Raw genomic sequence first — 144179 nt, forward strand, 5'->3', positions numbered from 1 at the left:
AGGCATGATCAAGTTCAAATTTGATTTTTTCCTCAACTTTTTCCAGTTCTTCTGTTTTTATCATCTTCACATTTTAGGCAGTAATTGTTGGCATTAATTACATCAATTTTAATGATGAGATATGCCATAGATTTTTTAAAAATACTGGAATGACTTTAGAAAGAGTTTAAAAACTGCAATTACGATTCACCTTGGTTCCCTGACCAGATTATATTTTTGTTCACTAAAACATAATTATACTCACTAGAGTTTGATATCTCAGTACAATTGTGATTGGGATACAAAGCACATTTTTTAAATATTATTCAATCCAAATTAATCCAGCTGCCCTGCTAATATGTATTTTCTGAACCCATACATTTAGTATTTATACAATTGTCTGCAAAATTTTGAGAAAATTCCATGCAAAAGGCAGTGACAAGTTTGCTTCTCATATGTACAGCTATAATTAAATTTGAAAATAAAAAAGCCATCTGTCTCAGCTTCTGAAAAAAATAAAGCAACATCATTAAGAAAAAAATTGGAAAGAATATCTAATTTACAAATAGTTCAAGTCTTTAAAATTTAGTCCTGAAAAATGCACTAAAGAAATACATTTTTTACTGGAAGTAGCCTAGTTTTTTTTTTTTTTCTTTTCTTCTGAAGTAAACTTCTGAGTCCCAATTCTGCCAGTCAACTGAGTGCAGCTTTTATGTCTATGCTCTGTGTTCTTCTGTGATTTTTTTAAAACAGTGAGCAACGGAATGACATGCATTTGCAGAATGTGTGGTGGATAAAAGAGCACACTAATCTTAAATTCTAAAAATATTTTTATCTCAAAGATTGAAAGCAAGATAAGGGTGAATAACCTTTTAAAATATTAACTGATTTTATGCTGGAATTGTACCAAAGCTCTGTTTGTGAGATAAAAGCTCAGTTATCTTCTTCTTAAGTGCATGAAGGCTCTACTTAACATACATGAATGTTTGGGTCAACCTGAAACATAGATAGCAAGAAAAGAACAGCCTTTATAATCTGTATATTTTTTTTTATTTCTTTGGAAAGGGTATATAATTTATAAGAAATTTCACTTAAATATTTTAAAATTATAATAAAAAGATAAGTGTGGTAAAATGATATATTTTGTTACCCATGATTTGTTGTAAGGGACAGAAACTGGCTCAAAGGATCTTAAATAAATGAAACTATTTCGCCTCACATACCATAGAAAATCAGTGGGTGTAGAACTGCCAGTGGTATATCTCCCCCTGCTACCATTTTTATTTTTTATTTTTTTGCTTGCTGGAAGAGCCTGTCTCTCATTGTGAAGGTAAAAAATGAAATGACAGATCTGCACTTACCCAGCCTCCCTTGACCTAGATATGAACCTCTGACCCAATCCTGGCCAGTGAGACATAAGGAGAAATCCACTTGGGACCCTTAGAAAAACTTTCCTTCCTTATAAAAAGAAAAAGTCCTTGAGGAGAATCCACTTTTCCTTCTCATCTCTGGACATGGTTGTATGAGGCTGTGATGCTGTTGTGATTGGACAAGCTGTATGTACCAAGGGCTTTCCCAAGGTACTTTACAGATTTCGAATCTGATTATTCTACCTCCTTGTTACAGGTATCTCCAATTGATATGACAAAGACCTAAAAACAAAGAATTACTAATTTTAATCTATCACGAAATGAACTGACAACTGACCTAGTTTTCTAATTATTGCCAGAAAAAAGACTTAAACATTGAATAACATAATTAAAATTATCCCCCAAATTAACTGCCTTATAGTTAACAACTAATTTCCTAGGGATACATTTTAGTATTTTTCTCTCAAGTGAGTTCATCTAAAAGCTATGTTGTTAAAGTCAAAAGTTCATTTAGTATTTTGTTTCGTTTTGTTTTGATTATACATCTGTTTAAAGCTAAAACTCTCTTGGCCTTCCTTTGAGGCTTCAAGGATCCATTCATGCTCATTTACCTACATGCTAGAACATGTTTACTACACTTAATGTGAAAATCTGAATTACTAAGCTCCTATAGTACCCCCACTGCATAGTACAGTAAAGTTCAGAAAGTGAAGAGGAGAAAATAAGGGAACAGAAATTATATAAGGAGGTTAAAATTGAGGAAAGAAAAGTTCTTCTGGGACAGGTCGTGTGGTAACTGGTTAGGAACACCCCAATCAGATTATTGATCAACCTGAAAAAGTGAAAGCGAAACTGTTAGTCGTTCAGTTGTGTCCAACTGAGACCCCAGGGACTGTCGCCCATGAGGATCCTCTGTCCATGGGATTCTCCAGGCAAGAATACTGGAGTGGGTTGCCATTCCCTTCTCCAGGGGATCTTCCCAACCCAGGGATTGAACCTGGGTCTCCCACTTTGCAGGCTAATTCTTTACCATCTGAGCCATCAGGATCATCCTGAATTTGGCACCAATTTATTCTTAAAAAGACAGATCACTTTATCTCTTAATATCTTTTGTTTAATAAGCACTGATTTATTCTTCATCTTGACTATTGACTTTGGTTATGTTATCAAAGAAGGACTTTTGCAAAATAACCACCACTTCCCACCCCCTTTTTTTGCCACACAATACAGTCTGCAGAATCTCAGTTCCCCAACCAGGGATCAAGCCCGAGCCCCCTGCAGTGGAAGCCTGGAGTCTTAACCACTGGACCACCAAGGAAGTTCCAGCTCCCCTTTTAAACTTATATTATTCTAAAATGTGTTCTAAAGTTTATATTAACTTGGAATAGATCTAAATTTATATACATTTTAAATGTCATCATAGAAAACAATATCCTCTATAGGAAAGAAATTTCTGATCTCTTTTCTGCCTTCTTTTCACCCCTCTAAAATATCAACAGCAATGGAAAATCCCACTGTTTATTACATGGGACAAAAGCTGGTGTTCATTGGACAAATATTGAAAGATTTCAGTTTTGAGGCTTAGCATACTTAGTGTCGTATATTTCTTACTAGCTTCAAGAAATTATGTTCAAGAAAGGAGGCATTTATTATGCTTTTGTTATTCTCTCAGAAACTAGGCTGGTAGGAGTAAAAATAAACTTTGAAAATATCTGAAAATGTATAGATCTATTCTGCTACCATGGGCCTCTTTATTTCAAAGTTTAGTAGTAAATTTATGAGAAAACAATGCTGTACATAGTAACTATGTGATACATTAATCTGAAAATATTCATTATGACAAATAATGAGAGGAACAGGATGCTCTATTTGTTTAAGTGATCAAATAACTCATTTGGAGGAATAATGAACTTTCCCTGGGAATTTGACTTAGGAAACTCTGGGAGGACATACACAGCTTATCTGAAGCACATCTCTGTATTTCCTTTTATTGGAAAGTTTCAATCTTTTGTAGATGAATCCAAGGTAATTATTTTAGAAAACAGAGTGTTCTTAGGTTGTACTAAGGTAACAGTACGGTCACCTTGCTGCAGCTGGTGAAGTGGAACACCCAGGACAAGAAAAAGGAAATTAATACTATTTAATATGTGTTGGGATAAAAGAACTCATCTTAGTTTACCACTCTGCATGAAGGGGACCTCTCCCGCCTCTGAATCGCATGCCATTAAGGGAGGTCTGTTAAGATGTCACTCTGTAAACCCCAGACAGTATTGTTCTATTCTGTTCTCTCACCATCTGGGCTGCTGCTACATACTGTTCAGGGTTGCAGTTAGAGGGTGAGACAGTGACCACTTAAAATCACACAGGTCTTCCCTACAACCACCATCACAGCACCCCTGGCACCACATTGCCCTGAGGCTACCAGGAAATTTTGCAACATGCTTCAACTTGCTTTGGCAGCACCACCAGCATCAAAGTTCTCTCTTAAATTAAAAACTTTTGCTCTGTGACGGATATAGTTAAGAGGATGAAAAGACAAGTTACAGATGACATAACATACTTTCAAATCACATAGCCTTCAAAAAAGACTTGTGTCCAATATATTTAGAGAACTTGTTAAACTCAACAATAAGAGAATAAACTGCAAATTAAAAAGAAATAACTAAAGCATAAGACTTGAATAGACACGTCACCAAAGAGAGGAAGGCAAATACATACATAAAAAGATACTCAACATCATCATTAGTCACTTTGTTGTTGATGTTGTTCAGGTGCTAAGTTGTGTCTGACTCTTTTCAACCCCATGAACTGCAGCATGCCAGGCTTCCCTGTCCTTCACTATCTTCAACCCGTGTTGCTAAAACCCATGTCCATTGAGTCAGTGATGCGATCCAACCATCTCATCCTCTGTTGCCCCCTTCTCCTCCTGCCCTCAATCTTTCCCATCATCAGAGTCTTTTCCAATGAGTTGGGAAATGCCAATTTAAACCACAATGACCAAAAAAACCCCACAAAACCACAATGACATATCTCTTCAAACTATTATAATAGAATGACTTTTAAAAAAGACAATGTCAAGTGCTCCACCACTGGAACTATTGCTGATGGGAATACAAAGTGGTACAAGCACTCTGGAAAAGAGTTTGGCAGTTCCTCACAAAGTTTAACATCATACTATTATTGTCCCTTAATCCCGCTACCAGGTATTCACCCTAATGAAATGTTTTGGTCACACAAAAACCCACACACAAATATTTATAGCAAATTTCTTCATAATCAGTAAAAACTGAGAACAACTCAAATATCTTCCAAAGGGTGAATATTTAAGCAAATTTTGGTACATTCAAACAAGCTACTGCTCAGCAGTAAAAAGGAACAAGCATGAACTTGGATGAATATCAAAGACATTGTCCTGAGTGAAAGAAGCTAGTTTCAAAACGTTGCATACTGTATGTTTCCATTTATTAAAAGATGACTTTCTCAAAAAAGAAAAACTTTATCAATAGAGAAGAGATTAGTGATTACCAGGAAGTGCAGTGGAAAAGAAGGTGAAAGAAGGTGGCTGCAAAGGAATAGCTTGAGAGAGTTTTTAGGGTCATGAAACCATCTATATCTGGACTTGAGTGGTAATAACATTAATCCTTAGTTGTTCTAACATTAATAAAACCATATCCCTAAAAAAAAAAAAAACCATGTCCCTCAAAAATCCAACATTATTTTTTCATTTAAAAAATAAAGTTAAAAGCAAAGAGGAAACCCATAAGCACCACTCACCTTCCTAAAAAATAAAAAGGAAATAGCCAAGACAATTTGGAAAAAAGAAGAGCTAAGTAGAAAGACTCACTGTACTAGATATCAAGACTTATTATAAAATTATGTTAATTCAACAATATAGTATTGACATAAAATAAATAAACCAATGGAGCAAATCAAAGTCTGGAAGTAAACCTATGTATGTATGGACATGTAATTTATAAAAAAGGTGGCGCTGCAGATTCAAGGAAGAAAGGATTAGCACTCAAAGCAATAGTGTTGGGACAGTTTGGGTGTCCATGTAAAAGAATATTCCACTAAAGTTATACTGTACAACTAAATATGAAGGCAAAACAATAAAGCTTTAGATGATAATATGGGAGAATATTTTAAGAATAAGGAAAGAGCTTTTTAATCAGAAAAGTAGGAATATAGATATTATTCATCACATGACAGCAAGAATTTGGAGATAATTTACGTGTTCAATAACTGCTGAATGCTTAAATCATTAATATAAAGATATTACCATACAAGTAATATTTTCAAATAATAGTTAATAATATGGGAAATTGTAATATTAAGTGATAAAAACATGATTCAAACTATATGCTAGTTACTGGAACTATATTGGAAATAAATACAGAAAATATTATCTCTGGTCTATTGATCAGGTTTCTGACAGGATACAATGGGCACTCTCAGGCCAGGTATTTTGAGGAGAATTTAATAAAGGGACTATTTACGAAGATGTGGTCAAGATTTAAAGAGAACTGTTGTTAGAACCCAGAGTGGCTATATGAAGGCTGCTGAACAGGAGCTGAGGCCTTTTATAGAGAGGTACAGCCAATCCACGTGGATCTAGCAAGCAGTGAACAAGGAGAATAAATACCCCGGTTTCTCTCTCCTCCATCCTTCCAGTCTCTGACTGGTGCCTGCTATTAGCCAAATCTAACAGGAAGCCAGAAGGCAAAGGGGCTGGTTAATGCAGCCCACACAGATGGGGCTCCCAGAGCTCAAAGCAAGGAGAGAAGGGGGTTTGCAGAAACAAAGGGAAGGTATCCAGTGCATCTGGGTGACAGGGTACCGGAGATGATGATTTTCTTCCTTAGAGTTTTTTCCTCTACATTTCAAGAAAGAATGTGTATTATTTTGAAAATGTAAAGATGTGGTATCAAGCCCTGGATATGTTATCTTATTATCTAAACAATGGAGTTAAGTGTTAGAGGGGTATACCTTTTCAAAGCTGTTAGGAAGTTACAGATATCCCCTTTCATTATAAAATCCTTTATCACAGCATTGGAAACAATTCAATGCCTATCAACAGTCAAATGAAATGAATCCTGTATGGCAAGGAGTAGAATAAAATCCAGATTCCTCACCTCAGCTGACAAAGTCCTGGCTCTGCCCACCTCACTAACATCATCCCCCTCCTTCCTTTTTGCTTTAGTCATTGATCTTCCTGTCCTTAAATATGTCGCTTATTCCCCCTTAGAGCCTTTGACCTAGATATTCCCTCTTCCTGGAATGAAGATCTCCTGATCTTTCTGTGTCTGGCTGCTTCCTAGATTTCATCTTAAATGACACCTCTTTAGAGATGGCTTCTTACCACCCAATCTAAAGTAACTCTCAAATCTGCTTTCCAGGTGAGACTACTGGAGTGGGTTGTCATTCCCTTCTCCAGGGGATCTTCCCAACCCAGGGATCAAGCCCACATCTCCTGCCTTGCAGGCAGAGTCTTTACCATCTGAGCCACCAGGACAGCCCACCTTAATTATATATATGCTTATATATTTTAATATTATATGTATGTGTGTGTGTATTATTTGCTCAGTCGTGTCTGACTCTGTGCAACCCCATGGACTGTAGCCCTCCAGGCTTCTCTGTCCATGGAATTCTCCAGGCAAGAATACTGGAGTGGGTTTCCATTCCCTTCTCCAGGAATATTATATGTGTATAGTTTTAATTTTATTCATCATACATATTTTATATATAATACAGTATGTAGCATTCAGCTATATCTATATCTATATATTTTTTGCTTATTCATTTATTGTATGATGTTTGTTTATAGTCACATGCCACTAGAATATAACCTCCCTGGATGCAGGAATTTTGTTGGTCTTGAACATTATCATCTCCACCTACAGTATCCAGCTCTTAATAGATGGTCAACTCCTATCTGTGTAAGGAATGTATGTCCACCTCATATGTCCATACATGCATATATACTCCAGGAATGGAGCAGGGAGGTGGAGAGGAGAGGACCGTCAAATCTGTTTTCCATGGTGGGGCCAACTGAAATAAGAATACTTTTATGTTTGTTTTGAAATCCACTGTTGAAATGGTGAAAATAAATTATTTAACCTTACACGAAGTTTCAATAGTAATGTCCCACTTGCCAAGAGAAAATTGTTTTTACAGAGCTTACTCTTTCTTTTGAACACTAACCACCCAATTATGCCTCAGAAGTTGGTTTATGGTGCTATGGGGAGTCTGATGTTCCATTTAACATACAGAAATAGATATTCTGTGCATGCCAGGGACAGGGCACTCTATCTCCCTTTCTCTTGTCTCCCTCCCACAACTCCACTGACTGTTCTCCATGTTGTGGGCACATCCACTCTCCAAGCTCCAACACAGAATCAGGCAGCTTGCTATCAATTTCCTAACATTTGACCATCATTTTGCTAAAAAAAAAAAAAATTTAGGCTAATAACAGAGGTGAACTCCTGATATGAATTTGGAACAACCCAGGGAGAAGCAGAGACTGAAGAATAAAGTTTAGAGGCAGAGAACAATTTGTGAGAGTTAAAAGACTGATTTAGAATATGTTACTTTGAATCTAATTACACGCCCAATGGTGATTGCTAACCAAGGACTAGAATCTTGATTCAAGTCAGCAGAATGAGCATTTATCTTTAGGAATTCTACTTAAATAATTTTGAAATTATTTCACTACTCTCCCAGCAATCTTGATTCCAGCTTGTGCTTCTTCCAGCCCAGCGTTTCTCATGATGTCCTCTGCATATAAGTTACATAAGCATGGTGACAATATACAGCCTTGACGTACTCCTTTTCCTATTTGGAACCAGTCTGTTGTTCCATGTCCAGTTCTAAGTGTTGCTTCCTGACCTGCATACAGGTTTCTCAAGAGGCAGGTCAGGTGGTCTGGTATTCCCATCTCTTTCAGAATTTTCCACAGTTTATTGTGATCCACACAGTCGAAGGCTTTGGCATAGTCAATAAAGCAGAAATAGATGTTTTTCTGGAACTCTCTTGCTTTTTCAATGATCCAGTGGTGTTGGATTTCAAGATTGCCAGGAGAAATATCAATAACCTCAGATATGCAGATGACACCACCCTTATGGCAGAAAGTGAAGAGGAACTAAAGAGCCTCTTGATGAAAGTGAAAGAGGAGAGTGAAAAAGCTGGCTTAAAGCTCAACATTCAGAAAACTAAGATCATGGCAGCTGGTCCCATCATTTCATGGCAAATAGATGGGGAAACAATGGAAACAGTGGCTGACTTTATTTTGGGGGGCTCCAAAATCACTGCAGATGGTGATTTCAGCCATGAAATTAAAAAATGCTTACTCCTTGGAGGGAAAGTTATGACCAACCTAGATGGCATACTAAAAAGCAGAGACATTACTTTGCCAACAAAGGTCCATCTAGTCAAGGCTATGGTTTTTCCAGTGGTCATGTATAGATGTGAGAGTTGGACTGTGAAGAAGCTGAGAGCCGAAGAATTGATGCTTTTGAACTATGGTGTTGGAGAAGACTCTTGAGAGTCCCTGGGACTGCAAGGAGATCCAACCAGTCCATCCTAAAGGAGATCAGTCCTGGGTGTTCATTGGAAGGATTGATGCTGAAGCTGAAACTCCAATATTTTGGCCACCTCATGCGAAGAGTTGACTCATTGGAAAAGACCCCGATGCTGGGAGGGATTGGGGGCAGGAGGAGAAGGGGACGACAGAGGATGAGATGGCTGGATGGCATCACTGACTCAACGGGCATGGGTTTGAGTAAACTCCGGGAGTTGGTGATGGACAGGGAGGCCTGGTGTGCTGCAATTCATGGGGTTGCAAAGAGTCGGACATGACTGAGGGACTGAACTGAACAGAACTGATTTCACTACTCAATTTTTTATGCGTGTGCCTTCTGATATACATTGTTTTAATGCATCTAATATATTGATATTTTGTTTTAGTTTTGACTGATGTAGTCATTAAGATTTATTGATGATGTTCTTAGGAATTTACATTTAAGACACATAGAAGAGTGTTTTATTTGTTTAGGTCCCATTTTCCACAGTAGGGGGGATTGGGGTGTGAAAAAGGAGCTGGCTATAGGGCAGTCCTGGGAAGTGGAAGCTGTCCGGGGTCAATGCAGAGAAAATGGACAGCTAAGAAGTGATGGTGCACCTGGAACTCAGAAGGAGCGAAGACTGAAGTCATCAGCCCTGCTGAAGGGATGGGCAAAGATGAAAAAGAGAGAGGTAATAATATTGGTGACCAGGAAGTGTTCTAGATAGTATAATTTGTTTTTTTAACTGGGTGGAACCAACAGAAGGTTTTCAGTTTCCTCAGTAAGAACGTGGTTGTTGACACTGCCTGTTACCTACTGAGGAGCCTTTCCACCTGCTAGGGGAAGACTTCCTCTTCCAGTTGGAGAAGGGCAATCCTTGATCTTAGGAAAGACAGGTTTCTACTTCAGGCCTAAGGCTGAATCATGAAACTCTACACCAGTTTGGTCATTCATTCATTCCCTTACTCATTGTTAATTGAGCACCTATCATGAGTCAGGCACAGTTCTAAGAATTAGAACCAAGCATTGTGCCCAGTTGCTCAGTCGTGTCTGACTCTAGCCCACCAGGCTCTTCTGTCCATGGGATTTTCCAGGCAAGAATACTGGAATGAGCTGCCATTTCCTACTCCAGGGGATCTTGCTGACCCAGGGATCAAACCTGCATCTCTTGTGTCTCTGTCTCCTGCATTGGCAGGTAGATTCTTTACCACTAGCACCACCTGGGAAGCTCAGAACCAACCATTAGCAATGAACAAAATAGAAAAATTTCTGCTCTCAAGTAGCTTATTTTCTAGTGGGAGAAGGCTATAACTAAATGCATAGAGTATGGCAGATGGTGGGCTAGGAGAAAAATTAAGGAAAATGAAAGAGGGAGTGATGGGTTGAGATGAATGATGGTTGTTACTTTATGTAGGATGGTTAGAGAAGGCCTAAGTGAGAAAAGAGTAAGTCGTCCTAGCATCTAGAGGCAGTGAACACTGCAAGGTAAGAAGCCTTGAGGATGAGGCATGCTAGGATTTGGGTAACACTTCAAGCTTGGGTGACCACATGTTAAGGTTTGCTAAGGACATTCCTGGTTTCTGCTTGCTGTCTGCTTAATTGTTAACAGTACCTTCTTTCACTCTCAAAAGTGTCTTGGTTTGGATAATAAATTATAATCATATGCACACAAAGACACATATACATGCATGTACTCACATATAGGAACTGAAAAGAGGTTCTTTGAAATGGGATTAGGTTTGGGAAAGAGTTATATTTGTTTGAATTTTATATCAAGTGTATGTTTTATTTCCAAAATTTAAAAAATCAAAACAATTAAAGGAAACATCTGTCAAACAATCAGAAGGATTGTACACTTTAGTTTTCTTATGCTAGAAGTAAGTCATGGTTGCAGATGTCAGATTCTATTGGAAATGACATCTGAATGAGACAAAAAATTAATATTTGAGGCTAAATGTTGGTTATTTGGCTCTGAAAGTGTGGTCAAACACACGGTAAGGCCCTATATGCCTAGTTCCAGGGCTGGCTGTGCCATTTACTTAACACGACCCATTCTTTCTAACAGTATGGAAACCCAGGGATTGAAGACTGAATGGAAACATTTCTGTAATGTTCAACATTCAACACATTTTTTGAATGTCTGCTATGTATGAGGCACTGGGTTGGACTCTGGGCATTAAGTTGACTTGCTCCCTGCTCTTGTAGGACTTAGTCTAGTAGGAGAGACAGACAACAATAAGCAAATGTAGAGAGAATGGCAAATTGTTATAAGTTGTTGTGAAGCAAGTGAAAAGGCACAATGTCAGAAAAAAATGAGTGAATGAAATAACATACTACATGTTCATTTTGTTGGAGTAAAGACAACAATATAAAAGCCAAGGAAATAAAAGCAAAACTAAACAAATAGGACCTAATTAACACAGCAAAGGAAGCCATTAATAGGACAAAAATCTACTGAATGCAAAAAAATATTTGCAAATGACATGACTGATAGGAGGTTAATATTCAAAATATATAAACAGCTCATACAACTGAACATCAACAAAACGAACAACTCAATTTAAAAATTAACAGAAGAACCGTGTCATCATTTCTCCAAAGAAGACATGCAAATGGCCAACAGGCAAATGAAAAGGTGCTCAACATCACTACTCATCAGAGAAATGCAAATCAAAACTACAATCAGATATCATCTGAGTCAGAATATCATCAAAAAGAACACAAATAACAAATGTTAGCAAGGATGTGGAGAAAGGGAATCCTTGTACACTGGTGATAAACCCTTATGCACTGGTGTAAATTGGTGCAGCATTGTGGAAAACAGTTTGGAAGTCTCTCAAAAAACTAAAAACAGACCTACCATATGACGCAGCAATACCACTCCTGGGTATATATCCAAAAAAGCCAAAAAAATTAGTTCAAAAAGATACACACAGTCTAATGTTTATAGCATTATTATTTACAACAGCTAAGATATGGAAACAACTGAAACATCCATCAACAGATGAATGTATAAAGAAGATTTGGTACATACGTACAATGGAATACCACTCAGTCATAAAAAAGGAATGAAATTTTGCCGTTTACAAAAACATAGATGGATTTGGTATTATGGTAAGTGAACTATGTCAGACAGAGGGAGAGAAATACAATACGATATCACTTACATGTGGAATCTAAAAATACAACAAACTAGTAAGTATAACAACAAAGAAACAGATTCACAGATATAGAGAACAAACTAGTGGTTACCAGTGGAAAGAAGAAAGGGGGTAAAGGCAAGATAGGGGCAGAGGATTAAGAGGTACAAACTATTATGTATAAAATAATTACAAGGATATATTGTACAACACAGGAAGTATAGCCAATATTTTATAATAACTATAAATGAAGTTGTTTTCATTTAGTCACTAAGTCATGGTCAACTCTTGTGATCATGGACTGTAGCCTGCCAGGTTCCTCAGACCATGGGATTGCCCAAGCAAGAATACTGGAGTGGGTCGCCATTTTCTTCTCCAGGGAATCTTCCCGAGACGGGGATCAAACCTGTGTCTCCTGCATTACAAGCGGATTCTTTACTGGTGAGCCACCAGGAAAGTCCATAAATAGAGTACAGTCTTTAAAAATTGTGAATTCTGGTGGGTTTTGGCTTTTATTCTGGCTGTAAAAGTGATAAATATTCTAAGCCTCATGTTTTTAGTTGACATTATTTAGTCATAAGATTGTTGTAAGAAAGCAAAACAAAATTAAACAATCAATGTAAGTGAAATGTAAAGTATTGTTTATTATCTATTCTCTCAACAAACATTTACTGAGTACCATCTTTGGGATGTCCTTCTGTTCTAGGAACTTAATATAGAAAGCTTCAAGATATAGGCTATAATCACAAGTTTCATCTCTAATTTGGCGAGAGAGATAGATATATGTAACTATATTTATATATTTGTGTACTTATGAAGTTTATTTTCTTAGGATGCTTTCTAGACAAATGGACCTAAAAAACTCTATAAAAATTTTATTTTAAAAGACTTCAAAATTTTGCTCACGTGTTGTCATTGTTGTTCAGTCACTAAGTCGTGTCTGACTCTGCAACCCCATAGAGTACAGCACGCCAGGCTTCCTTGTCCTTCACTATCTTCCAGAGTATGCTCACACTCATGTCCATTGAGTCAGTGATGCCATTCAACCATCTCATCTTCTGTCACCCCTTGTCTTCCTACCTTCAGTCTTTCCCAGCATCAAGGTCCTTTCAAATGAGTTGGCTTTTCCCATCAGGCAGCCCAAGTATTGGGGCTTCAGCTTCAGCATCAGTCCTTCTAATGAATGAATATTCAGGGTTTATTTCCTTTAGGATTGACCGGTTTGATCTCCTTGCTTTCTAAGGGATTCTCAAAAGCCTTCTCCAGCATCACGGGTTAGTGGCCCACTATTTGCCATCACTTGTATCTATTATTGCAATCAATGGAACTAAATGTTTACAACATGATGTGCGTGCTCAGTTGCTTCAGTCGTGCCTGATTCTGTGACTCTATGGACTGCAGCCCACTAGGTTCTTCTGTCCATGGGATTCTCCAGGCAAGAATACTGAAGTGGGTTACCCTGCCCTCCTCCAGGGGATCTTCCCCACCTAGGGATCAAACCCATGTCTCATGTCTCCTGAATTGGCAGGCAGGCTCTCTACCACTAGAGTCAGCTGGGAAACCCACAATGTGATACTGATGCTCAATCTTTTTTGTGCCATTTGAACCACCAAACATTAAATCATCATCAGTATACATTTGTATGAGACATTTTGGTTTGTTTTTTATAGACTTGAAAATTAGTAGTTCATATGTAGTATAAATGATCACTCTCTGAAATTTTAGTTTGTCATAACACAATATTTCATGATGACAATGCTAGATAAATGAGCTCTCTTTATTAAAAAAGAAAAACATTTTTGTATTGAAATTAGGGACTGTGAAAGTAAATGATTTGTGGATGAACTGAAAATGATTGTGTCAAAACGGAAGTCTTCCAAAGAAGAGAATGAGTTGGAAAGGTTGTTCCTACAGCTAGACTTTCCCAGGAGTTCAACCAGAGCCTTAATCTATTTAAATTTACATTAAAATAGAAAGCTTAAACCATCCCTCTTGAATCTTTAAAGATCCAGTGGTGTTAACTCAGGGGTTAAAAGTTATTTGGTTCACAGGCTCTATAATTGGTTTGCCTAAAGAGATTGCCAATCCCAAAGAAAGGCAATGCCAAAGAATGTTCAAACTACCACACAATTGCACTCATATCATACACTAGTAAAGTAATGCGCAAAATTCTCCAAGCCAGGCTTCAGCAATACGTGAGCCATGAACTTCCAGATGTTCAAGCTGGTTTTAAAAAAGGCAGAGGAACCAGAGATCAAATTGTCAACATCCACTGGATCATTGAAAAAGCAAGAGAGTTCCAGAAAAACATCTATTTCTGCTTTATTGACTATGCCAAAGCCTTCGACTCTGTGGATCACAATAAACTGTGGAAAATTCTGAAAGAGATGGGAATACCAGACCACCTGACCTGCCTCTTGAGAAACCTATATGCAGGTCAGGAAGCAACAGTTAGAACTGGACATGGAACAAGAGACTAGTTCCAAATTGGGAAAGGAGTATGTCAAGGCTGTATATTGTCACCGTGCTTATTTAACTTACATGCAGAGGACATCATGAGAAACGCTGGGTTGAAGGAAGCACAAGTTGGAATCAAGATTTCCAGGAGAAATATCAATAACCTCAGATATGCAGATGACACCACCCTTATGGCAGAAAGTGAAGAAGAACTAAAGAGCCTCTTGATGAAAGTGAAAGAGGAGAGTGAAAAAGTTGCCTTACAGACTCAACATTCAGAAAACTAAGATCATAGCATCTGGTCTCATCACTTCATGGCAAATAGATGGGGAAACAATGGAAACAGTGGCTGACTTTATTTTTTTGGCTCCAAAATCACTGCAGATGGTGGTTGCAGCCATGAAATTGAAAGAAGGTTACTCCTTGGAAGGAAAGTTATGACCAACCTAGACAGCATACTGGAAAGCAGAGACATTACTTTGTCAACAAAGGTCCGTCTAGTCAAGGCTATGGTTTTTCCAGTAGTCACGTATGGATGTGAGAGTTGGACTATAAAGAAAGATGAGCACCAAAGAATTGATGCTTTTGAACTGTGGTGTTGGTGAAGACTCTTGAGAGTCCCTTGGACTGCAAGGAGATCCAACCAGTCCATCCTAAAGGAGATCAGTCCTGGGTGTTCATTGGAAGGACTGATGTTGAAGCTGAAACTCCAGTATTTTGGCCACCTGATGTGAAGAGTTGACTCATTTGAAAAGACCCTGATGCTGGGAAAGATTGAGGGCAGGAGGAGAAGAGGATGACAGAGGATGAGTTGGTTCGATGGCATCACTGACTCAATGGACATCGGTTTGGATGGACTCTAGGAATTGGTGATGGACAGGGAGGCCTGGCATGCTGCAGTTCATGGGATCGCAAAGAGTCGGACACAACTGAGCTACTGAACTGAACTGAACTGAAAGAGATTGAATTTTAAGACTGAGCTGATGAGATATTTCATTTGTTATCTCTACACCTGTAGATGCTCAGAAATCACAGATATCCACTTTCTCCCTCAAAAGCCTATTTCTCTTTTAAAACAGTCTCACATTGCAACCTGTGTTTAGTTTGATCTTTACAAAGTATGTTACAGAAATGCTACCTGAAATCTGTAGCACTTAAAACTTATTATTCTTAGAATAACTAAGGAGACGTTCTAACAAAATTCCTTAACAACACAAAGAAGTAAGTAGGACTTCTTGAAAATTAATTTTGGCAATTTTATAGCAATTAAAAAACTCTAGATTGCTTTGTCTTTTGTATACATGGCCCTACTCTGCTTAATTAGAACCTAGTTGTTCCTGTTTCTAGATTATTACAGTTCCCTGCTTCCTTCCTTTTCCTCTTTTGTCCTCGGCCAGAAACTAAATGATCCGACTTTTAATATTTTGTTTATTGATAGTTCTTGTTATGAGTAAGATGGAGACAGAAGCCAAAGCCATTTATGGAGAGGAAGTCTATGGATTATTGGTTGATAATGATTTCCTGTTGAGTGGTAACCCCAATAAGAGCAATGACCGTGCCCATCATGTTCAACATCCCATCTCCATGACCTGGTGAGGGAGCTGGAACCGAGGAGGACTGCTCTGCCACGTGGGTTGCAGTCTCAGGTTTTATGGTGATGGGGTGGGTTTCCCGGTTGTCTCTGACCAATCATTCTGACTCAGGGTCCTTCCTGGTATTGCTCACATTGCTCAGCCAAGATGGATTCCAAAGAGGAGGATTCTGGGAAGTCAGTTGGAAATGTGGCGTCTCCTTTTGACCTTACCCAAGCTCTTCCAGTTGGTAGTGGCTTGTTAGTTCTGTGTTCCTTACCAGGACCTCCTGTCATAAAATACCTCACATGAATGGTTACTATGGTGTCTGGCCAGGGTGGGCAGTGTCATTCAGTGTGTTTCCCCTAACAACTCGATAAATAAATTCCTCTCTGTCTTGGGTTTTGTGAACATGCATGACATAGGCTAACTGTAGAATCATGATAAAATCACAATAATAGGAATCATTGAACCTGATTGGCCAATAACTAGATATAACTCTGGGCAAGAAACAATACTTTGTTTCTCAGGACATGGATTTTTAATTTTAAAATGAGCTTTCCATGACATCACTACCCTGAAAACACTTTTGTTAGTCCTGTTTCAGTAATGAAACATATTTGTTAAAAGGTAACATAAGTGGAATATCAACACACTCTATACAGCTAAAAGCACACTCTAAAAGCAGAACGAATTTGCTTTGAAACAGGGCCAGAACCTCCTTTGATTGGCCGTTCTACCCCCATTGCTTCCTCGTCCAGGATGAGCCTTGAGTCATCTTTTCTGGAACCCAAAGTCTCCAGGGAAAATAATTTGAAAGTCAATAACCTTCAATAAGCAATAACCAATGACTTAGTTATTTTTAATATTCTAGTTTGAAAAATTTATGACCAGCATGACAAGATGTCATAGTGAAGAAGGAACATAGCTCTCAGTAAGAGCTGAAATCAAGTTCTAGCCCTGCATTACTGTGTGACTTTGTGGTTCAGTTTCTTACTATCAAACAGATTATGCTGCTTAATAATGGCCTGCTGATCAGTGACTAGATAACTTGGGATATAATTGTCCTAGTTACCTATTGCTATAGAACAAACTTCCCAAAATTTTGTTTGCTTGATAGTATTCAGCATGGCAGACTCAAGGCAGTCAGATTCTTACTGGCTCAAGGCTCTAAGAAGAATATGCCAGCAAACAAGACATAAGCTGCATGGCCTTTTATGACACAGCTTGGGCTTCCCTGGTGGCTCAGAGGTTAAAGCATCTGACTCCAATGTGGGAGACCCGGGTTCAATCCCTGGGTTGGGAAGATCCCTTGGAGAAGGAAATGGTAACCCACTCCAGTATTCTTGCCTGGAGAATCCCATGGACGGAAGAGCCTGGTAGGCCACAGTCAGTCGGACATGACTGAGCGACTTCACTTTCTTTGGAAATCGCATAGCATCTCTGTGCCATATTCTATTTCTCAGAGTTGTCACAAGCTTGTCAGATTCAAGGGGAGGGGCTGAGACCTCCACATCTCAAAGGGAGGAGTGTCAAAGAGTTTGCAGCCATGTTTTAAACTGCCATACTTAACTCTTCAGTCTCTGCCTTATTACTGCAGAAGTCAAGGAAGATTGGTAGGAGTGAGCAATGTATTTCTCTCCACAGTCTTAAGGGAAGAGTATTACAAGGAATTCCACACTTTCTTGAAAATTCCATATTTAGATTAAAGGTACCAAGCCAAATGACTCCTGGGTTTCTATGCTGGAGTCCTATGCTTCAGGCCAGCCTCAGGACTGTGCAACAGAATGTTTTGGCAGATTTTTTTGCTATTGCTATCATTCACTATAAACAAGGCTTCTCTAGTTAGGACATACTAAACTGAGACAGGCTAGGCCTGGGACCCTTGGCTGCAGTGCTGTGGGTCTTGCACATGGACATACCTTTCCTAGAGGAACAAAATACAAAGAAGCTATATAGGGCTAAAACTAACTGCTTGCATGCACAGTTTGGGCAAATTCTGGACCCAAAAGATACAAAGAAACAAACAAACAACAAAAAAAAACCCAACCCAAACTGCTACTTTTGAGGAGCCTGGTGCAAAACCAGGGTACTGTACATGCCCCCTACACTCAAGACCACCTAAAGGGTAGGCAAACACCTATGCCACCCCTCTGGCCTGACTCCTGGGCACACCCCAACCCTCACCCCACATAAGGAACAAGCTTGGGGAGAGAGCAAGCAAGGGACCCCAGTGTTTGCCGTTGATCCCCACTGCTACAGCAGAGGCCCCAATAAAGTCTTGCCTGAATTTCTAGTCTGGCCTCTAGTCAATTTCTATTGTTTGGGGAAGTCCAAGAGCCCAGTTGGTAACAAAACCACTCCAGCATTATTTGGATTACAAAAACAGGACATGCACATTTGGAGGGCTGCTTCTAGAACTGTGATTCTAAGAATTCCTGGCATGTAGGTTTTGTTATGTAACAAGAACTGTTTGAATTTTTTTCCCCCCTGCCTCCCAGTAATACTAGAAACAAATAAGTTGAAGATACAGAATGTACGTCGTCTGGGGAAACATACTGATGCACTTTTGGACATAGATCTTTTCTTTAAAATGTGTTATAACTTGGAAAGAGAATGCAAAAGTGTTTAGGAAGCTAAATTTCTTATTTTCTTTTGTACTAATAAATGGACTTGGCTGGACTTTTTCTATACAAAGGAAAGGTAGCAGGGACTATATTTTCACTATCAAAAATGATCTTTTTTTTTTTAACCTCTATTAACTCTACATGTTGCCTGGAGAATTCCTCTCCTTATATATGTGGAATCTATAACTTGGAATTTTAAAAGATACATAAGGGAAAATAAGTTCAGGAATCAAATTATTTTGGTGGACAACTGCCATGAAACAAATATGAGAGATTTTCTTAGTGTCTTGCCTAAGCCCACTTTATACCAAGTGGATCTGCAGTCAATAAAGACATAACTGCCAAAATGTGTCTTCTAATCATCACAGCCCTCTCTAAAATTACCAGTACAGGTTAAACCCTTGGTTTAGATGAAGGTAATGGGTCAACTAGAGTTCTTGCTACCCCTCAGAGAGGTAATAATGACTAATTATTGGAAAGTATTGCAGTGTTACTATATAGATAACTTGCGTTACTGGAGGGGAAGGAGGGCAGTGTTCTGAAAGCTTGAGGCTCAGGGAAGGTAACTGTGACCGAAGCATGGAGCACGTGCTTAGCACGTAGAGAGAGACGCCAGGAGGGGAGCCCTGAACCCCAGGAGGGAGCACCGGGATACTGAGAGCCAGAGGCACGGAGGGAAAACTGCAGTGAGGAGCAAGACGGAGGGGTACAATCATGATAAGTGCTGACTGTGCTGATTTCTGTGAGTCTACTTCTGTGTTTCCTGGTTACAAAAATAAAACAACCTAGTCAACAACTTGGGGTCTTCCCAGGTGGTTCATCAGTAAAGAATCTGCCGTGCCAATGCAGGAGATGTGGGTTTGATCCCTGGGTTGGGAAGATCTGCTGGAGAAGGAAATGGAAACCCACTCCGGTATTTTTGCCTGGGAAATCCTGTGGACAGAGGAGCCTGGTGAGCTACAACAAGGTCTCATGGGGCACAAAGAGTTGGACGTGACTGAGCAACTGAGCACGGAGTTAACAACTTGGTTATGGTTAATTTCTACTCTTCAGTCTTACTTGGTAAAGTGTGGACAAGACTGTAATGATTCAATGAAATGGCACATCTGACAGTTTCTTAGCATAAAGTTTCTTGATAAATGATAGCTGTGTCATTAGAAAGAGAAAGATGGCCCATCCAATAGGTTAATTTGAGGAACATTTTTGAAAGGAGCTCTTTATAAAGGCCTGGGATGTGGTGAAACCCTAAGCTTAGTACAACTGCACTACTCACCTGAGACCTAAATAAGTAAGAAAAGGGGACATTTACCAGAATCTGGGGCTTCCCAGGTGACACCAGTGGTAAAGAACCTGCCTGCCAATGCAGGAGACACAAGAGATGTGGGTTCAGTTTCTAAGTTAGGAAGATCTCCTGGAGGAGGGTGTGACAACCCAGTCCAGTATTCTTGCCTAGAGAATCCCATGGACAGAGGAGCCTGGTGGGCTATCATCCATAGGGTCGCAAAGAGTCAGACATGACTGAAGTGACTTAGCATGCACAGAACCCAGGGACAGAGAGAATAGCTGCAGAGGGCTTCCCAAGAGCACCTGGAACTTTCAGTAGACAACCCCACAGGGAGGGAGCTGGGAGAATAAATAGTCCACTGGAGCCAAAGAACAAGGGAGCTCACTGATGACATCCATGTAGCCAGCCTCCCAGGGGTACAAAGCAGGGTGCATGGAGAGTGGACTTGGAGAGTGGGGGGCAGATGGAAAAAAGGACTCAGCATAACTGTAATTATAATTACTTTCTCCCTCATTTTTCCAGTATCTGGTGCCAGAATACTCAATACTTGGCACCATGCCTAGGACCTGGGTTCTCAATAACAATCTGTTGAATGAATGAACAAATTCCTGTCCATGATTATATCAGTTAGAAACTAAGTCAGGTTGATGTTAAAAGAAACCCAACTACAGTGGCTTAAAAACACAGGAGTTATTTTTTACATGAAAGAAATCTGGAGGCAAATTTCCAAAGAGGCAGTATTTTTCTGAGTACATTTTTACCTCGAATAAAATCTGCTGTTACTAAGGAAGAAAGTCAACATTCATTTGACCAAACAGGATGGACATCAATGACCAAATTTTGATACCTGAGAAAAGAGAATTATGGAAGAACCACACAAGCTATCTACCTTTATGTTTTCTGTGTTAATCGCTCAGTCATGTCCAACCCTTCACAACCCATGGACTGTAGCCCAACAGGCTCCTGTGTCCATGGAATGTCCCAGGTAAGAATACTGGAGTGGGTTGACATTTCCTTCTCCAGAGGATTTTCCCCACCCAGGGATAGAACCCAGGTCTCCTGCATTGCAGGCAGATTCAGACATCTGTTTCCTAGGCCTAGTCTGAACTAGCCAAAAACTTGTGATCTGCAACAACTACAGTGGAAGAGAAAGAAACAATATCTGAGGTATTGTGTTTGTATGTGTGTGTGTGGAGGGGGGGGATTGTCTTCCTTTTTAAATTTTCTAAACCGCCTCCCCCCATCACCGATTCAATGGACATGAATTTGAGCAAGCACTAGGAGACAGAGAGAAGTCTTGTGTACTGCAGTCCATGTGATCGCAAAGGGTCAAACACGACTTAGCCTCTGAACACCAGCAAAACCCCTCCGCACCTCACTTTTTGTGAAGTTCACAAACCAATGAATCAAAGCCCAGCTTGTCCCCCAAAAAAATCATTCTAAAAATGGCCTTGAAACATTAGTAAACCTACAGCTTGACTGAATTTTTGTCTTTAAATTTTAAAAAATAATATTAAAAAAAATTGGAAAAATACAAAGGGCAATACATCAAACTCCCATGTCCTCACAACTCAGAAAATTAACACTTAAACACTTGCTCCTTTTTTTTTTTTACTTGCTCCTTTTAAAAGTAAAAATTATGAAACAAAATCCCCCTCTAGACCATAGCTGAGTGGGTAAGAAAAGTGGACAAGATGCTAAGGGCAGGTCCTTTGGCCCAGGATCTCTTCCTAGGTCTCTTGGGAAGATAGACTTGCAAGTTTCCCACACACCAGTGTGGAAGCTGGCCACATTAGTGTGAACTGGGATGTTCTCTCCCTGGGGGATACACACAGGAAGAAGGTTTAGCTTTCCAGACCTCCTCTAATTCCTGTGTGCCAATAACTGGGTTCAGAGTTTCCAGATAGTAGAGGTGGGAAGTGGGGTGTGGGGTGGGGTCAAATCAGAAGATTTCTCTGTAGAAGTCAGCAGGTCTGGAAGGAATGATCTTTTAGGAGCGTCTGTTGGATCAGACTCAAAGCAGAGCCACAGAGGCTATGGGAGAGACCCAGGAATGCTAGAGCACTGTCAAGCTCTAAGTTAAGACCAACTCGGGCTGGCAACACCACTGGGCCAGACCACATTGAGACCAGAGAGTATGGGATGGTTGCCAACTTCAGCTGCAGTGCCAGAGGGAAGGCATGACCAGGCAGAAGCAAGAGATCACCAACCTGCAAGTTCAGCTGCACTCTACTGCTATGAGATAACTTAATCTACCCTAACCAGATGCTATTCAGGGAAAGTTTGGGTAAATCTGAGGGATGGATCATTTCACTCAGAGTCACACAAAAGATAACCATCTGAAATCACAGATTGAATGCTATTGTTTAAACAATATGCTGCATTTTTATAGTAATATAGTTATATGATCCATACATTGCAACAATGTACCGAAAAGACTCTTTATTTCCCACCCATCCCATTCCTAATCTCCCAATAGTATTCTCATAAAACACAATTTTAATTGGTTTCTTGTGTATCTTTGCAGAGTTTCTTTATGCTATTACTAGAGAAGCTAATACATAATTTTAATCTTATTTTTTCATTTTCTTAAAGCAAAGGTAGCATAACTATTTTGAACTTTCTTCCCATTTAAAATGTATCACTGGATTTCTGTATCAGGGCTGTACACAGGGTACTTATTCTTTTATTATTATTTTTTTTTGGAGAGTAGTGTGTAAGGATATTTCATAATTTATTCAACTCTTTATTGATGGACATAGATAAAATTTTGCTGTTACAAGTAATGCTGCAATGAATAGCCTTACAAATATGCTATTTTGTTTACATTCAGGTATATTTTTTAACAAAAACCTAGGGACTTGAACTTTTTTTTTTTTACTGCACTGGATCTTCATTACTGTACATGGGCTTTTCTCTGGTTGTGGTTAGCAGGGGCTACTCTCTTGTGGAGCATGAGCTCTAGGGTGCACGAGTTTCAGTAGTTGGGGCCAGTGGGCTCAGTAGTTGTGATGCCTGGGCTTAGTTGCTCCAGAGAATGGGGGATCTTCCTGGAACATGGATTGAATCTGTGTTCCCTGCACTGGTAGGTGGATTCTTAACCACTGGACAACCAGCGAAGTCCTGAACTTTAAATAAATGTGTAGAGTAGATGGAGACATTTATGCCACAGAAGACTAGAACACTACCAAGTAGAATTGTCCCAGGTGCCCAGTGAGAAGTATCTTTTAGGGAATCAGATTAGTTAGTGGAGAAATAAGGAAGCCACATAATCTTGGTACATTTAAGAATTTTATTAGTAAGTTGGTGACTTTACCTCATATCCATAGATACATGTGAGCACACATTACAAATATAAAATTGGGCTCATAGCCTATACACCCCTGTAACAGTTCCAAGACAGAAATCCACTGAGGACATTCCTGAAAGGATTTACAAAGAATGACAAGCAAACTCTCCTGGAAATCTAAGAGCAGGGGCCGGGTTGGGACAGGTTCCTTGCACAAAGGGCTGGACTTCAGATCTGGATCCCAAGCATCTGGCAAGACCTCCACAGCAGGAGCTGGAGCCCCTACTGCAGGGGGTGCATTGACAATTTGGCTGGCTGCTCTCCATCTGACTTTTTGCCCCACTTTCAATTGCTCTGACTACTTAAGAATTTCTGCTTCCTCATAGTTTCAGTCTACTGCTTCTTATAGCAATTTCTCAATCTTCAACTCTACCCTATGACCTTTTAACTGAGCTCTCATTCTTATTGTCTCACGGTTTCTGAGTTTTTAGTACAGGTTTCAAACTTAACCCTGTTCATTTGTCCATCAAGTCCATACAGACAATAGGTTGCTGTCGAGTCTACTGACTGGTTACTCGGATCTGTTACTCTCCCGAGGCAATCAACAATAGTAGGATGAGGAACCATGTGGTAAAACGAGGCTCCCGGTTGCGAGATAGCTGGGTGGGGCTATTTCCCGCACAATGTGAATGGCAAGTGTATTAACATTTCCAATATACAGAATCATGATAACATTTTCCCATGTTGTTTAGTAAATTCAAATATTTTGTTGATTATAAATAACTGCATAGCTGTCTATCATATGGAAATTCTGTAATTTATGGAATGAATTCCTATTGCAGGACCTTAACATTGTCTTAAGTTATTTTGATAAGACTTTTAAAATAAAATGAAATGAAAACCAGGTTTAAAAATCCTGGAAAGTGAAAGTGAAGTTGCTCAGTCCTGTCCGACTCTTTGCGACCCCATAGACTGTAGCCTACTAGGCTCCTCCATCTATGGGATTTTCCAGGCAAGAATACTGGAGTGGGTTGCCATTTCCTTATCCAGGAGATCTTCCCAACCCAGGGATTGAACCTGGGTCTCCCACATTGTAGGCAGATGCTTTACTGTCTGAGCCACCAAAAATCCCTAAAACTGACAAAAACCACTTAAGCCACTTACACAAAACTTAATCTAGTTTATTTCATGAATATAAGTGAAATGTAACTTAGGTTATTTCTTGTCAATGCCTTTGATAATCATAAAACTTAAGTCATCCTCCCCAAATGGTATAAAATAACCACTTTTCACTAATTTCCTGCAGCCTGGAGTCCCCCAACAACTGATCATGGGAAAGGCTAAAGAGCGTCCTTCTTTGTATTTAGAAGCCATCCTGTAACTCCATGCCTCTGTACTTCACACAAGTTTTGGGAAGCTCCCTGGTCTCATTTCTCATTCAAAAAGTTATTCATATCAAGTAAAGGTCTTTGAGTTTTCTTTTGACAATACAAACAACACTCCAATAAAAGTCAAGGAAAGAGATCCTTTAAGGGTTAGAAACAGGGCTGGCTTCATGGATGTGACCCAGGCCATTGTGTTCAAATGGGCCCCGTGCTTGGTTTAATGTTCTGCCATATTTGTCTTGAAATTAGTAGTAATTTTTGAACGGGAGGCCTTGAATTTTTATTTTGTGCTGGGCTCCTTGAATTATACAGCAGGTCCCAGTTAGAGAATATATGCAACAAGGAGGGAAGGATGAAATAGTGATAAGAATTGAAGAGAGGGCAAGCAGTTGATCAGAACCTGATCAGTATTTCCACCTCATGCATGTGTAGAAAGATATGACATTAAGGTATATTACCAGATGCATTTTTTGCCCCTGTCCACTTTTGCCTCTTTTCACTCTCCTCACCTCCACTGGAGTAGCTTCTGGGAAGAGATGACACAAGAGGACGGAAGAATAAGCAGGCGATTCTACTGTTGAGTATTAAAATAGGTCTTTGGAAAGACAGCAAAAATAGCTGTCTTGAGATAAAAGGTGTTCTGAGTTGCAAGAGCCTGGAGTCTGGATACTTTAGAACAGAATAATGGCTCTCAAAGAAAAAATTCTCAATTCAAGAGTTTTCCCACCCTCTCAACTATGATAATCCATAAAAAGAGAAGAATCAGAGCACACTTAGACACTTTCATTTCCTGCAAAGCCTCTTGCACCTTGGTCTCCACTGCTGGGGCATGTCCTCAAAAAGATTTGGGGCTCCAAAGAAGAGCCATACCTCACTCACTTCCTGTGTGAAACAGAGAGGCATCAATCTTTACAGGTCTCCCCTCAGCAGCATGGTGAGGAAGCAGTAGATAAGCTGGAGGAGTGTCTGCCCAGGGGAGCCTGAGACACCCTCGCATGGTCCCCCAAACCCAGGAAGGCTGGGGAAACAGCAGAATGCTTTCCTGCTTTCCTGAGAGGCCAAGTGATGGGGACAGGCCGCTAGTAGAGAGCTGGACCTAAGAGACTTTGTGGTTAGGAGTAAACAGGACACACAAGTACCCATGACCTCAGGCCAGATGGGAAAGAGGTTATTTCAAAGGATGCCATTGAGGGAAGATAGGATCAGGGATCAAAGTCCCTCTGTGATACCTTATAATTACCTAAATACCCTGAACAGGGTCAAAGTGCATCAGATATCAGGGTAATAGAACATAAAAATAGTAAGTAAGTCAGTTGTAGAAAAATGAAATGCATTTTAAAACCCTGCACTTATGGTCTGAGATTCTTACTTGCTACACATATTTTTCATAGGTGCAAATATTTGAGATTAGATAGTTCCTTAGAGCTAATCAAACACCTGGAAAAAATGTGATTTAAGAATGAAAACTCTTCTGTTTGTTTGTTTTCACATTTCACTAATAGTTGAACTGGTGTCTGCCTCCTGAGATACATTCCTTTGTAGAGAAGTTATTTTTTAGACTCGGCATATCTTTAGAAGTGGAACCCTCTCTTTAAATGAAATATGAAGAACCTTGATAAACAAACAATTAGGTGGGAGCCCTCCCTCATTATCTTCCTTTTACCCAGAGATGGTCCTGGAGACACCCCCCCCCCCAACTTCCGGCAGACACAATTATAATCCTAGTGACTTGTGCACACCCTGGAAAACCACCCCTTGTTCAGACTGTTCTAGTTTTGATGGCCTCATAAATAAGAAACAAAATGGTGACATTGGTCGCACTTAGCCAGCTGGTCCTTAGTTTACCTGTCTGTAAAGTGAGCAGAATGAACTAGCTCAAAGGTGTAACTATCATTAGAATCTCCAAAAGTGGCTCTAAGGATGTCTAAGCCTGCTTCCCCTCCCCCTGCTCAGATTTGTCTGGAGTGGGGCCCAGGAACCTGTATGTTTAAAACTACCCCTTCCCCGACCTCATCCTAATATGCAGCCAACACAAGAACATGGAGGAAGATGATCTTTGAGGATTGATGTTGATAATAAAATTCCTGTACAGGAATTTGGGGAGAAGAGATATCTTCTCATATAAACAGATCTTTAAGCAACTGGAACAATCTACTGATTTACCTTAATTTGATGAGCCAATTGGAAAAAACTCCAGAGGATGAGAGAGTCTTTTGAGGGCTCAGAGGCAGTAGAAATAATACATTTTCAGTTTCACTGCTGTTAAATCAGACAGTAAAGCAGAACAAATTCTATTCTAAGAAAGTAAGAATTTGTTTCCAGCAAAAAAGAGTCCTTGAAATAATTATTTGTCCTTGGCTCTTTGGAAAACAATGGTTTTCCAATGCCAGATGGGGATAGAAGAAGAATGATTTTTATTCATATGAATGTCAATATTGTCTTCAGGAGGTAGGAATGTTAAAAACAATGTTTGAAAATTTTGGAGCCAAGTACCATATAATTAAATTAAATCTCAGCCACAATCTTGGCTTCTTTGAGAAAAGTATTATTCTATTTTTGTTAAATATTTAAAAATTAACCCATAAGGAAATGAAAATCATCATTTTAATCTTGCCTCATATTTGTTTAATAATATCAAATGATTAATTTCCTAATTAAGGAAATGGAATTGATTTTGGAAAGTCATCATGTAGTATTCATGGTTGAAGTGTTCAATATTTCATTATGACATTTAGCCCAGTTTAATAAAAATTCTGCAGTTTTCTAGAAGGGCGTTCCTCAGATGTGTCCTATGGCTGCTATTAAGAGGTTAATAGAGGTCATGCACAAAAAATACTTCTATATTAAAGAAGTTTGGGAAACCCCACATACGTATATATAAGTTTGGGTTTGCATTTCCATACCCTAATTAAAGTTCTTAGAAATTTCCTTTATACTAGGTGCTTTTACCTCAAGACCATTTATAGATAGAATAAAAGGCAAAGACAGATTTTTTTAAAGCTGTTATTCTCAGTCCCACCTCTGTTTATGCAGGGACCATAATAAGGGGAAACCCATCCTAATTTTTGGTTCTCCAAGTGGAGATGTTGACAGATTATACAGTCATTCTCAGCTGGGACTCCTAAGCAGATCAAGGTCTGAGTAGAATGAGGTCCCTCTCAGAATCCTGAGGAGCAAAGATGTAAAGATACAATTTGGGGTCAAGTTATTGATTTTTATCCCTTCATCAGGATGAAGTCTAACATATAATGTAGCAGCTATCCTGTCCAAAATGGTGGTCACTAGCAACATGGACCTATTTCAATTTAAATGTAATTAATTAAAATTTAATAAAATTTAAAATTCAGCTCCATGGATGAATGCATTTAAAATTTAAATTTAAAATTGTCAATAGTCACAGATGAACATTTCCATCATCAACAAAAGTTATACTGGAAACATAGGTCTAGAATACTGGTCCCAGCCACTGAACCCTAACTCGAATTCTGTACTCTCCTGTTTGTTTGGGGTCTTCCCTGTCCATCTACACTGAGCTCCTTTGTCTTGACAATTGGTTTTTATTTTATATTTCACAATATTTTCTCTCTAGGTACTATTTCAGTACTTACCTTAGTGTTTCAATTTTTTACTTTCATGATTCTGAGAAGTGAGCTGTCTCAACTGGTGGTTCTTCCTCTTCACTAGGATGCCTGAGGTGACTGCGGTCAGCCAGGAGCCTCACATGAGCCTGGAATGTCCAAGATGATTTCACCTACATGTTGGGCACCTCAGCAGAGAGTGACTGGGAGCTGCTGGGGTCTCTCTTCCTCTCCAACAATTACGGTTCAATTCTTGTTTTACTCTACAAGTGAAAGGAGAAGCTGCCAGAACTCTTAGGTACAGGGCCTAGAACTTGCCCACCATTGTTTCTGTCACATTTTATAGGTCACAGCAAATCACAAGGCCAACTGGAGTCAAGGGGAGGGGAAACAGTCTTCAATGCTTAATGGGAGATAATCAATAACACTGTCCAACCCCCTTTTTGATCATCACATAAGACAGTTCTTGAAGATAAAATATAACAGAACTGTATAGTGAATAACAAACTTTTACTTTACAGTTTGTAGAAATATATATTCATAAATAATATTTCCACAGCATTTAGGAACCAGAGGTGAAGCCATTATAACTGCTGCGGTAAGGGTCCTAAGTGCAACAACTAAGACTGGGTGCAGCCAAATAAACAAACAAATAAATATTAAAAAAAAAAAACCCACAAAACTATTGTGGTAAGAAAGGTTACAGGTGAGGAGGAGTGTGAAATGATTTTCCTTCAAACCCATTCCTTCCCTTAGAGAGTCACAGTGCTCGTGAATGTACTAAAAAATCTGAGCTGTCCTGCAGAAAAGAAGCTGGTTTGCAAAGGGAATTTGGACTTATCTCCCTTCATATTTACCCATCATGGGATGATTTCCCCACTTTCCCTTGAGAGGCTTAACAGAAATTCTCAGTTGGGCAGTTCATAAGTAAAAGAAATATGTGATGCTAGAACACATTCATAAGTTAAAGATGCAATTGAAAACCAAGACTTCATATTATACAAATAATATTTTCCACAATTAGAATTAGTAACTTCCAGAATGTGTATGTGGAGATAGGTAAGGGTCCAGAATACTGTAAACTTGTGAGAATATACACTTAAACAATATTAGATGGCATTTTACAATACTTATCAAAATTTAGAAGGCATACTATTGAACTCAGCATTTTCACTTATACGAATTTACCCTCATTCCAATAAATCCTTAGTCAAGTCACTCCCTTAACACACTCCATGTATTTAACAACCTTTTTGTCTCTTGAAGAAGAAGAAAAATATGAAACTGTGAGATAACAATTGTTCACAAATAGGATGTATTGGGAAGAACATGCTTCTTTCTTAGCAAAAAAAAAAAAACCCACTTCATGTTATTGCCACAAATTGTCTGGGTAAAGACTGCAGAGTTTGTGGAAAATCTTTGTTTAGTAAACAGATCCAGAATGCTGAACTATTACTTTAACAATTAGGATAAGGGAGTTGGGATACCCCCAATGATTTCTACTTCAGAGAAGGTAATTAAAGGAATCAAAACTTACTTGCCCTTTGAAGATGTCATTCACTTGGAGACAAAACCCTCCATGATCATCTTGGTAAAACACAGTGAGTCCAGACAACTCAGATATTTGAAAGACTTCTGCTCACTGGCAGCGGACTGAAGTCAATGTGGGGACATATGAATATCGACTAAATTTGCTTTGAGTAGAGATTAAAGGTGCTATATAGTAACTGTTTTTAACTGACTTCTCGGTCTCTTGGATCCCTTGAAATTTACGTCTCATTACTTATTATAACCAAAATTAGGACATGCTTAGAAGGTAATCTTGATTTTCAAGCACCTCATTCAATTTGACAGTGATAGACTTTATTTTCTTGGGCTCCAAAATCACTGCAGATGGTGACTGCAGCCATGAAATTAAAAGATGCTTGCTCCTTGGAAGAAAAAGCTATGACCAACCTAGACAGCATATTAAAAAGCAGAGACATTACCTTACCGACAAAGGTCCCTATAGTCAAAGCTATGACTTTTCCAGTAGTCATGTATGGATGTGAGAGTTGGACCATAAGAAACAGGACAGCTAAGCCTCCGGGCAGCAACTATTGAACCAGAGCTGGGGAGCTTCAATTACTGAGCCCACGTGCTGCAACTACTGGAGCCCACGTGCCCAGAGCCTGTGATTTACAACAGAGAAACCACTGCAATGAGAAGCCCTTGCACTGCAAATAGAGAAGAGCAACTAGAGTCACACAACTACAGTCTTTGCACAACAGCAAAGACCAAAAAAAAAAAAAAAAAGCCATAAATAAATAATGAAAATATAGAATTATATATATATTTATGTGGAAATATGTGTAAGCTATGTTAAGTGAAAAAGAAAAGGGACAGAGAAATTTGCAAAATATACATTCATCCAAGCAAAAAAATAAAATACATGTGTGCTTTTGAATATAGAGAGAAAATTTCTGATAAGGACTATGTAAGAAACTAACAGTGGTCATCTATAGGCGAGGGCTTCCCAGATGGCGCAGTGGTTAAAGACTGCCTGCCAATGCAGGAGACACAAGAGACTCGGGTTGATCCCTGAGTCATGAAGATCCCTTGGAGAAGGAAATACCAACCCATTCTAGTATTCTTGCCTGGAAACTTCTATAGACAGAGAAGCCTGACAGGCTACAGTCCATGGGGTTGCAAAGAGTCAGACACGACTGACTGACTAAGCACACATCTATAGGAAGGGCATGGGATGTTAACAGCGGAATTAACTATGCTTTTCTTATTATTTGATCTTAAAAAATAATACAAGCAAGCCTACTTTTATAATTTTTAAAAAATAATTAAATGGCAAATAAAATAATTATCAAGGAAAAGAAAAAAAAATTAGCATGTTCTCAAACAATTCCATATGAATGTAGTTAAATGATCTTTTTAATCTGAAGCACATGGCAATCAATAGTTTTATGATACAAGAAAGAATACAGGGTTTGGAGCCAGACGGACCTATGATTAAATGCCAGCTGTTGGACTCAATTGAGCAACTAAACAACAACACCTAGCACTTAGAGTAGCGCTTCGGACAGGTCATTTACACTTTCAGACACTCAGTTTTCACATCTGTCAAACGCATATAACCATGCCTTCCTTACAGGGACATATATAAGGAAATTTGTCATGGGAACTGGCTTATACAGTTATGGAAGCAGCATGATCTGCTGTCTGTAAACTGGATAACCAGGTAAGTTAGAGGTATAATTCAGTCCAAGTCAGAAAGCCTGAGAACCAGGGGAGCCCATGGTGTCAGCCCTAATCCAAAGCCAAAGGCCTGAAAACTGGAGGGCCACTAGTGTAAGTCCCAGAGCCCAAAGGCCAGGCAACCAGGAGCTCTGATGTCTGAAAGAAAGATACATGGATGTCCAAGCTCAAGAGAGAAAGAGGGAATTCATTTATCCTCCTCCCTTTGTCCTATTCATACTCTCAATGGATCAGGTGATGCCCACCCACAGTGGTGAGGGCCAATCTTCTTAACTCAATCTATGGAATCAAATGCTAATCTCTTCCAGAAACACCCTCACAGACACACTCCAGAATAATGTTTTACTAGCTACCTAGGCATCTCTCAGCCCAGTCAGGTTGACACATAAAATTAACCATTATATGAGTTTTCTGATTTCACTCTGAAAATATTCCTACCCACCCATGACTGCATTTCTACATTTTTTTTCCCAAAAATACTTGTTGGCTCATGTTTAGAAAAAGATAGAACAAAAAATCATCTATTAGTGATTTTAAAAAAAATGTAATCTGTGTCTATGTTTGACTAAAGGCCTCTGACAAACTTCCAAGCCAACTTTCCATGGGAAGCCAACCAGCTCTATTTGTTTAGCATGTGATAAATCGTATCCTTGTCAATCATATCTGTATGATATCTTCGTGAGTAACAGGAGAACTTTGTTATCAAAATCTTAAAGGAAATATATTTCTCAGTCTTCTCAGTTTATTCTATGAGCAAATTCTTTTTTTAATATTTAATATTTATTTGGCTGCCCCAGGTCTTAGTTGTCACACATGGGATCTTTAGTGGCAGCATGTGAACCCTTAGTTGTGGCATGTGGGATCTAGTTCCCTGACCAGGGATCGAACCTGGGCCCCTTGCATTGGGAGCAAGGAGTCTTAGTCACTGGACCACCAGGGAAGTCCCTATAAGCAAATTTTATAAAATGTAAAACAGCCCATAATCCTTTTAGCCTGTATTGCTAGTAGATATCACTACATCCAACAAATTTAGCAATGATTCCTTAAGATCACCCAATGCACAGGCTATATTCAACTGTCCCTGGTTTCTTAAAATACCCCCAGGTGTGGATGTGTCTGGTGGTGAAAGTAAAGTCCAATGTTGTAAAGAACAATACTGCATAAGAACCTGGAATGTTAGGTCCATGAATCAAGGTAAATTAGATGTGGTCAAACAGGAGTTGGCAAAGTGAATAACAACATTCTGGGAATCAGCGAACTAAAATGGATGGGAATGGATGAATTTAATTTAGATGAGCATTATATCTGCTACTACGGGCAAGAATCGCTTAGAAGAAATGGAGTAACCCTCATAGTCAACAGGAGTCTAAAATGCAGTACTTCAGTGCAATCTCAAAAATGACAGAATGATCTTTGTTCATCTCCAAGGCAAACCAACATCACAGTAATCCAAGTCTGTGCCCCAACTGCTAATGCCAAAGAAGCAGAAGCTGAATGATTCTATAGAGACCTACAAGAAATTCCAGAACTAACACCAAAAAATATATGTCCTTTTCATCACAGGGAACTGGAATGCAAAAAGTAGGATGTCAAGAGATACCTGGAGTAACAGGCAAGTTTGGCCTTGGAGTACAAAATGAAGCAGGGCAAAGGCTAACAGACTTTTGCCAAGAGAGTGCACTGGTCACAGCAAACACCATCTTCCAAGAACACAAGAGATGTCTCTACACATGGACATCACCAGATGGTCAATACCAAAATCAGATTGATTATATTATTTGCAGCAGAAGATGGAGAAGCTTTATACAGTCAACAAAAACAAGACCTGGAGCTGACTGTGGCTCAGCTCATGAGCTCTTTAGTGCAAAATTTGGACTCAAATTGAAGAAAGTAGGGAAAATCACTAGGCTATTCAGATACGGGCCTAAATGAAATCCTTATTATTATACAGTGGAGGTGATGAATTGATTCAGTTGACTAGATCTGGTAGACAGAGTGCCTAAAGAATTATGGACAGAGGTTCATAACATTGTACAGGAGATGGTGACAAAAACCATCCCCAAGGAAAAGAAATGCAAAAAGGCAAAGTGGTTGTCTGAGGAGGCCTGACAAATAGTTGAGAAAAGAGGAAAAGTAAAAGGCAAAAGAGAAAGGAAAAGATATAACCAACTGAATACAGAGTTACAGAGAATGGAAAGGAGAGATAAGAAAGCCTTCTAAAGTAAACAATGCAAAGAAATAGAGAAAAATAATAGAATGGGAAAGACTAGCAATCTCTTCAAGAAAATTAGAGATACCAAAGGGACATTTCATGCAAAGATGGGCACAATAAATGACAGAAATGGCAAGGACCCAACAGAAGCAGAAGGGATTAAGAAGAGGTAGCAAGAATACACAGAAGAACTGTACAAAAAAGATCTTAATGACTTGGATAACCACGATGGTGTAGTCTCTCACCCAGCCAAACATTCTGAAGTGTGAAGTCAAGTGGGCCTTAGGAAGTATTACTACAAGCAAAGCTAGTGGAGGTGATGGAATTCCAGCTGAACTATTTCAAATTCTAAGAGATGATGCTGTTAAAGTGCTGCACTCAACAAGCCAGCAAATCTGGAAAATTCAGCTGTAGCCACAGGACTGGAAGAGGTCAGTTTTCATTCCAATCCCAAAGAAAGACAATGCCAAAGAATGTTTAGATTACCGAACAACTGCACTCATTTCACATGCTAGCAAGATTATGCTCAAAATTCTTCAAGCTAGGCTTCAGCAGTATGTGAATCAAGAACTTACAGCTGTACAAGCTAGGTTTAGAAAAGGCAGAGGAACCAGAGATCAAATTGCCAACATCCTCTGGATCATAGAAAAAGCAAGGAAATTTTTAAAAAATCTACTTCTGCTTCATTGACTACATTAAAGCTTTTGACTGTGTGGATCACAACAAACTGTGGAAAATTCTTAAAGAGATAGGAATACTTGACCACCTTACCTGCCCCCTAGAAACCTGTGTGCAGAACAAGAAGCAACAGTTAGTACTGGACAGGCTGGGAAAGGAGTACATCAAGGCTATATTTTGTCACCCTGCTTATTTAACTGATATGCAGAGTATATCATGAGAAATGCTGGCCTGGATGAATCACAAGCTGGAATCAAGATAGTTGGGAGAAATATCAACAATCTCAGATATGCAGATGACACCACTTTAATGGAAAAAAAGTGAAGAGGAATTTAAGAGCCTCTTGATGAAGGTGAAAGAGGAAGAGTGAAAAAGTTGGTTTAAAACTCAACATTCAAAAAACTAAGATCATGGCATCTGGTCCCATCACTTGATGTCAAATAGATGGGGAAAAAATGGAAAGAGGGACAGATTTTATTTTCTCAGGCTCCAAAATCTCTGCAGATAATGGCAGAGATAGTCTTTTAAGATGTTTAAGTCTTTTAAGACTTATCCTTGTAAGAAAAGCTATGACAGAACTATACAGGGTATTAAAAAGCTGAGACATCACTTTACTGATAAAGGTTCATATAGTCAAAGCTATGATTTTTCCAGGAGTCATGTATGGATGTGAGAGTTGGACCATAAAGAAGACTGAGTGCTGAAAAATTGATGCTTTCAAATTGCGGTGCTGGAGAAGACTCTTGAGAGTCCCTTGGAAAGCAAGGAGATCAAACCAGTCAATCTTAAAGGAAATCAGTCCTGAATATTCATTGGAAAGACTGATGCTGAAGCTGATGCTCCAGTACTTCGGCCACCTCATGCAAAGAGCCTGTTTATCGGAAAAGACCCTGATGGTGGGGAAGATTGAGGGCAAGAGGAAAAGGGGGTGACAGAGGATAAGATGGTTGGATGGCATCACGGACACGATGGACATGACTTTGAGCAAACTCTGGGAGATAGTGAAGGACAGGGAAGCCTTGTTTGCTGAAGCCCATGGGGTTGCAAAGAGAAGTACACGGCTTGGTGACTGAACAACAGTAACAGCCTATGTTCAAATATCCTTGGTGTCTTAAAATACATTTTCCTATCACATTACAAGCAAGTTCTGCATAATATATTTGGCTATAAGTCTCTTAAATATACAAAGCAAAACTTTGTGGGTGGGGTGGGAGTTACAGTGTGCAAATGAGTAGTGAACTCCACATTCATTTTTTCAACTCTAACATAAAACTGTTCTATCCTAACACATTGTTACTTTAATATATGTATAAAGAAGTATTACTGTTTGTAAAGCTGCTGTTTGCTTAAAAATAAAACTGTCATTTAAGTATTTTCTGTATGTTGTGCCAACAAGGTAGAACATTAACTTATCCGTTTAAACACTTTTTCTTTTTTAAATTTTTAAAAAATTTTTGTGAAGTAATTTATTTTCTTCCTCCTGCCTTGTTCCTTCCAAACTTTACACACTTCCCAGAATCAACCAAACTGTTTGCCTAATCTTAAGTCTGAATCCTAATTAATGATAAAAACTTAAACCTTTGTTGGCACATCACACTTTAAAAGGATTTGTATTATTTTGTAATTTAATTTCTAAATATACCACATGAATTTATAATTTAATGTCTTAACTGTAATGCTCTAATTAAAAGCTAGCAAAATTATTGTGAATTATAACATGAAGGGATTTTCATCTTGTCCCCTTCTGTATGAAGGATGATTGTTATATCACATTTTAGAGGGTAATAACAGCTTTTTTTGCACTATGTAAATACTAGTGGAGATTCTTCTGTAACTAATAAAATGATTATTGAAAGGTAAAAAAAAAAAACAAAGCAAAACTTATAGACTTAAAAGTAGGAATATCCAAGTCTACAAAGATAATGGGAGAATTTATATACTTTTTTGCTAGGTGACAAAACAAGCAGTCAAAAATTCATCTTTGATAATGTTGGTAGGAATGTAAATTGCTATAGCCATTCTGGAAAACAATTCTTCAAAGAATTAACAACTCTTTGATCCAGAAATCCCACTCTTATATATATTCAAAGGAAAAGAAATCACAAGTGATATTTGCACTACCATCTTTATTGCAGCATTCCTCACACTAAGCTAAAATATGAAAGCAACCTAAGTGTCCATCAATGAATGTTTGGATAAAGAAGATGTATATATACAATGGAATCTTATTCATCATGAGAACGAAGGAAATACTATAATTTGTGACAACCTGGATGAGTCTAGAGGGCATTCTGCTAAGTAAAATATGCCAGACAGAGAAAGACAAATAATATATGGAATCACTTTATATGTGGTTAAAAAAATCAAACTTATAAGAGACAGAGGGTAGAATAGTGTTTGCCAGGAGCTGGGGGTGGGAGAAATGAGGATATCTTGATACAATGGTACATACATCCATTTATAAGATGAATAAAATCTGAGGATCTAAATATACAGCATAGTGGCTATAGCTAACAATACTGTATTATATTCTTGAAATCTGCTAAGATTGTAGATTGTAGGCATTGTAGATTGTAAGCTAAGGTTGTAGATTGTAGGCATTCTCACCAAAAAAAAAAAAAATGTAAGGTGAAAATATCATTAAAGGTAAAGAAGAATTAACCTAACGGACATATGCAGAACATTCTACCTGACAGTGAGAGAATTCACATTCTTCCAGGTGTACGTGGAACAAACCTTGATTAATCCCATGCTGGATCATAAAGCAAGCCTCTACAAATTTGACAAGACTAAAATTGATCATGGCAGGATTAAACCAGAAATCAATAATAGGAAGAAAATTAGAAAATAACACCAATTTCTGGAGATTAATCACATACTCGTATATAATTTATGAGTCAAAGATGTCACAATGGAAGTATCTGAAACATAATAACAAGGGAGAATACTTTAACAAACTTGGGAAGGACATTTCTTGAACTGAGAAGAAAAAGCATTAATTTATAATGGAAGCATTGTAAAACTGAGCTACATTAAAATTACACATTAAATAAGTAGTTTCTTATGGGAAGAGGGTAAAGTTAGTGAATTAGAAGGAATACAAAGAAAACTACTTAAGGAGTGGGGTTGGTAATGTTCTATTCCTTGATTTGGTTAGTATTTATTAGTTAGTATTAATTCATCAAGCCATAAATTTATGACATATTCTTTTCTGTATGTATATGAATATTTGCCAAAAATTATTGTAAAATATAAAGTTCTTAAGCATAAAAATAACCCTCCAAAAAGCAATTCCTTTAAAGATAAAAAAACATAAAACTAAAACTAGATAAAAGTCTAAAGGCAACTTAGAGACTTACTCTGTATTAAAAGATTAGGATTCAATAATGTTATGTCAAAGATATTTGACATTTAAATACAGGATATTCTCCATTTAAAATTTTATGTGGAGAAGCCATGACCTAAAATGAACATGGATACGTTTTTCCACTTAATTTTTTTATTGTGGAAAAATGCACATAGAAGTATATGTAAGGAGATCACATCAAAACCTATGAAATATTGCAACAAAAGCTATACTAAAAACTGAGCGTATCAGCCTTTAATGCTTGCATCAATAAGGAAGAAATAACAAAAAAGGGTGCATTTTTAGTATATCTCTTAAGAACACTGAAAATATCAATAAAATATACTGAAAGAGCTAGAAATATGGAATTTAAAGACAGGAGACAAGAAAGTTAATAAAACAAAACAAGAGAGATAATAATGCTCTCAAAATACAGAAGAGTAACAAACTTAGACTCTTCTTGAGTCTGATTGAGAAAAAATAGAGCAGTCCCAGGGGTCTTTCAGCCAGTCACCCCGGGATGTGGCCCCTCTCACCAGGGGGCACCATTCCTGGGTCCTGCAGGCTGCAAAACCACCCACGCCAGGAACTGGACCTGCCTACCAGCGGGCCAGAACCAGCCAAGGACACCCCAGGCTATGCAGGAAACTGCCAGGCCCAGCCCTGCCCACTAGCAGGTCAGCAGCTGGTCCCACCACAACAGAAGGACCTAGGGGCCACCCCCAGAGCATACAGCTCTGGTTACCAGCATATTGCTGAGCTTCATAGGAAGTCTCCCACAGGAGGCCACTTCTCCAAGATCTAAAACCATAACCTACTCACTTAATACATAGAAATAAACACAGAGAATTGGGGAAAATGAGGGGATGGAGAAATACACTCTAAACGAGGGAACAAGACAAAACCTCAGAAAGAGAACTAAACAAAGTGGAGATAAGCAATCAACCTGATAAATGGTTTAAGGTAATGATTGTAAAAATTGCTCAACAAACTAAGGAGAAGAGTGGATGAACACAGTGAGAATTTAACAGGGTCAGAAAATACAACGAAGAACCAAATGAAGCGGAAGAATACAGTAAGTAAAATAAAAAATACACTGGAAGAAATGAAGGGTAGATTAGAGGAACAGATCAGCAAACTGGAAGACAGACTAGTAAAAATCACTCAAGCTGAACAGAAAAAAGAAAAAAAAAAACTAAAATGAATTTAAGATAGCTCTGGGACAACATCAGGCATACTAACCCTCACATTATAGAGGTCCTAGAAGGAGAGTAGAGAAAGAAAGGGGAAGAGAACTTATCTGAAGAAATAATAGCTGAAAACTTCCCTAACCTGAAAAAGGAAATGGATATCCAGGTCTAGAAAGTGAAGAGTCTCAAACAAGATGAATTTAAAGAGATCCACACCAAAACACAATGAAATTAAAATGGCAAAAATTAAAGATAAAGAGCATATGTTAAAAGCAGCAAGAGGAAAGCAACTAGTTAAGTAGAAGGAAACTTCCTTAAGATTACCAGCTGACTTTTCAGCAGGCCAAATAAACAATCTAAACTTACACCTAAAGGAACTAGAAAAAGAAGAACAAACAAAACTCAAAGTTAGTAGAAGAAAGGACATAATAAAGATCAGAGCAGAAATAAATGAAATAGCTACTAAATAAGCAACAGAAGAGGTCAATGAAACTAACAGCTGGTTCTCTGAAAAGACAAAATTGATAAACCTTTAGTCAGGCTCATCAAGAAAAAAAGAGAGAGGATCCAACTAAATAAAACCAGAAATGACAGAAGAGAAGTTACAACTGACATCACAGAAATACAAAGACTAAAACAGTTTATTACAAATAATTATATACCAATAAAATGGGCAACCTAGAAGAAAGGGATACATCTTTAGAAATACACAATTTTCCAAGACTGAATGAGGAAGAAATAGAAAATATGAGCAGACTGACTAAAATATGAGCAGGAGTGAAACTGAATCATTAATTTAAAAACCCCCAACAAATGAAAGTGCAAATCTTCTGGCTTCACAGATGAATTCTACTAAATATTTAAAGAAGAGTTAACACCTAGCCTCAAACTATTCCCCCCAAAATTGAAGAAGAAATGCTTCTTAACACATTCCACGAGGCCAGCATCACCCTGATACCAAACCAGACAAAGACCCAACTTCCTCCCCAAAAAAGAAAATTATAGACCAAAATCACTGATGAAATAGATTTAAAACTCCTCAACAAAACTCTAGCAAACCAAATTCAACAACACTTCAAAAGGATCATATACCAAGATCAAGTGGGATTCATCCCAGGTTTGGTTCTTCTGCAAATCAATGTGATGAAGTGAAAGTCGCTCAGTCGTGTCCAACTCTTTGCGATCCAATGGACCATACAATCCATGAAATTCTCCAGGTCAGAATACTGGAGGGGGTAGCCTTTCCCTTCTCCAGGGGATCTTCCCAACCCAGGGATCAAACCCAGGTCTCCTGCGTTGCAGGTGGATTCTTTACCAGCTGAGCCACAAGGGAAGCCACAAGGGAAGATACATCTATTTAACAAGTTAAAGAATCTCAATGATCAGAAAGAGCTTCTGATAAAAATTCAACACCCTTTTTAAAAATAAAAACTCTCCAGAAAGTGGGTATAGAATAAAATACCTCAAAACAATAAAGGTCATATATGACAAACCAACAGCTGAGACCATACTCAATGATGAAAAGCAGACAGCATTTACTCAAAGATCAAGAACAAGAGAAGGATGTATGCTCTTGCCACTTTTACTCAACATAGTATTGGAAGTTCTAGCCACAGCAATCAGACAAATAAAAAATAACAGACACCCAATTGTAAAGGAAGACAATTTGCAGGTAACATATATATAGAAAATTCTAAAGATGTCAACAAAAACTATTAGAACTAATAAATGATTCAGTAAAGTTTCAGACAAATAGATGGCAAATAAATGGGGAAACAACGAAAACAGTGAGAGACTTTATTTTTTGGGGCTCCAAAATCACTGCAGATGGTGACTGCAGCCATGACATTAAAAGATGCTTGCTCCTTGGAAGAAAAGCTATGACCAACCTAGACAGCATATTAAAAAGCAGAGACGTTACTTTGCCAACCAAGGTCCCTCTAGTCAGAGCTATGGTTTTTCCAGTGGTCATGTATGGCTGCGAGAGTTGGATTATAAACAAAGCTGAGCGCAAAAGAACTGTTGCTTTTGAATGGTGGTATTGGAGAAGACTCTTGAGAGTCCCTTGGACTGCAAGGAGATCCAACCAGTCCATCCTAAAGGAAATCAGTACCGAATATTCATTGGAAGGACTGATGCTGAAAATGAAACTCCAATACTTTGGTCACCTGATGTGAAGAACTGACTCATTGGGAAAGACCCTGATGCTAGGAAAGATTGAAGGTGGGAGGAGAAGGGATCAACAGAGGATGAGATAATTGGATGGCATCACCAACGTGATGGACATGAGTTTGAATAAGCTCCAGGAGTTGTTGATGGACAGGGAAGCCTGGCGTGCTGTAGTCCATTGGGTCGCAAAGAGTTGGACATGACTGAGAGACTGAACTGAACTAAACTGAAAGTTTCAGATTACAAAATTATATACAGAAAGTTGTTGTGTTTCTATACATTAATAGCAAACTATCAGAGATATTAAGAATACAATCCCATTTAAAATTATATCAAAAAGAATAAAATACCTAGGAGATAACCCAACCAAGGAAGTAAAAGCCTTGTACTTAGGTAACCATAAGCCACTGATGAAAGAAACTGAAGACACAGACAAATGGAAAGATACACTGTGCTCAAAAATTTGAAAAGTCATATTGATATTGATAAATATTGATAAAATGTCCATACTACCCAAGGCAACCTATAGATTTAATGTAATTTCTACAAAATACTTTTGCAGAACTACAACAAATAATTCTAAAATTTGCATGGAAACACAGAAGACTCTGAATAGCCAAAACAATCTTGAGAAAAGAAGAACAACGTTGGAGGTATCATGCTCCTTGATTTCAAATTAAACTGCAAAGCTACAATAATCAAAACTCTATTGTACTGGCACAAAAACAGACACATAGATCAACTGAACAGAATAGAGAACCCAGAAATATACTTATCTAATCAATTAATCTATTTCAAAGGAGATAAAAATATATTAATACAATATATAATAATACAATACAATAATATAAAACTATCACAATAATAAAATTATGCTAATAAATATATTAAACAATAAATACCCTCTTCAATAAATAGCATTAGGAAAAACATGACAGTTGATGCAGAAGTAGCAAGCTGAAATACTTTCTCACACCATCTACAAAAATAAACTCAAAATGGGTTAAAGACAAGTGTAAGATGTGAAGCCATAAAACTTTTAGAATAAAACACAGGCAGTATATTCTCAGATGCTGGTCTTACAATATTTTTTTTTAGATATGCCTCTTTGGGCCTGGGAAACAAAAGCAAAAATGAACAAATGGCACTACATCAAACTAAAAGCCTTTTGCACAGTGGAAGAAATTAGCAACAAAACAAAAAGGCAATCTACTGAATGGCAGAAGATATTTGCAAATAATATATCTGATGAGGTTAATATACAAAATATAGAAAGAACTCATGCAACTCAACATCATAAAACAACCTGATTAAGAAATTGGCAGAGGACCTGAATAGGTATTTTTTCAAAGAAGACACATGAAAAGATGCTCAACATCACTAATCATCAGAGAAATGCAAACGAAGGCCACAAGAGGATACCACCTCACACCTGTCAGAATGGCTATTATCAAAAAGACAAGAAATAACAAGTGTTAGTGAGAATATGGAGAAAAGGGAATCTTAGTACACTGTTGATGGAAATGTAAATTGCTACAGTCACTATAGAAGATAGTACAGAGGTGTGTCATAGAACTAAAATAGAATGAATATATGATACAGCAGTTTCACTTGTGAAAACAAAATATTAACTTGAAAGATATATGCACTCCAGTGTTCCTTGTAGCATTATTTATCCAAAATGATAGCCAAGGTATGAAAGCAATCTAAGTGTCCATCAACAGATGAATGGATAAAGGAAATGTGGTATAGATGTTACAAGGGCAGACTACTCAGCCATTAAAAAAATGAAATCTCACCATTTGTAAAAATATGGATGGGTCAAGAAGGTATTATGCTTAGTGAAATAAATCAGACAGAGAAAGATAAATACCACATGATCTTATTTACAGTGGAATCTAAAAAACAAAACAAATAAACAAGCAAAATGGAAACAGATTCAAAGATAGAGTGAACAAATAGGTTTTGCCAGAAAGGAGAGGGCTTGTAAAATCAGTGAAATAGGTGAAGGGGGTTAAGAAGTATAAACCTCTATTTATAAAAAAATAAGTCATGGGGATATAATACACAGCATAAAGAATATGGTCAATGGTATTGCAATAACTTTGTATGGTGACAGATGGTTACTAGACTTATGGAGATCTTTCCATCATGTATGCAAATATCAGATCATTATGTAGTATACCTGAAACTAACATAATATTTCAATATTTCAGTTTAAAAAAGAACAAAAAATAGAACAGATAATACAGGTTTTACTTGATTCTAAGAAGGAATCATAGGATCTGTGATGAGAAAAAAAACTTAGGTGAACCAACGCAGATAACACAGCAGGGGGAAAGTTTTCCTAATCTAAAAGTGAAGACAACCTAGATGGAGTATATTTGGGTCTAGCGAAGGGAAGATTTCTAGGATGTTCTTGAGGTTAGAAAGAGCACCGGGTGTTCAAAATCACTTAGTTTCCATATTTAGGACTAAGCAAATGAGGATCATATGGGGTAGTACTTTGCTTGAATGTATGCATAATATCACAGAATCTGTTTTTCTTTGCCAATAACCACAGGGTGGCAACAACAGGAAAAAGAAGAAACATCTTTTTATCAAGATATATGCTATGGTAATATATTATGTGATATTACATGTAGATATAAACTGGATAAACAAGCCCTGTATAATATCTGTATGCTATTTGAAAGAGAGATTTTTTTTTTGCTTGCTTTGAACTTTTTCAAGCTTTCAACTCAGAGAATTCTACCTGTTTAGCTTATTTCATCATGCAACTTAACACCACATTTGTTAGTCATTTCCTGTGTGTCCAATCTACTATGTGGATAAGTTGGATCTCCAGCAACCAGAAAGTATATGAATAATCTCTGTGAAGCTCTTACTCACTATGCCTTAGTGATTTGAATACTAATTAGTATTTATAAAGTAGGAGGAGAAACAGGAGTTAAGTAGTGGTTGATTTTCATTACCTGATAGTAACAAATATTATCACAATATTATTGCAGAGAATAGCATCCTACTGTCCTTTCATCTTGTCAGTTTAAAGAAAGTGAGTTTTTATCTCATTCTGCTAGGAAAGATTTGAAACAGATAAGGATAATTAAAACAAGGTCTTCAAAAGGTATAAAAATAATAGTGAATAATAATAGTGAAACACTTGATATCTTTTCTAATTGTCACACCCACATACACAAGGGCTTATTCAAAAGATTCAATTGTATATCTACAACTCAAACTTGTTCAGTATGTTAGTCATTATCCTACTCCCATCTCAGAAGGTACACCATGGACCTCTCCATCCTTCCCTCTAAATCTACTCTCCTGCATTTTCTATCTTCATATTCCTTCATTTTCTATGTTCACATTGCACAAACATTGACCCACTTTCCAACAGAAATATGGGAGTCATCTTATCTCTTCAACTTTTGTCACATCCACTAAAACAAAAAGACCTCCTGGGACTTCCCTGGTGGTTCAATGGTTAGGAATCTGCCTGCCAGTGCAGGGGACACGGGTTCAATCCCAGGTCAGGAAGGTCCCACATACCATGAGGCATCCTTGACTATGTACCACAACTACTGAAGCCCGCACTCTAGAGCCTGAGTTCTGCAACCAGAGAAGACACTGCTATGAGAAGCCCATGCACCACAGCTAAAGAGCAGCCCCTGCTTGTTGGAACTAGAGGAGGCCCGTACACAACAGTGAAGACCCAGCACAGTCAGGGGGAAAAAATCTCCCTGTCCTATTGATTCTACCTCCTAAATTATATTTAAATCCCATACCTTCTTCATCTTCACTGCTACCACTTCAGGCCCTCATTCCAACTTTCAGATTCTTATAATAGCCACATAATTTCCTTCTGACTCATCTTGTGCTCTTCTCCAATTTATTTGGTGTGTGCTGGTTTCAATCAATCCTTACAAGATGGAAATCTCACTGCCTCTCTCCCCAGTTTAAAATTCATCATTGTTCCCTATAGTATTTTGGATTAAATATAACATTTTTCATTTGTCTCTAAAGTTATTCATGCTCTGCACTTTGCCTCTCTGCCATATGTACCTGACACAATAGCCAGGCTGAGCTATTATACTTGTATTTAACTGCATACCACACTGTGTATTCTTCTGGGCCCTTGCACACACTGCTGTTGCCTCTCTTGAAGTTTTTTTCCCTCTTTTTTATACTCTCATATCTTTCAAACACTGCCCAAACCTGGCTACGTTGTATTCAACCTTAAAGATACAGCTCAAATGTCACCTTTCCCCAGGAATATGTATGTTTTTGATCTCCCGCCTTCATCAATCTGGGTGATATGGCCTTCTTTGTACTACTCGATGATGAAGGTTGGAAACCCTTTTCTGTGAAGGGCCAAATAATAAATATTTTAGCTTCTGATAGTATCCATGGGATTCTCCAGGCAAGAATACTGGAGTGGGTTGCCATTTCCTTCTCCCAGTAGGCTACACAGTGGACCCTAAAAAGATCCATGTCTTAAAACCAGGGAACCATGAATGTTACTTTATTTGAAAAAAGGACTGTTGCAGATGTAATGGGTTGTGAGATGAAACCATCCTGAACCATCCAGGTGGGGACTAAATTTAATGATGTGTCCTTATAAAAGAAACATAAAGGAGAAGATAGGTAGAAGAGGAGGATGCAATGTGACCATAGAGACAGAGGTTGGAGTGGAGTGATGCCGCCACAAATTAAGCAATGCTGACAGTCACTGGAAGATGGATATGGCAAAAAAAAAAAAAAAGGACAGCTCTGGAACCCCGTGGGGAATGTGGTCCTGTCAACACCTTGACTTTGGATTCTGACCTACACGATGTGACAGGATCAATGTCTATTCAGGCACCCAATTTAGCTAATCCAGGAACACACGTAGCAAGCTGTACAATCTCAGCCACAACGATCCAAGTCTGCCACAGTAGTGTGAACGCAGTCATAGACAATATGTAAGCAAACGGGCATGACTGTGTTCCAGTAAAAACTTTATTCACCAAAACAGATGGTAGGACAGATTTGACCCACAGGTTGTGGATTGGCACTTACAGAGCATGATTATCATACTTGATTATTTCTCCTCTAGAATATCAGCATATTGAAAGCAAGAACTACGACGTGTATCTTAGAATTTCTAACTTAAGAATCTCAAACTTTAATTCCTATAGTGGCCAGGCAGGTGAATTAAGTGAATGAGACAGATTGGATGAAAAAGTGAAAGTGTCACCTAATGATGGCAACATCTGCTAGGATCCTGGCAAATATTGCCACGCTAGTGCATGCTAGTGCTTCCCTCGTAGCCCAATCAGTAAAGAATCCACCTGCAATGTACAAGACCAGCGTTCAATTCCTGGGTTGGGAAGATCCACTGGGGAAGGAAATGGCTACCCACTCCAGGATTCATGCCTGGGAAATTCCATGGACAGAGGAGCCTGGCAGGCTACAGTTTATGGGGTCCAAGAGTCAGACACGACTGAGTACCTAAACCTCACCAGGGCTGCATATCTAGGAGGACCACTATATGAATGGTTAATGATAAATATATATATATATATTGGGTTGGCCAAAAAATTCATTTGGGATTTTCCATAACATGTTGGGCAACCCAATAATTACAAGATAATAGAAGGGATAAATGAAGTAATAATTTTAAAAGTTTAGTCCTAAAGAAGGAAAGAAAAATAGAAAAAAGCAGTAACAAAACAGCCTTAATAGAACATAGATAGCAACATGATATATAAATCAAACTATGTCAGTTATTATTTTAACTGTAAATGAACTAAATACACCAAGTAAAAGTTTATGGTTGTCAGATTGGATTAAACAACAACAATATCTTGTTTAAATTGTCACCCTTTAAGTATAAAGATACAGGAATGTTAACAGTAAAAAAAAAACAAACAAAACATATGCCATGCAAACAATAGACAAAACAAAGGTAGTGTATCTATAGTAAAATCAGATAAAATAGATTTAATGCAAAAAGAATTACCAAATTTGCAGATATAAAGTAAAAAGGATAATTAAGAAACCTCATAATTGTAAAAGGATCAATTCAGCAGGAAGTTATTTACAATCCTGAGTTTTTCTGTACTCCATAACAGAGCTTCAAATATTAAGGGAGAAATGAACAGAATGAAAAGGCTCAGTGAACAGATTCATACTCTTAAAGAAAAACTTCAGCATACTTTATTTAATAGCTCATAAGACAATCTAACAAAAAAAAAACTGTAAAAACAATACCCAATTAACTAACTTGGCCTAACTGGTTTATATAGAATACTGCCTTAAACTATGACAGAATTCACCTTTTCAAGTGAACATGGATTTTTTTACCAAAATCATGAAGAAAATCTCAACAAATCTTAAAAAATCAGTTGATCACAGAGTTGTCTTTACACAAGAGAATCAAGATATAAATCAATAACAAAATATAACTGGCATAATGCCAACTGCTTGGTAATTATATATTTTGCTGTTTTTCAGTTGCTCAGGTGTCTGACTTATTGTGATGCCATGGACTGCAGCAGATTCTTAGCCACTGGACTGCCTGGAAGTCCCAATTAAATATTTTAACACCTATTAATTTGACAATTTGGGTGAAATGCATAAGTTTCTAAAACTATATACATAATTTACCAAAACAGAAGTGGAAAATGTGACTAGCTCAGTGTTTAAGCCAGTATTTGACTAGCTTAGCCATATTTTATCTATTATTTAAAAATCTCTCCCAAAGAAAATTCTAGGCTCACATGGTTTCACTGGTAAATTCTTAGAAAAATTGAAGGGAAAAAAAAATACCATGAATCTTGCACAATTTCGCCTAGAAAACAAAAAGACAACTGTTTCTAATGCAACTCTTATAAGAGCAGTATAACTAGAATTCCAAAATCTGACAAGGACATTGCAAGAAAGAGAATTAACAGAACCAATCTTTCATAAACACAGATGAAAAATCTTTAACAAAATATTAGACAACTGAATCTAGTGATAAATAAGTTGAGCTTATTCTAGGAATGCAATATTGGCTTAACATTTAAAAATTAAACCAATCATATTAATGTAAATAAAAGAAAAAAGATCATATGACCATCTTGATAGATGCAGCAAAACAATTTGACAAAATTTTTCTCTTCCTCATGTATTTTATATTTAAAAACAAAGCCTTCACAAATTTGGAATAAAAGGCAACTTTCTTAAACAATTAAAGAATATTACCAAAACAACAACAACAATAGCAAACATCATACCCACTGGTGAAAAACTGAAAACTTTCCTTCTAGCCTTGGGAATGAGACAAGGATGCCTTTCTTACTATTTATAACTGATATTGTACTGGAGGTCCCAGCACTGTGGTATAGTAAATGAATATATATATATATATATGAATTTGAAAAGAAAAAAAGTTGTCATTATTTATAAATGTATATATATATATATTTATAAATGTATATATATATGAATTTGAAAAGAAAAAAGTTGTCATTATTTATAAATGTATATATATATTTATAAATGTATATATATATATGAATTTGAAAAGAAAAAAAAGTTGTCATTATTTATAGACAACATGATTATATGGTAGAAAATCCAAAAGAATCTATAAATTCTGTGAACTAATATTGAATCTGCAACATTGCTGGATAAAAGGTCATTCTTGAAAAATCATTTGTATTTCTATATATCATTTGCAAATAGAAAATTACATTTTAAAATATATTATTTATAATAGAATATATTGACTACATAAAAATAATTCTCATGAAATAAATATCATAAAATATTGGGTTAGCCAAAAAGTTTGTTTGGGTTTTTGTAAGGTGGTATGAAAAGCCTGAATGAACTTTTTGGCCAACCCAATATTTATAATACCCCCACACTGGAAACCAAAAAAATCCTTGAGGGAAGCTACATATTTAAATACATTTAGAAATAAACATTTCAGAAAGCTTTTAACATTCAGAAATCTCAATATTGTAAAGATGTCAATTTTTCCCAAATAAATCTATAAATTAACACTACCCCAACCAAAATTCTAGCAGGATTTTTTGGGAAAGCTGACAAAGCTGGTTCTAAAATTCATATGGAAATGCAAAGGGCCAAGAATACCTAAGGAAAGTGAAGAAGAAGAGCAAAGCTGAAGATTCATTCTACCTGAGAACAAAACCAATCATAAAGCTATAGTTCATGAGGACCTCATGGGATTGACTTAAAGTTATATAAACTAACCATTGAACTAGTTTAGAGGTCTATACATGAATGGTCATCTGATTCATGACAAAGGCAATAATGCAATGGATGAAAGAACAGTACTCTCAATAAATGATTCTGGACTAATAGGATATGTTAAAACTACATATAGATACACCTCTTCCTATACCATTACTCAAAGGAGAAGGCAATGGCACCCCACTCCAGTACTCTTGCCTGGAAAAATCCCATGGATGAAGGAGCCTGGTGGGCTGCAGTCCATGGGGTCGCAAAGAGTCGGACACAACTGAGCAACTTCACTTTCACTTTTCACTCTCATGCATTGGAGAAGGAAATGGCAACCCACTCCAGTGTTCTTGCCTGGAGAATCCCAGGGATGGCAGAGCCTGGTGGGCTGATGTCTATGGGGTCGCACAGAGTCAGACACGACTGAAGCGACTTGGCAGCAGCAGCAGCAGCGCACCACTACTCAAAAATTAATTCCAGATGGATTGCCAATCTAAATGTGAAAATACAATAAAGCTTTTAGAGGAGAACACAGGAAGACATTCTTCTGATCTTGGAGTAGGTAGAGATTTCTTAAACAAGACATAAAGTGCACTAACACAGATAATAACATCCCTATACACACACACACACACACACACACACATATCTAACAAAGGAATAATATCGAGAATGTGTACAAACTTTTACTAATCAATAAGACAGACAACCCAAGAGAAAACTGAAAAAAAAAATCGGGACACGTCATGAGAGGATATCCAAGTATCCTAAAATCGTGTGAAAAGGTACTTCAATCCCATAAGCCTTCAGTTCTGTTCAGTCGCTCAGTCATGTCTGACTCTTTGCAACCCCATGGACTGCAGTACACCAGGCTTCCCTGCCCAACACCAACTCCTGGCGTTTACTCAGACTCATGTCCATTGAATTGGTGATGGCATCCAACCATCTCATCCTCTGTCATCCCCTTTTCCTCTCGCCTTCAATCTTTCGCAGCATCAGGGTCTTTACAAATGAGTCAGTTCTTCACATCAGGTGGCCAAAGTATTGGAGTTTCAGCTTCAGCATCAGTTCTTCCAATGAATATTCAGGACTGATTTCCTTTAGGATTGACTGGTTGGATCTCCTTGCAGTCCAAGGGACTCTCAAGAGTCTTCGCCAACACTACAGTTCAAAAGCATCAATTCTTTGGTACTCAGCTTTCTTTATAGTCCAACTCTCACATCCATACATGACTACTGGAAAAACCATAGCTTTGACTAGATGGACTTTCGTTGGCAAAGTAATGTCTCTGCTTTTTAATATGCTGTCTAGGTTGGTCATAGCTTTTCTTCCAAGGAGCAAGTGTCTTTTAAGTTCATAACTGCAGTCACCATTTGCAGTGATTTTGGAGCCCCCCAAAATAAAGTCTGTCACTGTTTCCACTGTTTCTCCATCTATTTGCCATGAAGTGATGTGACCGGATGCCATGATCTTAGTTTTCTGAATGTTGAGCTGTAAGCCAACTTTTTCACTCTCCTCTTTCATCAAGAGGCTCTTTAGTTCTTCTTCACTTTCTGCCATAAGGGTGGTGTCATCTGCATATCTGAGGCTATTGATATTTCTCCCAGCAATCTTGATTCCAGCTTGTGCTTCCTTCAGCCCAGCGTTTCTCATGATGTACTCTGCATATAAGTTAAATAAGCACGGTGACAATATACAGCCTTGACGTACTCCTTTCCCGACTTGGAACCAGTCTGTTGTTCCATGTCTAGTTCTGTTTCTTTTTGACCTGCATACTTATGTCTCAACAGGCAGGTCAGGGGTCTGGTATTTCTTCTCTTTAAGAATTTTCCACAGTTTGCTGTTATCCACACAGTCAATGGCTTTGGCATAGTCAATAAAGCAGATGTTTTTCTGAAACTCTCTTGCTTTTTCAATGATCCAACAGATGTTGGCAATTTGATCTCCGGTTCCTCTCTGCCTTTTCTAAATCCAGCTTGAACATCTGGAAGTTCACGGTTCACATACTGTTAGTCTGGCTTGGAGAATTTTGAGTATTACTTTGCTAGCATGTGAGATGAGTGCAATTGTGCGGTAGTTTGAACTTTCTTTGGCATTCTTCAGTATTCTTGCCTTGAGAACCCCATGAACAGTATTGAAAGGCCTGAGCCATCAGAAACTTCTAAATTAAACCACAGTTTGAGATTACTGCTACACTCACCAGAATGGCTAAAGTCAGAAAATGCCAAGAGTTGAAGGAGATGTGTATGTAGCACTTGGAACTCTTATACATTGTTAGAAGGTTTGTAAATTGGTACATTTTTGACTACTATTAAGCAATATCTACTAAAACTAAAAAGGGTCCATACAATAGGATTTTATTTACATGAAGCACACAGAGGCAAGCCTAAGCCCCTCTGCGATACAAGTCAGGATGATGGTTACCTGAATGGAGGAGGGCACAGGTGTTTGATAGGAATACCAAAGAGTGTTCTGAGAAGCAGGAAATCACCCTGTTTCCTGATCTAGATGCTGGTCATAGGAATGTATCTAGTTGTGAAATTCATTAGGATTTACATTTATGATATGAAAAATTATTATATGTATACTTGTCTCCAATAAAAAGTTCAAAATACACTAACAACTCATTTTTAGAGAGGAATTAGACTAGAAGGTTGAGACTGATGTACATCACTAATTTCACCTTACAATAACAATGTTCCAAAGAAGTTATCTTTTTAACTCACCTTATGATCTTAGCTATGAGCCACCTGATAAAATACCTCTCTCTTAACCCTAGAAAATCACTCCTGTACTGCCGTGGAAGGCTGAGATGGGGCAGGTGGGGGGAATCCTTCTTCCCAATCAGAAGATTTACTTCTATAGCCTATATGTTATTCTTAAATTCAGTTCTCCATTGCCTATACAAGTGCCCAATTTCCCCCCTCTTGCTTCTAGAAACAAATATAACTTTCAATTAAAACAGAAGAAAACAGCCTATGTATTCTAGGTCCTAGAAAACAGGTCCTATTTTGACAAAATATCAGTTGCATAATTCATTTTTCACATAATCTAAACTCATTATCTAACAATACTTATATTTTAACTGTATCTTTTTCTACATATTTTATTCCATAGCAATATGTTTTCTACCTACCCCCCACCCATTTTCTTAGGGGAGATGTCTCAAAAGTTTATTTTCATATTGTAAACTACTGAGAAAGGAACAGGCTTTGAAGTTTTGTGAATAATACTCACTGAGAATCTTCTAGCATAGCAGTCATGCACTGCACATTCAACAATTAGTTTTTGAGGACCCTTGGTGGGGGGTCTGAGCACTGAGGGTACAATGGAATAATGGTCAAGAATAGGTTCGGAATTTAGGTAGCCTGTGTTCAAATTCCAGCTAAATAATTTTCCACTACCGCCACCTGGGAAGCCCAAATAATTTACTACCTGTGTAAATATGATGTATTAATTCTATTATGTTTACGACTCAACTTACTCATTTATGGGACTTCTCTGATGGCTCAAATGGTAAAGAATCCACTTGCAATGCAGGAGACCCATGTTTGATCCCTGGGCTGGGAAGATCCCCTAGAGAATGGAATGGCAACCCACTCTGGTATTCTTGCCTGGAGAGTTCCATGGACAGAGGAGGTCCGTGAGATTGCCAAGAGTCAGACATGGCTCAGCGACTAAGCATGTGTGCTTGCACACTCACACACTCGTATACAAACTATCACTTATGAAATAGGGATACCAGTAATTTCTCTCTCTTGGCCATGTTAGGAAGGTTAAATGGCATATTATGTGAAAAGCACTTAGAACCCTCCTTAGCATGTGGTAAACACGCCTTATGTCAGCTGTTATTACCAGAGATGACCTCATTTTTGCCAAATCCCCTGTTGACAAATGACAAACTTTATCACCACCACACCTGCCTGCCATGCCTTTTCTGCTAGACACCCCATCCACACTAGTAAGGAAATGACAAACACATTAACTGAACTAGCAACTAAGATTGTTGCGCTGGAAAGCCCTTGGTCCATTCCAGCTCCTGCCTTTTATAAGTAATGGCACTAAAGCCCAGAGATGTTGCCCCTCTTGGACTGAATCTCACACAGCTAATGAGGGAGTGAAACTGGTGTCAGACCTTGAGTCTGCACATTTCCAGTCCAGGTGTTGAGGTGAAGATACCTGTAAACTGGAAAATTAGCACACTCTCTCAATTGGCTCATTTTTGACCCCACCAAAGTGTTAGTCGCTCAGTTGTGTCTGACTCTTTGTGATCCCGTGGACTGTAGCCCAAGTTCCTCTGTCCATGGGATTCTCCAGACAAGGATACTGCATTGCCATTTCCTCCTTCAGGGGATCTTCTGGACACAGGGATCAAACTCAGGTCTCCTGTATTGCAGGTGGATTCTTTACTTCTGAGCCACCAGGGAAGACTTGACTCCACCAAAGGGAGCAAGTAAGTTGCACTCCTCCTAGTGGGGAAGGGGAAACCTCTTTGTAAATTGCCTATTTTTAGCCTCCATATACCCTGTGCTCTGGGCACTCACTCTGGCTAACAGACTGCTGTGGGATTTAAGGCACTTTCCATGGTGTTGCTTGGTGGTTGCCATGCCAACGAAATTTAACAGAAATAGAGTGTTCTAGTAGATTATTCTGGTGAAGGCTTTAAAGCCAGATTACAGCTCTGACTCTGAAGCTTAAATGATGCAAGTGATTAACTGATGCAAGTGATGCAAGTACTGGCACATAGCAGGTATACCATTATACTGGCGGAAAAACAAAACATGAATGCAGTTAGTTGCATTAGGGAGATGAAGACCTAGCAGCAGATGCTACTTAAATCAATCCTCAGTCAGCCTGAAACAAGTTCACCCATAAACACCCTGGATTTTCCTAATTACTTGACAATGTGTGAAATGATTTGTCTGATTCCAAAGGACTGTCTGCTCCTCAAGTCACTTACTTCTGCAACCCCCAGTACTCTGCATACACACGCATGTTGCAGACATGGAGAAGCAAACAGTAATCTGACCTGTGTTTCCTTCACAGGAGCTTTATACAAACACGGGGGCCCTGTTCTGTTCTTCTAACGTCGATTTCTGGTAAATCGACCATATAATCAGCGTATTTACTATAAAACATATTTGAATTCTAGAACTAGGGTTTGAATCAAGCCTAACTCCAGAGCTTGGACTCTTAATTACATGGATGTGATAACTCATTGGCACCCCTCCCCCAAATCTGAGACAATTACTGAGATATTTACAGTTAAAATCAAGGTTGAAATGAGTAACAGTACCTTCTGAGAATAGAGACACCCTGTGGAGTTAAGAAGATTCATCAGAGTAACTGCAGATGAACAAAATCTTCTTTTGACAAGAAAACCCAATGGTAACTTTTATTCTGGTTTCAACAGTCAGACTAGAAATATCCCAAAAGAGGTTTAAAAAAAAAAAAAAAAAAGCTGAGTCATCTGTGTCCTTTAGAAGGAAATAAACCTCTCTTTAGGATGGGAAATCTTCACTTCTGCTGGGGGGACAGGGCGAGGGTGCATCTCAGAGACAGGAGTGCGAATGGTAGGGGTCTCGTTTCTTTATTCACAACCCGTATACTTTTCTAGACTTAGTTCTGCCAGTTAACTCAGCACCAGCACACTCAGCTAGGAAGGTCAAGGTGGACTGTCTAGGCTAGTTCTTCCGGGATGTCAGTTAGAATGAAGAGGTCCTAACATATACACCCGCATCTTCCTGCTGTCAGATTTTCAAAGAAGATGCCCGGCCGTGCTTCATCCTGACGCACACTCTCCCGCTGCCCAGTAACTGTAAAGTCCAAACAAACCCTGCCAGGGCCTGCAGAAAGCGCAGCGCTCCAGAGGCTGGCACGCTTTCCCCTTCCTCCCCCGGAGGGGGAAGAGATCCCGGCACTTCTCCCAGTGATGTCAGTGGAATCCTGAGCCCCATCCCGCTCCGCGGCTGGGAGAGGGCAGACGGTGCTCTCGGCAGCCGGGAAGAGCTGGGGTGTCCCCCGCGGGACCACGGCGGTCCCGGACCCCCGAGGCGAAAGCTCTCTCCGCGCGCGGGGTCCCGGAAACCGCGCACGCCGCCCCCGCTGGCACGCGCCACGCTCCGCCCTGGAAGCCGCTTTGGTCCCGGCGCGGGGGTGCGCGGGGGGTGAGAGCAGGCCCGCTCAGCCTGATTTACGGCTCTGCTGAAAACCGCTTCGTTCCCGCAGCAGTAGCACCGTCGTGGCGGCAGCAGCAGCTGCAGCAACAAGTCGGGTAAGTGGGCATCTGCGCCCGCGGCCCGGCCCAGGGGGCGCGGCAGAGGGGGCCGTCCGGGCTGGGCAGCAGGTCCCGTCTCGCACCACGGCGGGGAGCTGGGCATCTGGGCCCCCGCCTGCGGGCACTCGTGTGCGCACGTATCCACTCTGGCACCGGCGGGCTGGCACGCACAGGAGCTGGGGCGGGGAGAGCCGGGACCCCCAAGGCTCACTCAGTTCCAGCCTGCCGCGCTTAAGGCAGAGGAAATTAGGGCTTGTCTGCCAACCCTGTGAACTGGGGCCCCCGCTGGGCCCTTGAAACCTTGCGCACTCCCGGGGTGCTTGAGCACCGGTTTCCCCATCCGGGGATGCCATTCCTTCCCCATTGCTCCCTGGCATTCTAGTACCCCTTCTTTCACGTCTGGCCTCCTGCCCCCAGAATACCCGTGGTTACACAGCCAGCTTGCTAGCACAAGAAGAGGTTCCCCTCTCTGGGGGCAGAGGCTTATTAACACGGAAGCTTTGTCTACTGTGGGGGGACCACTGGCGCCTCTGCTTTCAAAGAGGTTGAGGGCCCAATAATAGTACTTTTTAGCCAAGACCTTGGCTCCCTCCCTTTGGGGCCCGGTGCTTATTACATTTAAGAAACCATTCCTGGAGGGACTAGGTATGCACTGCCTGTAGAATTGGGCTGCTAGCAGCCATCTGTTGCTAGGGCCAAGAAAATAAATTTCTATGAGGAAATCAGAACTTCCCTTTAACTAAAAGAGTTATGCTGTAACCTACATGGTTCAAACTTTGGCCACCCTAGAGGTCATCATGTCAAAACAGGATCAGAGTGGAGACAAATCTATCCAGAACACTGTTTTAGTAAAATCTTATCTGTGGCCCCACTTAGTATTTGATACACTGGGCTTGCAGATTTCAGTAAATCTGGAGTATTAGGGGAGCATCATTATTATGATAACATTTTGATTTAAATCATCACAGCAATAATTTAAAAATAAAATTAAGGGCAGAAATCTCAGACTGAAAATTTTTCAGCTGATTGTGCGCTTAATGCCATTGCACCTAGTTTGAGTGATACGTTTCCTCACTTGAGAAAGGTTGCTGAGTTTGCTGTCTTAGGACCTGTTTTGACAATTCACTTGAGTTTCTCTCTCTTTTTTTTTCTTTTGTTTTCATGCTCATCAGGGTCCTCAGTAAAATAGTGTGTGTTTTTGCAGTGACTGTACTAAATTCTGGAGGGCAGGAAAGTTGAATTCCATATGGGAATCTGACACTGTCCATTTGGCCTTGGATTAATTGCTTTACCTCCGTGCTCCAATTTCCTTATCTGTGCAAAGGGAATGATACCCATTTTTTTTTTTTTATCTTACGTAGGGGTTGGCAAACTTTTTCTGTAAAGACCAAGTAGTATTTTGAATTAACCTGCCATAGGGCCTTCGTCTCAACTACTTACCTCCATCCTTTAGTGCAAAGCAGCAGTAGACAATATAGAAATGAGTGGAATGTTCTTGGATTTGGCCCATGGATTGTAGGTTTTAATTTTAATTAGTTATTATATGTAAAAGTCATTTGGAATTTCAAAGCCTCTGTCCCCATGGAGATCAGCAACAATTATTTCAGTAGCATTTTTTTAAACAGACATGCAAACTATCTGTTTTATTCTCCCCTGCCCAGGACTTTTAGAGTAATGCAACAGAAGGCCTTTGAGGAAAGCAGATACCCCTGGCAGGAGTCCTTTGAGAATGTCGCTGTGTGCCTGCCCTTCCGTTGCCCGAGGTGTGGGGACCATACCAGATTTAGAAGCCTGTCCTCGTTGAGGGCCCATCTGGAATTTAGTCACAGCTACCAGGAGAGAACCCTCTTGACAAAATGCAGCCTCTTTCCATCTCTCAAAGACACAGACCTGGTCACTTCCTCCGAGCTCCCGAAACAGGGAAAATTGCAGAGCTGTGGCAACATAGTAAAGCAGAAACCAAGCTATGTTAACTTGTATAGTATTTCGCACGAACACTCCAAGGACAGGAAGCCATTCGAGATGGTGGCAGAGAGGCCCGTGTCCTACGTGCAGACCTACACTACAGTAGACCTACGTGCAGACTCGCCGGATGCACCGAGGGCCAGTCCGGGCCTGCCCTCCCCAGACACCAAAGCAGCTTTCGAGGCACACGTCAGAGAAAAGTTCAGTCAGATGGTCGAGGCTGTGGACAGGACCATAGAGAAGAGGATTGATAAACTCACCAAAGAGCTGGCCCAGAAAACTGCTGAACTGTTGGAAATTCGGGCGGCATTTGTGCAACTGACGCAGAAGAAGCAGGAAGTTCAGAGACGAGAGCGGGCCCTGAACAGACAGGTGGATGTGGCCGTGGAGATGATCGCAGCCCTGAGGCAACGCCTGATGGAATCCGAAGAGGAGCTTCTCAGGAAAGAAGAGTAAGTGGCGTTGAAAATGGATGCTAGCCCCCTTGTTTCAGACACTTCCCACCTGCTCCCAAGTTACACTCCAGTGTTAAGCATGGTTTGGTTTTAATTGCTTGCAGGTACCTTGCTGCAGTCTCCCATTGATATAGTTAAATGTAGGAGACACAAGGCTTTTAGCACTCTTTACCGTCTCTGCTGTGGTCTCCAGCTCAGCAACCTGAAAGTCAAAATACCGCATTCCTTCTCACCTTAGAAACTATAGACTCCCTGCAAATGTCCACTAAAAGTGTCCTCTGTCCATGGTGGGATCCATTCCTGGTGTGTGTGTGTGTGTGTGTGATCCATACCTGGTGTGTGTGTGTGTGTGTGTGAGGGGAGTAGGGGATGGGGAGGTAGGAGTAGTGAGTTGAATGGGAAGGCAGAAAGGGAGTGCTGGGCACCCTTTCTGTCTTTTTGACAATCTCCATGTAATAAAATCAAGAACATGAGATGTTGTCTTATTCAAATATAAAAATATGGTCTAAATATAAATGATTTTTGCTTCTTAGCCATTTCGTATTACCTGTCTGTGTTAATTAAATGTTAGTAGCTGAGAATCTATTAATAATAATTTTTATTTCAAAGAAGCAGACATTAGGAAACCCAGAGGAAGCATCTGAGATTGCCATACTTTTATGTTTTAAGTTTGAGAATTTTCTTTTTGTAAAATACTAGACTAATTCGTGCCTGCTTGCAGAGAGTTGACACTGGTTTTTACAAATTACAGGTGATCGGAGAAGCTATTAGTTTAAAAATTATCATACTTGGAAAAGCATTTCCTTATCAGTAAGTATGGTTTCATCTCAAACTAGAAAAGTATATGTAACAATGCAGTGTTATATCCCAAATGCAGAATGTTGGATTTAATTTTAAATGGAGGCTCAGAATTCATAGAACCAAAGGAAGTAAAACTTGATTGACTGAAACAGCCTAAAAGGAAGGTTTTCAAATAATTTGAGATGTGCTATACAGATTGACTTAATTTCAGGCTTTCTTTGTCCTCTGGCACTCTTCTATCTGGTGTTGTCTCTTAAAATGTAATAATTAAAGCTTCCTCCACTTGGTAAGAGGCTGAGAAACACTATGTATTAAAGAGATTATCACTTGCTATTACTAAATGCTTACCGCCTGCCTGGAGAAAAACCCTGCACTGCTCAACTAGATACTTATTTAAATCATGTAGTGAGGACAGATTTGAATCAGCCACTGATTTACTTTGCTTCTATGGAAATGATCTCCTTTGAAAAATGTTTCCTTCTTGGCTCTTGGTGTTTCCTGGTGGGAAGTGAGTGCCTTGACTTGCTATAGCACCGAGGGTGACTAAGACTGCACCACTGAAAAAATGGCAGATGGCTTTGCTTTATGTGCAGAGAAAACCATGGAGTTAAATTTGTGATATTTCTCTTTGATGGGAGAGCAGTCAGTTTAAAAGGCTACCAAGTTAACTGTGTGCATTTATTTATTTGTCATGTTTGATTTATTAAGTACACAAGTAATAATGGAGATGGGCTTTGGGGTGGTGGTGGCCTGGAGTGTGGGAAAACAATACGATGGTAGGGAAGAGCATATGGTTAGATCTAGGTTATTGTCAAGAATCTAACTTTCATTTTGTGTTCGAGGGTGCTTTATTATTAAAAAATAACTGGTCAAATAACTTAAATAAAAGTGGGCCATGCATGAATCAGCAGTGATAATATGTTATATCTGGTTAATCCAGTGCTGTTACCAGAGGACCAATTAGAAAACTAAATATATTCATAAAAATAAAATTTAACAGGGGGAAATTGTATGTGTTAAAAGTCCTACCTCCTCTTCAGGTGTCCCCCACCCCATTCTCTGGAGACAGCCACTGTTTAGGTCAGTGGATATTCTTATGGACCTTTCCTGTGTGCATACAGTCATAGGTACTTTATATGCACTTATAGAGTTACTGTGTTTTCCCCGGTGGAAACATGACACATACTGTTCTAATTCGTTTGCTACCGAGGAATGCATGGGTTTTCTTCCATTTTCCTGGTGTTAAAAAATAACATCTCAGTTAACGTCCTTGTACAGATATCTTTGTTCACATTTTGGGGTGTATACCTAAGGGTAAATTATGAGTTGAGTTTTAGCATGACAGTTTTGGACTACCAGGGGAAAAAGAGCAGTGACCAAGACAGAACAAAAACCACTTTAAGTGAAAATTTAGTGAAACTGCCTTAAACTTTTAAACATTAGATGAACAAAGCCTTCATTTTGTTAAGCCTTCACTAGGCCTGTCCCATTAATTTCTGTATTCATGCCTCAAATAATCACTCTTTCTGCACATAAAATAGGACTGAAAGAGTGTTCTTTCCAGGAAGAACAGTAGAACTCTTGGTCTGAGAGAGCAACTGTAGCCAGCAGCCTCCACCCCAGAGTGGAGGGCAGAGCAAGCCAGCTGTCCATTTGTCATGCCATTGAAACCAGGGTGATTGACCAGATCAGCCTGGCTCAGCCGTGCTCCTTCCCTCCTCACCACCCCCTCACAGTGCTGGGCCTTCCACCAAAGGAAAGAGGTGACCTTATACGGAAGGTGCTGCTTGCCCAACAAACATACCAGGAGCTATGCTCTCCTGTTTGTTATTGTTTAGTCGCTAAGTCTCCCAACTCTTGCAGCCCCATGGACTGTAGCCTGCCAGGCTCCTCTGTCCATAGGATTTCCCAGCTAAGAATACTGGAGTGGGTTGCCGTGTCCTCCTTCAGGGAATCTTCCTAACCCAGAGATCAAACCCAGGTCTCCTGAGCTCTCAAGGCTCATTTGCGAGAGAAAGTAGGTTGTTACAGTCCCGTTTGAAATGGACTTAAACTCCAGGGACCCTTTAAGACACAGATGGTAGATTTGGTTTAAAAAATAAGCAGACCTCTAGTATTTTGACATTCACATGAGGTTCTCTTGATGATGGATTTTCCCCTCAACTTTAAAATCCTTTTTGGGACTTACCTGGTAGTCCAGTGGTTAAAACACTGGACTTCCACTGCACAGGGCACAATTTGATCTCTGGTCTCTGTTTGGGAACTAAGATCTCACAAGCTAGACAGCATGGCCGAAGTTAAAAAAAAAATCCTTTTTTTCATACTGAAATAAAAGACTTAAGGGCTGATTCTGCCTTGAGGCCTCTATAGGCTGAATCAGCTTGGATATAGAAGCCATCTGTATGCTGTGTAACAGATTGTTTGAATGGGCAGAGTTTTGTACTTTGTGCGAGTCTCACTGTACCTCCACAGAGAGGTGTCTCCATTTCTGGAGTGCACATCCAGGAAAGAAACTGCCCATTGTGTTCAGTCTGTGCAAACAGATACTGTATTTACTTGTCCCAGAATATTTAGAGCTTGTAGGTAGCACTATCCGTGATCAGGTAAATCAACCCAGGCCAACCTTGCAGTTGGACTTCTAATTAAGGGTATCCCTTAATTAGAAAGATGATATGGATTGGATTGTAGCTAACTCCTGGCTGATTTGGTTACCTGGGGTTCGGAGAACATCACTGTAATAGCAGTAATCCTAAATTTACTTGCATACTCACGTGCTAGCAAGGTTGGAAAGCCCTGACTGAGCACCTGTGATGTGCCCAGCACTGTGCTAGGTGTGTGTGGGGAGTGGGGGGGGACATACAATTCTTGGTCCTTTTCCCTAAGAAGCTTCCATACCACATAGGAAGAATAAATCATACCCATGTTCAAACTCAGTACTTAAGTACAAACCATGGTTTCAAGTTGATGAACATTAGAGAGAGGGTTTTCCCTTGTGTTGAGGCCACACTGAGGAGTGAGGAGGAAGGGTGGGATTTGCACTGGAAGTCGGAGGACGGTGACATTGGAGGACATCAGAGAGGTGACTATTAGAGATGAACCCTGAGGGGACTGTGTCCTTTTAGTTCTGGAGAAACCACATGTCAGAAATAAAGCCTGAAACAGCAGAGTGACAGGGACAAAAATTTAGTAACAAAGCTAAAATGGGGACCCAAATTTCTTGTCTCTCTGCTGAGTGCCTTTTCCATTAATTCACTGTGCCTCAGCCAGACTTTTGAAAATGGGATATTTGCCCAGAGCATCAAGACTTAGGTAATACCAAATCTGGCCTGGTTTGGAATCGGCTTACTTCTCTGCTGTGCTGAGAGGCCTGGCATGGTGACATCATTCAGCATCAGAAGTGTTGGGAAATGGGGAATGGCAGCATCATCAGTATAGTTATGATGTGAAGCTTCTGGAACACCAGCTCTGGACTTCTAGCTTACTACAGAGGCTGTGAACTTGACCCTCTAGATGTCCATGCCCAGTCAGGGTGGAGTATGTGCCACTGCCAGCCTTGGATGGCAGTGAGGGGCCTCTTTATAGTTCCATGTCGTTTCCATACTGCTCCCTTGCCAGCTGCCATAGATATGACCTTTACCTTCTTCCTGCATCATTTCTCCTCTTCCCAGGCTGGTGTCAGCCAGAAGACAACTCTATTGAGTGCCTACTGAGTGCCAGGTACTGTTCTAGGTTCTGGTCATACAGCAATAACCAGAGGAGTCCAGCTCCTGCTTCTATGACAGGAATAGATGAGCAGGTAAGTCATTGAACATCATGAGGGGTGTGTTAAAAAGAGACATCCAGAGGTGGCTTGAGCTTGGAATGTCCACTTAGGTTTCTATCCAGAGCTCGCTGTAGAATGCTGTCCTTAGAAAGACAAGTTTGACTTGGTAACTTGCTTTGCACAGCTGAACCATCTTTCCCATCTTTGATCAACTAAAGTAGTGAGCGGGCAACTTGGTCTCCAGACTGACCCATAGCTAGGAAGCAGGCTTAGAAAAATCATGTTAGATGTAGAGTTCAGTGGGACAGGGAGGTGTCTGCTCCATGTTTTAATGCATTTATGTAAATGGAGTCCTGTTTATGCAGGCTATGCTCCGTGCAGACTTACAGACTAATGTAGGAAAAAACAGGATGTCAAACATGCCCTCTTAGATCTCTGCTAAGATTTGGAGGACTACCCCCCATATTTTCAAATTTTGTAAAAGAGATCCCACCTCTATTTCTGTAGCAGGTACCTTTGTTATAGGTCACTTACTTGTTTTATGCCCCAATACTTGTCTGGAAACAGAGACAAACCTCAGAATCTTTTAGTCAGTTAAAGATTTTTGACTAAAGATGGAGTTATTAATAACACATTTCCTGCATTCAGCAGAAATTGTGGAGCCCCTGATGTGTCTCTTATGTCTGTCCTCCCTTCGCCTACCACCCTCTCTGTCTGGACTGAGGGGCTTAGGATGGGGTTTTGATCTATTTAGAGCAAATAAGAATAATTTGACTTTCTTCTTAGAGTTATTTTTTTAAAGTACTTAATTAGAATTGTATTCTTTTTGGTGTGTTCCAGGAGGTCATAAAAGAAAGATGAGGCCCAGGGCTGACCCGAGTAGAAATGTGATGTGGCTCCTGACATGTAGCAGGTGTGGATTCCACCTTGTGGGCCCCGCCGGGGACACAGAAGCTGACCCCGAGCTCTGAGTGAGCAGCCAGGCTTCCAGCACTTGGAGGCAGTCGGCACTAGTTTTAGGATTTGCCTCATGGGTGACATTACCGTCTGTCTGAGGTGCTCTGTGATCAATAGCTAGGCTATTTTTAACCAGGGGTATTTTTACCATTTCGTATACCTCTGAAGAGGTTCATAAATCAGTAATGCAAAATGAAATTGAAATAACTGGGTAGAGCTTTGCCCTTGGGATGGAAGCTGTTAAAGTGTTGTTTAAGAATGGAAAAGAGGCATCAGTTTTAGATCCCACCTCTATTTCTGTAGCAGGTACCTTTGTTGTAGGTCACATTACTTGTTTTATGCCCCAATACTTGTCAGGAAAAAAAGACAAAGAAACCTCAGAATCTTTTAGTCAGTTAAAGATTTTTGACTAAAGATGGCGTTATTAATAACACATTTCATGCATTCAGCAGAAATTTGTGGAGCCCCTGATGTGTTCTGGTCTCACGTTGGGTGCTGTGGGAATCGCAGTGAAGGAGCAGGCCAGGACCCCGAAGTCCCTGGTTTTGTGGTTCATGGCGTCGACGGCACAGCTAGTCCCTAGATGTGGACTGTGACAGGCTCCCCGGTTCTGCGGAGAACACAGCAGATCACCTAGCCCACATTTAGGGAGCCTGAGGATCATTAAGAGGGGGCCTGGGAAGGGACTCGGGTAGGGGGAACAGCATGTGCAGAAGTAAGCATCTGGCTTGGAGGCTCAGGGGAGTGAACTAACGCTGGAGCAGAGAGGAGGTGATGTGCCTTATGAGGCCCGAGGTGAACCGAAGGCTTTCAGGATGGCCATGAAAGCTGGAAATGGCTTGTTGACAGTAGATTACAGCAGGTGATATGATCAGTGTACCGCCCCTCATTAACAACGCACAGTTCACTGCCCGTGTAAGATCACAGGGAACATCACGGAGCGTTAACGTGCATTTCCCTCTGTCTCTGCACTTGCTTCTAGAGTGTGTTGTTCACTTGACAGTATTTTCCTGAAATTAACCCATCTTTAACCTGCTTCTGAAGAGGTAACTGAAGGAATTCAATCTGTAGTAAAATGAAGTATTACCTATGTTTTAGAGCTTACAGCTATCCTGCAAGTGAATGAGTGCATGAGTGAACAAATATTTCTTTCTAAATAAAATTCTGTACTGAAGGGGCTTTTTCCCTTCATGCCTCCTTCTAGAGTTTGTTTCTGAACACCTGTGCATCTCAGGATACCGACAGATTTCTAGGTCTGCAAATCATTCAGCATGATAACCAGCTTCAGGCCAGTTCCTTATACTATATACTGGTGTCTTTTTCCTTTAGTATCAGATATTGCTTTAAAAAAAAGTATTTTTCATTGAAGCTTAAAATCTTTATTTCAATCATATTTAACCTTTAAAAAAATAAGTAAATAATAAGTCAAAAATAGGACTGGAAGCAGCCTAGAATCAGTTAATTTTCCCAGAGCTGGTCTGCACCCACACCTGGGTTGAATTTCAGGTTTGTCCTTATCTTCTCTTCTGGCCTTCCAGCTTTGCACTGTATTCTGAGTCAGTGTTGAGAACTTAAAACCACACGTCTTTTACTCTGCTTTCTGATAGCATCATGTTGTTACTCTTTTTCTTAGTTACATTCAGCTTTGTAACTTCATGTTTGTTTCTTTTAATGTCTGCTTCCCCACTATGTGGGGAGTCTGCCTTACCACAGCTGGATCCAGCCCACCACCTGCTTTTGTGGAGCCCCTGCGCTAAGAATAGTTTTCTTTTTTTGAATGCTTGAAAAAAATTCAAAAGTCAAATAATAATTCATGACATTTGAAAATTACATGAAATTCAAAATTCAGTGTCCATAAGTGAAGTTGTATTGATACACAGCCTCTGTGGCTCTTTTGTGCTAGGCAGACTGGACTATTTGCAACAGAGACCATATGAATTACGGAGGTTAAAATATTTACTTCCTGGTCCTTTACAGAAAAAGTTGACTGACCCTCGGTTAGACAGTAAGCTCCATGAGGACGGCCACTGGTTCATAAATGCCCTTGCACTAAGCCCAATGCCTGGCAGCATTCAGTAAATGTTTGCTGAGTTACTGAATAGTGGAATAAATACATTTAGGGATTCTGGCTGCATTGTACCAGGGTTCTAGCCTGTGTTGTCCACCTTTGTCTGAGTTCTGAGATTTAGGATCACTGTGTATATGGTAGGGCTTCCCGGGTGGCACTAGTATTAAAGAACCCACCTGCCAATGCAGGAGACGTAAGACATGCGGGTTCGATCCCTGGATTGGGAAGATCTGCTAGAGAACGAAATGGCAACACACTCGAGTACTCTTGCCTGGAGAATGCCAGTGGATATAAGAGCCTGATGGGCTCCAGTCCATAGGATCGCAGAGTCGGACATGAGTGAAGCGACTTAGTGTGGTATTGCCAAATTTAGGCGTAAATTGAAGAAAGTAGGGAAAACCACTAGACCATTTAGGTATGACCTAAATCAAATCCCTAATGATTATACAGTGGAAGTGAGAAATAGATTTAAGGGACTAGATCTGATAGAAAGAGTGCCTGATGAACTATGGATGGAGGTTCGTAACATTGTATAGGAGACAGGGATCAAGACCATCCCCAAGAAAAAGAAATGCAAAAAGGCAAAATGGTTGTCTCAGGAGGCCTTACAAATAGCTGTGAAAAGAAGAGAAGCGAAAAGCAAAGGAGAAAAGGAAAGATATGCCCATTTGAATGCAGAGTTCCAAAGAATAGCAAGGAGAGATAAGAAAGACTTCTCAGTGATCAGTGCAAAGAAATAGAAGAAAACAATAGAATGGGAAACGCTAGAGATCTCGTCAAGAAATTCAGAGATATCAAGGGAACATTTCATGCAAAGATGGGCTCAATAAAGGACAGAAATGGTATGAACCTAACAGAAGCAGAAGATATTAAGAAGAGGTGGCAAGAATACACAGAAGAACTGTACACAAATGATCTTCACGACCCAGATAATCACAATGGTGTGATCATTCACCTATAGCCAGACATCTTGGAATGTGAAGTCAAGTGTGCCTTAGGAAGCATCACTATGAACAAAGCTAGCAGAGGTGATGGAATTCCAATTGAGCTAAAAGATGATGCTGTGAAAGTGTTGCACTCAATATGCCAGCAAGTTTGGAAAACTCAGCAGTGGCCACAGGACTGGAAAAGGTCAGCTTTCGTTTTAGTCCCTAAGAAAGGCAATGCCAAAGAATGCTCAAACTACCACACAATTGCACTCATCTCATACACTAGTAAAGTAATGCTCAAAATTCTCCAAGCCAGACTTCAACAATATGAACTGTGAACTTCCAGATGTTCAAGCTGGTTTTAGAAAAGGCAGAGGAACCAGAGATCAAATTGTCAACATCTGCTGGATCATCAAAAAAGCAAGAGAATTCCAGAAAAACATCCATTTCTGCTTTATTTACTATGCCAAAGCCTTTGACTGTGAGGATCGCAATAAACTGTGGAAAATTCTGAATACCAGACCACCTGACCTGCCTCTTGAGAAATCTGTATGCAGGTCAGGAAGCAATAGTTAGAACTGGATATGGATCAACAGACTGGTTCCAAATAGGAAAAGGAGTACGTGAAGGCTGTATATTGTCACAGTGCTTATTTAACTTATATGCAGAGTACATCATGAGAAATGCTGGGCTGGAGGAAGCACAAGCTGGAATCAAGATTGCTGGGAGAAATATCAATAGCCTCAGTATGCAGATGACACCACCCTTATGGCAGAAAGTGAAGAAGAACTAAAGAGCCTCTTGATGAAAATGAAAGAGGAGAATGAAAAAGTTGGCTTACAGCTCAACATTCAGAAAACAAAAATCATGGCATCCAGTCCCATCACTTCATGGCAAATAGATGGAGAAACAATGGAAACAGTCAATGGCTGACTTTATTTTTGGGGGCTCCAAAATCACTGCAGCCATGAAATAAAAAGACGCTTACTCCTTGGAAGAAAAGTTATGACCAACCTAGACAGCATATTAAAAAGCAGACACATTACTTTTCCACCAAAGGTCCATCTAATCAAGGCTATGGGTTTTCCAGTAGTCATGTATGGATGTGAGAGTTGGACTATAAAGAAAGCTGAGTACCGAAGAATTGATGCTTTTGAACTGTGATGTTGGAGAAGACTCTTGAGAGTCCCTTGGACTGCAAGGAGATCCAACCAGTCAATCCTAAAGGAAATCCATCCTGAATATTCATTGGAAGGACTGATGCTGAAGCTGAAACTCCAATACTTTGGCCACGTGATGCAAAGAGCTGACTCATTTGAAAAGACCCTGATGCTGGGAAAGATTGAATGTGAGAGGAGAAGGGGACAACAGAGGATGAGATGGTTGGATGGCATCACCGACTCAATGGACATGAGTTTGTATAAACTCTGGGAGTTGGTGATGGACAGAGAGGCCTGGCGTGCTGTGGTCCATGGGGTCGCAAAGGGTCAGACCTGACTGAGTAACTGAACTGAACTGAACTGAACTGAACTGTACATGGTATGGCATAGTTCTCAAACTCTTTGGCCTGACTTCCCCTACACTCTTAAAAAATCTGAGGACCCCAAGAAACTTTTCTCTGTGTAGATTTTATCTATCAAGGTCTGCTGTATTAAAAATTAAAATTTAGGAAAGTAAAAAGGATACTTATTAATTCATATAAAAACAGCAGTATTAATCCATTACTTGTTTAACACAATGAAAATATTTCAAAGAACAATTTTCCCCAAAGCAGTTTAGTGAAAAGAATGGTATTGTTTTCAAAATTTTGGAAATACTTTCACTGTCTGGCTTAACAGGAGGCAGCTGAACTTCGTTAGTTCTGCCTTTAATCTGTTGCAAATTTGTTGTTTTGGTTGAAGTAGATGAAGGAAATCTAGTCTCACACAGATAGGTAATAGGAAAGTGGAGAGGTACGTTAATAGCCTTTTGAGAGAATGGTGGCTATTCTGCTTTGATACTGTGCCAAAGCTTGACAATTGGTAGTTTCTCAAAGGTTAATTGCAGTGTGGAATCTGAAATCACACCAGTGAACAAACATTTCCTCCTCCCCTCCATTGAAATTCACTGGTCTGTCTTGCACTTTGAGTGGATATTTTACTGTATAATTATTTTAAAAAGTACAAATGCAAAGTAGTTAAAAGCGCTTTCTTTTTCATTCAGGAAGTTCACAAGATTCCTTGGGGAAATAAGAGGTGTTTCTGCATATTGTTAATCCAGACTGAACAGGATGTGAAAAGGGGGATGTGAAGTTGTGCACACATATTATTCCACAGTTAATCACCAGGTTTTATTCCTGTTTTTATCTAATACAGATACCCAAACACAGTCTCAGTATGATGAACTTCTCCAGCCCTTTTCTTGTGTAACTTCTCTTTTAGAATTAAATCATCATTTTTTTTTTTCTTAGTTGATGTGAAACATCCATAAACTGAAATTAGGTTAGTATTGATGCCAAGTTGTTTGGAAAAAAGGGTATTAACTTCTTAGCTTTAGGGCACAAGATAATTGGATGAGGGAGGTTAGAAAAAGATGCTGCTTTTTTACAACATGACATAACACTCCACAATCAACTAGTGGCATTAATGTTTTTAAAAGTTTTATATGAAATAAAAAAGTTTTATGTGAAACCAGTTATAAAACATCACTTGATATAAACATACAGCCACAATCATAAGCTGCATTGCATTCAGATTTCTTTTCTTGCTTTTGAGACGTTGATCCTGTGGGATTAAGCTGTCAAATACTGATGTCTTATATTCTAAACTGTATAGCTTGAGAGCCCAAGAATAGTAAATATGCACAGAAAAAAAAAAAAAAAAGACTGGAAAAAAATACATCAGAATGTTGACAGTAGTGACCTCTGGGTTATGGGTCTATGGGTCACATTTTGTTTCTTCTTTGTCCTTTTTAAACATTGATTATGATAAATATTTATTGAGTATTATGTGTCACTTATTGAATGATGGAGTTAAAGCAAAAAGCTGATTGAGCTTCTGCTTAGTTGGGTCTTCCATAGATCACTTTTTATATTTCTCATAATAAATGTGAAATACATCTGTAATGAGATAAATATAGTAAATATTTAAACCAAAATAAACTGAAAAAATACACTGGCTCTTTTTCCTACGTTTTCGGTTTTGGTGGGTGAGAGGGTTGTGGGTTTCTAGTTGTTTCTACTTTAAGTACCAGTGTAGAGATGCTTCAAGAGTCAGTTATCCTGAATATCACTCTCTATGTAGAGGACTCTTTATTACGGGCTTGATTCCACATAAATTGAAGCCTTGATTTTGGAAAGAGGAAGGAGTAGCCATTTCCTGGGCTTTGTTTTTGGTGGTGCTTTTGAGCCGTATGAAGTGGTCCATCCAAAGGTTCTCTACTCTAACTAAGAACCATAACAGGGCTGGATGTGACACCTGAATGGACCTTCACTGTTTTGCTGCTGGTTAGACTTTTGTGACTCACCTAGGAGGCAGAGCAAAGGCAAATGACAGCAGAACTTGAAAATTGGCTTCTCTCTGTGGCTTGAACAGTTTGGAAAGTGTACATCTTCTATTCAGGGCTCATAGGGAAACATCTAGAAATAAAATTGGAACTTAATTACAAAAGAGAACTTTCCAAAAGGACTCTTACTTCTTATATGTGAATACTTCTTAGCTACTGAAAAATAATGGAATTCTTATGGGCTCTGAGTTTATATTTGATCTGAGTAGGATAGAACAAGTTTGATGAGCAGTTTTTGGAGTGAAGCATTGTTAGAACCAGTCTCTTTTCTGTTTATATAAATACATAATTTTGAAAGTTTTGCAGAGATGCTTGTCTCTGTAGGAAGTATCAGAAACTTTTCAGTATGTCAAAATATAATGTACTATATTTGTGAGAGAAAAGTCATTACCAATTGTAAAAGTGGCCTCCTGACTAGTTGTACAGAATAAAGGAGTTGGAAGTCACCACAAATTATTTGGCAAAGACCTGTGAAACTGACTTACTGAGCTGAACGTCCATGAAGTTCTACTCTCAAGAAATTATGGAGCTTAGTAGAAAATAAAAATCAAGTAGAAGCTGAGAAGATTTGGAGGAGTAGAATTTAATTGACTATCTAGAACAAATGCCTGAGGTTAGATTAAAAAAAATAGGATTTGTTCATCTAAAATGAAAGAAGTTTAGGGGACAATGATCAGATTCTTTAGAATCTTGGTTCTGCATGAGTAGAACATGGCCAGAAAAATGAGGGATCACTCCTTGAAGGTTGAGAGTTCAAAGACATAAATAATGTATCCAACAAGTAGTGAAATTATTGAATTCATTTGCTCCAGTGGGTATGACACAACACACAACGAGGATGGCCAAGAAGATCGTCATGATTTCTTACTGAGTGAGGCAAATCAAATGAGAAAATTGTGGTACTGTATACCTACTGGTAGTGCTGATTAGTGTGTGTGTGTTTTTGTAGAGATGTTTGTGAGGACGATTACCAAATGTAAATGGTGATGGTTTTAGGATGATGGGATTGTAGGTGATATTTTCTTCATTATTTATTTCTACATTATTTAATGTGTTTGAATTTTTAATAAAGAACTTATTTAGTTGTAACTCAGGGAGGTATTATTTTCATACTTGCATTAGAAATAAGATATAAAATAGTCATATAGTTATTAAAAATTTTCTGGATTTGTAAATCACAATGAATTATGTAGATGAAGGTATTTTGTTCAGCTTTTTAGGGAGGGGCAGCCTGCACATTGCTTCTCCTATGTCAGCTGCAGCAGCTTCCCCAACACACCTTGGGTCTACCTCAAGACGGCAGTTCTTGGACTGTTTCATTCTTAGCTCAAAATATACTATTGGACATATACTATTTTATATGCTCTGGTGTTCAATGTGGCATCTTGCTTCCATACTTCCCTACCTGTAGTCTTTTCTTCCCTAATAGCCAGACTTTTAAAATAAAGGAGAGAACTTTTCTCAAAAGTGGCCAGTGGTTTCCCGTCTCACGATAAAATCTGGAGTCCTCATGCTGACCTGTGAGACCCTAGCTGGTCCCGGCCTCAGCCGTTCTCCCCTTCCCCCGCTCTGTTCTGTACCTCAGACCATTCTGCATGTTCCCACTGAGGATCCGGCGTGCTCTGCCCAGCTGTCTTCTTGGCTGTTCTTGCTTCCTGGTGTCCATTTGAACGGTGCCCCATCCAAAAGGAGGTTCTGACTTTGCTGTCTACAGTCTCTTATTCCTTTCCTCCCTCTGTCAGTCTTTGTCCCCTTGCACCCAGTTTCCATTTCCTCCTTAGCACTTATCACCAACTGACATGTTTATTTTATAGTGACTATCTTCTACTAAAATGTAACCTCTAAATGCAATCACTAAAATGTAATTTTATGTCTTCTATCATGGCTACGGCCATACTATGTAGGGCAGTGCCTGACACATAGTAGGCTCTCAGTAAATATGAGTTGAATGAAAGAATTCACAGCCCACTCCAGTATTCTTGCCGAGAAAATCCCATAGATGGGGGGCCTCCTGACAGGCTGTGGCCCATGGGGTCGCAAAGAGTCAGACACAGCTGAGGTGACCGAGCACAACACACGTGGCCCTGCTTCATAGGGCAGTGCCCGGCAGGGTGGGCTCTCAGTAAATGTTCACTGAATGAATGAGTTCCTGTCTCAGTTCTCCATTTTGTGTCCTGACATTTTTGCCTTGCAGAGAGGTGGTTACGTTCAACCATTTCCTGGAAACAGCAGCTGAGAAGGAGGTTCAAGGAAAAGCTCGGCTCCAGGACTTCATAGAGAATCTGCTGCACCGGGTGGAGCTCGCAGAAAAACAACTGGAGTACTATCACAGCCAGCAGGAGGCCGGCCTCTGCGGGGACCCCCGAGAGCACGCGGTGAGTCCTGCAGGCCCGGTGTGAGGGTGGCGATCTGTCAGGTGGGGCCAAGGACAGAAGGAAAAGGTGCTGGGGTGACTTGCAGGAGTTTTCTAGACATCGTTTGAAACCCAGCACGCCTGTGTTGAGGAAGTGACACAGGCGAGCCTAGGACACCTGGGAGTGAGACCCTGGATGCGTGATCTCCGGTTCTTCACCTCCAACTCCACATTAGGCTGAGGTGGTAGAAGTACTTTTATGTTGCAGCATAACAGTTTGAAGTATCCAAAGAAATCATCTGTCCCAATCATGTGTCAGGTGGATAGGAAGTTATTAATATTATCCTGTTTTTGAGCTCATCAAGGAATCATCTGAAACTTTCATGCTTTTTAGTTAGTGAAAGATTTAATCACTTTTCCTCCCCTTAATAGGAAGGGAAACACTTGTTGGTAGTCTCTGTAGGTGAAACATTCTTTAAGTAGATTTTCGAAAAGACTAAGCAAAATTCCGCAGTGGTATTCTATAATAGGATTTTGCATACAATTTTACATATGGTTGCAGGGATTTAAGAAATCCCCAGAGCCCAAATGAGAACCCTGAATATAGATGAAGGTCCAACTCTCATAAGTGGCTTGATCAAGGTTGCCTGGGCTCTTTGGAGGGTGGGCGGGAGGTGGGTGGTTTACAAATAAGCACGCTTCAGATGAGGGATGTGGGTGGTCACATTTACCCTCTATACAGTTTCCTTGATGATATAAACAATAAAGCCAAGGAATGGATTTTTGAAAACCTAAAGTGGTTTATTTATAACATTTTCATCATCAATTGGATTTTATTTACCCTTACCATCTTCTCAGAAGATTTAAAAATGATTCTTTTACTAACCCTGAAATGAGGATAAGAAAAATAGGAAACATTTATGCTAACCAAAGGATTAGTAGGGTTGCTGTTGGTTGATTGAAAAATTTAGGTTGAGCAATCTGGAAGCCAAGATTTAACAGGAAACATGATTAAATAAACAAAGAAGGAACGAAATGGAATGCAGGTTGATGAAAGAAGTAAGAGTGGAGGGAGAGACACAGATAGCAGGAAAGTACAAAGTCAAGGAGGAAGTAGGACTTGATCACTGACTTTTGGAGGGAGCACGCATCACCCTGAGAGGTGTCAGGGATGAGCTGTTTGATTTCTGAAAGAATGGGCAGATGTGGTTTCCCCTGTTTTCACATATAGTCCTCTCAACTCTACTCTGGGCCATAATGTGCCATGTTATGAGACAGTCTACTAATCCTAAAACCATTTTTCCTTTCTACTTAGTCTATTTCTCATAATAAAATACATTTACCATGTCTTTGATGTAATTTAACTACTCAGTCTGGCCTCTCTGTGTATCTATGGCTGTGGATACATGGAAGAACTTGGAAACTTTTCGCAGGATAAGCTAAGGGTCTTATCTGTAGTAACCTGTTTGGTCCAGCTTAGAGAAGGTGCAGGCCTCTGGAGCCTCACCTCTGCCTGGGAGAGCTTCTTGTCCGGGTGCACCCCAGAATGAAGCAGAACTTTCAACTCCCAGTGCCTAAACTCCCTCCTCCAGAACCCTGGGGAATGCCATCCCCAGCCTGGCTGGCTCTCCCCATTTCCACCAAGGCTGCTCTGCAGAAACAACACGGCCTCTTCATCTCCCTTCTTCCCTGCCTCCCTCCCTCCCTCTCTCCTCTTCCCTCTTTTTCTCATTACCCCTCGAGAGAGTAATGACATTTCTAGATTGATGTGTAACTTGATTCTTTCTAGCCTTAAGATTCTTTTGTGCACTAGAAAAATTTCCTTCCCCCTCACAATTAGCACCTTTTCTGAAATAATGTTTCGGCATTAATCCCCTTGAGCATTTATGTTCTTTTTCACCTGGCTGATTTCTAAAAATGCAATGTGCTTACTCAGATAATTTGTCTGTATGCTCTGAAACATGCTGTCGAATTAGACACAAAGTGACCTAATATACCATCTGCCAGAATTACTCACAGACCTGCTCAAATAGAAGGTCATGAAATAGCCTGGATAATCTTATTTTAAGCATTGCATTTATTTCCTGCAGGTTGCTAAATTAGTACTAGCAGTAATTCATTACCATATTTATTGGGGATGCATCGCTTACTGGGTGCTGAGGAAACTGCTGTGAACGAGATCAATGAAGTCCCTGGTCTCGGAGGAGGGACACACAGTAAGCAAACACATAAGGAAGATAATTCCGTATAGCGAATAACTGCTGTGAAGAATAAAGTAAGATGACATGTTTGAGATGGTCACTTTAGCTTTAGCAAAAAGCTTTCGAGAAAAGCCCTGCTGAGAAGGCAGCATTTGCACTGTGACCTGAATGGCAAGGAGGCAGTTCTGGAAAATTTGGAAGTGGAACATTCTAGGCAGAGAAATAGAAAGTGCAGCTGCCTGAGGAGGGAATAGGCTTGGCACATCTGAGTGGCGGGAGGTAGGTCGGAGAGGCAGGAGGGGTCCAGATCAGGCAGGAGCTTCTTGGTCATATAAGGAGTGTGGACCTGTTCCATCACACACAGGGCAAAACCATTGGAAGGTTTTAAGCAGGAGATGATCTGTTTTAGCAGAATCACGCTGCTGCTCTGGGGGAACTGATGGAGGGGTGCAAGAATGAGAGATGGGTTATGTTGTGGCCGATGGGAGGGGACAGCAGCTCAGATAGAGCCAAAGTAGAAATAAAAGGTATAGGGTATGTTCTTGGAGGAGAATTGACAGGACCAGTTGGCCTGAATGAAGGATTAGATTTAGCTGGTGAGGGAAACTGAGTCAAGAATGAATTCATGGTTTTGGCCTAAAGAAGTTGGGTATATACAGAAAGGGAAGTTGGAGGAGGGCTAGGTTTCCAGTTTCCCAAAACCTGTCATAACCTGAGACAGCATGTTTGTGCTCTCTCAGTACAAGGTTGTTTATATTTTTTTTCAACCAGAAATGTTGACCAGGGCCTCTCTTGATACCCATCGGCATACCCTTCTCTCCCTAAATAAACAGACAGAGTAGTTGGACCAGGAGAAAATGGAGGTAGGTGGATTGACTGAGTGGGAAGAGCATTTTCATCTGCCCACAGCTGTGGATCCAGAAGGAACACTGGCCTCTTGTGTTCACAGGGAGGAGAGCAGAGCGAATTCTTTGGTGCCTGTGATAACAGACACCACCTCCACCCACAAACCTCATAATCCGTCAGATCACTGTTGGCCTTTCCCCCAGTAAGGGAACATGTGTGTGTGTGTACCTGTGGGCGTGTGTGTGTGTGCGCGCGCACACACACACACACACACACACACACACTTTTGAATAGAATTCCAAAGGGAATTATGTACCCATATGCAGCATCATCACATTATATGTTTACATACACACATAAAGTTGAAAACATTTTGTTAAACCTCAATAATAATGATTTTTTTAAGTGGGAAAGTATTTAAAGGAAGAAAAACCCTGTAAGTTTGTACAGTTTATAGATGCACTGAAATCTGTTCAAGGAGCCCAGCCAGTTGGAGCAGGGGGCATGGGTGGACTGGAAGAAAGAGAGTAGAAATGCTGATGCCTCCGGGGTTCCTAGAAGCTGCCAGTCTGGTGTTCGCTGGAGCCATCTGTTCCCGCTTCTTTGTATATAACAAGACCTCAGGACCCTCATGCAAGGAAGGTGCCTTTTTCTGTTCACATTTACTAATCCCATGCCAAACCCAGCCAGCGTGGACAGAGTTGGCAGTTATGTGACATTCAATTTTGTCCCAAGGCAGAAGGCAGGAATTCCATCTCACCTTCTTGGGCACCAAGAAGTCTGTTTAAGAAACCTTTCTGATTTTCCCCTGTTTGTGGCTTAAGCTGCATACAGAAAACTTGGAGGAAGATCCTGTTATTCCAGGATGATTTGGGTGATTTGAGTATAGCGGTGGTGGATGTTGGCCACACTGGGCCTAGATGGCCCTTCCTCCACATTCTCTTTGTAACCCTCTTCTTCTGTCAATCTGCCTGTTCATGTGACAGCACTTCTTTTAGTTGAAGGCTGCATGCGGGAGGTTGGGAACTGAAGCTTGGGAATACACTAAAAATACACTTGCTTATAAAGTGTTTGGTGACATCTGGAACACAAAATGATAATTATCAATTTATTCTTCAAATGGTGTTCTGAGCCCAGCCACAAAAGTGCATGCAGATATTTCACTGAGAGTGGAAAATTATCTCAATGATAGATGGCCTCAGGACAGTTGTGGAGTTGGGTTTTCGTATGCACTCATTTTAGAAATGATGTATTTTAGGCAATAAACATTTGGTGCCAATTTCCCCTTTAGTTGATACACTGTGACCAGTTGTAGCTGTGTAAATTAGCTGCAAGTACAGCCTGAATCAATCAAGAAATAATGGCACATCGTTCCAGTTTTTAAAAACATGTTTCTTCAAATGTTGTTCTCTTGAGGGGCTGTTTTAACTTTTTGAAATTTTTGAGATCTGCTGATACTGGCTTCTTGGAATTCTCAGAACAGGGAGCCACAGAGGCTTCCTGAGTAGGCAGAGCTGAGCATGAACCATTCTTGTTCGCTGCAGTGATGGATGTGCCATGGGCGGTGCTCCTGATAACCGTCACTGGCTTCCTTAATGGGAATATAGTTTCTTAAAAACATAAGGAAGATTTTTATAAGACCAAACCCAACCTTTAAGTGAAGTAATATTTTGTCTTATTTGTTTTCCTTCAGCTTACAGATATCTCCTCAAATAGGAAACCCAAATGCCTGTATGTATATCTTTTTATACTTAGACCATTTGATTGTTTGCATAATATGCCTTCCTGTTGCACTTTTTATGGTATCTATAATATAAATGGATTTGAGAGCTTCAGGTGAAAATTTACCTGCTTATTTACCTTTCTAAAAATGTGGATGTGACTTTTATGCTAATGGTCTATGAGTATATGGCAGTATGATGGTATTACAGAAGTCTTTTTAAAGTATTGTGTAATAGAACTTTCTCATATTGTGCTATAGTGTAGTCATATAACTCTATAGTGCTATTAATGTAGTGTGCACACTGATACATATTTTATACATAAATTTATACTGTGAATCATATACTTTATGATAGCTGTACTACAGATTTGTTTGAATCCCCTAGAAGTCACTTAAATAGTCGAAAGGTATAGGTTCTGGTCTCATCTTCTCCATAGACCACTGTGTGTTACCCTCGATAGTCATTTAGGTTTTCGATGCCTCAGGTTCTATCACTGGTAAGTAAGACTTAGTAATATCTCCCTGGGAATTTAGTATCATGAGATCATTTTCATGAAGGCCATCGTATCAATATGGAAGGAAAAGTATCAGTACACAGTATATTACTTGTTTTACTGGTAGCATTATTGCCACCTTAGCATGTAGGAGTGATTGTGCCATGAGTAGTTTTTATTCTTTTAAGAATTTAAATCTTTCTTTTTATTTACCTGCTCCCACAACCATCTGTAGAAGCCGAGGGCATCTGCATTCTGTGTGTAACCACCCTGATCTCAAGACCCATTTCCATCCAAAGGGAAGGATGAAAAAACCCAAGGATGACAGAGCCAGCGTGCAGCCTGCGAAGTCCCTGCATGAGCAGACCGAGTCCCCAAGAGAACTCTGCAGACCAGCGAAGAAAGGGGAGCCTCTGGGCTTTGGCCGGAAAGGCAACATCAGACCCAAAATGGCCAAAAAAAAGCCGACAGCGATTGTGAACATCATCTAAAAGGGTGGGTGGTTCTGAACCACATCACTGGGCTTTGGCAAATATGTTCTAGGGGCCATCAGTAGTGTCCTTTTGGACACACTGCATCAGAAAACATATTTCATGTCAATATGGGCACCTGGATTAACCAGAATTTAACAAATGGGAATCTCAGTGAACCAGACTTTTTTACAAGTCCCTTTTGGAAGCAGGAGGCAGATTACAGAATTGTTTTTAAAAAAATGAAATCAGTCTTATTCCAAAGTTTTAGTAAAATGAAGCTAGCTCCAGCTCTTAAAATAATTGGCCCTGTAAAGTTCTATGAAATAAAAATATTTTTGTTTTTAACCTCACCCTCAATTAATTTGGGAGCCTCCAAAATAAAGCTTCTTGTTTTCCCGAGAATTCTGGTTAATCGAAATTCCAGTGTTAGGGTTGCTTCAAGGACTCATTCCGTTAGACTTCAGTTGTCATCTCGACAGACTGTTTTCCAGTTTGTTCAATTCAGGTTTTTTGTTTCCCTGGATGTATTTTCATTCTTATTTTGGTGCCTCTTTGCTTTCTTCCTTGGCTGGGTATTCTGTACTCTAAGACTGTGCTGCCAGCCTCTATCTTAATAGCTGCTTCTACTGCTGAGGTTGCGGAGGACAGTAAAACCTTTATGATCAGCACCCGTCAGTCGTTCAGGGTCAGAATGGTTGGATACCAGTGGACCACGCATTTAGTGCATTGCAAGCCACCCGGAGACACCACGGATGTTACTCAGATCTTTCCTAAGACCTGCTTCCCCGGGGCAGTGGGGGGAGGGGTGGTTTGTCAGCAACCTCTCTGTCAGTTATAGGCATGACTTTCTCCTTGCTGGCCTGACTTTTCCATCTCTTGCTGCTTCTATGCCAATTTATGACTAAAATACACGTTCTTACCTTTCAGCCAAGTATCTGATGTATTCGTTGTATATGGCTTTCTAAAGTGATTTCTGAAATAAACGATGCATGCGGGATCCAGAATCTGAAATCATCCTCCCCTCTCTGACTCCCTAAAATGGCCTTTGTTTCCATAAAGAACCATCTGTCATGAACCTCCTGCTTTACAGTTTTCCTCAAGAACAAGTTTCTGTTTCTTTACTTTTTAAAGTTTAGCAATATCATCAGGTCTCCTGCGGAGTTTATAAGTGCTGACATTCCTTTGGAAACAAGAACAATTATGTCCACAACTATATACATATATGTATAACAAATACAAAATATATATGTCAAGTATATTAATAACTTATTTTTAAATACTCATGAAAAAGGTGTGTGTTGGTGGTGGGTGATTTTTAAACTATATATTGTTTATGTAAATTGAATTCTCTGATTTTAGAAGTTAAAGCTTAACCTAGTTAACATTAGTAGGATTATGATTGTTACTGCAATAAGCATCAGATTAGCAGTGCGTTAAAAATAGGTAACAAAGCAATTACGTAAAATGCCAGTAAATTGAAAAGTGTAACTTATACAAATACTTTGAGCCTATCATAGTGAAATGTTGATTTTTGAGTTTTCACTTGACTTTCAACTCATGGGGATAGGCCTTTCATGTAGTGTATAGGCAGCTATCAAGTGGTGAAAAACATTGCTGTGAATATCACTGTTAGGATAACACTGTAAAAACTGTAATGTTAAAATAACTATTTATTTGGAGAATTAACCTCTTCCAAGGTTATTTATTATTGATGTTTATACCATGACTGCACTTACCTTTTACATACTAAAAATCTGACTGGTTTGTTGTACTGCATGCGCTTTGTCCCATAATGTGTGTGTGTAATGACAGCAGTTTGCTTTTAAAGGTAGTATAAGCCAAATTTTTCGCCCATTTTATTTAATGTAACTTGTGTTTTCAGTTTTCATTTAATATGCCTTGAGGGCATGACAGCTCTCTCTGACAGTGGTACCCAGTGATCTTCAGAAAGCACTGTAATGTCATATGATGCAAGACAAATGATTTTAAGGTTTATTATATTAAAATTTTTTGAAGTTGTAACTAAATTCTGATCCTTATATAAGGAAATGCACTATGTATATTGTGCTTCCTTAGAGACATAAACTTGGTTTTGGAACATGCGAGCCACCTCAGTCTGAAGGATATCCCATTTACCTGCCATGGCCTGAGCCTTGTGCCACGTCCCACGTGGGTGTTATTTTTAAATGCATTCTATGTCCTCATAGGTAGTCAACCTCAGAGTTGATTTTTCTAAGAAGTCACCAAAGTTTTCTAGGAAAACATGTTAGAGTTTAAGCTGAAGAATGGATCTAATTTTATTATTTGTTTTGTAAGGAGGAAGTCTTTGTTTCAACCTGCTTTCATTCTCTTTTCCCAAACAAGGTGACAGATTCTTAACTGAAAAGTTTAGACTACTTAGACACTGTTTTCGGGTATTCTGCAGGGTCATTTTGTTGTATGGAAGTTGGAATATTCTGTTCCCAGATTTTAAATAAAGGTTTTTAGATTATGAAATATTATAATAATAAAGCTATATTTATGACTAATGTGTTGGTATGTTTTGTCTAGCTGGAATGTTTCTGGGGAACCAAGCTGGTTCATGAATGAGCTGTTCATTGTACATGTAAACACCATGATCTTATACCTGTAAGTTTTCTTAAGAGCTTAGCTTGATCATTTTTATCACAATGCCTCTATCCAAAGGTTCTTTTACATATGTTCACACTGAGAAGTCCTCATTAAAAGCTCATTTGGCACTTTTCTCCCATCTTCCTCCACAACCATGAGTAATTTTCCTACAATGTATTTTTAAACTTGTCAACTCTTAGCAAAAACCATGAACAGATTTCACAGTGTGTATCTCAGATGGTATATGCTATACATCCTAGTCATTATAAGGCTCAGAATGTGATCAGGTTAGTTAACAGAGTTGTGTCACAAGTAGAATTATTCAGCCATGGTCTTTTAAGAACCATAGAATTAGGAAAATGTACGGGATTCCATTTGTGCAGGAGCTGTTAGAGCCGTTAGAGAGATGACTCGGTCTGCTTTTATGCTTACTTGTGTTGAAGTTAATGGGTTCACCAGGTTATAATGCTCCTGAGAAATAACTGTGACATTCTTGATTATCTATGGCCATTAGAAAACATAAATAAATCCCCGTATCTCAATTCTGTTCAGTCTGGGTCCTTGAAAAATGAATTCCAGAGATGGCATGCATGCAGGAACCAAACACAATTCCTGGAAACATTTCGAATATTTAAAAGGGTGGGGGGACTTCAGAAATTGTTTTTCTTGTGGTGAATTTTTTTCTTTTTGTCCATGTTCTATATGAGTAAAAAATGCACACATCTGAATTTTTTATTTAAGAAAAGGGTCTTCAACCTGTAGCCCAATGATATGTTTACTCCGGATTTGCAGCCATTATTCTGTACCAGAAATGAATTTTTTCCATTCAAGGAAGCTCACACACAGGCAAGCTTGGCTATCCTGCCCACCCTATAATGGCTATGCTATGCTACGTTGCTTTAGTCATGTCTGACTCTTTACGACCCTATGGACTGTAGGCGACTGGGCTCCTTTGTCCAAGGAATTCTCCAGGCAAGATTACTCATGTGGGTTGCAATGCCCTTCTCCAGGGGATCTTCCCAACCCAGGGATCGAATCCACATCTCATTATGTTGCCTGCAATGACAGGTGGGTTCTTTACCACTAGCGGCACCTGGAAAGCCCCACGTAGCCCTAGGATTCTGTCATATGTGATACTGCATTATTGTAAACATTGGTTGCGTAAAACTTAGTGTTGACATGACATTGATCTTGGAGATTTTCCCCCACTGACTTGGACTTTGTAAAGGTTTCTGTAACGCGTATCCACAGTTATCCTTATAGGATGGTTTTGAGGCAGGCAGGGATGAGGCGGTATCACTTGTTTCTCTTAGCAGATGCAGGAACAGCAGTTGGGGAAATGAGAAAGATACATGTGGCAGTGTTACCTCAGTCAGAACCAGGTGCTTCCCAGAAGCATCTCACTACTAAAATGTGGTTTCAGTGTTTAAAGAGAAGGTACATTCCTTGTTTACAGCATGGCTTCTGAATGCAGGCCAACCACTTCGCCTGGTGTTCAGTTGAGTCAACAGCAATTCTGTCCAACACTGGGAGAGAGATTGGCAGCGTTGGACTTGGTAAGATATGGTGCAGTATGTCAAGCTCCACAACGTGCCTTCCTCAGGCATTTTCTTCCTCAGCCATCTTTCAGATAGTTTTGATGATATTTAACTTTCGCCTTTCTTCTTAAGGCAAATGTAAGTCACATACTTAAGAAGGTGATTTTGTCATATTTAACAATGAAGGTGAGGCTTATAGTGGTTTGAAAGTGTTGTCTAGGGGCCAAAATCTCCTTCATGCAAGAGCCAGAGTGAGGACCAGAATACTGTCTTCATGAACCTCAGCTAGTGCTCTTCACAGCTTTGCGCCACTCCTTAACAAGTGTCCCAGAACGCGGTCCTTAATATCTGCCTATTATAGAATGGCTCTCAATGTCCTAAAAGTTAACTTAGTATTTATTATCAGTTATTGCACCTACTTAATGCAAGCCACTGTGGAGGATATAAATATCACCAATCTGTACATTCCCTGCCTTATAGCAGAGTCACCCCAACTTGCCAAGGAATTCCAAAGTTTCAGATTCTAAGTCTGTTAAGAGTTCAGTGCACACATGTTTGGATACTTCAGATTGGTAGTTTGCTGATTGATGAGAGGGGCACTGCATTTACTTTGGTCGGATATATCATAGAGAAATAGCTGATGATATATCTCAATCCTTCCTTTTTGTTCAAGGTGGAGCATCCATTTCCTTCATTCTCAAGGACCACCACTTTATTTTTATCCTTATTTAAGTCTGCCTGTAACTTGACACCGTAGCTGAAATTCTTTATGCTATAATCCTAAACACAGAGGGCTGGTGGAAGAAACTGGGCTTCTTATTAGGTGAGGGACACCCTCGCATAAACACAAGGGAGCTTGCAGGGAGTAAGGGCAAATGAGAGGACACACAGCCAGTTACCAGGATTCAGAACAAAGCCCTGAGCTTGCCTGCAGACTATGGACTGGCCTGCCTCTCCCACCCGGTCTCACCCCATAACTCCGATTTGCCTCTGTCCAGACAGGCTTCCTTCCAGACGCCCACCTGGACCTGCTGTTCCCCCTGCACCACAGGTATGCTGGGTTCTGCCTTCTGCCTGAAATGCCCTTCTCTTATCCTGGTTAATTTCTACTCAGCCTTCAGATTTCAAGTCTGTTGTCACTTCCCCAAGGCAGCCTCATAAGTCTTAGACCACCACATACCTTCAGAGTCACATGTAGGGAATCTCACCATTTGCCTTATCGTGTAGGAGCTATTCATCAAAGTGAATGCCCAGTTTGGCCCAATGGCTTAAACAAATCCTGCTTTAAGGTCTCACCAGAGAAATTTTGTCAGAATTACTGAAACTAACTATACATCCAACAATCCACTTGTCGATCCATCCATGCATGCATCCAACCAACTGTTCACCAACATTCACCAGGAGTCCTATAGGAACCAGTCACTGTGGTAGGTATAAGGGATACAGGCTGCCTCCTGACCAGATATATTTGGAGTAGCTAATGAAGTTTTCTCAACCTTTAAGGCCAATCCCAATCACTGTTGGCCTTTCTGGAATGGTGTCTACATTACCCTGACTGGCCTAGGGTTTTTGCTGTCTTTCAGGACCACATCTAAACAGAATACCTGACTCGGTCATTCTCCATCCCATGATATGTGGCTGAACCGCTCTGCCACCATTTTGTGAGCTCCAGCTTAGGCCCACAGTCCTACCCCTTCCCTTTTTCTGAGTGACTGAGCTTTAGGATCACTCATAAGGAATGCACCAAACCAGATGAGTCCCCATTCAGCTTTTTTCAGGAAAACTTAAAGACTGCCTTTTGCTGACACAGATAGTTGATGGTCAAGAGATACCCTCAGGGAGTGGGGGGAAAACCCCTAGTTCCAATTGGTGTGGACATGCTCTTCACTTGATCAGTCAACTCAGTAGCTTGTTCGTGTCTGACTGCTTGCGACTGCATGGACTGTAGCACACTAGACTTCCCTGTCCATCACCAACTCCTGGAGCTTGGTCACACTCATGTCCATCAAGTTGATGATGCCATCCAACCATCTCATCCTCTGTCATCCCCTTCTCCCCCTGCCTTCAATCTTTCCCAGCATCAGGGTCTTTTCCAGTGAGTCAGCTCTTTGCATCAGGTGGCCAAAGTATTGGAGCTTTAGTATCAGTCCTTCCAATGTATATTCAGGATTGATTTCCTTTAGGATTGACTGGTTTGATCTCCTTGCTGTCCAAGGGACTCTCAAGAGTCTTCTCCAACACCACAGTTCAGAAACATCAATTCTTTGGCGCTCAGCTTTCTTTATGGACCAACTCTCACATCCATACATGACTACTGGAAAAACCATAGCTTTGACTAGACAGACCTTTGTTAGCAAAGTAATGTGTCTGCTTTTTAATATGCTGTCTAGGTTGGTCATAACTTTCCTTCCAAGGAGCAAGGCATCTTTTAATTTCATGGCTGCAGTCACCATCTGCAGTGATTTTGGAGCACAAGAAAATAAAATCTGTCACTGTTTCCACTGTATCCCCATCTATTTGCCATGAAGTGATGGGACTGGGTGGCATGATCTTAGTTTTTTGAATGCTGAGTTTTAAGCCAGCTTTTTCACTGTCCTCTTTCACTTTCATTAAGAGACTCTTCAGTTCTTCTTTGCTTTCTGCCATAAGGGTGGTGTCATCTGCATATCTGAGGTTATTGATATTTCTCCCAGCAATCTTGATTCCAGCTTGTGCTTCATCCAGTCCGGCATTTAGCATGATGTACTCTGAATGTAAGTTAAATAAGCAGGGTGACAATATAAACCTTGACGTATTCCTTTCCCAATTTGGAACCAGACTGCTGTTCTATGTCCAGTTCTAACTGTTGCTTCTTGACCTGTATACAGATTTCTCAGGAGGCAGATAAGATGATCTGGTATTCCCACCACTTTAAGAATTTTCCACAGTTTTCTCGACTACAAATTGGCACTTACCAGGAGCATTGCCAACACTGACAACAAAGGCATTTGCCGTCTGCCATGGAGATTGAAGCCCATCCTGCTATAGCTGTTGACCTTCAACACCCCCTGAGGGAGTTCAGGGTGGAGTGAGGCGCTCTGTGCTCCAGGGAATCTGCTGGGACAGGTCTTTAGACAGTTGGGTGTTTTTAGGGACAGATTTTATGATCTCATTCCTTGCATCTCCTCATATCTTGAGAAGCACTAAATACCTTCATGGTGACATCAGATCCTCATGACTAACAAAAAAACCTTTTGTAAAACGCGTGCTTCATGGTATTGAACTCCCCCTTCACCAAAACCTTATATATTGACTTTCCCCACTGCCGCTTTAGAGAAGTCTCTCAAAACTATCTGAGATGCTGCCTCCTGGGCTACAGTCCCCATTTTGCCCCAAATAAAACTTAACTCGCAGCTCTCAAGTTGTACATCTTTTTTAGTTGACAGTTTGCCGTGATCCACACAGTCAACGGCTTTAGAGTAGTCAGTGAAGCAGAAGTAGATGTTTTTCTGGAATTCTCTTGCTTTTTCTATGATCCAACAGATGTTGGCAATTTGATCTTTGGTTCCTCTACCTTTTCTAAATCCAGCTTGAACATCTGGAAGTTCTCAGTTCATGTACTGTTGAAGCCTAGCTTGGAGAATTTTGAGCATTATTTTGCTAGCATATGAGATGAGTGCAATTAGTCCCTTTGCCAGATCCCCAGGTTTGGAAATCTGTTGTGGGCCCCAGAACTTTTGCAACAGTGCGAGAACTTCTCTGGTATACTTGTTCTCCAGTTTGTGGGTTGTCTGCTTGGTGGCTCTATGGTAGGGCTCACACGCTGTACCTCCAGGTCTGCGGCAGCCAGAGCCCAGGTCCCTGGGGCAGGCCACTGCTGATCTGTGTCTCTGCAGGAGGCAGGTCTGGCTCAGTCTCTTGTGGGGTCCCTGGGTCCTGGTGTGCACAAGGTTTTGTTTGAGCCTTCCGAGCATCTCTGGTGTGTATGGGGTTTGATTCTAAATGCAATTTTGCCCCTCCTACCATCTTGTTGGGGCTTTTCCTTTGCCCTTGGACATGGGGTATCTTTTTTGGTGGGATCAAACATTCTCCTGTCAATGGTTGTTCAGCAGTTAGTTGCAAGTTTGGAGTTCTTTCAGAAGATGAGCACATGTGCTTCTACTCTGCCATCTTGGTCCCTCCTTCACTTGGTAGTCAGATTCTGCTTTTAGCCTAAGCCCCTCTAAATTACTCTGTGCTCCTTTGGCAGTGTGGGGTGAAGCTGCAAATGCTTCTGGATCCTCTGTATGCCCCAACCTGCCTAACTGAATGTAAGGCACCCACAATAAACTTCATAATTGCACTTTATGGAGTTGCCTGCTTTGTTTTCAACCACAAGATCCTTCTCAGTTCAAGTGATGATATGATCCAATAACCCTGCTTCCCAACACATAACACTTTATTTGCTTCACAGCATTGATTACTATCTGAAATTATTTACTCATTTTTTTCCCTACCCCGCCTTGTGGAAGTGCCATATATTGTTCATTGTGCACTGCCCAAATACTGATTGAGGAAAATGTGTTCAGTGAATCAGTGAATTGGTTCTAGACAGAAAGTCCTTCTCCTGAGCTCTGATTTGGAGCAAGGCTAACAAATAGCCATTGACGACCGGGTATTTACAGTGAAAAGACTTGGAGGAATCCCTGTGGTATGTAGAATACATAGAGGAATCTTTGGGGTATCCCATCTGGTCTGGATGTTCTTCTTCCTTAGATGAAGGCAGTTTGTAACCAATGCTTGTCCTCCCAGGGGATAACTTAGGCTTCTACAAAAGGGAAGTGGGCTAATAGGCAACCCTACCTTCTCCAGATGGTAACAGAAATGTATATTCCTCAGGGAATGTATATAGCAGTCTAATGCATATCTTGGAGTTGTGCAGAAACTAACAGTCCTGCCCAGGTGGAGGATGGTGACTACATGTTGACTGCAAGCGCACAGACCCCAGACTGGTCAGAACCAGAAGGTTGATGATTAAGACTCCTAAAACACCATTCTGTTTTTTCACTATGAACCAGTCAGAAGGAATTCATGCACCCTGCAACCCTAACCCCCAAAGTTGCCTTAAAAAACCCTTCCCTGAAAGCCACCAGGGAGTTTGGGTCTTCTCAGCATGAACTGCCTGTTCTCCTTGTTTGGTGCTAGCAATAAATGCTGTACTCTCCTTCACTACAACCCAGAGTCAGTAAGTTAGCTTTGCTGCATGGTGAGTGAGCAGACTCAAGTTCCGTTCAGTAACAGTATGTGTGTTCTCTATTAACTCTCTAGCTAATTCTGATACACACCAAAGTTTGACAGTCACTGCGCTGTATGGCTGCATTTCCCAAAGTTTGTTCCATGGAACACCAGATCTCAGAGTGTTAACAGTTAATTAAATAAATTATCAGATGAAACAAGTTATCCTACTGCAGATGGTTCAGAATCATTGAATGCAAATGTGCATCATGCGGGGAAAGTATCTGATGCTTCCAAAACTTATTTAGCCACGGAACTATTTCTTCTTGAGAACGTGCATCTTCTGCAACCACTACAGCTGGTGTTCAGAATATACATTGGTAAACATTTGAAAATTACAATCACTCCCCACTGCCCCCACTTCATGAGAGAACTTCAGACCTTTCATCTTAAGGCAGTACACATTTAACAGCCCAAGTGGCCAGTTTTAGGTGATTTGGGGGTCACCAAAAACCTTGTTTCTCCAAGCAAAACAATTTCCTGCCTCCCTTGGGAGTTCTTTAGAAAAACAGAATCCCAGGTCCTACCCCAGAGCTACAGAGTTGGAATCTGCATTTTAATAGGATCCCTGAGTGATTCATTAGCATCAGTATAGAGAAGTGGCTCTTAATGGGGCCAGGGGTGGGGATAGGGGAAGCAAAAATACAAGGGGAGCTATTCAATATGCAATGAGGCCTTTTGTTGGGGCCCCACCAAGGTGGCACAATCTTAAATAATCCACCTGCAATACAGGAGACACAGGTTCCATTCCTGGGTATGGAAGATCCCCAGGAGAAGGAAATAGTAACCCACCCCAGTATTCTTGCCTGGGAAATTTCATGGACAGGGGAGCCTGGCGGGCTACAGTCCATGGAGTCGCAAAAGACTCAGATTCAACTTAGCAACTAAACAACACCACCAATCAAGAATCAGACCCTTCTTGATATTTAAAGCATTTATCAAACAATAAACTATACAAGAAACACACATTGCAGGTGGACGCTTTATCATCAGAGTCACCAGGAAGCCCTATAAATTAATATATTTACATATAATAGAGAAAAAACTTGATGGTGACTCAGTACTAAGTATGCAAATTGCTTGAGATTTCATTGTTGTTCTTAGCTTCTTAGCACTAGTGAACTAAAAGTAAAACTCAAAAGTTCCTTTGTCTCTTTATCCTTAAGAGCTTTCATCTCCACCTCTGAAATACTTTGCCAAGTGTACCACCCTGTGGATCATACAGGTAATCCAGCTTCCTTTTTTCTGTTTACATGGCCTCTCTTGTGTCTGAATTTTTGTGGTATACCTAGATTCTCTCTTTGCCTTGCCTTCTGATTTTTAGCAGCATTAGCATGATGTTCCCAAGTGTGGTTTTTGTATTTATTTTGTATTTCTTTGTATTTCTTTTGCTTATGGCTGCTTCTTGAATCTGTGGCAGAGTTTCATGAGTTTGTGTATTGTTATCACTCTTCATTAGGAAAATTCTTGGTCATTTTACCTTCAAATATTCCTTTTGCTTCATTTTCTCCTGTCCTTCTAATGTTTATCTGTATTACATATTTTCTTTTGTCCTAAATATCTTTTGTTTTTCTATATTTTTCATTCCTACTTTCCTTGTGCTTCAGTTTGGACATTTTCTTTTTCTTTTCTTTCTTTCTTTCTTTTTTTTTTGCCTCATGGTGTGGTTTGCAGATTCTTAACTCCTGACCAGGAATGGAACCTTGTGCCCGCTGCAGTGGAACCATGGAGCCCTAACCACTGGACCACTGGGGAATTCCCTATTGGTCATTTTTGCTGCTCACTAGTCCTATCTTCTGTTTCTAATCTCTATTAAATCCATAATATCACATATTTTTAAATTCTAAAATTTCCATTTGATTCCATTTAGAGATTATAATTCTCTGAAAATTTCCCATTTTAAAATTGATATTGTCTGTTTTCTTAAACATACTACACAGATATTTTAAAGTTCTATTTTCTTGAACATATTAATTGTAGTTAAAGTCCTTTTCTGCTAGCTACAATATCTATGTCATCTGTGGTTCTATTCCTACTGAATGGTTTTTCCTGTGGCTTTAGTAATATGGTCCTGAGTCACAGCCTGTATAGTATTGTTTTTTATTAAATGCGGGTCATGTGTCTAAAAATTATATCACTCCAAGTGGCTTTTCTTTCTTCACAGTGGGTTTATCCTTTCCTCTGTAAGGTAGATGAAATTAATCATTTTAAACCAATCAGGGAATGAACTGAGTTGAGGCTAACTGACAGTTCTGGCAAGGTTCAGTCTGCCTCGGAACCTTGTCTGTTACTAAGATATTGTCCTTCAGGATTTTCTCAACTAAATATCTCGTGTGTCCACTGTTCCCCCTCCTCCTGGCAGGATCTCTTTTTCTTTTTTCTCTTTTGCATTACGAAACAGTGGGAAATTCCTTTCTGATTTTCAGAAGTTTCTGATATGGCTTGCAAGTCCTAAAGTCTTCTCTTTGTTTTGCCAGTACCATGCGTGCTTGCTGAATTGCTTCAATCTTGTCTGACTCTTTGCAACCCTATGGACCATAGCCTGCCAGGCTCCTCCGTCCATGGAATTCTCCAGGCAAGAATACTGGAGTGGGTTGCCATGTCCTCCTCCAGGGGAATCTTCTGGACCCAGGTATTGAATCCATGTCTCCTGCATTGGCAGCCAGGTTCTCTATCACTAGCGCCACCTGAGAAGCCCCCAGTACCATCAGTCTATGAAAAGATGTTAGTATTTTAGACGTTTTCTTCTTAGCTTTTCAATTACCTGCCTGCCACTTCAGAAATTGGCAAATGTCAAATGTCTTGAGGGTTTTGCATTTGAGGCCCTTAAGCCTTTAATTATGTCTCTATAGCACCACAAGACCATTCAAATCTCTGCTGGTTTTTCTTCCTCGTGGCACTCTGGAAAAATCTCAGATCAACAATCTCTTACAATCTGCATATGTCCCAAGGAAAACGTGATTGTAGATGCCAGAGGGCTGAGGTTCTCCCCTCTTGAGAAATTTAGGTTCTTACCCTCTTTGATTGAGTGGTTGTCTATCTTTAAATAAGTGACTTTGTCTTACCCAGACTTTTTAGTTGTTTCTGAAGGAAGTACTGGTCAACCACAAATTATACCATGCTACTCCACTTTCAAGGTCAGGAGGGGTGGCCGTGAGAAGATACCCTCATCCAAGGTAAGGAGCAGCGGCTGTGCTTTGCTGGAGCAGCCATGAAGAGATACCCCACGTCCGAGGTAAGAGAAACCCAGGTAAGACGGTGGGTGTTGCCAGAGGGCATCAGAGGGCAGACACACTAAAACCATAATCACAGAAAACTAGCCAATCTGATCACAGGACCACAGTCGTGTCTAACTCAATGAAACTAAGCCATGCCATGTGGGGCCACTCAAAATGGTCAGGTCATGGTGGAGAGGTCTGACAGAATGTGGTCCACTGGAGAAGGGAATGGCAAACCACTTCAGTATTCTTTCCTTGAGAACCCCATGAACAGTATGAGAAAGCAAAATGATAGGATGCTGAAAGAGGAACTCCCCAGGTTGGTAGGTGCCCAATATGCTAATGGAGGTCAATGGAGAAAGAACTCCAGAAACAATGAAGTGATGGAGCCAAGGCAAAAATAATACCCAGTTATGGATGTGACTGGTGATAGAAGCAAGGTCCAATGCTGTAAAGAGCAATATTGCATAGGAACCTGGAATGTTATGTCCATGAATCAAGGCAAATTGGAAGTGGTCAAACAGGAGATGGCAAGAGTGAATGTTGACATTCTAGGAATCAGCGAACTAAAATGGACTGGAATGGGTGAATTTAACTCAGATGACCATTATATCTACTACTGTGGGCAGGAATCCCTTAGAAGAAATGGAGTAGCCATCATGGTCAACAAAAGAGTCCGAAATGCAGTACTTGGATGCAATCTCAAAAACGACCGAATGATCTCTGTTCATTTCCGAGGCAAACTATTCAATATCACTGTAATCCAAGCCTGTGCCCCAACCAGTAATGCTGAAGAAGCTGAAGTTGAACGATTCTATGAAGACCTATAAGACCTTTTAGAACTAACACCCCGAAAAGATGTACTTTCATTATAGGGGACTGGAATGCAAAAGTAGGAAGTCAAGAAACACCTGGACTAACAGGGAAATTTGGCCTTGGAGTACGGAATGAAGCAGGGCAAAGGCTAATAGAGTTTTGCCAAGAGAACGCACTGGTCATAGCAAATACCTTCTTCCAACAACACAAGAGAAGACTCTACACATGGACATCAGCAGATGGTCAACACTGAAATCAGATTGATTATATTCTTTGCAGCCAAAGATGAAGAAGCTCTATACAGTCAGCAAAAACAAGACTGGGAGCTGACTGTGGCTCAGATCATGAACTCCTTATTGCCAAATTCAGACTTAAACTGAAGAGAGTAGGGATAACCACTATACCATTCAGGTATGATCTAAATCAAATCCCTTATGACTATAAAGTGGAAGTGAGAAATAGATTTAAGGGACTAGATTTGATAGACAGAGAGCCTGATGAACAGTAGACGGAGGTTCGTCACATTGTACAGGAGACAGGGATCAAGACCATCCCCATGAAAAAGAAATGCAAAAAGGCAAAATGTTATCTGAGGAGGCCTTACAAAGAGCTGTGAAAAGAAGAGAAGCAAAAAGCAAAGGAGAAAAGGAAAGATATTCCCATTTGAATGCAGAGCCCCAAAGAATAGCCAGAAGAGATAAGAAAGCCTTCCTCAGCGATCAGTGCAAAGAAATAGAGGAAAGCAACAGAATGGGAAAGACTGGAGATCTCTTCAAGAAAATTAGAGATATCAAGGGAACATTTCAGGCAAAGATGGGTTTGATAAAGGACAGAAATGGTATGTACCTAACAGAAGCAGAAGATATTAAGAAGAGGTGGCAAGAATACACAGAAGAACTGTACAAAAAAGATCTTCACGAACCAGATAATCACAATGGTGTGATCACTGACCTAGAGCCAGACATCCTGGAATGTGAAGTCAGGTGGGTCTTAGAAAGCATCACTACGAACAAAGCTAGTGGAGGTGATAGAATTCCAGTTGAGCTATTTCAAATCCTGAAAGATGATGCTGTGAAAGTGTTGCACTCAATATACCAGCACATTTGGAAAACTCAGCAGTGGCCACAGTACTGGAAGAGGTCAGTTTTCATTCCAATATCTAAGAAAGGCAATCCCAAAGAATGCTCAAACTACTGCACAATTGCACTCATCTCACACGCTAGTAAAGTAATGCTCAAAATTCTCCAAGCCAGGCTTCAGCAATACGTGAACTGAGAACTTCCAGATGTTCAAGCTGGTTTTAGAAAAGGCAGAGGAACCAGAGATCAAATTGCCAATATCTGCTGGATCATTGAAAAGCAAGAGAGTTCCAGAAAAACATCTATTTCTGCTTTATTGACTATGCCAAAGCCTTCGACTGTGTGGATCACAATAAACTGTGGAAAATCCTGAAAGAGATGGGAGTACCAGACCATCTGACCTGCCTCTTGAGAAACCTGTATGCAGGTCAGGAAGTAACAGTTAGAACTGGACATGGAACAACAGACTGGTTCCAAATAGGAAAAGGAGTACATCAAGGCTGTATATTGTCACCCTGCTTATTTAACTTATATGCAGAGTACATCATGAGAAACGCTGGGCTGGAAGAAGCACAAGCTGGAATCAAGATTGCCAGGAGAAATATCAGTAACCTCAGATATGTGGATGACATCACCGTTATGGCAGAGTGAAGAGGAACAAAAAGGCCTGTTGATGAAAGTGAAAGAGGAGAGTGAAAAAGTTGGCTTAAAGCTTAACATTCAGAAAACTAAGATCATGGCATCTGGTCCCATCACCTCATGGGAAATAGATGGGGAAACAGTGGAAACAGTGTCAGACTTTATTTTTGGGGGCTCCAAAATCACTGCAGATGGTGACTGCAGCCATGAAATTAAAAGACGCTTAAGGAAAGTTATGACCAACCTAGACAGCATATTAAAATCAGAGATATTACTTTGCCAACAAAGGTCTGTCTGGTCAAGGCTATGGTTTTTCCAGTGGCTATGTATGGATGTGAGAGTTGGACGGTGAAGAAAGCTGAGTGCTGAAAATTTGATGCTTTTGAACTGTGGTGTTGGAGAAGACTCTTGAGAGTCCCTTGGACTGCAAGGAGATCCAACCAGTCCATCCTAAAGGAGATCAGTCCTGGGTGTTCATTGGAAGGACTGATGCTGAAGCTGAAACTCCAGTACCTTGGCCACCTCATGTGAAGAGTTGACTCATTGGAAAAGATCCTGATGCTGGGAGGGATTGGGGGCAGGAGGAGGAGGGGACAACAGAGGATGAGATGGCTGGATGGCATCACCCACTTTAAGGGCATGAGTTTGAGTAAACTCCGGGAGTTGGTGATGGACAGGGAGGCCTGGCGTGCTGGGATTCATGGGGTCTCAAAGAGTCGGACACGAGAGTGACTGAACTGAACTGAACTGAACTGAACCCAGAACTGAATATTCTTATCTCGACTTCTGAATTGACACTTTGGCTTTTTTCCTCCCTAGTCAGTTTTTTTTTTTTTTTTTTTTTTTTACCTTTTTATTTTTTATTGGAGTATAGCCAACTAATAATGTTGTGACAGTTTCAGGTATACAGCAAAGGGACTCAGCCATACATATATATATTGGATTTGACATTTTGATCACATAATTTCTCTGACTTTTCATTTTTATTTCACCTGTAGATGCTATTTCTTGGATCACTCTCAGCTCTGAGGCATGCAGATCTCACAATCCTTTCCCCAGTAGAAGTTCCCAACACAGATCAAGTGTCTTAGGCTTCCACCTGATCAGATGGAAGATCACCAGGAAAAAACTGTGAAATTAAAATAGTACAAGATGAACACAGAGTGAGCCAAATGCAAAAAATCACTTTTGGTGGAAGAAGGATTATTTGCATCCATAATTAATGTTCACCTAACAAAAGAAAAGGAAGTGTTTTCTCTAGATATTTTATTATTTGAAGAATGGTTTTCATCTGAAACAGTACCGTGCTTTCCTAAAACTGAATCCAAAAGCACATGTCTGATATCTTGAAGGTAGAGCCTATTACTTCCAATCTCTTGATGATAGAAAATAGAAAAAATAACAGATTAAAGAGTTTTGAGTGGCCACGGATCCTGAAATTTTAGGTGGCAATTTAAAATTCAAAATAAACTTTTCCTATTCACACTGAAATCTTATGCAAAAGAGAAGGGGAGAGAGAGAGTGAGAAAAGGAAGTTGAAGAGACATGTAACTATACAGCATGAACTATTACTATAATCTGATGTGCTTCCTCAAACCAATTATAAGAACCTTTGGGAAAAAAAAAAAGAATCTTTGAAGGCAAGGTCCCTCTGGAACTCAGTAATCCAGACAATTTCAGATGATTTGAGATCTAATAGACCTATTTTGTTAGCAGAAGAACTATTGGAAATAATATTAAAAGATGTATTTCTATTTGAGAGAATCAACCTCAATACATGTACTTACTTGGTTTACCAAATGACTATTTATATTGTTCCTAAAAATTTCTAACATTGGTCATCAACTCCTTGAGTCTACTTGAGGTAAATATACTATTCTTTCTCCTTATTTTGTGTCATTTTTATTAATATATTAGCCTAACACTGATCATTACTGTGCATCCTGTCTAAAGTGCTTAGTTTATTTTAGTACTTTGTACCATAGCAGTAATTTTAAAAAAATACCAGTAATGATTACAGCAGATAGAACATTCAATAGTCTTTCATAAATAGAAACTGCTCTAAACATGAACAAAATGTCAGTTTCATTTCTTTGCTAATATCATGCTTTATTCAACTAAAGTTATTTCCTGCAGCCTTTACCCCTAAAGAGTTGGCATAGAAAGTGAGAGAAGATGAAAATAAGCTCATCTTAATCAAAACCTTGGAAATTTTGCTAATCTTCTTCAGAGTCATCGTACAGGAGGAAAAATAATTTTCCCTCTACCCTTGTAGGTTCTGGGTTGAGACTCCCTTATAATAAAAAACAGATTAACAAGAGGAAAAACAACTTAAAATACATATGCAGTTTTTTATAGATATGAGAGTCCACAAAGATAGGAGACTCAGAAGGGACAAATGCACACGAAGGAACAATAAATTTGTGAAGAACTGACAAGACAATGCAGTTTTAAGATAGGACTCTGTGAATCACAACAAACTGTGGAATATTCTTAAAGAGATGGGAATACTAGACTGCCTTACCTGTCTCCTGAGAAACCTGTATGCAGAACAAGAAGCAATGATTAGAACTGGACATTGAACAATGCACTAATTCAAAATTGGGGAAGGAGTACATCAAGGCTGTATATTGTCACCCTGCTTATTTAGCTTATATGCAGAGTACATCATGAGAAATGCTGGGCTGGAGGAAGCACAAGCTGGAATCAAGATTGCCAGGAGAAATAACAACCTCAGATATGCAGATGATGGCACTCTAATGACAGAAAGTGAAGAGGAACTAAAGAGCCTCTTGATGAAAGTGAAAGAGGATAGTGGAAAAGTTGGTTGAAAACTCAACACTCCAAAAATGGAGATCATGGCATCTGGCCCCATCACTTCATGGCAAATAGATGGGGAAAAAGTGGAAACTTTTTTTTTCCCTTGGGCTCCAAAATCACTGTGGATGCTGACTGCAGCCATGAAATCAAAAGATGCTTGCTCCTTGGGAAAAAAAAGCTATGACAAACCTAGACAGTTTATTAAAAAGCAGAAACATCACTTCGCTGACAAAGGAGTGAATAGTCAAAGCTATGGATTGTCCTGTAGTCACGGTACAGATGTGAAAGTTGGACTGTAAAGAAGGTGGAGCACCAAAGAATTGATGCTTTCAAATTTGAAATCTCAAGAGTCCCGTGGACAGCAAGGAGACCAAACCAGCCAATCCTAAATGAAATCAACCCTAAATATTCATTGGAAGGACTAATGCTGAAGCTGAAACTCCAATACTTTGGCCACCTGATGCTAAGAGCTGACTCACTGGAAAAGACCCTGATGCAGAAAAAGACTGAAGGCAGAAGGAGAAGGGGACAACAGAAGGATGGTTGAATGGCATCACTGACTCAATTGGCATGAGTTTGAGAAAACTCTGGGAGACAGTGAAGGACAGGAAAGCCTGGCTGCAATTCATGGGATCGCAAAGAGTCAGACATGACTTAGCGACTAAACAACAACTAAAATGATGAAATAATGAGGTTTATTTAATACAACCTTGTTGGTCCTAAACACCCTGAGTGTGGTGACAAGAATGCCCTTTACCCTCCTAATACAGGGGAAGGTACCTTTCACATGGAAGATTTATCTCCAGCTTTAAGGGAGACAAAAGGGTCAGAAGATCCTTTTTGCACTGGCTGTTTCTCAAATACCTTTATTCAAAATAATCAATATATCTAAGTGGCATGTAAGGGACATTCTGAACCCCTACACTATTTATCTAACTTAAGGTAAATGTGCTTCATCATCCACAGCCCAGACATGGTTGTGCTATCTGCCTGAAAGATGGACAGGACTTCAGAGATATTTAGTCTCCTTCCTGTTTTATACTTGGGGAAACTGAGATGTGGACTGATAGGGGTGATTTTCAGAGGATCACCTAGACAGTTAGTAGCAGAGAAAGAAGAACAATCTGAGTCTCTCAGTTTTCTTAAACTGGAAGCTCCTTGAGAGTAAGTATAAAATTTACTTTTCTCAGAAACTTACTTTCTTCTTATATTGTATCTATTTTAAAAATACCTAAATCAGATTCAGTATGTATATTGTGCATTGTATGCTACCTTTGTGCAAAATAGGGAAAGGAAAGACTAGGAAATGTATATTTGTAAAAGAAAACAATGGTAAGATAAACTAAAAACTACAGTATATTAGTTCCCTTTCTTAGGGGAGAGACAGAATAGGAAGGAGAGAGAGATACAATGAAGACTTCTCTGAATTATTTTGGTTCATGGTTTTGATTTTGGAATCACCTGTTTTACATAACAAAAATCCAACTTAAACATGTAAAAATCGAAAATAACAAGAAAAATAAACAAATAGCTAAAGGAATGAAAAATAGAAGCCAACATGATTATCGTCAGGAATGATTTTTTGTGGTCTAACTTCCAGTGGTGATATTCAAACATAATGATGAACTCAACACTCATGAATATATCTCATGAAAGGAAAGTCAGCAGCAAATGTCTGTATTCTGCTTTGGTGTGGTCTACTTATTCTCAAAGATTGTGTAACATGTTTCATGGCCAATCTCAGACTATGTCATTCTTAAAGATGGTATCTACTAGTTCTGCTTTGGGCTATATAGTCAGATTAAATTCAAATCCACTATTTACTACTCTTGTCACTTTGAGCAAAATACAACTTCTCTGGGCTTTCATTTGCATATACATAAAGTGCAAGCAATAATGATCCTTACCTCAAGGACTTACTGTGAGCATTAATATAGATAATCCACATACAGAGTTTAGCATGATCTCAGGTGCATACTGAGAGCTCAATAAATTTTAGAAATTATTCAAAGAAATACTGCTTCAACAAGGAGAAATAACAGAGAAATAAAAGTAAATAGATCTATTTTTATATTAAAAAATGTGAACTACCACATACATACAAAAGAGTATTATAATATATAGGTATAATTTTTAAAATAATTAAATAAACTCTCAGGAGCTCCTACCTAGCTTAAGGTATAGACTATAATGAATTTTTAAGTCCTTGCAGATAATGCTCTCTTTAGTTTTGCTTATTTCATAAATTTTTTAAAATCCAGTTTTTAAAAGATACAGTATCTTTCGTGATTAAACTTTCTCAACATTTCTTGATTTGGGATTCATGCTAGTTGCACTTCACTCAGTTTCATGGTTGCATTGATGCTTTCAAACTGTGGTACTGGAGAAGACTCTTGAGAGTCCCTTTGAGAGTAAGGAGATCAAACCAGTCAATCCTAAAGGAAATCAACCCTGAATATTCATTGGAAGGACTGATGCTGAAGCTGAAGCTACAATACTTTGGTCACCTGATACAAAGAGCTGACTCACTGGAAAAGACCTTGATGATGGGAAAGATTGGGGACAGGAGGAGAAGGGGACAACAGAGGATGAGATGGTGGGTGGTATCACCAACTCAGTGGACACGAGTTTGAGCAAACTCTGGGAGACGGTGTAGGACAGGGAGGTCTGGGGTGCTGCAGTCCATGATGTCGCAGAGTCGGACACGACTGAGTGACTGAACAGCAGCAATGGAATGGCAAGGTGCCGTATTTATTATATGAATGCACCACAACTATTTTAAAAATCCACTCTACCACCAATGCGTATTTGGATTGATTTCTGCTTTTTGCTACTAATAGTGTCAAATGAAAAAATAATACAATTTAGTAATGAGTGTGATGACTTAATTTCCAGTGACAAAGTACGTGTGGTTATAGTAGTGGGTGGTAGAGCCAGAGTGATAATCAGATTGTTTTAGCATGGACATCTTTGGTGGTGCCTTATTGACGTCCCTTGGACAGTAATAGTTGGGCAGCCATTTTGTTAGGTAACAGAGATCTCAGTCATTGACCACTGTGTCCTCATCCCCAATTTCCAACCTGAGTGAGTTCACAGGACCCTGTGAATGGACAGGAATCTAGTCAACCTGAAGAAGGATCCTACAACATTGGCACAGTTATGTACTGTAAATCTGGTAATAGCTTTTCCCACAAAAATCTGTGGCTATTTACCAGAGTTAACCCACAGCCAGTAAAGTAAGCACCCAGATTTTTCAGGGCTTACTTCTCACTGGCTCTGACCTGATACATATCACAAAGACCCAAAAGATTCTTGCATTTTATTTATCACTAAGAGTAGGGACTTTGGAGTTTAGGTGAAAAATGGAATTTTAACCTAAATCCATATCACAGTTGGCCCAGGGTGTCTGCAAAGTCAAACTGTGCTAATCTTTGAAGGCATGGTTGAAATTGATTTAATCAACTACTGGCAACATCCCCACATTGGCATCCTCACCTTTGGACTAAAGCTTTTGTGACAGGAAAGGCCCAGTAGAAGTCCTTAGCTTTGCTTCCCCCAAATAGTAAACACTTAATACTACATCCCTGAGGTAACTACAGAGATCAGTGCCACTATCAAATCTTGAAAGCTGTAGGGCCATTGATTCATTTCACATCAACATTAACTCATCTGTTTGGTCCATGCAGAATACAGATGAATCTGGAATAATGACAATGGATTATTTCAGTTACTACCTACTGTAGATGTTACAGATGTGGGCTTCTTGCTGAAACAATAGCTGGTATTAGCTATTGATATGGATAATGTTCTTCCCGCTCTATTCTGAATAGCAAAAGAAATCAGAGGCAGTTTGCTTTCATCTATTAGGGATAGCTCTATACTTTCATCATCTTCATTCGGAGCCATGTCAACATTCTGGGTTTTGGCAAGAAACTAGCCCACAGAAACCAAAGCTGTCTCACCACCCTATGGTATCCTTATATTGTGTTAGTCCATTACATGGATAACTCATGCTGCTTGAACCAGGAAGCAGGAAGTAACAGGTACTTTAGATGCTGTGGGAAAATACTTGCATGTTGGAGGTGGGAGGAACACCCCATGAAAATTCAAGGTATGTCATCTTGGTGAAACTTCTAGTTGAGCGACTTGGGAAATGTGATATCTCCTAAAAAATAGAAGACAAGTCGCTATACCTTACACCCTTATCACTAGGAAGGTTTGGTGGATTTCTTTGGATTTTAAAGGCAACATACACCACATTTGAGTGCACTGTTCTGACACAATACCAGGTGATGACCTGTGAGTTTGCCAGCTTTGAATGCTCCTAGAATAAAAGAAGCTCTGTAGCTGATCAAGACTGCTATGCAAGCTCTTCTGTTGTGAGTCTTATGACCCAGCAAAGCCAGAAGCTAGAGAGGCTGTAGTGAGCTCTGAGATATGCTCTAGAAGAATCAGAGGGCAGATCCTCAGGATTTGAGAGCCAAACCATGCCCTCTTCTGAATATAGTCATTCTCCATTTATGAAATAATTCTTAGCTTTCTACTAGGAAGAAGAGACTAGGGCTTCCCAGGTGGCACGAGTAGTAAAGAACCTGCCTGCCAAAGCAGGAGACTTAAGAGACGTAGGTTCGATCCCTGGGTCAGGAAGATCCCCTAGAGAAGGGAATGGCAACCCACTCCAGTATTCTTGCCTGGAGAATCCCATGGACAGAAGAGCCTGGTGGGCTATAGTTCATAGGGTCACAAAGAGTCAGACATCACTGAAGCGACTTAGCACACACAGAAGAGAGAGAGGCTGAAATGAACCACCATGTACACATGCAACCTAAGTAGTCCCTGATGACTGTGTTAACGCCTCATCCACCAAGCCATAAAACTGGCTATTCATAGAACACTCCATGATCCCAGGAAAGAGAAAGCGCTGTCTCTGAGACTGAAGGTCAGCAGACGTTGAGGACTAAACTGAGTGATGGGAGCAGCTGGCTCAAGTGCCCAGGGCACCGGTTCCTGCTGCTGCCACCGCTGGCTCATCTTACACCTTTGGTCTTTTACGGAGTTCCCCATGACTAGCTGTCTGAAGAAGGAGTTCCCTGTGACTAGTTATCTAGGCCTGGCTCTTGGGTGGTCTCATATAATATGTTAGCTAGGAAGAGACTTATTATAATGTTAAATGCCTTTACTGTGAGAGCTAACCTTCATAGCTCAGTCGGTAAAGAATTTACCAGCAATGCACAAGACCTGGGTTGAATTCCTGGGTTGGGAAGATCCTCTGGAGAAGGAAACAATAACCCACTCCAGTATTTTCGCCTGGAGAATCCCATGGACAGAGGAGCCTGGCAGGCCATAGTCCATGGGATCTCAAGTGTCAGACATGACTTAGCAACTAAACTACCACCAACATTTATAGTAGATGTTCCATAAATGCTAGTCCAGCTCAGCAATTTCCAAACTATGTTCTGTAGGACGTCACTAAATAAGATACTCTAAAAGAATTTCTGGTCTACCAAGTTTGAAGATTTTTTAATAGAAAATTTAAAAAGTATGCAGGTATGCCCAAGGAGATAAGATACCAAGATCATTTCAGCATTTTCTAAACTTACTTGACCCTAAAATCCCTTCTTGCAAAATGTTTCACAGGAATAGTGCTTTCCAAAATCTACCTTGAGTTTTAATAATTTAGACTTTGACAGAATATTAGTTTTGATAGCCAGGAGTGAAAGTGTTAAATTTTAATATTAGCTCACTACAATGTAAGATATGCTTGTCCTGGTTATTCTAAAGGACTAGAATTCATAGTTCAGAAAGAAATTTTAATTGAAAATCCTTGCCATGAGGGTAATATAGGTGACATTACCCAAAAGGAGCATGTAAATCAAATTTAGTGATGATTTTTCCATTTTGTAGAGACTAGGGTTATAAGGAGATCACAGCTCTGTGAATTCAATTAGGATATAATGAAATGCACTCTTTGAGCTTTTTCATACCAATTGATTTAGAAAGAGAAAAAATATGACAATAAGCATGATATTTGGCATTATGATTACACATCAGGTTATTCAGATTATTAAAATAATTCTTAATGTCAAAACTAAATGTACCTAATTTTGCATTGAAGTTCATGGAGTCAGCAGTTTATTATACTTTCTTTTGAGACACTGGTGGGAGGAAAGAATTGTAAACAAGATAAGGACACATTACGATAAAGAAGAAGATATCTATTTACAAATGACTTTTCTTTATTAATGAGATTTTATAACAGGCCATATCAACATTATTATGTGTAGATTAAAAAGCAGAAACAACAGTTTGCTGACAAAAGTCCATAGAGTCAAAGCTATGGTTTTTCTACTAGTCATGTATGGATGTGAGAGTTGGACCATAAGAAAGGATGAGCACTAAAGAATTGATGCTTTTGAACTGTGGTGCTGGAGAAGATTCTTGAGAGTCCCTTGGACTGCAAGGAGATCAAACCAGTCAATCCTAAAGAAAATCAACCTTGAATATTCATTGGAAGGACTGATGCCAAAGCTGAAGCTCCAGTACTTTGGCCACCTGATGCAAAGAGCCGACTCACTGGAAAAGACCCTGATGCTGGGGAAAATTGAGGGCCTGAGGAGAAGTGGGCAACAGAGGATAAGATGGTTTGATGGCATCACTGACTCAATGGACATGAGTTTGGGCAAGGACAGGGAAGTCTTGTGTGCTGCAGTCCATGGGGCTGCAAAGAGTTGGACATGACTGAGCAACTGAAGAAAAACAAAAAAATGATTGATCAGACCAATTTCTGAGAACTATATTAATCTGAGACGCCCAGGAATGAGTGTGCCTATCAAATCAAATTTAGTTTAATTTTGATCCCATCCTTATTATCTAATTCAACATTGAATGTTCTGTTTGTAAGGGATATGAGATGCAAAAGTAGTAAAGTATAAGGCGATAAGGTTTGTTTATTTGTCTGTTTCGGAAGCACTGTATTTAGTTCTGTTGCAGCTATTACATAATATTGTAGACCAGCTCTCCTCAACCTGGATTTTAGTAGAAAAGTATACTATAATGCCCTCAGGAATCCACTGCACACAATGAATTAACTTCCCTCCTATGCATCAAGAGCATCAAGAACACAGCTAGCTATGTTCCATCCTTGGAAACACTGAGAAAATAGTCATTCAAATAACATTCTTTAGGGCTAATTCTATAGTGGAAACTTTTTTGATCAGGGCTGCTCTGAACATCTGATTCTAGACATCAAAAAAAGAAATTTTAATTAATTAATTTTATTTTGGGCCATGCTGGGCCTTTGTTCCTGCATGGGCTTTTTCTAGTTTTGGTGAGTGGGATCTGCTGTCTAGCTGCAGTGCATGGGCTTCTTATCGCAGTGGCTTCTCTTGTTGCAGAGCACAGGCTCGAAGGCACAGGGCCTTCAGTAGCTGTGGCACATGGGATCTTCCCGAACCAGGGATCGAACCTGTGTCTCCTGCATTGGCAGGCAGATTTTATCACTGAGCCACCAGGGGAGCCCTGGACTATTGATTCTAAAACACCAGTCAATGAAAGCTTAAAAAATTCCTACATATTCTGATTCAGTCAATCAGGAGTGAAATTCAATAGTATGTGTTATAAATATTTCTCTAGGTATTTCGAATGTAACCAAGTCTGGGAACCACTGCTGCATATACAAACGTTGGTTACCAAGATTATGAAATAAGGATTCTATACCCAAAGTGATCCTGTTCACAGTTAAAAAAAAATTATTCCTAGTTTATCACACTTAACCAACACAGAAACCTTTTTTGCTGGATACCTATGGTCATCTTGTGGAACTAGAGTGCCATAAAAACACTTTGGGAAGTGAGATGTTAGAGAATGACTGGAGACATCTGTGAAGGTTGACTTTAGTAGAATATTTTCCAATTAATTTCAACCCAAACTGCTTGCTGTAGTACATTTCAAAATCCACCTTTGGGTCTTGGGAGTTTTCCAATTTCAAGTCCTTTGTTTTTTAAACAGTAAGCCCCACCTTACTTATTATAGGTTTCAGACATATCAAAGTTTTAAATGTTTTTTAATTCATAAAATTAAATGAAGAAAAAAAAGAATAATTTAAAAAATTTGGGGGTGGAGATAGCCTTCCTAAATAAGACACGAAACCTATAAGCAATAAAAGGTTGATAAATTTATTACATAAAATTTAATACTTCTGTGCAGCAATTGTGTCTAAATATGACACGCTCATATATGTATATATATGGCTATATACTCATAACATAAATGAAGAAAATATTTGTAATACATATGCTGTACATGCTCAGTCATGTTCTGTCCTTCGAGGCCCCATGCACTGTAGCCGACCACGTTTCTTTGCCAATGGAATTTTCCAGGCAAGAATACTGGGGTACCATTATTGGAGTGGGGTACCATTTCCTACTCCAGGGGATCTTCTTAACCCAGGGATCAAACACTTATCTTTTGCATCTCCTTCGTTGGCAAGTGGATTCTTGACCACTAGCACCACCTCAGAAGCTAATATATATGCTAGGCAAGGGTTAATTTCTTTAACATGCAAAGAGCCTTTTACAATTCAGTAAGAAAAAGACGGGCAACCCAAAAGAAAATATGCATATGAACAGACAGTTCAGAGTATTAACTACAAATTCTTCATATTTGAAAAGTGGTGAGCTAAATATGGTCCAGCCAAAGGTCTTTATGCTTATTGTTTCATCTGCCTAAACTGTTCTTTCCCCAGGTATCCTTTACACTTACACCCTTACCTATGAAGCTTTTGCTCAAATATCACTTTCTTATGAGGCAACCCCTATTCAAAATCACATCACTGACTGCCAGCATTTCCTATTCCCCTTCCCCACCTTACTTTTCTTCTGGCACTTATCACTATTGGATATACTATATTTTTCTTATTTATTCGGTTTTTATTCCATTTTAATGTAGGTCAAAACAGCCAGATTTTCATTTTGACTCTATAATAGTAAGCTGTCAACAAACAGTCAAAATACATGAATCCCTCCCTTGATGCTAAAGCCTATACAGGGGTTTTATTCTTATAATTCAAGAAGCAAACTCTTCATATTTGTCTCCAATCCTGATTATGTAGTTCACTCTCTTTACTAATGATGTCTCTGATGTCTAGTTCCTACCTCTCCTTCTCTCTCTCTCAGTGTCTTGACGCATGCTCATCCGGGTGACTCTGACTATTTTTGGTTTCCCACCTCCAGCCTCTCCAGTGTCGCACTAACCACACAGCTCCACACTCGCTGCTTCCCTGTTCAGATGCCTCTGTGGTCTGTCACTCATTACAGAAGCCCAGGTCTTCCATGAGCTCGTCAGCTGCCCTTCAGCCTCCGCTCCGAAACATGCACAGCCCAAGTGCCAGTCTTCTGAACATACCTAGAACTTCCTTCGCTTGCGGTTGTTCAGGGCTCTTTTATGAGATGGTCAGTCAGGTGTGGCCACAGAGGGGCTCAGGAAAAGAAAGCGTGTTATAATGACTGAGCCTAGAGACAGAAGGCGTGCCATGCCAGGTACAGCCACATGAGGAACACCAGGCTCTGGTCAACTGGCAGAAGACAGGAGCCAGAAGAAAGTCAGAACTAGAGGCTTTGAGGGGTTTCCATGGGAGAGGCCAGGCAGGGCAGGAGAAATAGTTTAGGACTGGCTAATTTGAATAATTTTGGCAGGCTCTAGGTCTTCATGGTCCCTAGTTGCCTGGCGTCTGGCCTTGGGATGTTCAAGGCAGAAGGATGCTGTCTTCTGGGGCGTAGGGGCCAGAAAATGGAGGCAGTGCTCTGGACTGGTAAATTTGCACGTCAAAGGCCTGCTCCCAGTTGGGTCTTTTGCTATCTTCACAGGTTAGCCCCAAGAGGGGCAGTCTCCTCACAGCCAGAAAGATGTTTATAAGATGTCAAACCATAATATATAGAAAATGAATAATAGAAACAATACAATACTTCTGCCTATGTTGTTTTCATGATCTACAATACCTTTTGCCAAACCTTCCCTTTTCTCCATATCTGTTACTGAATATCTATTTAGCCTTTAAGCCCCAGTTCAAATATTAGTTTCCCTGGGAAGTCTTCTGATTTCTCCCAGCAGTAAACACTATTTCCCCCGGTGTTCCCGTAACACTTTGTAATTTTTCTTTTACATCCTGCCTTGGTAATGTGTGGACTTGAGTTATTTCACTTGATAGCGTTACCCCAATAGGAATGCTGACTCCTCTTAAACACCCTGCATTTACTTGTGTTTGGTCTATGAAATGAGGAGGAAATGGCCCCTGCACCACACTGCTAATGAACATTCTATAGATGCTAGAAGGCAGCTCCTCAGTTCTGTTGCTGTGGTAGGCGCCACGGCTATAGATCAGAGCCTCCTTGTTGCAGAACAGCCTTCAGAGTTGCTGAAAAACCAATCATGGAAGACTTAAACTTATGAAAAATTTCTGCATTTACTTTATTTGAATATCACAGAGGTCACTATGATGGAAGAGCAAGGGTGATACAGGAACTCTGTAGCTTCAACCACAGGTTAAAGCAGGAACCAGTTTTTATACCATCCCTCACCTGGATTGCTCTGTGATTGATCCTATGTGATAAGTTCCCTTGGTCCTTCTGGAGACAGGATCTAGCAGGAAACATGTCAGGACCTGGATACAATGATATTCACCTTATGTGGCCTCTTCTGCCCCACGCCCTTAGTGAGACACTAATAGTGCAATTGTGAGACTGGAAATACGAGATTTTAAAAAGATCGGTGGGATGAAGACATAGACTCAAAGATACATGCTGGGTGTTGTGCCCTTCCCTTCCAGTCCAACATTAGAGGGTAGGGGTGAGGAAGGCCCTCATTTGTAGCAATTGCCATTTTCCATGGTGTAAATGCCCACACCATGGCCAATTTCATGAGTAAGAATCTGTCTGCAATGTGGGAGACCCGGATTCGCTATCTGAGTTGGGAAGATCCCCTGGAGAAGAGAATGGCAACCCACTCCAGTATTACTGCCTGGAGAATTCCATCAGAGGAGCCTGGCAGGCTACTGTTCATGGGGTTGCAAAGAGTTAGATATGACTGAGCAACTAACACTTTCATTTTCACTTTTCACAATGTGCAGTCCCTGAATGAGGAGTTGGGAAGAGAGGCCCACATTGGGCTCTCTTGAACTGACAGGAACTGGCTGCAGCGCATTTCTGCATTCTCTGTCTCTCTGTGCAACTGGTTCTGTCTCCAAGCAGAAACGCCTCTGTGTGTCGGCTCTGGTCATGGACACTGAGCGCTCTCAGGATGCTCCCCAGTGGATGCACAGGGTGAGTACTTGTCTTCGCTGTCGCCTGTCTTGCACGTCCAGCAGTGCATACCCCAATCTCAGCCTCGACCCACTGGAGAAATACTGTTTCACACATTGCTAGTGTTGATGAAATACTGATTGCTATTAAATATTGATCTTCAAACATCTAACCTTGAGAATCTCAAAGTGACTTTTGTTAGAAACCAAGTTACTATAGGCATACTTGCCATTTAAAGAAACTGTTTAAAATAAACTTCCTTATGGGTTTCTGAGTCCTTCTGACGTCCTTTTACAAAATGCTTAAATGAGGATCTACTCTAAACAAGGAGAAGTAGCTTGACCTTTTTAATAAACTAGAAGATGAAAAAACTTATCTAACTGTTGGTAACAAGTTAGGAATCAATTTTTATTCAAACTGCCTGTGTATGACTCCCTGAATATACATACCTTGGTTTTCCACAGCTCCATTTATTGGGGACATTGTAACATCAAACATGCCATTCTTCTAACCACTCTGGAAGTTTCAATATCTGGCTTATAAACATCAGGGGGAGAAATAAGCTTCTTCTCTATTGATGGGTTTGGGGTTATTGTTTCTCTTGCCTATCAGAAACTAAGACTGTTTGAAGATGGATGTTTTGCCTACCACCAGGAGTCATAATTGTAGGCTTATTCATAGTTTAGAATGAGGTAATGCTAAGGTTATCAGTGATATTGATTTTGGAGCTCAAAAAGATAAAGTCTGTCACTGTTTCCACTGTATCCCCATCTATTTGCCATGAAGTGATGGGACCAGATGCCATGATCTTACTTTTCTGAATGCTGAGTTTTAAGCCAGCTTTTTCACTCTCCTCTTTCACTTTCATCAAGAGGCTCTTTAGTTCTTCTTCGCTTTCTGCCTTAAAGGTGGTGTCATCTTCATATCTGAGGTTATTGATATTTCTTCCAGCAATCTTGATTCCAGCTTGTGCTTCTTCCAGTCTGGCATTTCTCATGATGTACTTTGCATATAAATTAAATAAGCAGGGTGCCAACATACAGCCTTGATGTACTCCTTTCCCAATTTGGAACCAGTCTGTTGTTCTATGTCCGGTTCTAACTGTTGCTTCTTGACCTGCATAGAGATTTCTCATGGAGGCATGTCAGGTGGTCTGTTATGCCCATCTCTTTCAGAATTTTCCACACAGTCAAAGACTTTGGTATAGTTAGTAAAGCAGAAGTAGACATTTTTCTGGAACTCTCTTGCTTTTTCGATGATTGGGCAGATGTTGGAAATTTGATCTCTGGCTCCTCTGCCTTTTCTAAAACCAGCTTGAACATCTGGAAGTTCATGGTCCACATACTGTTAGAGTCTGGCATGGAGAATTTTGAGCATTACTTTACTAGCATGTGAGATGAGTGCAATTGTGCAGTAGTTTGAGCATTCTTTGGCATTGTCTTTCTTTGGGATTGGAATGAAAACTGACCTCTTCCAGTCCTGTGGCCACTGCTGAGTTTTCCAAACTTGCTGGCATATTGAGTGCCGCACTTTCACAGCATCATCTTTCAGGATTTGAAACAGCTCAACTGGAATTCTATCACATCCACTAGCTTTGTTTGTAGTGATGCTTCCTAAGGCTCACTTGACTTCACATTCCAGGATGTCTGGCTCTAGGTGAGTGATCACACCATTGTGATTATCTGGGTCATGAAGATCTTTTTTGTACAGTTCCTCTGTGTATTCTTGCCACCTCTTCTTAATATCTTCTGCTTCTGTTAGGTCCATACCATTTCTGTCCTTTATTGAGCCCATCTTTGCATGGTATCTCTATTTGGTATCTCTAATTTTCTTGAAGAGATCTCTAGTCTTTCCCATTCTATTGTTTTCCTCTATTTCTTTGCACTGATCACTGAGGAAGTCTTTCTTATCTCTCCTTGCTATTCTTTGGAACTCTGCATTCGAATGGGTATATCTTTCCTTTTCTCCTTGCCTTTCACTTCTCTCCTTTTCATACCTGTTTGTAAGGCCTCCTCAGACAGCCATTTTGCCTTTTTGAATTTCTTTTTCTTGGAGATGGTCTTGATCCCTGTCTCCTGTACAATGTCACAAACCTCCATCCACAGTTCTTCAGGTATTCTGTCTATTGGATCTAATCCCTTAAACCTATTTGTCACTTCCACTGTATAATCGTAAGGGATTTAATTTAGGTCATACCTTAAGGGTCTAGTGGTTTCCCCTGCTTTCTTCAATTTAAGCCTGAATTTGGCAATAAGGAGTTCATGGTCTGAGCCACAGTCAGCTCCAAGTCTTGTTTTTGCTGACTATACAGAGCTTCTCCATCTTTGGCTGCAAAGACTATAATAAATCTGATTTTGGCATTGACCATCTGGTGATGTCCATGTGCAGAGTCTTGTCTACTACTGCGGGCAACAATCCCCTTAGAGGATATGGAGTAGCCATCGTAGTCAACAACCTGGGGAGCTCATCTTCAGTGTCCTATCTTTTTGCCTTTTCATACTGTCCATAGGGTTCTCAAGGCAAGCATACTGAAGTGGTTTGCCATTCCCTTCTCCAGTGGACAAAGTCTCTGGGGCTATGCAAATACTCAGCTAACCTGGATAGCTTGTTGGGTGGAATTTCTTTGGATATTTTTCTGTCTGTTGTAACATCAGACATAAGGAATCTGACAAACAAGATGTAATATGACAAATAAGGTGTGGCCTCAGGTATATTCCTGAATGAGTGACTGTCACACCCATCTTCTAAGAAGATGGTAATAAGGATTAAGAGTCTAATCCTACCATTCTGCCACTGTTTTTATTTATCATGTAGGCTGTAATTATGGTGTTTCCTTTTTTAATGGCTCTTCTATACAGTGGAAGTGAGAAATAGATTTAAGTGACTAGATCTGATAGGCAGAGTGCCTGATGAACTATGGACGGGGGTTCCTGACATTGTCCAGGAGACAGGGATCAAGACCATCTCCAAGAAAAAGAAATGCAAAAAAGCAAAATGGTTGTCTGAGGAGGTCTTACAAATAGCTGTGAAAAGAAGAGAACCAAAAAGCAAAGGAGAAAAGGAAAGATATTCCCATTCGAATGCAGAGTTCCAAAGAATAGCCAGGAGAGATAAGAAAGACTTCCTCAGCAATCAATGCAAAGAAAGAGAAGAAAACAACAGAATGGAAAAGACTAGAGATCTCTTCAAGAAAATTAGAGATACCAAGGGAACATTTCATGCAAAGAAGGGCTTGATAAAGGACAGAAATGGTATGAAGCTAACAGAAGCAGAAGATATTAAGAAGAGGTGGCAAGAATACACAGAAAAACTGTACAAAAAAGATCTTCATGACCCAGATAATCACGATGGTGCGATCACTCACCTAGTGCCAGACATACTGGAATGTGAAGTCGAGACAGCCTTAGAAAGCATCACTACGAACAAAGCTAGTGGATGTGATAGAATTCCAGTTGAGCTGTTTCAAATCCTGAAAGATGATGCTGTTAAAGCACTGCACTCAATATGCCAGCAAGTTTGGAAAACTCAGCAGTGGCCACAGGACTGGAAAAGGTCAGTTTTCATTCCAATCCCAAAGAAAGGCAATGCCAAAGAATGCTCAAACTACTGCACAATTGCACTCATCTCACATGCTAGTAAAGTAATACTCAAAATTCTCCATGCCAGACTCTAACAGTATGTGAACCGTGAACTTCCAGATGTTCAAGCTGGTTTAGAAAAGTCAGAGGAACCAGAAATCAAATTGCCAACATCTGCCCAATCATCAAAAATGCAAGAGAGTTCCATAAAAACATCTATTTCTGCTTTATTGACTATGCCAAAGCCTTCGACTGTGTGGATCACAATAAACTGTGGAAAATCCTGAAAGAGATGGGAAGATAAGACCACCTGACCTGCCTCTTGAGAAACCTGTATGCAGGTCAGGAAGCAACAGTTAGAACTGGGCATGGAATAACAGACTGGTTCCAAATAGGAAAAGGAGTACGTCAAGGCTGTATATTGTCACCCTGCTTATTTAACTTATATGCAGAGTACATCATGAGAAACACTGGGCTGGATGAAGCACAAGCTGGAATCAAGATTGCCAGGAGAAATATCAATAACCTCAGATATGCACATGACACCACCCTTATGGCAGAAAGTGAAGAGGAACTAAAAAGCCTCTTGATAAAAGTGAGAGGAGAGTGAAAAAGTTGGCTTAAAACTCAGCATTCAGAAAAGTAAGATTATGGCATCTGGTCCCATCACTTCATAGGAAATAGATGGGGAAACAGTGGAAACAGTGTCAGACTTTATTTGGGCTCCAAAATCACTGCAGATGGTGACTGCAGCCATGAAATTAAAAGACACTTACTGCTTGGAAGGAAAGTTATGATCAACTTAGATAGCATAATAAAAAGCAGAGATATTACTTTGCCAAAAAAGGCTAGTCAAGGCTATGGTTTTTCCAGTGGTCATGTATGGATGTGAGAGCTGTACTGTGAAGAAAGCTGAGCACCGAACAATTGATGCTTTTGAACTGTGGTGTTAGAGAAAACTCTTGAGAATCCCTTGAACTGCAAGGAGATCCAACCAGTCCATCCTAAAGGAGATCAGTCCTAGGTGTTCATTGGAAGGACTGATGCTGAAGCTGAAACTCCAATTCTTTGGCCACCTCATGCAAAGGGTTGACTCATTGGAAAAGACCCTGATGCTTGGAGGGATTGGAGGCAGGAGGAGAAGGGGACGACAGAGGATGAGATAGCTGGATTGCATCACCGACTCAATGGACATGAGTTTGGGTAGACTCCAGGAGTTGGTGATGGACAGGGAGGCCTGGCGTGCAGCGATTTATGGGGTCACAAAGAGTTGAACATGACTGAGTGACTGAACTGAATGTGTTTGGCCAAAGGGGAAAACCAAAGCAGTTGGTTAAAGTCAAATGTTTCACCAACTGTCTCTATCAAGTTCCCTGGTTACAGTTTCAGCCTGGGAGGACTAACTGTTTACAAATACGTCAAAAAGTCTATTGATTTAAGCCAGCATCTCCAGATTTTGAAAAACACAATGGCTTTCCCCCACCTGCTCTTTCCTATTACTTATGACATTATTATCAAGTAATAATGCTAATGGTATTATTAATAGAAAATACTACTGCTCGGAGGCATCCTCCTAGAATATTTTATGCAAAAACAAAGATATATGTATTTATATGAACACTTAAAAACAAACCCACATGGAACCAGACCTACATAACTGCATATTGTTTTTAGTTCTCTTTATCATATGTCCTGAACCTCTTTTTTCTTTACTTTTCTTTTTAGTAGCAACATAGTCTATGTAGATCTCTAATGCGATTTTTTAAACCAGTCACCTATTGATGGATATATCCTGTTTTTGATGGTTTCAATCAATGCTACATTGCAGATCCCGGGATAGTCTTTGGAGTATACATTTAAGATGAAGAGTATGTGTTACAAAATAATCTGTCAGTGATAAAGACAAAGAGCTTCTAGATATAAAAAATTAAGTAAGAATGAGTAATATTTTAAGGAGGGTTTTACAAAAAGAACCACTTGATAAACTTTCCATTCTGCCATTATAGCTGGAGAGGCATAAGTACATTTGTTCTTTTGTTGTTGCTTTTTTTTTTTAGTATCCTGTGCAAACAGAGACTCCAAAAATGGCATTGAGATCTAAAAATTACACTTAAAAAAGATCTGATGTAGAGGAAAGGAGAGGAGACCCAAGGTCTTGTTATAGTTGGTCACAAACTATTATATATCATGATCTTGGATGAATCACTTTTTGAGAGCTCAACTCTTCTGTCTGTAAAAACAAAGTGTTGGAATATCTTTAAACCGTCTTTTAGAATGGTTATATGTCATTTGGTGCCACTTAGGCTTCCAGTAGTATTGTTCATGAGCAGACGCTGGTCAAATCTGGAAAGCAGGCCCTTTGAACATGGGTTCTGTTGGCAAGGAGGTGAGCCTTTGTCCAAATTAGCATTGCTGGATGCTGAGAGGCAAATGTAAGATATTTTAGAAGAACATTTTTCATATTTTCCATATTGCCTTTGTGATTTGGCCCCAGACATATGTTCATCAGCTCTGGGAGGAATTTGACCAATAATCTTCTTGAGCTAACCCTCGGAATCTTCCATAGTAAGAAGCAATCTTAGGAATGATAGAATGTCAGTGTTGTTACTATATCTTGAACAGCTTTGGTCTTTTCTGCCTTGGAATCTGATATTCAGAAAGTATTTCACTCTATAGGTCCCTTGGTATTTACAAATCTAGCATAGAAAGACTGACCATTGACATTTTCTGGATTCTCTTTCTAAATCCCTCACTTAAACATATAATTAATAGTTTAAAATTCCTTAAAAGACCAATGACTTTTTAGACCAGTGAGAATAAATTAGTACTTCCATATTTTCAATTTATTGCAATGCTGGGTAAAAAGTAAAGCTCAAGAAACAATAGTAACTATTACTATTATAATGACAAAAGCTGAGCAACTTTGCAATAGCAAATCAAGATAAGGTTCAAGGTCTGAAAGATTTTTTAAATGTATTAGTAAGATCAAAGAGAATCTAAGTAGAAAACATAATTCCTTTGTCTCAAAAGGTATTAAAAAAAAATCAGTTCCCAGAATATTTTACAAGTTCTAAAATGAACATCAAGCCCTCTCTCAGTACACCTAAACTAGGCATTTATTTCTACTTACTCTTCATTCACCATGAGGTTTAGCAAATCTAAAGATCTGTCCCCAGCAAAACCACTCTACACTTTGGGTTTCCCCTGACCCCAGATCACCAGGGGAATCAAACCAAATGGAAGTACAAGTTCACACTAGATGTGGGATGTTCTTTACAGGACCTAGTATTTGGCATTACTAAATTCAGCCTGGATTTCTCTGAGAGGGATAAAAACTGAGGGTGAAGGAAAAGACTAGGATTATTCACACAGAACTAATGAGTTACTAATGAGTTTAATTACCTTTTAGAACTCCCTGGAATTAAGGTTCCTGAAATGTATTCCCTCAGATAGTAGACAGATGACTCACCAACTTTGGCCATGGAAGCAGGCTGAGTCATCTAAAGTTGGCTGAATCACCTGCTTTCAACTTTCTTTTATAAGAACTGGGACTGGTTGAATATTTCTCTCTCTTTGATTGTGAATATTAAGCATTTAAATATATGGAGAATATGACGTCCTTCTTAGAAAACAGCACATAAGCTTTTCATGCACAGATGGACTGCATTAGTAAAAGCAGATTAGTAGTTGTTTTTAGTTCCTTCTCAGAACACCTACCTTGCTGGATTCTTTACTCACAAGATAAACCAAGTGATAGTTGATTCGAAACCAGATAAGGATTTAAGAGACTGATGACTGACTTCACAGAGCCATAAAACCTGTTCAGAGAACATCTTACGATGTCATTTGCAGGATTCGCTTTTAAAGTATGAATGGTAATCTGGACCCCATATACAGTACGAGTGGAGCATCTTTGGGAGGAAAAAAAGATGCTTCACAATGGGGGAATGTTGAAGGAAGTCAGCTAGTGTTCTCATTCGAAACACTAGGAAAGCATTTTCAAGTGCTCAGTTCTGTTGCATGTATTCTAAGAGTTGGTGGTGTTTTTTTTTCCCAAGGAGCATGTGATTTAGTGGAGGCAGGTTTGGCATAAAAGAAAGAATTCAGGTCAAAGTACATGAAGATTCCTGAGCCATGTGACCCAGGTGAAGGTCCAGGCCTTTCTAAGCCTCTCTTTCTGACAAATGAAAGGGTATTTTAGACTGGTATTTCCCAAACTTGTTTGAACATAAGAATCCCCTGGGGCACTTGTTAAAACTACAGATATTCCCTCACCCCACCCAAGACTATTGAAACCAAATCAACTGGGTGAGGCCTGAGAACTAGCATTTTAACCTGCCCTTTGGGTGATTCTTATATTTAGACAAGTTTGGGAAACACTGTATTAGATGATCTAATGATGAGCTATCTTTCAGCTCTGAGATTGCTCAAAGGATCTTCTGAAATGCCAAAACCATTTTTTTTCCCCCTCCTTCCTCAAATTGGGGAGGTAAGAATCAAATGTAAAACAAATCAAGGTAGGTCATAGGTAGAGAGGTATTGGTGAGGCTGGTCTGCCACTAAATTATAAGGCATAGGAAGATGCTTTGGGTATCCTCAACATTAGGTACTCATTGACTGTGTGTTGCTCCTGCTCTAAACTAATGTCTTCTCTCAGGAAGAGCCTGATTAACTCATTCACCCTGGAGTTTTAAAGAGCTTAAGAGCTTCCTTGAATTTTCTGATATATTAATAAGACCTGAAGCCAGTGGAATGAAGGCATTAAGAATACCAGGAAGCAGGGCAAGCTCTAAGATCATGCACTGACCCCACCTGCTCAGAAAACTGTACTGAACTGTTTCCACACGAAGCAGGAGAGTCTGCATCAGTTCAAGTATGGTGGAATGGGATATTAGTGACCCAAGCTAGGAAATATACTAGAAATCAGAACAAAATTAGTGTCTCCATCACAGAGCACAAACTCTGGAGAGCCTCTTTGAGTAGTTTTAACCTTTTCATAAACCCATCTGCTAATAAGAGACATTGGAACAAACTTGTTTAGAAGAGCAAAAGGTCATAAATCATACATTCATCCCTTCATGTACTCAACATTATTTATTGAGGAAATTCATTTATTCATGTATCCCACATTACTTATTGAGTCTTCTTATGCACCAGGCACTGTTCTAGGTCTCCCAATATAGCAGAGAACAAGATGGGTTCCTGAGTAATCTAAGACTTGCATTCTAGAAGGTGAAGGGGATCAGAATATGCTACCCCAAAATATGCCACTTTGGCATAAAGATGATTTTGTGCTGAATTAAGAAAGCAGATGCAGGTAAAAGCTCTTTATCCTTCCCCATCTGTCTAAAGGCAAAGTATAAATTCCCTTTGTGAAGATGTTCCCTTCCCCTTCTCTTGTACCACGAGAAGGAAAACAGCCTTAATCACCTGAGATGGAGACAGTGCCAAGATGAACCTGCACAAACTAACCTCACTGAGATAGTTCTTATCTTTCATTAGCTTCTCCCATATATCTCACAATTTGCTGCTCTTAAACACCTAGACCCCCTTTCCTTTGTTTTGTCACTGTTCTACACATTCACTATTCTGTTAAAATGGTATTTAAAGCCCCTGGATCTAACTGCTTCTTTGGGATTTTTACTTCATTTCTTGAGGTCCTCCCATATGCATATGAAATAAACATTTTTCTCTTGTTAATCATTTCATCAGTTTAATTTCCAGGACCCAAGCATGAACCTAAGAGGGTAGAGAAAGAATTTCTTTCCCCCTCCTGAAAAGAGGACAGAGACAATAAGTAAGTGAACAAATAAATAAGACCATTTCCGAGGATGAGATGGTTGGATGGCATCACTGAATTAATGGACATGAACATGGGCAAACTCCGGGAGATGGTGGGGGACAAGAAGGCTTGGTGTGCTGCAGTCCATGGATTTGCAGAGTCAGACATGACTTAGTGACTAAACAACAACAGCAAAAAGATGATAAATGTTATGATGGAAACACAGATAAATGGTCTTAAAGAGAGATTGCAGGGGTAAAGTATGGAGTCTACCCTATAGGCCTTGCTAAGGAGATTTGGGAAGGACTATCAGACATGACTTTGACCCACTCCCAGATGAGTTTATGTCTCTGTGTCTGGCAGGTGAAATAACTAAGGTCCAGAGAGGATGGAGGAACTCCTCATGGAATGGTGAGACTAGAGCCCAGGTTTCCTAGTATTTGGAGGCAACTCTATTCTAACAAACTTAATTTTCTGAATGATACACCAATGAAGAGGTTTTACTTTGGCCTCACAAGGGTCTTAGATATATTTCTCTGAGTCCCTTTATGTTTATTGTTTGCTATGGCTTAAGTACTGAAATAGGTTTAGAGATCTGGAGCAGCATAAGGTTCTCCATCCTAAGCACTGAGGAGTCTCAGCCCATTTGTAAAAGATTAAGGGAAAACAGCAAGCCAATAACACTGAGGCATTGTAGACTTTTAACCTCACCTGACAAAGACTATCAGAGAATGGTTTGTTTCCAATCAAAGAACATCTGGAATAGTTTAATCACCAGAAATGAAAGCAGTCCCGATCCTCATCCATTCAGTTAACTAACATGAATGTTATTATTATTTTTTTTTTTTTTTACCATATATCTTTACAGTCACATTTCTCTCCAGACTCCTGGCAATGCTTGAATCCTTCCACAAGAAAACAGAGAAACTCATTTCTTTTCAAACAGATTGACTCAATCGACTCTATCCTGTTTCAGATTGACTCAATCGACTCTATCCTGTTTCCCATAAGCCAAGTGGATGAATGATGTGCTCAAATATGATACTGTTTCGGAAATATTTACAGAATAATTGAAAGTGAAAGTGAAAGTCGCTCAGTCGTGTCCAACTCTTTGCGATCCCATGGTCTATACAGACTATGGAATTGTCCAGGCCAGAATATAGGAGTGGGTAGCCTTTCCCTTCTCCGGGGAATCATTCCAACTAGAATGATTAGTTGTATTAAAAGTGATTTGGGGAGTGGGGGAGGCTTCCCTGGTGGCTCAGAGGTAAAGAATTTGCCTTGCAATGCAAGGGACTGGCTGGATCCCTGACCCAGCAAGATCCTCCATGCTACAGAGCATCTGAGCCTCTGCGCCAAGCTGCTGCGCCTGCGCTCTAGGCCCGGAGCTGCAGCTTTGCAAGCCTGTGCACATGAGAGCCCTGCTCCACAAGAGAAGCCACGGCAGTAAGAAGCCCACGCACCGCATCCAGAGAGTAGCCCCCACTGTCTGCAACGAGAGAAAAGCCCTCAGAGCAACAAAGACCCAGTGCAGCCAAAAATAAACACCTTTTTAAAAAGTGATTTTTCAGACTTAGTACAAGAGAAGCTACCCAATCTTAACAGTCCAATGGCATCTTGTGCTTCTTTTTCCTTGATGCTTAGAAGGTGAGATTTTACATCTGAGGCTCATGGAAACCATTATTTCTTTGTTTGGTTTTGTATAGTGTAATAATTTAAGACTAACTTTCCTTTCCTTACCAGCCTAACTAGTGCACTAGTCTCTGAGGTTCACTTAACACACGTATAAAAGAGCCATCGGCATCTTATGTATCAGAGAAGATACTACAATTAGCATGTTCCTGTCAATTCTACCAGGCAAGCAGCCAATTTTTCAGACCTTGGGAATTTTCTTCTAGATAGATGGGAAAGTTCCAATGGCCACATGAATTCAGTAGAATAAAATCCTGTTAAATGATACTAAAGTAACTAAAATACTTAATTAAATTATCATTCTTCTGGTGATTGAAAAGAAGCCACAGGGTGCAATACTTTGTATTGCAGGAGGGGGTAGGAAGCAGATGGCAACAAAGTAATAATTGAGATTTGGTTAAATGAGAAAATTCTAGAACATGTTCAGGTTATCAATGATAGCACATAAAATGTAACATTAAGAATAATTTTTATGCCCTACAAGATTTTAGACATTAATTAGTTCACTGCTTCTTAGAACAGAATGATTTTCATCAGTCAGCTTTTAGTCACTTGGAAATAAATATTTGAATTCTGCTAGCACCCTTGACGACCAACACCATTGTACTTACTCAGCTCCCACCTGCTGAGTAGTACCAATTAACTGAAAAAGTCATTGATCCCACAGTTGGTCACCTTGTGCCAGGAATTTAATATATCTGAATAGGTAGGCTGACTTGTAAAACAGTGATAACAGTAGTGTCTATTTCATGGGTTGGTTTGTAAGGTTATGTGCCAAATTAAATGAATGGTGTGTAACTGATGCTAAAAAAAATGTTGCTAGTACACATGCGCTCTCGCACACACACACACACACACACACACACACACACACACACACACACCCCAAGCATTTCAAACAAGTCCTATGAGCAGATGATTTTCTCATTTTAAATTCACTTTTAAACTCTCTAGCTAAGAGGGAAAGTCAAATGCCAAACTGAAATGTATGGATGAAAAATGTGTTCTCTGGTCTCTTAGTGCTTTCAGAATTAGAGAGCATTTTGGATGCTTTATTTTGTAAAAGCCTTCCTCAGTCTATACCCATACATACAAATATAGGTGTTTGTGGTTGTTTTGAGGACTAAGATTGGATGGAGGCAGGGAAATGTTGAATTCAGTTAAGCGACTTGCTGTTTTGCAGCTAATGATTTTTAAGTAGTGGTTTGGCTTGAATTTAACTGTTTTTTTTTTTTTAAATGTAGTTTTCTAAAATTCATCTTAAAAAGTTGATCTGTATCAAGCTTTAGAGTAACTTCATCATGGTTTTCTTGCTTTCTAGAAGACCTATTCATGTCATAGAGTAAATGTCAAGTTTTAAATGGGAAATCAATATTTCACTTTAAGAGGCTTTGCAAATAAATAATTATTTTAAATCTTTCTTAGGAAAGTGTTCTGAAAGAAAGTGAAATTGTAGAAGCAGACACGGTTCAAAGGGAATTTTAAGCAAGCTATTTTCATCTTTAGCTATGTTTTCCAGTAAGTTAACAAACAGCTAAATTAAGGCAAGGTGTAATTCACAAACCTTTTTCATTCTAAATTTACATGTGTGTATGTGTGATATGTAATTCAAAGGTTTTGAGATTGATAGTAAAAGCCTGCTTCCACAAGAGGCCTCCGGCTTCTTTCTTTTGCCATTAACCAGTAATGTGGACCCTGACGAGTACATTCTTTACCACTAGGGGGTGACAGCTGATAATGAATCAACTTTTCTTAATGCGTGACAAACCTATTGGCTTGGTTCTGTAGGTGTTCAAGTTCATGTTTCTTCTTTGACTGCCTGGTGATGTTTGACCTATTTTTTTTTGCTGAACATGCTCAACAGCCAGTATCAAACCTTTTATCATATACAACATGGGTCTGATGGAAGGACAACTAGTGCTGGATAGCTCTGTGGATTTCAAGTGAATGTCTGAAAAATTAGTTGACAAATAAGAACACTTATTCATTCATGCATTCTGAGAATTCACAGGCCCAGTGACAGGCACTGCGTGAACAAGAATATAATTTTTTGTCCTCATGGAGGTTCATTGTGGGGGGAAAGATGACAAAAACCAGGTAAACAAACACATCCATGAGATAACTGTGAGCTGTAAAAATGCAGATAAAGGAAAGAAATGTGAGGGTGAGATGCAGACTAACCGGAATTAGAGAGATGTGACATTAGATCAAGTATTACTTTAGCTGAAGTTTTGCTGTTCTCCACATAACCAGCAGTTTTCAGAGATGCATCAATGCCCTACTTTAGTTTTCTCCACTTGCATAGATTCTGGCAAAATTCTCATAACTCAGCATTTTGGTGCCTTGAAAGCTTGGACTATCACTGATGGTTGATCTCTGACACTTATCAGTACATCTTTCCCAGATACTTGGAAAGCCTCACTAGGAAAGTCCCTCAATGGAAAGAATATGCCTGTCTCTCTCTATTATGCATTACAGAATGGAAACTTGTGTAACTGACTAGCTTGCATCCATTCTGTCTAACAGTTGAAACACTTCTTGAGAAATTTCACACACATACACATACACATTTCAAACAAAAGATGCTGTTAATGTAAAGTTGGTCATTTAGCATGGAAAGTGAAAAAATTCTAATGTTGATGTAAATATTGGTAAGACTATCACCTTACTGCTACTAATATTGTACGTCTTCTAGTCATTACAGACCACTTAATGTCATCTCCTATTTTAAAATTTCTCTCCTTACTTGAAAGGCCTTCTCCCTTTATCTTTATCAATTTAAGTCTGCCTTATCTTTCACCTTCTAATGAGTCTGTCTGTTTCTGACTCTCTTTAAATATCTCGACATACCATATGTATTCCTTCCTTTTCTTTATTCCAGAAGCACTAATTGTAATTGAGCAATTGGTTAAATAGCATATACTTAGGATTATTATAATCATTTCATCTATGTTGGAAAAACATGTTGATTCTTTCCTTTCCCAGCCTTCTTTGCAGCTGAGAATGAGACTGTGACTAGTTCTAGCCAATGTGATAAAAGGGGAAATATACTGGTATCATATATATATTCATATATGTATAAATGTATATTCTCCATGTCAAAAAAGGAAAAGGTACATGTAGAGGTTCTCTTACGGCCTTGGCTCTTCTGTTGCACTTCCTTTTGTTGAGGTTATGAAGGATATGATGTTTGCATTTTTTGAACAAAATAGGAAACCCAAGAGACTCTTGGAGTTGCCAACCCAGAGCTCTTAACATGTGAAGTTGCTGAACTAACTCTGGAATGACCATCCTCCAGCTTCTTACTAGATAATTTAATGCCTTTATTATTCACCATTAGTTTGATATACTGTTCCTGAGAGCCAAAGGGACTCTAACCAGCACAGTATAAATATTAAAATCCCTCAGAAATGTCATCTCACTTTCAATTTTGATACTCCTGAGAACTTGGTCCAGTGCTTCACACAAAGAAGTAGCCAAATACATATGTACAATCTAGATGTTTTTTCTTTGTCCTCTTTTCACTTTTTTCCCTCACTAAAGAACTTTTGAGGATCAATCCCAGATTCTTATTTAAAAGACTGAAGGAACTTTTCCTATAACTTGGAAAAACTTTTCCTATAACTTCTATAACATGAGTCTGTTAAGAGAAGATGTATATATGCCATGGTGTAGCTTATTTTCACTTTGCCACGGCAAAATTCTTTTAGAGGACTGAGGTCTTCCTTTTTCATCTTTATATATACTGATGCCAGCCCTGCACCTTGCAGAGAGTACATAGACCACAGGTAAGTAAGTGTGGGAAGAGAGGAGGGAAGGAAACTAGAGTCAGGAAAATTCATTTGGCTATTTGAAGAGTATGAGATACATAAACTGTAGATTTACTGAAGCAGAAATTTTGCCTTATTCATCTTTGTGTCTTCTATGCTAGTATTTCTAAAAGTATAGTTTGTTCATTCAGAACCAACTGGAGCTTTGCTAGTGTTGACATTCCTGGGCCCCACTCCAGAACTTCAGAGAGAAAAACCTCTGAAAGTAGATCCAGGAATCCATGATTTTACTCACTTGCAAATCATTGCTCTAGTGCCTAGCAAGGCATTTTGTATACATTAGATATTCAGTAAATAACAGAATGAATAAATGAATGATGTAAAGATAGAACAATCTCTCAATCTCAGATACAGTCTCTAAAGTCATCCTTTTAAGATTATTTGATATATTTCATTTGAAAAGTAGAAAAGTACCCCCTTCAAGCAGGCAAAATATTTTTTGACAACCAACAAGACAAATTATTAAATGATTCACTTGGTCTCAAATATAAATAAAGTGAAAGCAAGGATCAGGTTTCTTTTAAAATACTTGGACAATTAAGAATGAAGACAAAACACTCTGGGCTCCCAACTTCTTAAATATTCCTGTCTACTTCTCTAGGAAATGTTCCCCCATGTACTCCTCCTTAGAATCTGGGCGTAACTTGATTTGGCACAAGTTCATTGAAGAGTGAGCTCACTTTCTAGACAGGGATAGAGCACATCTACAGAGAAAAATGGTAAGCACAGATTCCTCTTCGAAGTGGTAATCTGGCTGTTCCCAGCTCTTCAACACAAGTGGAAGGCTGAATCATTTCCATGACAGATACTGCCCTGATTCTTTCAAAGCTATGGTTAAGAGTTTGTGCTTTCCTGCTTTGCTGAAATAGGGTAATGCTGCATATGATCTATCCTGGCATGGGCAGATCAGCTGTATAAAGAGCACCATCTGGATTATTTCTGTGCAGGAAGTGGAGTAAGCTTTTGCTTGGAAAGCTGATGTTGGAGAGTCTGTTTTAATAGAGTGTGGTTTCAGAAAAGTGAGAAAGCATCTGTTTGACTGGAGGGAGTGCGGAGGTCTTCTTCAGCCAAGTAGTTTGCACAACGAATTTGATGATCTAACTCCGCCCTAGCTATCAGACTTATCTCTCTCCTCTTAACAGAGCCAAGCCAGTTTTCTTCTCTTGGCCTAATATCCCATGTTCCTAACAGCCCCTGTGGTCTTGCCCAAGATCTTTTGCCCCAGCTGGAATGCCTTACTTTCTTACTCTCTTATCTCCAGCAATAATAAGGAGGATAAAGCTCCAAATAATCAGAGTGGTAATTACTTGCTTTACATACATTGTCTCCTTTAATCCTCACATCTCCAAGAAGCAGGTATATAATTTGCTGTTAGTTGATCATTCACTAAGTCGTGTCTGACTCTTTGCGACTCCATGAACTGCAGCACATCAGTCCTCCCCTGTCCTCCACTATCTCCTGGAGTTTGCTCAAATTCATGTCCATTAAGTCGGTGATGCTATCTACCCATCTCATCACTGCTGCCCCCTTTTCCTCTTGCCTTCAATCTTTCCCAGCATCAGGGTCTTTTCCAATGAGTCAGTTCTTCACATCAGGTGGCCCAAGTATTGGAGCTTCAGCTTTAGCATCAGTCCTTCCAATGAATATTCAGAACTGATTTCCTTTAGGACTGACTGCTTTGATCTCCTTGTAAGGTATATAATTGTCTTTATTTTATAGGTAAGTAATAAATAAAACAAAGAGGTTAAATCACTTGACTAAGTTCATTCAGTCAGTATGTTATAGAATTGAAATTCATATTCTAAAGTCCATACTTGGAACCATAATGCACTCATTGAAATTGTTTTTGTGCCTTTGAGTTCATTGTCCTCCCACAAAGCCCTCTTTTTTAAATTGATTATTTTTAAATCCTATATATTGGTATTTTAAATAACAAAATCATAGATTGTCAGAGAAAGAAGGACTTCAGAGGCTATCTCTATCACTTCTCTTCTTCTACAGAAGAGAAAACACTCACAAAGAGGCGGTTCCTGTCAGAGGTCTTAGAGAACTCGGTCAGCATGCAGAGCAGGGCCTTCCTGGTTCTGGGGCCCTTTTCTAGAGTTTCTGATTCAGTAGGTCACATGCAAGGGCCTAGGAATGTGTGTTTTAAAAATAGTTCCATGATTGACTCCAATCATTAGGCAAAGCTGGGAATCACTAATACACTCTGTCACTCAGTGTTTTATCTGTGTTCAAAGTTTCATCTATTTCATCTGTTCATCTTATTTCTCAAACATTAACGCTTTGGAGACCTTGTTACATACTTCAGTATCCCTTACCGTGCCTAGCCAGGAAGGAGCTAGATATATTTTAAGTTCCTGGAAAATGCTTGTGAATCAAAATGAAGAAAGTTTTAGACACTGAATATTTGACTAGGAAGTGGCAGGGAAATGGATTATGGCAATTAGGTACAAGGTCACATACAGCAAATGTTCCATGTGGGAGGCAAAATAGGTGATAATTATAAGATTTGACTTTTTTCATTTGCTTCAGTTCATAATGACGTGGGAGTCAGGTTGGACAAAGATTTCAGGTAGCAGAGTACTGATTTCTGATTTTGTTTTGTCTTCCTAAGCTGGGTAGACATGCTGAATAAAGGTGATCCCAGATGCTCAGGACATGCCTTGTTCTGCTGTGAGCACATGGAACAAAGCCCCAGTGACACTCTTGCCTTGGAGTGGTAGAGCCTTATATGGAAGCAGAGTGTACTTTTTACTTTACTGGGGGATCTTTAAATAGCAGGGAACAGCAACTCAGAGCTTTTCAAAGAGCTACTTAAAGTTATTTTTCTCCATGACAACAGTCTGCCAATAAGGATACAATTTAAAGATCTAGGACCTCAGGAAGAAAGAGAAAAGGAAAATTTCCCTGCCAAAATGAATGCTCAGAGATGAACCACAGCCGGCGTGTAAATTCTATACATTGACTCACAACTAGAGAATAGAGGAGATGAGCAATCAGATTGCATTCTTTAATTATCTGTGTGAAAAATCAGGAGGATATTTAAAGGTGTTCACTTGGTGGTAGATGGGGTGGAGGGAGATACTCAGAGGCATATGCTGCCATTGCTAGTACTGAAATGATGGATTCATTTTTTGTTTGTTACTCTTAAAGATTCAGAGGATTGATTTTGTCTTGGTTCTTAAAGATCAAGTTCTAAATAATCCTCTTGGTCTTTCTGTGCCTTAACCTTGCAAAAAAAGCATTTTCTCTGCCTAGTGAAATGTTACTGCCAGGAGAGGCTATAGTGGACTCAACTCCTAATTCCCTCTTTTCCATCAAATGAAAATGTTCAGATGTTTTCTCAGGGAGCCCCCACACTGTTCCTGTTGTTTAAAATTAAAACTTTATTTTTTTTAAGAGCAGATTTAAGTTCACAAACTGAGGGAAAGATGCAGAGATTTCCCATATTTCTCCGGTCCCTACACATGTCTCCTCATTATCAAAATCTTCCAGCAGAGTGGTATGTTTATTACAGTTGGTGAGCCTACACTGACACATCATAATCACCCAAGGTCCTTAGTTTATGCTATGTATGGTTCACTCTTGGTGTTGTACACTCTCTGAGGTTGAACAAATGTATAATGGCATGTACACATCATTATTGTATCATACAAAGTATTTTCACTGCCCCCAAATCCTCTGTGTTCCATCTATTCATCCCTTCCCCAATCTCTCAACTCCTAGAAACCAGTGATCTTTTTACTGTGCTCATAGTTTTGCCTTTTCCAGAAAGTCACATAGTTGAAATCATACAGTATGTGATTGATTTCTATCAGTAATATGTATTTAAGTGTTCTCCATGTCTTTTCATGGCTTGATAGCTTATTTATCTTCTAGTGTTGAATAATATTCCATTGTCTAGGTGTACCACAGTTTATTTATCCATTCACCTACTGAAGGGTATCTTGATTGCTTCCAGGTTTTGCAATTATGAATAAAGCTGCTATAAACATCCATGTGCATCCATGTGTGAACCTAGGTTTCCAATTCCTTTGGGTAAATACCAAACAGCACGACTGCTGGATCAGCTGGATCATCTAGACAAGTATGTTTAGTTTTGTAAGAAATTTTCAAACTGTCTTTCAAAGTGGCTGCACTGTTCTGCACTGCCATTAGCAATGAATGAGGGTTCCTATTGCTCCACATCCTCACCAGCATTTGGTGGTTGTCAGTGTTTTGGATTTTGGCCACTGTAATCGGTGTGTAGGGGTATCTCATTGTTGTTTTAAGCTTCATTTTCCTGATGACACATGAGGTGGAGCATCTTTTCATATGCTTACTTGCATCTGTATAGCTCTTTTTGGGTGAGGTGTCTGTTAAGGTCTTTGGTCCATTTTTAATCGGGTTATTTGTTTTCTTATTGTTGAGTCACATTGAGATTTTATTTCTCTGTTCTCAGAGGACCCTTAATCCTCCAGGTTGGGGGGATTTATAAGATTTATCTTCTATTCCTAATTGTCCCCAAGAATAGGATACACTTGCCCTCATAACCGTCTTACTCTTCACCCCCAAACAGGTCCTAGATGGACTCAGCAGCATTAGCTTTAGAACTGATCAGTTCCAGAAAAGAACAAATTCATTTTCTATCTGATACAGGAATACCCTCTCCAGTGTTTCCTTCAAATGTTCATCTGGGTTTTACTCAGTTGCAGGACTCCTTTTAGCTTGACAGTGGCAAGTTTCACCACTGATTCGTGTCAGGGATTGCCATTCATTTAAAAATATTATTGGGTGTATTTTATGTGTCAAGCTCTGAGCTAGTGAACAGTTAAATAATCAGACAGCTATCAACTTCTTCCTTAAGGGGTAAAAGTGGTTTTCCTGTAACAGCCAGCTTTAATTCTGCCCATTCAAACTATATAATTAGCCATTCTATTCCTTTGGAAATTCAAAGACAGCCAGATTCCTCAAAGCCCACTGACATTTCTAGTCCCTGCCCCATGCCCCTTGGCCCCCTGCTTCCTTTGTCATGTGCTCGCATTGGTCCCTGACGCTCCGAAAGGCTACTGCTCACATTTCACCTTACTTCTTGGGCCTTTCTGCCTGTGTTAGCAGCCCAGGGCTTCTTACAATTGCCTAAATCTGTGGAGTTACATTGCCTGACATGTTTCTAGACTCTAGAGGTGCAGGCTTGTATATGTATGTGTTCCTTGGGGGGAAGGATTTAAAAACATTAACTTCAACCTGGGGAGTTGTTTTTCTTCTCCTGCTCTTTAACCAGAAAAATAGATGTGATTGTAGCTTTGAAAACCGAAATGCTAGCTTTTAAACAACTTACAAATAATAGAGTTCAAGATTTCAAGGGGAAAACAGGCTCCATGAAAATTCTGTGATAGAAACCCCTACACTGCCCTTTTAGTTGGTAAATTAAGAATAAATGGTAACCAGAATGTAATCGCCTCTAACTGCAGTTCACTAAGAACTAATGTCCTTCTGACCAGGAAATGCTAAAAAAATTAAACCAGGTTTCTCCACAAAAACAATTTAAATAGGAAACAATTATAGTCCTTGAACTTTTGCTCCCCCTGCCCCCAGGTCCAGCTTGACTTTGAGGGAAGGTGGGACAGGAATCTGGGGCCAGGCTGTCACACCAAAGCACGCTGCTGCCACCCCTGACAAGGGCTTGCAACGGGTATAACCAAGGATCAGGCAATCCCTCTGCTCCTAGTCTTGGCTTCCTCAGGGCTGAAGCATCAGACTAACTCTAGGAAGAGTTGACCATTTCTCTCTCTCTCTCTTTTTAAATTTGTAATTGGAGGATAATTGCTCTACAATGTTGTGCTGGTCTCTGCCGTCCAACAACGTGAATCAGCTCCAGGTATACACACATCCCTCCCTCCGGAGCCTCGCTCCCTTCCCCCGCCGCACCCAAGACCATTTCTCTAATTTCAGAGTCCGGAAGGAATGATTTGTTCTCCTGGCTGATCGTCCTCTGTTCCCATTTCCCACCTTGTTCTGCTCAGGAGATATGTTCTCTGACTTCACCTGCCCTGCTCTTGACCCAGGAGGCTGGCCTTTGCAGGTTCATCTCTGGCTTGCCAGCTGGCTTCTAGTTCCACTTGCCCAATGAGAGGCCCAGGCGAGAGGGTAGGAAGGGAAGAAGGTCAGGGTATATCTCCCAAGCCCCGCGCTTCTGCAGTGTGTCTTGGAACCCAATTACTTCAAACTACGGCTACTACGGCTTCTGCCAGGCAGCCCTTCATCTGGGGTTCCAGCTGTAGTCAGGCTCTAGGACTCTGGGCCTTGCTGGCAATGGCTTCCTATCATTAAACCCCTGGGTGCCTCAGCCACTCTAGCTTTTCCTGAACCCTGCCTTTATCTCTGTCATATCATTACATCCTTTTCATTAAGACCTTCTGAAATAAATTCTTTCCCACCAGGGCCCAGATAGGATAAACCTCTGGATGTTCAAGTCTCTTGTGTAGTCATGGAGTATTTTGTCATCAGCACCAGGGAAGCCTTCTTATCTCTTCAGGCAGGTACAGTCCCCAGTCACACGACCACAGGTTAGGCAGTCTCAACCTGGCAGCTCTTCAGAATCACCAGGGGATTTCTGAACCCAAATTATTACATGAAACTCTTCTGGGGTGGGGTCCTACCATTTCTGCTTTTAAAAAAGAGCTGTGGAACAAGAATGGCAAGATAGTGGTAGTTGTTCAACTTGGGTGATCAGTACCTGGGGTTCATTATGCCATTTTCTCTACTTCTGTGTATGCTTGAAAATTTTCACTATAAAAAGGATTTAGGTATGTAAGCTTCTTCACTAAGAATCTCTGGTTCAAAGCAGGGGTTGGAAATTTGTTCAAAGCAGGTGTTGGAAATTCCCTATACCCCCATCATCCTATGATAGGGCCTCCATCTGTGTAAACAACTGAGATGAGACAGAGATCCAGCATCTTTCCTTTACTGTCATCCTAGGTACCAGAGACACCGGACTGCAGGCCCTACCCCTACAGGATTCCTTTATAGGTTGGCGCTGAGCAGATTTGGCCAAACATCTTGGTCCTTCTCAAACATTTCCCACTCACACAGACATAACTGGTGAGTTTTAGTCAAATTCTGTAAGTGTAGTTAGAAGACCCAAGTCACCACACTCTGGTGTGGCTCTCTCCTCTGTCCCTTCTTCTGAGAAATTCCCCAGAGCCCCACAGATCTACTTGACTCCTACCAGAAAAGGGCCCAGAATTTTGAGGAAAAACATTCAGGTCTTTCAGTTTCTGCTCCTGTGTGATCTTGGAAAAGACCCTTATCTTTTCAATTTCTTTGACTTCATAGCATAGTAGCTAAAAGCCCGTCTCTGGGTTTGAATCACAGTTCTGCCACTTCCTGGCCATACAACTTGGGACAAGTTGTTCTACTTCAGTGTGCCTCAAATTCTCTTCACCTTTAGGATGAAAATATTGATAGAAACCACATCATTGGGTTGTTGGGGAGATAAAATGAGCTATCACATGTAAAAGGAGTAAGCAGCATGGTGCCTGGTATGCAGTGAGTTCTAAGTAGGTGCTAGCTGATGCTGTATTATTATTGCTAATTACATTTATATTTATAACTTTGGAGGACTAGGCAGAAGGAAACATAGCAACAGTTTCAGATACAGAGTACCCAGGAGTGTTAAAAATCGCAATAAAATTTGAGAGTTACTGCAGTAGATCTTGTAAAAATTAATGGCTACTAAATCTAGAGTTAAAAACGATCCATTCAAACAAGCCAGTGTGGCTGACTCCCTAGCTCCTAGTCATTTTGTATAGTTCTGGGTGTCAGCTTCAGCCTGGATGGAAGGTCTGGAATTGTTCTTTCCCTGGCCTGGCCTGGACTGACACAGCAGCCTAAGTTATGGGGTTTGAAGTGTGGGAGGTGGTAGTGAAGGGAAGAGCAGAGGATCATGGAGAATGCTTCTAAATCAAATAGAAAAGCCAAAATGCCTAGTTGGCCTTGGTTCCTGTATGTCCATTCTCAGCCAACTTGAGGACACACGGCTTCATTTAGTAAATCTGACCTCATGTTCATGTCAATTAAAAACTATGCAAATGTGTTTTAAATTTTCTAGGCAAGGGTGTACTACCTCCTAATGCTGACTTTTAAAATTCCTGATAAAATCCAATCTCCAAAAGTTGGACAGTAAGAGAAAGAGAGAGAGAGTCAGAGAGAAAACAAAAATTAGCCCTTTTAATAATTTAGCACAAAAAATATAGTACTACATAATTATACCCTAAAAGAACAACTCCTTAAAGTCCTCCCTTGACTAGGAGGAGAAGGCTAGCTGGCCCCTGTTTCCTCACCTCCCCTCAGGTCACGTGCTGAGTCATGTCCAACTCTTTGTGACCCCATGGACTATAACCTGCCAGGCTCCTCTGCCCTTGGAGTTTTCCAGGCAAGAATACTGGAGTGGGTAGCCAACACCTGTAGTCTCCAGTTTAAGATCCCTTGTTTCAAACCTTTTTTTTTCTTAAATAGGAGCCAAGTACTGAGTGACAAAAACTGATTCATTCTAACATCAGTGTCTGGCAAGTGGCTGAAAGCTAGCCTTTCCTTAGACAGGTATGTCTTTACTCTGAAACACCGGTCACTTAAACTCTTTGGCATATTCTGTTAATTGTCCCCATTTCTTGTGGCATGTGTTTAAAAGTCATTAGCTAAGAAAAGCCAGATATTCTATGGCTAGTTTTGATTTGTGAATGGCAGGGAGAAATACAGTCTTAGTGCAAGAACTCAATTATAACCCACCAGCAGCTCTGTTGTCCTGAAGACTGCTGGTGAGTCAAGTTGGGGTGACTGCCTATGTTGTGATGAGTTCCAATAGCCAGGTCTGTGATGTCCCCTTTCTTTGGGGGAAATGTCTTTTCATTTCAAATTCTCATCTCTCCACTCCCTGCTCTAGCATATGCCCTGGACAGAAGCTGTGTGACAAATCCTTGCTGGCTACTGTGGATGGCTTAATGGCAGGCAACTGAGCTAAGCTAAGCAGTCAGTGTCTCACACCTCACTTTGGGACAGAGCTGGGCGGGGGGCGGGGGGGGGGGCTGGGAAACCCAAGCTGGTCTCATCAGAGTGCCTCCTCAGGACTTACTCTCTCTGCTCTCAACACTTTATTATGAAAATTGTCAATCATAAACAAGGCTAAAAGAATTTTATAGTGAATACTCACCACCTAAACTCTACCATTTAGCCATTAACACTTTAGTATATCTGATTTATCATCTATCTATCTATCCATCCATCCATCCATCCATCCACCCCTGTATCCAGCTATTAACTCAAATTATTTTTGGTGCGTTTCAAAGTAGGTTGTAGATATCAGTACACATCTCTATAAGTATTTCAGAATGTATTTATTAAGTAGGGTTCAAAGTTTGTTTATAGTTTTTTGGGTATAAAAATCATATAAAATGAAATGTACATATCTTGTACATTTGCAGAATTTTGACAAATGTATACACTCGGGATTTATTTCCATTACCAGTAGAGAGAAAGCTTCTTTCCTCTTTGGAGAGCGAGGCTCAAAGATGTAAGCCTAGAGTGAGGTCAGTTATGACTCTGGCTTTGGATTCTGAAAGCCAGCTGGGGAAAGCTAACACACCAACATGGAGGCAGAGCTAAGAGATAAAAATAACTGTGAAAGTATTGTAATCATTTCTGCCTTTTTTTTTTGCAGCTTGTTTATGTGAACCCATAAATTCTTATATTTGCCCAAACTATTTTGAGTTGTTTTTCTTTTACTTGCACTAGTTCTGATAAATATATGTAAACTGTCCCCTTCAATTTTAAATAAGACTTTATGTGTCTACTGCAAGTATCAGGATTAAGTTGGGGAGAGATTAAGAGAGTGTAAGGTTTATTAAAAAATCTAAGCAGCTGTGGATCTAGTAAATTGAAAACACTGACCTTAGCTAGGTTCTAGTTGTAGATCCACTATATGTGGGAACAAAGGACAATTTTGCTCAGGCACTAGGGTCTTTATTCAAAGCAGAATCATTAACAAATAAAAATAAAAGCAAAAGCATGACATATGATAACCTTGATATTAAAAGTATAGTTAGTGATATTAGGAGCAGGGCCCTAGTGGACTTGCTAAATATTCTTTCTAACTTTGAATATTACCCAGTATTTGTGACTTTAGCTGAATAATTACAGAAACAGAGACAGTGTGTTTTCACTGTTAAAGGTGGAATAGATTGCAAAATGCCAGAATGGGTCCAATCTGGAAAATGTTGAGTCCATGTGTGAGAAAAAGGAAAAGAGAGGAAGACTCTCAATCATCCAAGGGGGAGTAAAGGAAGTGTTTTATTGCCCAAGAGAAATTTCTTTTCTGGTTTTTTTTTTCTTTTTTATTTTGGTCCTTACATATGATACTATTTATCAGTTGTTATTTTAGTATTTTATGGTGAGAAATGATTTCTTTTTCTCTATTTGTCTCAAAACACAGTACAAAGTTTTTCCTTGATGATTTCTATAAATGTCAGAATAGTGGTTACTTTGGGGAAAGGGAAGCACTTGTGAAAAGAATGGGACCCTTGGGGTGTTTCCAGAAGAGGTGTTCAAGTTCTGTTCAAGTAGCTTTGCCTTTTCCATAATGTCACATGGTTGGACTCACACAGTAGATAGCCTTTTCAGATTGGTTTCTACCACTCAGTAATATGCAATTAAGGGTCCTCCATGTTTTATAGCTTTATAGCTTATTTTGTTTTTTACTGTTGAATAATATTCTATTGCCTACTGCTGTTGCTGCTAAGTTGCTTCAGTTGTGTCCAACCCTGTGTGACCCGACAGACAGGCTCCTCTGTCCCTGGGATTCTCCAGGCAAGAACACTGGAGTGGGTTGCCATTTCCTTCTCCAATGCATGAGAGTGAAAACTGAAAGTGAAGTCATTCAGTCGTGTCCGACTCTTTGCGACCCCATGGACTGCAGCCTACCAGGCTCCTCCGTCCATGGGATTTTCCAGGCAAGAGGACTGGAGTGGGTTGTCATTTCCTTCTCCATATATTGCCTGGGTGTACCACAGTTTATTTATCCATTCACCTATTGAAAACGATCCTAGTTGTTTCCAAGTTTTGGCAACTATGAATAAAGTTGATAGAAACATCTGTGTGCAAATTTTTGTGTAGCTTTCAGGGTAAGATGATGATGATGATGATGATTTTTGTTTTGTAAGAAATAGCCAAACTGTCTTCCACAGTGGTTGTATTATTCTGCATTGCCATCAGCAATGAAGGATTTCCCATTGCTCCATATCCTTATATTTAGTGTTGTGGTTCTGAATTCTGGCCATTGTAATAGGTGTGTAGTGGTATCTTATTGTTTTTTTTTTTTCTTTTCCATTATGATCTGTTACAGGATATTGAATATAGTTCCCTGTGCTATACAATAGGACTTTGTTGTTTATCCTTATTGTTGTTTTAACTCAATGAAGTTCTTAAGAGCATTCTGATATAAACAGGTAATTGGTGATAGCAACAGTTAATAATGTTTAGACATTTGATTTGTGGCAAGCATGTGCAAAGCACTTTACAATATTATCTGATTTAATCATTCCACAGCTCTGTGAAATAAGCACTATTATTGTTTCTAATTTAAAAAACAGAAGAAGACTGGGGCTTGTGAGGGCTCAGTATGGAACAGCTGAGCTGACTTCATGGACATGAGATCTGGGCAGTCAGTCACACAGGGCCCTGTGATCAACTTTATATTTGGTTTAATGCTCTGAAGGTGCTGTCTTAAAATTCTGAATAATTTCACACAAGTTAACCTGCGTTGTCACTTTGTACTGGGCCTGGAAAATTACGCCCTGTAGGGTAGAGTTGGGTGTTTGACCCCAGAAGCTTGGTGACTAAGCATTATTTTATTCTGCTGTTATCCCTCTTTAAATGAAACTAGGAGAAGGAAAAACAAAGAAACAAAACAAACAAAACACCCCAAATGAAGAAACAAACAAACAAATAAAAAAGGAAGTAACAGATGACAAGCTGACATGGCATATGCATATAACTAGAGACAGTAAGAAACCAATCTGGGGAGAGTAATTTTAAAAATGTGTGGCTTGTACTTAAATGAACATTTCCTGGATATTGCTCTTGGTGAATGACATTAATATTTGAGACTTACTCTACCTTAAGAAATGCATAAACTCCCCTGACATTTTCATTTTTTATGTTCTTCATGTGTCTCAAGGCAAAGAGTATTTTTCTGAAACAAACTGTTATGTGGGGGAACAAGAGGGGTGAGGCAGGAGAAAAATCTGTGAATTTGCTTATTGTTTTTCCCAACTGGAGGGCAGCTTCTCATTGTCCAATTTTTAGGCTTATAAACTCATTGACCCTTGCACCAGATGAAGCTTAGGTACAGAAAGCACCTAGAAAATGGTGGGTACAGATTGGGGAAAGCTACACTGTATCTTCATCCATGTAAGATGTGGGGAGGGGTTAAGGTCACTTCTTTTTCCTGTGCCCCCTGTATTTCCTGCTTGTTCTGTTTTGGGCTTAGAAGCTCCCTTTTCCTCTGATTGCTGTAGCAACTGTATTTTCCATCTTACTGCGATTTTTGCCCTTGTTTTGCTTCTGATCTCCGTCTGTGCTTGTCTCTTGGCTGGAGCATTGCTCAATTTGAGTTGCTAGTTAATAGCTTGTCTAATTTAGCCTTAAGGGTCCTCATCGCTTGGCAGTGAGATGAAGCTTGGCTCCTACTTCTCCCTGGTATGGCTTGTTCAGTGGAGGACAAGGGTGAGGACTGGAGGCAGCAAAAAGGTGGAAGCTGGTCCACAGGCTCCAGCCTTTCTTCCCCATGACCTGCCAAGACATTTACTGCCTGCCCCTGGACAGCTCTGAGGCTTAGATGCCTCGGGAGTTTTAAATCTTATAGCTTGGTGTTACTTCTTAATCAGAAAATGGAATCACAGGAGAAAGAGCTTTTCTTACTGCATGGGGGCTTGGCTAGGGTTCATTCATCGTTACTGACATTCCCCTTCTTGCCCCACCCAGCTCAACAATGCCCATCATTGTTTCCAAAAGGGTTTCACCTGTGTCTGGGCAGCACTTGTACAGGCAGGTTTGAAACAGTATCCAGCTACAGGTTCAGTCTTCTTACAGTGGGAACACAGTTCCCAACGACCAACATTCCAAACTGAAGGACTGTCATGATTTAACTAATTTTTCTTCATTCTGGATTAAGGATAGATATTTAAATAATAAAAATAATGCCTACTCCGGACCCCAAGGTTTGTTTATATGTTCCTCTCCGTACACCTGTTAGGTAGACAGGATAACAACCACTATTATTCCTATTTTGTCAGTGCAGAAACCGAGTTTCAGGGAAGTTGGGATTTGCCCAAGATGGAAGATGTCAGCATAGATATCTCTATGCCAAGATCAGCATTTCTCCATTACTGCATCACATCACTTCTATCATGAAACAAATTTAGAGTGGAAAGAAGAAGTTACTTGAGAATGCTGGGTGTAGCTTTCAGGGTGAAAGTAGGATGCTGATGATGATTTGCGATTTTAGCATGTGAACATAAACTGCCATCCTATTCAGGGGTGGTCAGGTATGGTCTGGGTTGACTGGAGGGTCACCAAGGAACTTGACAGAAAGGAAAAATGCTGAAACACACCCCCCCCCCCCCCCGCCCCCGCCACTGCCCCGCCCCAGGAAAATTAACCACTCTCAGAATAATGACCTGAAATTCTATGGTTAACTAAAGAGCAAATCTTGTTCTCTAGACTCTTACATTGACCAAGATTGAAAGAATCTTGAAAAAAATTTCTTGCTTCTCAAAGTGGAGTACACGGCAGTATGTTAGGGTCCTTGAAGCCACATATTAAATTATGGTACATCTTGTGAGAGCACCAACAGCTCTATTTGAGAAGAAACAGTGAACAGAAAGAGCAAACAAACAAAATATGTTTATCAATTAAAAATACCAACATCTTAAGGAGAAGAAGGAATTTTTGGCCTAAACATTAAAGAACAGGAAAATACTGTACATCTGCATTCGGTCTCTTTGGGGTTATACACCCCAGGTACTAACCTTAGGGAGAAATTTTCATTCTCTTGTAGCTTTGGGCAACTTCTGTGAAAAGTCTGAAAAGCACTGGCCATTTTCACAGACACAGTGAAACTAAGAAAAGTTAAATGATTCTCCTATGGTCACAGCACGTCTGCATTCAAAGTCTTCTGAATCTTTGTCTACTATTTTCTCCATTATTCCACAAATCCATTTTTTACTGAGAAAGTGTTTCTAAAACAAGAGTATATTTTCCTGCCTTAGGAAGGCTAGGAGGCAGAAATAATGGCATATTGGAGAATGGAGACTATGTTATAATGAGAATCATTCTCATTGTCAAAGCAATGTGGGACACAGATTGAGGAGTTGCTTGGGTTGAATGTGAATGCAACCTAGTAAGGTCCAGCAAGGGGCTCTTCCAGCTTTCATCTTGCTGCTAAGGCTTTGTCTCTTTCTTACAAAGTAAAAAATAAATTCTGGTTATTAAGATAACTATGCTCAACCTTGGTCACTTACCTAGAGCCAGACATCCTGGAGTGTGAAGTCAAGTGTGCCTTAGGAAGCATTGCTATGAACAAAGCTAATGGAGGTGATGGAATTCCAGATGAGCTATTTCAAATCCTAAAAGATGATACTGTTAAAGTGCTGTACTCAATATACCAGCAAATTTGGAAAACACCGCAGTGGCCACAGGACTGGAAAAGGTTAGTTTTCATTCCAATCTCAAAGAAAAGTAGTGCCAAAGAATGTTCAAACTACTGTACAATTGTGCCCATTTCACATGCTAGCAAGGTAACACTCAAAATCCTTCAAGCTAGGCCTCAGCAGTACATGAACCAAGAATTTCCAGACATACCAGCTGAATTTAAAAAGGCAGAGGAACTAGAAATCAAATTGCCAACATCCATTGATTCATAGAAAAAGCAAGGAATTCCCCAAAATCATCAACTTATACTTCATTGACTACACTAAAGCCTTTGACTGCGTGGATCACAAGAAACTGGAAAATTCTTAGAGATGAGAATACCAGGCCACCTTACCTGGCTCCTGAGAAACCTGTGTTTGCAGGACAAGAAGCAATAGTTGGAACTGGACATGAACAGTGGACTGTATCCAAATTGGGAAAGGAGTATGTCAAGGCTGCATATTGTCTCCGGGCTTATTAACTTATGGGCTCCCCTGGTGGCTCAGACGGTAAAGAATCCGCCTGCAGTGCAGGAGACCTGGGTTCAATCCCTGTGTAGGGAAGATCCCCTGGAGAAGGGAACAGCTGCCCACTCCAGTATTCTGGCCTGGAGAATTCCATGGACAGAGGAGCCTGGTGGGCTACAGTCCACAGGGTCGCAAAGAGTCAGATATGACTGAAAGACTTTCACTTCACTTTATTGACTTATATGCAGAGCACATCATGTGAAATGCCAAGCTGGATGAATCACAAGCTGGAATCAAGATTGCCAGGAGAAATAACAGTAACTTCAGATATGCAAAAAACACCACTCTAATGGCAGAAAACAAAGAGGAACTAAAGAGCCTCTTGATGAAGGTGAAAGAGCAGAGTGGAAAAGCTGGTTGAAAACTCAGCACTCCAAAAACGAACATCATGGCGTCTGGTCCCATCACTTCATGGCAAATAGATGGGGAAAAGTGGAAACAGTGACAGATTTTACTTTCTTGGGCTCCAAAATCACTGTGAATGCTGACTGCAGCCATGAAATCAAAAGACGCTTGCTCCCTGGAAGAAAAACTAGACAGCACATTAAAAAGCAGAGACATCACTTTGTTGACAAAGGTCCATATAGTCAAAGCTATGGTTTTTCCAGTAGTCTTGTATGGATGTGAGAGTTAGACCATAAACAAAGCTGAGCACCGAAGAATTGATGCTTTTGGACTGTGGTGTTGAAGAAGACTCTTGAGAGTCCCTTGGACAGCAAGGAGATCAAACCAGTCAATCCTAAAGGAAATCAACCCTGAATATGTATTGGAAGAACTGATGCTGAAGCTGAAACTCCAGTACTTTGGCCACCTAATTCAAAGAACTGACTCATTGGAAAAGACCCTGATGCTGAGAAAGATTGAGGTCAAGAGGAGAAGGAGATGACAGAGGGTGAGATGGTTGGATGGCATCACCGACTCAATGGACATGAATTTGAATAAGCTCCTGGAGTTGTCACGGAGAGGGAAGCCTGGCGTGCTGCAGTCCATGGGGTCGCAAAGAGTTGGACCTGATTGAACACTTGAACTGAACTGAACTAAGATAAGCAGTTATCAAGAATGGAAGTTGATTTTTACTTATTACTAACTAGAAATTACAGGATAACAAAATAGTTTGTAAGTATAATGATATATTTTCTTTGAAAAGGTTCTTTTAGAAAGTTTAGACCAGTGGCTCCCAAAGTGCGTGAAAGCATCCTGCAGTGAACTCACAAGAGCCCCCCAGGATATTTTAAAATTTCAAGAGAAACACAGCAACACCTCTTGGACACTGTGTAAACTACTACTATTAGGTGATTTGGACCTAATTAACCAAAAAAAACATAATTTATATCAGTTTAAAGTACCAGAAAGAAATGACTGAAACACTGAGGGTGCCATGAATGGAGAAAGTTTGAAACTTTTAAAGCAGCCTGTAGAATTTACTAAGATGTTAAGTGTTACTGACAAATGGGATTTGTGTGCTTTACATTTTCTGCTTTTGGTTTATCAGAACTTTCTAATTCCACTGTGAACCCTTACTGTTCTAGTAAAACAAAAAATTATTTTAAAAATAAGTTCTTCCTGAATTTGTGCAAGAACCATTTATTGAGCATTATTGGGGTCATTTTCTGGGCTTGACAGAGGAAGGCAAAGCTACCACACCCTCTAAGAGAGCACATAGTTGAGGGTGAGTGGAGAATGTAAACAAATTATTGCTTTGTGGTAGGACAGGCTCTGAGTCAGAGGTTGGATTGGGAGCTCTGAACTCTGCTTTGGAGATTAGAAAACCTTCTAATTTAGAAGGCAGGTGTTGGGTAAGTCTTGCAGAAAAAATGAGGCTTCCCTAGATGGAAAAGTTGTAGAAGAGAGTTCCCCCTTTCAGCCTGTGGGTAGCACTTTGGATGGCTATGGTGGTGATCGTGGAAGGGGCTGGTGGTGGTAGTGGTGGGAGGAAACTGGAAAGGGAGGCCAGAATGGAATGGGAAGGCTTTGATGGGTCATGCTCTTGATTGGACACTCAACTTGTAAAGGATGGGAAAACACTGACAGGTTTTAAAAACAGGAGTGTTACACGTGTTGTGCTATGGAATGATCACTCTGGCAGCACTTTGAACTGGACAGGGGAGGGGACCAGCCAGGAGGATTTTGTAATAGTCTAGGAAGAGGTCACAAAGCCCCGGTTGACTAATGATGAAGATTATATAATGGACCTCTGTGGACCAGCTCAGCAAAAGCAGACTATCCAGATGTAGCACATCATTCATCTCACATATTTTGGTGTCTTTAAGAATAAAAACTTGTCTTTTTTTTCTGATGATAAAGACAATACATGATTGATGTAGAAATTTGGAAGATGTAGAAATGTATAAAGAAGAAAATGAAAGCATTTATACCCTATGAATTGGAGCTGGGATACATATGTATTTATATATCACATATATATAAAATATTAAACATGACATAATAAATAAATATATTTATTATATATAAATACTGGTATAAGTCTCAAATATATATACATATAGTCAATTTATATTTTTTTAGTTAATTTAAAACATGCACACTTGGTAAAGTAAAATCTAACTTACTGAAGGATAGAAAGTAAAAAATATTAATTACTGCATGGTTACCAAATTCTGAACATACTAGAAAACACAAAATAGATAAGAATTTATCCTATATATTAGCTTATTTAATCCTTATAACAACCTTTTGAGATATGTCTGTGGTTGCTTTTTTTTTCCATTTCCAGGTAAGAGTTGAAGTTAGAAAGTTCAGTAACTTGCTCTATGTTCTAAAATATATAAATGTCAGAACTGGGACTTGAACCCAAGCACTTTATGTCCATGGTCTGTATCCTTAAACCCCTGTGGTACAATTTTGAGTGATATATTTAACTTCTGTTTTTAATTAATTGACTTTACACAGTGACTCTCCCCTTCATGGATCACAGCCTTGTCGTGGTGAAGGGGCTTGCATAACTTGATGAAGCTATGAGCCATGCTGTGCAGGGCCACCATGGCAAATAGAAAGGGAAAAAGTGAAAGCAGTGACATTTTATTTTGGGGCTCCAAACTCACTGCAGATGTGAATGCCACCATGAAATGAAAAGACGCTTGCTCCTTGGAAGGAAAGTTATGACAAACCTAGACATAAATAAAAAGCAGAGACATCACTTTGCCAACAAAGGTCCATATAGTTGAATGTTTTTCCAGTAGTCACATATGGATGTGAGAGCTGGACCATGAAGAAGGCTGAGTGCTGAAGAATCGATGCTTTTGAATTGTGGTGCTGTGTTGGGGTCCTTTAATGGACTGGAACCTTGTGGTACGGAGTAGCGATCAGAAAGTAAAAGAGAGAAGGAGGCTGATATCCCTTGGTTTATGCAGAGGACCAATATAGTCCTTGACACAGGACCTGCATCGCTCACGAAGGGATCAGGTGCCCTCTCAAGGGGGTGAAGGCACAAAGGGCCTTCTCAAGAGGGTCTCAGAAGCCCGGGCAGAAAAGTGAGCATGACAGGCCTCCATAGCCAGAAAAAGAAAGAGAGAGAGAGAGAGAGAAACAAAAAAGACATGGGGACCTAAGCTCTGATGGAGCAAAGGTGCTTTAATGATTTTTCTATGAGTATATATAGGCTGTGGTACAAGAAACTTCTTTCAGGAATGATAGAGGTCAGAAAACCAAATGTACAGCAACCAAGGGAATAAGGGGTAATCCTAGTCACAAGGTCAGGAGACAATCCATATCTCAAGAAAGGCGAGCAAGACTAAACAGTTTTGTCCTAAAGAGAATGTTTACTAAAGGAGACCCAAGCCTGCCTCACACAATGACCTCAGTCCCTGGGAGCAGCGTGCTGTTCCGCTTGAAGAGGGACAAAGGGCTCATGAGAGACGGCACGTAGGAATCGTCCCATCAAACATTCCCTGACGGTGTTGGAGAAGACTCTTGAGTCCCTTGGACTGCAAGGAGATCAAACCAGTCAATCCTAAAGGAAATCAAGCCTGAATGTTCATTGGAAGGACTGATGCTGAAGCTGAAGCTTCGATATTTTGGCCACCTGACATGAAGAGCCAACTCGCTGGAAAAGACCCTGATGAAAGGAAAGATAGAAGGCAGAAGAAGGGGGCAGACAGGATAAGATGGTTAGATAGCAACACTGACTCAATGGACATGAATTTGAGCAAACTCCAGGAGACAGTGGAACACAGAGGAGCTTGGCGTGCTGCAGTCCATGGGGTCACAAAGAGTCGGACACAACTTAGCGACTGAACAACAACAATAATACAGTGACTCTGACATTCTCCCACTGCAACGTTGTACAACTGAACTTTCTGCAATAATGGAAATACTCTGCACCCGCACTGTCCAGTATGGTAGTTACTAGCTACATGTAGCTACTGAGCACTAGAAATGCTGCTACTGTGAATGAGGGACTGCATTTGAAATTTTATGTATTAATAATTTTAATTAATTTAAATTTGATTAGCTACTTGTGGCTAACAACTGTGCATTGGACAGCACAGATGTACAGATTTAAAAAATGAGAACTTAATCCTTTTGTCATACTCTCGGTCCACTAATAACAGTTACTTCAGTCCTTTCCCATATTTATCTCTGTTAAGTCCAGAAAATATGCCTATAGTTCTTAATTTAGCAACTTTAAACATTGGATTGACTATGCCATGGCAATGCCAAGATGAGGAATTAATTTTTGTATCAATTAAGATTCTTCAGATTGGAAGTAGAAGAAAAGTCAAAATCAATCAGATTTAAGCAATAAAAAGGGAATTTATGGTCCCTTATTAGCAAGAATATCAAAGGCATCAAGAAGGCTGAATTCAGAGCTCAAACAATGTGAGCAGGATTCGATTTCAACTCAGCTCTCCGCAGTCTATAAGCTTTGTCCTTAAATTCTGGTGATACAGCTGCAGGAGCCATAGCTTCATATTGTCTCAGATTGCAGACTAGCAAGAAGGAAAGCATGTGTCCTTACTGTGTGGTATTTAACTGTGGCCACAATAATGTTGCATTAAAATACACACACAATCTCAGTGGTGTAAAATAAAAAGTGTTTATTTAACTTTTACTTTTGTGGATTGGTGGAGGTTAGCTGATCTAGGTTGGGCCTGGCTGGGTGGCTCTGCTGATCTTGGTTGGGACTACTTGTAACCATGGGCTAGGACAGTTCAATAGGGTTCTATGTGTCTTGCATATTCATCTTGGGATAGTGACCTACCCCAAACACGTTCTCATGGTGATGATGCACTGTGAGGTGTAAGAGCATAAGATCAGCTGTATGTATCCCATTAGTCAAAGAATATCACTTGACTGCACCCCAAATCAATAAAATTTAGAATTATACTTCTCCCATGCAAGTGAGAGAGAGGGAAGGAGTATTTCCAAGCAGATGAGCTTGGCTTGCTCATTTTAAAACCAGTGATTGTGGCCCAGGGCATGGATCTCACACTCTGGCTTTGGCCTAGGTCTTATATTCCATCCTGGAGTCAGAGGTTTCATTCAGATTCATCCAAACCACATAGACTAAGAGTGGAAGAAGAATGGTTACCCCATGCTAAGATAAGAGTTCTGTTTTCCACATGAAGAAGAAATAGATATGAGATGGCAAGCCACAATGACTTTAGACAATATACAAGTTTCCCCCACTATTTGAAAGGACAGTATTCTTAAGAAAACTTTTGTATGTTGAAATGGTGTAAAATTAGAGAAACCTTAGGATGTATCTCGCTAATGGATACACAAATTGAGTTAAAGCACTGATGCTTCCAGATGCAGTTCAAAGCTCTGGGGCTTGATGCTGAGATGCTGAATGCAGTTCCTGGTGAGGGGCAGAGGTTGGTGGGGCCATTCTCACTGCTTAGGTGCACTGCCTCTACGGTGGCTCCCTGAAAAACTAATGCTGAATGCTATTCTATTTTTGCTGTTCACCTTTTTTTGTGAAAGCAAAATTCTCTTCAGATTTCTGTTGGTTAATGAAAACAGGTATTAATGTAGGTTCTTCACAGCAGTGAAGGGATGTAAAGTAAACTATAAAGCAAAGGTTACCTGTACCTAAATTTCTATTTTTTGAGACTTTGGTTTTAGACAGTATCCTTTGACATCATATTCATGAATTCTCTTTCACCCCCATATTTCCCACTTCTATTGGCTTGATCATTCAAACTGTTTGTTTATATTTATGAAGGAAGGACTGGGTAATAAATAAAGGTGGCTGGATATGGGTGGTGCAGTCTGTTCTCTGCCACTGGATAGGTATGCTTCCTTAGTAGGCATTTCTCTCTGAAGATAGATACTGAGTGTATATATATACGTGGGACGTGTCCACTGACAAACTTCCTTAAGGTGCAAGCATACGCAATCACACAAATGCTATTCTTTTCACCACAAAACACCCAGATCAGAGGGCTTCACTGTAGAATCCCATCCAACGAGCCTTAGGCAGCAATCTTATCTTCTTAATGGAGCAGATCTTGGGGAGGAGGTGAAGATATCTGAATCTTCACTTGCAGGCCCGTCTGCATGTATGAGAATGGTACAAAAGGATGAGAAAGGCCAAATGGTAGAGTCCTTCTCTGGATAAACTTGATTTGGGCTCCTCTTCCGGTCCTG

At 39.9% G+C, this 144179-nt stretch overlaps 1 protein-coding gene and 1 long non-coding RNA gene across 2 annotated transcripts; one reads left to right on the plus strand and one right to left on the minus strand.

Moving 5' to 3' along the window:
* Positions 1–1876: 1876 nt before the first annotated feature.
* On the minus strand, positions 1877–54735 carry LOC139036051 (uncharacterized). Its single transcript, XR_011488768.1, has 3 exons — positions 54613–54735; positions 28271–28503; positions 1877–2181 (listed from the first exon to the last, which is right to left on the minus strand). It is a non-coding gene; the product is annotated as an uncharacterized lncRNA (long non-coding RNA).
* Positions 54736–55273: 538 nt separating this feature from the next.
* On the plus strand, positions 55274–80692 carry ZNF365 (zinc finger protein 365). Its single transcript, XM_020895502.2, has 5 exons — positions 55274–55590; positions 57255–58010; positions 72269–72449; positions 77168–77205; positions 77927–80692. The coding sequence occupies exons 2-5, from the start codon at positions 57268–57270 to the stop codon at positions 78180–78182; spliced, it is 1218 nt and encodes a 405-aa protein (XP_020751161.2). The 5' UTR covers positions 55274–55590; positions 57255–57267; the 3' UTR covers positions 78183–80692.
* The last annotated feature ends 63487 nt before the right edge of the window (positions 80693–144179 follow it).

This window comes from Odocoileus virginianus, chromosome 7 (assembly GCF_023699985.2).
Source record: "Odocoileus virginianus isolate 20LAN1187 ecotype Illinois chromosome 7, Ovbor_1.2, whole genome shotgun sequence".
Classification (NCBI taxonomy): domain Eukaryota; kingdom Metazoa; phylum Chordata; class Mammalia; order Artiodactyla; family Cervidae; genus Odocoileus; species Odocoileus virginianus.

Excerpts from the sequence above, each read along its gene's own strand:
- ZNF365 (XM_020895502.2), top strand. The coding sequence starts at position 57,268 with ATGCAACAGAAGGCCTTTGAGGAAAGCAGATACCCCTGGCAGGAGTCC. Across the intron at positions 58,011-72,268 it reads GAGCTTCTCAGGAAAGAAGA|AGAGGTGGTTACGTTCAACC; the intron begins GTAAGTGGCGTT and ends TTTGCCTTGCAG. Across the intron at positions 77,206-77,926 it reads AATAGGAAACCCAAATGCCT|AAGCCGAGGGCATCTGCATT; the intron begins GTATGTATATCT and ends AACCATCTGTAG.